The sequence below is a fragment of the Tenrec ecaudatus genome, chromosome 15 (assembly GCF_050624435.1).
Source record: "Tenrec ecaudatus isolate mTenEca1 chromosome 15, mTenEca1.hap1, whole genome shotgun sequence".
In the NCBI taxonomy this organism is placed as follows: Eukaryota; Metazoa; Chordata; class Mammalia; order Afrosoricida; family Tenrecidae; genus Tenrec; species Tenrec ecaudatus.
In genome coordinates this window covers 107612021-107756199 of record NC_134544.1, presented here as the reverse complement: position 1 = coordinate 107756199, position 144179 = coordinate 107612021, and the positions used below count along the sequence as shown (strand labels likewise).

Here is a 144179-nt window from a genome sequence, read left to right as displayed (position 1 = left end):
TTTCTCGTTGTTGTTCTTCTTTCTATTATAAACTTCCAACTTTATGGTGCTGTGATCAGAGAAGGTGGTCTGAGCGACCTCTATGTGTATAAATTTTCTCAAGCTTGCCTTGTGTCCCAACATGTTGTCCATTTTGAAGCTTGAGCCATGTGCATTGTAGAAGAATGTGGGGTTTTTTTATGTTGGTTGGAGAGCTTTGAAAATGTCTATTGGATTGAGTTATTTGATTGTGTTGTTCAGATCTTCAGTTTCTTTATTGAGTTTCTTACCTGTTGATCTATCTTTCTTTGACAGCAGTGTATTGAAATCACCTACTATAAGGTTAATCTGGTGATTTATCTTTTCATCTCTGAGAATTTGATTCACTAATCTTGAGGACCTTTCGTTTATTATATGTTTAATATGTTTATGGGTTCTTGGTCCACTGATCCCTTGAGCATTATGTCATGCCCATTCTTATCTCTCATTAAGTCATGTACCTTGAGGTCTATCTTATCTGAGTATTGCCACCCTGCTCTTTTTTAAACTGCCATTTGCTTGGTGGATTTTTCCCCATCCTTTGACTCTCATTCTATTTTTTTTCAAATCATTTTATTGGGGGCTCATACAATTCTTATCACAATTCATACATACATCCATTGTGTCAAGTACATTTGTACATTTGCTGTCCTCATCATTCTCAAAACATTTGCTTTCTACTTGAACCCTTGATATCAGCTCCTGATTTCCCCCCTCCCTCATGAACCCTTGATAATTTATAAATTATTATTATTTTGTCATATCTTACACTGTCCGACGTCTCCCTTCACTCACTTTCTTGTTGTCCATCCCCCAGGGAGGAGGTTATATGCAGATCCTTGTAATTGGTTCCCCCTTCTACCCCACCTTCCCTGCACCCTCCAGGTATTGCCACTCTCAGCACTGGTCCTGAAGGGGTCAAGGGGTCATCTGTCCTGGATTCCCAGATTGTGAGGTAGAATTGTCTGTGAGTTTGGGATGTGTCTCTTCTAGGCAACAGATTGCTGGATTTTGTGGTCTAATCCAGGGTGCTCCTCTCTGTTTTTAATACATGCATTGAAGCCATTTACATTCAGTATAATTAAATCTAAATATAGACTGCCTGCTGCCATCTCATATCATTTGTTGTTAGTATTTTCCTTTCTTCTCCTTTATACGATGGTGTGTGTGTGTGTGTGTGTGTGTGTGTGTGTGTGTGTGTGTGTGTGTGAGAGAGAAGTTTATTCTTTTCTTCGTATCTCCATTGGAGCTGTAATGGTTTGGGTACTGTTCTAAGTGTGTTGGTTTCTGGGTGGTGTTACATCCTGTGGTGGTCCCATGTTTGTATGCTGCAGTTGTTGTTTCTCTGCCCATGAAGAACTGGATACTTTTTGTTTGTTTGTTTTTGTAATGCTGGTTTTGTTTTTATGAATTTTCTAAATGCTTCATTATCAGAGAAAATGTTAATAGCGTCTTCAAGTTTCATGGAGAGCTGGGCTGTATCTCGAGCTGCAGTGGTTGTTCTGCACTTTTCAGAACACAGTTTCTTCTTTGCTGCATGGTCTCTGCTGAGAGGTTTGAGCTTATTCTTATATGTTACCTTTATATGTGACTGTTCTTTTTTCTTCTCTCTAACTGCTGTCATAATTCTCTCCTTTTCCTTGAAATTGGAAAGTTGGACAGGTGCTTTTGGTGGGTTTAATATAATTAGTGTTCCTCTGCTTCCGGAATGGTTATCATCTCCTCTTTTGTGATACTGGGGAAATTCTCTTTCATGAATTCCTTTACTGTTTTAACTGTACACTTATTTCAATCTTCCTGCTCTGGGGCTCCAATAATTCAAATATTGTTTCATGTCATGGAGTCCCGCATCCCCCTCAGGCTTTCTTCAGATTCTTTTGCTTTTTTGCTTGACTGTTTTCTCTCATTTGCTGAATTCTACCTAGTTATCTTGGGGACTACTGAAACAATTCTCTATCTCTGTCATTCTATTATCTATATCCTATCCGTCAATTAAAAAAAATCTCTTTCTGCTATATTATTCCTTAACTTCTGGACTTCCCTTCTGTGAGAAGATTCTAGGATTTCTATTTCTTCATTTTCTTTCAGGGTTAATACCCTAGTTTCCTGGCTGGCACTAAGCAATATATATCAAGCATTCTTTCACTGGCAGCTCAAGAGCTGCTTCTTCTGTATAAACTCTTGCATTTGGGTCATCTTCACTGATTGACTCTTTTTCTCTAGATGTTTTTTACAGCAGCTTCAGGTGTTGGCTGTTGCTTGCATGGCATCTTAGATGAGCTGATGATGGATCATTATCTTCTGGGATGTGTAGGGGGCTGGCTGGCTCTTTAGGTTAGGGAGGATCAGATAGATGCTGGTAAAACATATTGTGCATAGATGAAGAGAGATTGTTAGTTGGGCAAGAGGGATAATTCGAGTTAGGTGCTCTAGAGTAGGTTTTAAGTGGTGGTATTAATCATAGGGAGCCTTCCCTTTGATATAGTAACTTTTAATGATTTGGAGAAGAGGGTATTGGAAGATGTGATTTTACTTGGTAAGTTAAAGGAGGTTGTGTGTTGCTGAAGTGAAGGGAACAGGTTCCAGCAGTTATCATGGTTGGGGTAAAGGAGGGGTATAGTGGATCTACCAGAGTCCCTTTTCTACCCTGTGTATTATGTAGGGATAGTGTTTGGAGGTGTGATGTTTTACTGCCTTGTGATCTTGTAGGGTGTCAGAGAAGGGGTGCGATTCTGGTTAGGGGGATGATTTGGTGTCTGGTATGGCTGTGAGAGATGTATTTTTATTATTTGAGTTAATTATCTTGGTGAATCAGGTCAGAAGGGATGGGGACTGCATTTTTCAGATGGTGGAGGTGGCAAATGGGGATGGGAGTACAGAGTCTACTCCTGTCACCTACCTAGGTAGCCTAGGAGGTCTCAGTACAGCTATGTCCTACTCAGCAGGCTGGTGTCTTATGTGGAAGGCTTGTTTTACTGACTTGTTATTGGGTGGTCTTTACACAGTCTCTCAAAGAGTCCCGTAGGACTCTTTGTTGGGCCCAACCTAGTTTTTAGCCCAGGCTGCTGATTTTAAGAACCTGGTGGTTTTTCCCTGCTTTGTTATGTTAAAGCTTTGTTAAGGAACCAGGTGTGTGATGGCAAGCACAGCCTCAGAATTTTATTAAGTTTTCTTTCTTTCTTTTTTAAGGGTTTCCAAGGTGTCCTGATATGGGGGTTGTGCCAAACTGTCCTCCAGGGAAGGTGAACTAGATTGGCCAAGTGGGTTTGGGGCTCACTGGGTCTGCATTCCCACTCTCAGCTGTCCTGTCAGCTCACTCCTGCGTGGCTTGGTAGGCTGTATTCTGGGAAATCTGTGATCTGCTGTGGGTAAATGACCCAGGGGCTTCTAATAGGCAGATGCACTGCTCTCTGCTTGTAGTAAATTTGTGTCTAATTATCCTTCGTTACCCCCCACTGACAGACTGCAGAACTCTTGATTTCCCAATCTAACAATGGGAGTACAAAGCAAGTGATTCTGCATGGGTTCCATATTCCCAGAAGTCTGATTTGTAGCTCTTAATTAACTCTTCACTGCATTTATGGCAGCCCAAATGTTTAAATATAAAAATACATGACTTTACAGAGAGAAAAAAATGTATTCAAAATAGCTCAGCGGTTTAGGGAAACCTGGCTCATATGCCAAAGTAAATCTATCAGATATATGCTATTTGATCAGCTATTTATATGATGTGAAGTAGTAAAAACTAGTACAAAATAAATATATATTCAGTACTTACACATGTTTATATGGAGAGCAATCTAAACATCTTAGCATCCATAGAGACAAAGTTGAGGATCTTACAGTTCCACAAAGAGAAAAGGTAGCTGTCTGCTTTCCATGATATTGTGGAAGGTAAGTGCTAGATGTCTACTCATTCTACTCAAGTTTGACTCTCAAGTCTACTTTTTAACAGCTTCTACACACAGGTTGTTGTTGTTGTTGTTGCTATTATTTGACATCAGCATCCTGGGTCAGATAACGGAATCTGCCCAGCAGGATGTCATGAGGATTAAATGAGGGATACCTAAAAACCACTAGAACAAACCTTATCAAGCTCTCAGTGAATATATATTGCTGTTTTTAAAAATAACATTAAAACAAGCACTTCTATGTACTCGTCAGGGTTTATTTCCTGATTCTAGTCAATCATTTCTCAGAAACTAAGGATGTACCTCTTCTGTTGCCTCGATGAAATTCATGCCAAAAGCTGACAGGGAAATTATAATAACAAAAAATGAGCTGCATTGTTTTTGCGGAAGCCTACAGTTATAGTCAATTCAGTAAATGTTTACTGATCCCAGAACAAGCACTCCTACTTTGTTCAAGGGATGTTAAAAAAACAAAAACAAAAAAAAAACTATATCAAATCAATACTGACTCATAACAACCCTGTAGGACCAAGAGAGTAGACTTGCTCCTGTGGATTTTTAAGACTATAACTCCTGATGGGAGCAGAAAGTCTCATTGTTTTCCTGTTCAAGGGATATAGGCATGAACAAAATCCAGTAATCACTGCTCTTTGGAAGCTTGCAGTGTGGGAAGGGAAGAAAAACAAAACTGAAAAAATAAAGGATGAATCAAGTTTGCTTCCTAAAGATATTAAAATATTAATGAGAGGGCTGCCTTTCCCTAAGGAGATACCACGCCCGTGGATTATGAAGACCAAACCACAACCCTTTGAGCAAAGTCTCCTTGGCTTTGTGTATGATTTCCCCCCCTGTAAAATGAGGACATCAGACCACAAGATCACTAATTTTCATCTTGAACACAACATTCTGTGGTTGAGTTGGCAACCTAGTATGTTCTTGACTGGTTCTCAATATTGGCATTACCTGGTGATTTTTATTTGCAAATATAGTTTCTGGCTTGTAGGTTTGCCTTACTAGACTAATTTTGCACAGTTATGATCCAGGGACCATTTCTTTCTTTCATTGAAGATACATGAACAATTCCAGTAACCGTTCCCAAGAAGTCTTACTCAAACTTGGATCAGAAAGTGAAGATCTACTTGGTTGCAGCATGGACAAGGAGAGCAAACATATAGTATAGCTGCTAACTGCTAATCCAGCAGTCACTCCACAGAAGAAAGATGAGGCTGTCTGATCCTCTGAAGGATTTGCCATCTCAGAAACCCTATATAAGATTACTATGAATTGGAACCACAATTGGTGCTCCTGGAAGCAACGTCAAGAGATCAAGGGACATGCTGCTCTGGGTAAATTTGCTATAAAAGATCTCTCTTAATAATTGAAAAGCAAAGCTGTTACTTTGAGGACTAAGGTGCACTTGACCCAAGCCATTGTGTTTTCAATTGTCTCAAATACATGTGAATGTTGGACATTGAATAAAGAAGACAAGAGTAGAATTGATGCATTTCTATTTTGGTGCTGGAGAAGAATATTGAAAGTACCACGGGCATCCAACAGAACAAGCGCATCTGTCTTGGAAGAAGTTCACCTAGAATCATCTTTGGAAGCAAGGATGGTGAGACTTCATCCCACATAGTTTTGGGCATGTTGTCAGGAGAGACCAGTCCCTGGAGAAGGCCATGATGTTTAGTAAGATAGCAGCGTAGAGGAAAAAGTGGAAGAGCTTCAACAGGATGGATTGACACAGTGACTGCATCCATCGGCTCAAGCATAAGAACAGTTGTGAGGATGGAACAAGACACGGCAGTGTTTGGTTCTGTTGCACATAGGATTGCTACAGCACCTAGCATTGACAGCGTGAGTGGTAATCACTTACGAGGTATTTTTGGTATGTAATATTAACCATCTAACACAAAAGGTTTCTTTTCATCTTTTCAAGAAGGCAGTCTGGTTGATTCTAATAATAACATCCCATTAATGGTTGAGAAAACTGAGGTTTGGAAAGGTTAGATAATTTACTCATGACAAATTTTGTTGTAAAAAACCTTTGCAGGATGTTTCTGGAGCCAGAGTGCTTTCTTCTCTTGCTACTCCAAATCTGGCCCAATATCTGTATTAGGATCACCTGGGAGCTTGTTAGAAGTGCAGAGCCCCAGAACTCCACCCTATATGGCTGAAGCAGAATCTGTGGTTTTAAGCTGATTTATATGCACCTTAAAGTCTGAAGAGATTGGCAATATCGAAACACCCTTTAGAAGCTCTTTTGACTTAAGACACAATGAAAACCAGTGTCAGCATTTACCTATTTTGATGTGCCTCTTCAATAATCGGGAACCCTGGTGGTGTAGTGGGTTACATGGTGGAGTGCTAACTTCAAGTTTACCCACCGGCCACTCCTCCTACTCTCACATTGACAGTCTCAAAACCCCTAGGGAACAGTTCTACTCTGCCGTGCAGTGTGGCTCTGAGTACAAATGGATTCAATGTAGTGAGTTTGGTTCTTCAACAACTAAACTCAAAAGGCTTGTGATGTAATATAATCCGTAGTGCTGTTGAGTGTAGTCTTGTCCTGCATCAGGTTCCTAGAGATATCAGAGCCCAGTATTATGATGGATAGTGTGTAAGACTAGAAATCGATTGTCTTAACAGTTCTGGAGGCTAACTGAAAAAGGCCAATGCCACTGATGTTAAGTCTCTTCCCATGCACAGTGACCCTACAGGACAGAGTATGACATCCAAGGTTGTCATCTTTATGGGAGCAGACCACTACACCTTTTTCCTATGGAGCATCGATTGCTAACCTCCTCGGTTTTCAGGCAAGAACTTAGCCACTGTGCCGTCAGTTTGCTTTTTCTGGATGCCAGAAATCCAAAATCGGTGTGTTAGTTATATTGATTCCCGCTGAGGACTCTGAAGGAGAACCGGCTCCAAATCTCTTTCCTAGCTTCTGGTGATGGCCAGCAATCCCGGACTTGTAGATCACTCCGAGCTCTGCCTCCACAGTCACGTTGTTGCCTCCCTTTGTGTTTGCATCTCTTCTTCTTCTTCTTTTTTTTATAAGGATGTTCCTCCTATAGGATTAGGGCCCACACTATGCCAGTATGACTGCCTGTGAACTGATAAGATTCCATTTCCAACCACGGTCACAATGAAAGATTTCACAGATTAGGCTTCAATGTATCTTTTAAGGAAACACAATTTAATGTAAATCTTCCCCTTCATGAAATGGAGTAATATAAATGGAGTAATATATCAATATCTCCAGAAGCTGCCTAACTTCAGGGAAAATAGTGACCAAGATCCGTTCAAACCTATCTATAAGGTGGAGTTCAGGCAGACTTCTACTCTACCACGTTTTTACCAATTTTGACCACAGCCAGCCCTCCCAGGCTGTCTCTCCTTGTTTGGTTTCAGTGATCTTTTTCATTGCCTCACAGAGTCAAATACCATAAATACAGAATGATAAGTAAGTGGTAACAAGTAACAACTCAGGATCAACATCAGGCATAATAGAGGCAAAGTATCCTTTTTTCAGGACAGGTCAGTTCTCTCAGTTCCTCTGGGCTGCACAGGCCTCAGCTCTGCAGAGGCGTCCGTGTCCAGGCCTTTCATTGCCTGCAGTGTTACAGCTCTTTGAGGAGGTTCTTTGCCTCCTTTCTCTCTGATTCTCCTATCTTCTTTTTGCCTTTTCTCCTCTCTGCTTTTCCATGCTTCTGCTCTTGTTGTTTCTTTCTATCTGAAAAATCTCTGTGGGGTTGGCTGTGTGTTTGTGTGTGTGTGTGTGTGTGTGTGTGTAAAATATATATATATATATATATATAATACACACATACATAATACACACACATATATAGATACATATACATATATGTCTGTATGTCAGTTTCAAGGTTTGACCCTCCCACTATGGCAATTAACTGAACATCTCCCCCTTGGTAGACTACAGACATATCATAGTTACATAGTAAGCTAAACTTTATTTGCATAGTTTATGGTCACTCCATTTGTATATCACATTAACTACTCGCTGCTGTCACAAAGGATTAAACCACAACTTGCTCACAGTTTACCAAGGAAATGTCAACCAACTAGGACAAAAGTAACAAACATTCTGTGGTCTAAGAGTAGGACAAGAACTTACAGAGAAAAATCTCTCTGTCTGCTTTTCCAAAGAACTAAGACAAAGAAACTCATCTTACCTTCTGGATCCAATCTCCACATGTCCACTCTATGACCTTTCTAAACAACATCTTCATAGAATCTAAATCAGTGTATAACGTTTTGGGAGGGGAGCAGTTTTTAAAGGAAAAGAATCCAAAAATAGTAAGCATACAGTTAAAATGAAATAGGAAAAGAAATAGAAAAGCATCGTGTCATCTTTTAATACATTTGTCAACTATAAAACTTTTCCATGAACTACTTTCTATCATGATCTAGAAAAGATTGGAGTTCTCAAGGATTCCATTTTGCTTTGATGCAAAATCAGCATTCATGGAAATACCAATAAAGAAAACAAATGACCTATTACATCCAGCAAATATGCTGCACAAGTATTAAAGAGCAAAGATATCACTTTGAGGACTGTGATAGGTAGGTTTATTGTGCCAACCTGGCCAATGAACACATGTGGGATTAATTGAAGTGTGGAGAGGTAAATGGCTAGGTGAGCCTTGCTCTTCTTGTCTCTTGCTCTTTGATGATCACACCAGTGTGGCTGCCTTAGCTCGTTCTCTGCCTCAATTTGCAAGCTACACTACCTAACGGAACCCCTAGCCCATGGACTGTGTTGCTGTCATTTGAGGGTCCTTCAAGACCTGCTTTGCCAGGTTACTGGAGTATACATCGCTTGAGTTGGGAACTGTCGGACCCTGTCATCTGCCTGACTGTTGGTGACCTGACTTGCTGTTTGCTGCCTGTGGCCGGATAGCCTAAATTGCTCTACAAAGGACTCAGCATTCTGCTTCCTTGACTTGCACCCAGAGGCCCTCAAGATTTGAAGGACTGCCAGTGTATTAGCTGTCTCATGGAAGTGAGTTACACTGAGCCATTTGTACTGGTCTACAGACTAAAGTTAGCTGTTTATTTCTTATGTTTTATATATATATATATATATATATATATATATATATATATATATATATATAATCATGTGTCCTGGTTTTGTTTCTCTAGAGAACCCTGTCTAACATAAGGACTGAAGTGCACTTGATTCAAGTCATGATATTTCAATCACTTTATATACATGTGAAAGGTGGACAATGGCTACAGAAGACCACAAATAATTGATGTATTTCAATTATGATATTAGCAAAGAATATTGAAACTACCATAGACTATCAGAGGAACAAACAAATTTGTCTTGGAAGTTGTACAGCCAGAATGTTCCTTAGAAGAAAGGAAGGCAAGACTTTATGTCACATACTTTGGACTTTGTGGTAGTTAATTTCACGTCAACTTGAATGTATATAAAAGTGTAGGGGTAGTATTCAACCTATCAATCAGACACTTGTGGGCATGGCCTTCTCATAAGGAGGCCCAGGAACCTCCTCTTCTCAATCCCTCTACCTCTACCTTCCTTCTGGCTGGCCTTGATGGCCAGAACCAATTGCCATTGGATCCACAGGATTCTGCACCCGCCAACCTGTGACCCTCCTGCATTCTGCATCATTGCTTGTGACTGTATGAGTCTGAAGAGAGGCTTACGGACTAGTATCAGACTTATAGACTTGAGTTGGCCTGGGCTGGGATGTTTTCTCGGTATACAGTTACTTCTTGATATAAAGCTCTTTCTTACACATACATAAGTGTCACTGGATTTGTTTCTCTGCTCACTTTGGCCTAACACAGACTTGTTAACAGGAGGGGATAGGCCCTGGAAAACAACATCATGTTTGGAAAAGTGGAGGATCAGAGATAAAGAATACCCAAACCTAAACTGATCGACACAATGGTTGCAATAATGGACTCAAGCGTAATAGGAATTGTGAGAATAGCTCAGTGTTTCATTTTATTGTACACAGGGTCACTTTGAGTCAAAGCCAACTTAGCAGCATCTAGAACAACTAATGACAGCAAGCTTCTACCATGTACAATTTATCTAGCTAGCTCTCTGTATCTAGCTAGCTAACTCTATCTCTATCTTCTACTACTACTCTTTGTTTATTAACTCCTAGGAGGCAAGCAGGTACTATATGGTAAGCTCATATTCCAATACACACCTTTGGTCCTGCACTTTCATGTCATGATAGAGGTGTGCCAGCACCTATAATGAGCTGGTTATACATAAAGTAAGCACAAATAGAAATATTTCAGAGCCACATGAATATATTTTACTGAATTCAATGAAATCCATATCCATACTCATCTTCTTCTGAGTCAATTCTAGAAAAGAACCAGGGTTGCTCCGGTGGTCGCCACAATGGGGTCAATGATGGAGAGAAAGAGACAAGAGTATCAAACAACAGAAACTTTTTAGGAACCATGATCATAGGAACACATAACTTGAATTTCCCCCAGCTCTTTAGAAAGATCCATTCAAGAGAGGGTCCTTTTTCCACTCACCCTGATTTATAAACAGCAATTCTTCAGTGGCTTCTACTGCTCTCAGGCTAAAATTCAGTCCTCTTACTCTTGCCAATAACAATACCAACCTCATCTAGTGTCATGCTTGCCTCTGCAATCAATTTTCTGATCTCTTCTCGTTTCCCCAAATACATGGAGTATTTTTTTTTATGTCCTGAGAATTGCACTTCTCTTCCGTCTGCCTGAAAGGCTTGCCTTCTTGGTCGCCACATGGTGTGTTAGCCTGGGTTGTCTAGAGAAACGAAACCAGTGACCTTAATATGTGTATAAGAAAGAAATTTATATCAAGAAGTAATTTTTTTGTCCAGAGGCATGCCAGCCTTATCCAACTCCAGTCCATGGGTCTGACGCTAGCCAGAGTCCTCTTCAGACTCACATAGTTGTAGGCCAATGACACAGCAAGGTGAAGTGGGAAGTAGGCAGATCACAGGCTGGTGGTTGCAGAGTGTCATGGATTTACCAAAAGGCCACATGTGGGGTCCTGGTTTACAGCTGCCAGCACCAGCACCATGACAGGCTGTATAAAACCAAAGTCTGGGGCAGGCTTAAGCTCTAATTTCAGATTCCTGGACACTGAGGTAATTCAGTCAGAGAAGGCATCATTTGTCCCAGACTGACCAGTAGGGTGCAGCGACCATCCCCCAACCCCCCCCCCCCTAATTGACCAACATGGGATTATCAGGCTGTGACCTGATGGAGAGATTAGACTCCATTCCTACCCTTGAATACATTTCAAGTTGACGTAAAATAGAACTGCCACACTTGGCAAAATCCCTTTCTTTTGAAGAAGACCTCACCTTCTCACTTAGGATAGCTCAGAACTCGTCTTAAGCGTATTCAATCGAATTGCCTTCATAATGCCTACCGCATGATGCAAATATTGCTGATCTGTGTTTCAGTTATATTAGCTGTCACTCTTTCTGGAAATATAAGCCCCATGATGGCAGGACAACGGACACGCTCACCATCGGAACCCCCTTTGCGTCGAGCCGTGTCTGGATCATAGTAGGGATTCAGTGAGGATTTCTTCATGGCTAGCAAATCCATGGCATTAGATGAGGCATGTCTATGAAAATGTAAAATTATTCAATTCCAGTTGTTTCTCTTAACTTTGCCTGCTTTCAATCTGTTTCCTTGACTAAGGAGCTAAATACATTAGAGATTTACTCATTGAGAGAATATATTGGGCCTCTAATTTGGGTATTATAAAATGCTGAAGAACAGGGAAAGGGAGCATTTATTTTATTAGATGTATGCAGTCCGAAACGACCAAGATATAGTAACATGCTCACTAAAAAAAGAGAGAAACACACATTTTAAAACAACAACTAAAACACTACCATCAAGTCGATCTGGACTTGGAGCAGAACCTTCAGGACAGAGTAGGACAATCTGCAAAAGTTCCCAAGGCTACCAATCTTTACAGAAGCCTACTGATATTTTCCTTCCACAGAGTTCTCGGGAGGTTGGAACCGCTGACCTGTTAGTAGCCTGAGTCCTTGAACCACCAAGCCTCCAAGACTCCTTGAAACGAAATACAAGGTACGTTTTGAAGTATTTCCCGATACATCGCAATGACTGAACAGATAGTGCGTGCTACAGGAAAAAAGGGAGAGCTGAAGAGGTTATGGTATGTCCAGAACTTAGCAAATCGGGAAAAATGAAGAGCAAGAGTAGAAGTTCTGAGGTGAGTGATTAGAATGAAAAGCATACAGGAATAGAAGAGACCATTAGCGTGTACAAGTTAGCCACACTTTGGGAAATGGACACAGAGTGGGAGCGGTCAGGTTGCCATTGCAATGAAGGACCTACGCCCCATTCGGTGCCACAGCAACTGGTCCTCAGCTGGCCGCCTTCTCTGGAGTTGTACTGACTGAAGAGAGTCCCCTTGTCCCAATTTCCCCCCAGGCCCAAGGGCGGCTGGTGTCAAAGTGACTGTTACAGGAGGACAAAGGTCCATAGCTTAGCCCCAAGACAATATGAAAGGATCTTGCCACTTCAGAAACCCCCATGGAGTTAGCCAGGGCTTTCTTAAGACTGTGTTCCGGCCCATACATGCCTCCTTTCCTCCCATACAGCTTGGTCCCCAGAGTGTTCTCCAAACGAGCTTCGTACATGTCCTCGCCACCTCAGTCAGGTTCCTAGGGAGTCCACACTGGGATAGATTTTCAGACCCATAACTTATTAAACTTAGTTATTCAGTCATTTTGATGTTCTTTCGAAAGGTGCACGAAACCTATCGGAAGTCAAAATTTGGTTATTTTTTGAAAAAATATTTTTTGCCGTTAAAAATTATTTGCCGTTAAAAATGTTTTGCCTAAGAAAATATTGACCACAGATAAAAAAGAGAAGTATAAAGGGAAAAATGAATACTGAAGCTCTTCATTATTATTATGATTGATAAAATCGGCAAAATTTATGATTGATAAAATTGGCAGAATTCCCAATTTCGAGAGCATGGTTACCACTCGAAAGGTTATCTGTTCTAACGTACCTGCTCTCCACTGGAGAAAAGACCTTGTAATCTGCTCCCTGGAGGATTGTAGTCTAGGAAACCCTGTAGGGCAGTTCTACTCTGACCTAGAGGGCCACAGTAAGTCAGACTCAGGGGCAATGGGTTTGAGGTGAAGCGATCATTTTAAAAGGTGCTAGTGAAAGTCCTGGTGGTGCAGTTGTTACATGTTGGGTTGTCAACTACAAGGTCAGCAGTTCAAAACCACAAGTCACTCTTTTGGAGAACAATGAAGTTTTCTACTTCAATCTTAGTAATTCACGGGGACAATTCTACCCTGTTCTGTAGGGTCGCTATGAGTCAGCATCCACTTGATGGCAGTGAATTTTTGTTTGAATGAAAGTCACATTTAACTTCCAGGTATCTTACTTTGTACTTGGTTGAATTATTCATTCTTTGTTGTTTACATTCCTAAGCTTTGTGGCAATATTTCTTTAAAAAGAAACCACAACAACAACCAACAAAGTTTTTATGGACGCCACATATCTTCATAGAACATTAAACAAAACCGATGTCAAGTTGCATTTGTTGCACACAACCCGGGGCCAAATTCTAGTGCTAGGGTAAAAAGCATAAAAATCCAGAATGTTGCTCTGCAAAAGTGTCAAACCATCAAAGTCATGTCACGGCTAGTGACGTGATTCCTCTGTGTTCTTACACATTGTTTGAAAACTTCAGAGGCACACTTGGGAATTAATGCAGTTGCTATGTTTTATTGATGACACCCTCCATTCAGGCAGCAAGGGGTAATTAATTAAAGGAGCACACATGTAATCAGTGTTCAGATTATCCCATCTCCTGCAAGAGCCATCGATGTGTTTTGAATGAAAAACATATATTTGGTGGGTTTTTTCTAGCTGGAGTCTTTACAGAGATCCAGTAACCTCTTTAGTGCATGAGCTGGTGGCTAACTGAGGACCTAGGAATACAATGTGTATGCATTCTCCTCAAAGGGCTCTTAGGAATGGTAATAACATTGCATCTAGCATGTAGCATGGTTGTAAAAAATTAAATGAGTTAATACACACAAACTCTTCAAGTTGTGCCTTGAACACAGTGTTGCTATTTCTGAAAAACAAATCAAACTTTACAAAGTTGCCAATCAAAAGGAGTTTGTCTGTAGTTACTCCCACCCCAACTCTACTCCCAGACAGGATAACTAGGATAGTCTGGTTATGTCACAGTGAAATTAGGTAAACCTGTAGATGGTCATCAGACACTGGCTTAGCTCAGCAGACAACCCAGCTCTTTATATCTTATGATAATGAACATTCCAGATGCTCATTTCTGGGGGCATTGTAGAATAAATACATCCAATGAATCTCCTGAGGAGTGTTTTGGCAACAAAGAGCGTGCCTCTCTTGCTCAACCCACCTTACTCAGGTAAGTACAAGAGGTGAAGAACAAAACAAGGGAGGTGCTGTCAGTCATCCAAACAGATGAACCATGTTTCCAAGAATGGAATCACAGATTTACCAAATGTATTAAGTGTAATGGAGAGGACTTTGAAAGTGATAAGGGTTTTTTGTAAATGTAAATAAATAAATAGCGTTGAGAATAAAAACTCTGTTTTGGGGGGCATATCCCCTCATATATGCATCTTTTTTTGAGAAAATATTTTTACTCTTTGGAAAAAACAAAAGTGAAACTCACTACTATCAAGTTGATACCTACTCATAGTAGCCTTATAGAAAAGAGTACAATTGGCCCGGTGAGTTTCTGAAACTGTCAATCTTCACAAGAGTAGAAATTTTCTCTAGCAACTGGTGGTTTTGAACTGCTGAACTTGTGGATAGCAGCCTAAGCTCTAAGCCCATACATCCACAGCTCTTAACTCTTTGGAAAGCCTTAGTAAATGGAGAGCTAGCCCACCTACACAGATGGGAATAATACTAAGAATGATATATAATTTTCTTTCACAGGAACGGTGAATCTAAAAAAGATATAATTTACTTCAATTCAATCAAAATACTAGCAGCATTAGTTCTAGTTCTAAAATGAATTCAAAGAAAGTGAAACATTACCAATAGCCAAAACAGTCCCAAAGAGTAAACACACTTTCCCATCCAATATCAGAATTATTCAGATAGTACTTGAGATTATGGAATTGATGTGTGCTAGACAAGGTAGAACAACAGACCCAAATAAAAAGGCGACACCTGTAAGAACACTTGACACATGGCTCAATGACAGGGGACACTGAAGTCCAATCAAAGAAGAGAAGCTGCAATGAATAGTATTGTGTCCTTTGGTTAACAAATGAGTAAATTTTTTCGATTTGGTCCCTACCTCTGACTACACACGACCGTTGCGAATTCCAACTAGAGCAAAGCTTTATGTTAAGGACAAACCTACACCTTTTTTAGAGGGCAAAGCATAACAATATCTTTATCATGTGGGGAATTGGGAAAGATAACATGCTTTTTAAAGACACTCAGAATCATAGAGAAAAAAAAGTTTGGTAAGGTTAAGTTTTTTAGAATTAATACTTTCTATGGACCAACAAGAGCTTCCTGGTGCAATGGTGGATTAAGCGCTTACTAAGCTGCTAACCCATTTGTTTGGTGGCTCAAAATCACAGGTTTCTCTGCAGGATAAAAATGGGACAGTCTTCTGCTAAGTGTGACAGCCTGAGAAAGCTGCTGAAGCAGTGCAATCCTGTCTTATGACGTCATTATGAATGAGTCTAGTCAGGTCACCGGCACACAACAGTAATTACTACCACAGTCAACAGAAGCCCCCCCCTCAAAAAAAAAGATGAAGAGATAAGAATATGTAACAAAATATTTTATATTCATAGAGATGAATGACTAATATTCAGAATATAAAAATAAATTTTACAGCAATTTAAGACAACCAACAAAATTTTAAATGATATTAATATTAAGATTATATTTTTGTATTATCTATATCTTTATGAAATATACAAACGAGCATTTCATTGAAAAGGAAATGTAAAAGGTCTCAAACGTGTACAATATTTTTCAATTCAAGGATAACTAGGGGGAAGTAATCTAAAGCACAATGGTGAACTAGAAATACACTCAATCAGTGCTGACAGGCATTTGAATTATTATCATCACTTTGGAAAACGATTTTGCACTATTAGTAAAACCATTATTAACCCATTTAATTGTTCAGTACTGCAACATGAGACTTACATTTTGTGCTTAGTTCTTCCGGCTAGAGAAAAGCCAATCTTGTTTTGTCTTTTTTGATTTTCTAACAGCAAGTCTTGCACATTCCACCATACCTTAGCTTCTCAAGAAGGCGCACTGGTGCTGCTGTTGTGTGAGCCTTGGACTGCTGTGCTCAAAGATGGCGACTCCAATGCACCAGCCTCTCTATTAGGAAGAAGGATGAAGCTACCTGCTCCTATAAATATTTACAATCTTGGAGACCTCATTAAAATGTTGACAAGAAAGGTTTTACTTTGAGGACTAAGGCGCTCCTGACCCAAGCCATGATATTTTCAATCCCCTCATATGCATGCAAAAATTGGACATTGAATAAGGAAGACGAAAGAAAAGCCAATGCACTTGAATGCGGGGACTGGCAAAGAATATTGGTAGTACCACTGACTGCCAAAAAAATAGACATATTTCTCTTGGAAGAATACAACCAGAAGATTCCTTAGAAACAAGGATAGCAAGACGTCATCTCATGAACTGTGGACATGTTATCAGAAGAGATCAATCCCAGGAAAATGACAACATGCTTGATAAAGTGGAGGACAGGGGACATGGAAGAAGCACACCAGACTGTCTGACCACAAGGTGTAGAAGGGACCAGTTATCAGACATCAAAGAACTAAAAATCATATCAGTGGGTGCCCACCTTCCTGATACGATCACGGAAGACAAACGTGTACATAAGCAAATGTGGCGAAGAAAGCTTATGGTGCCTGGCTATCAAAAGATATAGTGTCTGGGGTCTTAAAGGCTTGAAGATAAACAAGTGGCCATCTAGCTGAGAAGCATCAAAGCCCACATGGAAAAAGCACACCAGCCTGTCTGATCACAAGGTGCAGAAGGAACCAGTTATCAGGCATCAAAGAACTAAAAATCATATCAATGGGTGCCCACCTCCCTGATATGATCAATGAAGACAAACGTATGCATAAGCAAATGTGGTGAAGAAAGCTGATGGTGCCTGGCTATCCAAAGACACAGCGTCTGGGGTCTTAAAGGCTCGAAGATAAACAAGTGACCATCTAGTTCAGAAGCAACAAAGTCCACGTGGAAGAAACACACCAGCCTGTGTGACCATGAACTCTTGAAGGGATCAGGTATCAAGCATCAAGGAACAAAAAAATAATATCATTGTAAATGTGGGTGAGTGCAGAGTGGAGACTCAAAACCCACTGGTAGCCAACCGGACACCCCCTTACTGAAGGGTTGTGGGGAGATGAGACAGTCAGGGTGCAGGGTAGCAACAATGAAACATAACTTTCCTCTAGTTCTTAAATGCTCCCCCCACCTCCTCCACTATCCTGTTCCCAATTCTACCTTAAAAATCTGGTTAGACCAGAGGATGTACATAGGTACAGATAGCAACTGGAAACACAGGGAATCCAGGACAGATGACTCCTTCAGGACCAGTGGTGAGCGTGGCGATGCCTGGAGGGTGGACAGAATGTGGGGTAGAAAGGGGGAATTGATTATAAGAATCTACGTATGGCCTCCTCCTGGGGGTTGGACAGCAGAGAAGAAGGCGGGGGGAGACATCGGACAGTGTAACATATGTCAAAATAATAATTTTTGAATGATGAAGGGTTCATGAGGTAGACAGAGTGGGGAGAGAGGGGGGGGGGAATGAGCAGCAGATATTAAGGGCTCAAGTAGAAGGCAAATGTTTTGAGAATGATGATGGCAACAAATGTACATATGTGCATGACACAATGGATGGATGGATGGATGGATTGTGATAAGAATTGTACAAGCCCTAATAAAATGATTAAAAACTAAATAAAGCAGAGAGCAGGGGAAAAGAGGAAGCTCATTTATGAGATGGATTGATAAAGTGATTACAAAAAGGGACTCAAATAAAAGAACTATGGTGAGGATGGTGCAGGACCAGGAAATGTTTTCTTCTGTTGTAGACAGAAGTCGGAACCAACTTGATGGCGCCCAGCAACCAAGCTCATGAGTCAGAAGTGACTCCAGGGCAGTGGAATGTTCTTCTTAAGCTGCCCTTTAAAATAGTTGGTTTAACTCTTTTACTTCATCATTTCTTCCTCTCACTTCACTTACTATGCTTTTAAGGGATAATTTAATCATTTCTTTTGAAACTATTTTGATTTTCCCTTCTTTCTCTTCCTTGTAGTGAACTTTTGCTTTCTTGTTGTATGATATGACTTGTCTTCACATAATTCTGAGCAGGGTAATTAGGATTCACTATGTAAAATGTTTTTTATGTGATCTCTGAGTTTAGGCAGGATATGATCAAGGTCATAATTTGGCCCTTGTGGTCTTGCTTTGATTTTCTTCATCCTCATCTTAAATTTGCATACATCTTGTTGCTCAGTTAGCCATTAACTTTGTCTTAACTAATGATATTGTGCTTCTCTGTCATCTTATTCCATATATGGAGTCTATTTGATTTTGGTGTATTCCACCTGGTGAAGTTCACACATGGTTATAATTTGTGTTATTGGGGAGAAAAGTATTTTTTGATAAATCAGTTCTATCATTCTATTCCAGGGTCAGTCCTATCACTAAGGCAGTATTTTCCAATAACTGATTCTACATTATCTCCAATGTTTACACTCTAATAATGAATAATGTTCAGTGCAGTTTGATTGCATGTTCACTCATTATCAGAATGCAGCAGTAGAAATCTTTAATTTCTTTACCTTTGTCCTTCGTGGTTGATGTGTAAATTTGATAGTAACCACATTAACTGGTCTCAAAGCAGATTAGCACATAAAACTGAGTATGTGCATGGATAAAGATCTGAGTCTCATTCATCAGAATGTGTAGAAGCCACCTGTATCAATGACTCTCAACAACGCACTTGTTTAATGTCACCAAATTAGGTAAGAGGAGCAGCTTGATGGTTATGAAAGAAGCTTTGCAATCTGTTTTCCCAGGTTCTATCATGACTCCCACCATTTATTAATTGTGGATCTTTGGCAAACCTTTTAATGTCTTTGTGCCTCAGTTATATTATCTGTAAACAGGGAGAATAAGATTGGATGTTTTTAGTAAGTGCTATCATAATTATTAATTCTACTAGTATTTATTAATGATGAAATAAAAGTGTAAGGAGATGGTGGTGGACCAGGATGAGATGACTTGGGACTCAGATTTTATAGTTCATTCATTTTTCGACTCTGATTCATTCATCTTCTGATTCTGAAGGTATCATGTGGCTTAATTTTCAGTTTGGTATATTTTTATATTTCTTAGCTAACATGACACATGCCTAACAATTTCATACACAAGTAAGAAGAAATAAAGTTCCACAAATATGATATCTAGAGTCAAAACCTAAATGAAGAAAATGAAGTTGCTGCTGCTACTTATTAAAAAGCTAATAACTAGTGAAATATTTTCAGATTCACATCTCCTGTGAAATAAGATTCTGCCTTTGAAATGAAGGCCTCTGGAAAAGCTTTCCAGTAACATCTCTGTTTCCCACAGAGAGTTTCCTTTAGTACAGAACGTGCTGTATCCTATGCAGAAAATGACTGATTTCATTTTAAGTAGAACACAATCATGCAGCGATGTGCTTCATCATTGCTTTTTAGGGATGTATAGTACTTCATTGTATGTATGCACCACAGTTTTTTAATCCATTCATCTGTTGATGGAAATTTGGGTTGTTTCCAACTCCTCGAAATTTGTGAACTCTGCCGTGATGAACAGTGGAGCACAGATGTCTCGCCTTGGTTTGCTTCTTGCCTCTTCTGGGTATATGCCCAGTAGGGGGATTGCTGGGTCATATGGTAGCAGAATTTCCATCTGTTTTAGAAATCGCCAAATCGATTTCCATAGTGGCTGTACATACCTACAGATCCACCAGCAGTGGATGAGAGTTCCTATCTCCCCATAGTCCCTCCAACACTTGTTACATTCTGATTTTTTGAATTGGGCTATCTTTGAGGGTGTTAGGTAATATCTCATAGTTTTAATTTGCATTTCTCTTATGGCAAATGATTGGAAACATTTTCTCATATTTATTTGCCATCCCGATTTCTGACCCTGTGAAACTTCTGTTCAGGTCCTTTGCCCACCTCTTCATTGGGCAATTAGTTGTATGTTTGTTTTTTCTTTTTGGAAGCTAGCAGAGTATTGCAGATTTTAGTAATAAGGTCTTTGCCTGATGTGTCGTTGCTAAAAATTTTTTCCTAGTCTGTGGGCGCTCTTATTATGCTAAACAAAGTAAGCTAAGCACAAAAGGACAAGTGCAATGTGAGTTCCCTGAGGTAAGCTTTAAAATGCAAAAGGGGCATAGGGAAAAAGCTACTGTGTACAAACAATCCTGGTGTGAGGTCCAAGTGGTAAGGCAGGGGCCAGACCAAATCCAGGGATACATATGGTAGCCAACCAAAACGGAGTGGGGGTGGGGGAGGAAGAAAAAAAAAGACATGGGTAGTGGGGGAACAGGGCACTAACCCACCCAAGGGGAAGGGTATTCATTATATCTGTACAGGGAAAGTGGAACCAGACTTCAACTCGTGTTCCAAAGACATGAATGCAACATACTGGCATGAAGCAAGGAACCACTGAAGAAGTCTGAGGAGCAGCCCCAATCCCAACTACATGATCAGCCCCCTCTGTCCACAGCTCAGGGACAGGGACATGTCTGAGCAGAGCACAGGGGAGCAGATGAAGGAAGCGGAAGAGAGAGAGTGAGCACATCCTGGCCCACCAATGCTTGAGGATGATATTCCTGCTCAGAGCAGTGAAAGCACAGTGAAAGCATAAGGCCAGTCCCATTACGAGACATGATGTCCCTCACTGACTCATAGCGCTATGGCGGACAACACTGGAGACACAGCATGGGAATTGCACCTGATCTGACCCCACCACACTGAGGTGGAACACTAAGGGTGTGCAACAGAACAGCATGGGGAACAGAGCCATGAAGTCCCCAGGAAATACCAGAAATAGACTTTGGGGTCAGGGTGTGGCACCTCATGAGACCCAACCGGAAAACATCCCTAAAGGTCAACAAACAGACCTTGAACGATTTACAGGCTTTCCCTTCGTTGTTGTCGTTCTCAGTGGGTTCATTTCCATTTTCTCCTCTTCTTCCAATATAATGATAAAAAAAAACTTGTCAATTTTAAAGCCAATTTTGTATTTTTAAAAACATTTATTAGGGGCTTATACAACTCATCACAATCCATTCATATACATACATTACATACATCAATTGTATAAAGCACATCCGTACATTCTTTGCCCTAATCATTTTCTTTTTTTTTCTTTTCTTTTTTTACATTTTATTAGGGGCTCATACAACTCTTATCACAATCCACACATATACATACATCAATTGTATAAAGCACATCCGTACATTCTTTGCCCTAATCACGCTCAAAGCATTTGCTCTCCACTTAAGCCCTCTGCATCAGGTCCTCTTTCTTTTCCCCTCCCTCCCCCTTCCCCCCTCCCTCATGAGCCCTTGATAATCCACAGATTGTTATTTTGTCATATCTTGCCCTATCCGGAGTCTCCCTTCCCCCCCTTCTCTGCCGTCCATCTCCCAGGGAGGAGGTCACATGTGGATCCTTGTAATCAGTTCCCCCTTTCCAACCCACTCACCCTCCACTCTCCCAGCATCACCCCTCACACCCCTGGTCCTGAAGGTATCGTCCACCCTGGACACTTTTGTATTTTTAACAATCATGTGTCAGCCCTATAAATATCCTTCACAATCACTGGCAAATTAGTTTTCTTTCCAGTTTAGGTTGAGTAATTGATAGATAAACCACAAATATAGCTAAATCTCTTCTTAATCTGCCATATTGAGTTGATTCCACTCATAGTGATCCCGCACAGGATTTCTGATACCTCATCTACCTACTTGGACACCGTTCACCCCACGGTACCACCAGGGCTCCTACAAGAGTACGTAAAAGCTATCGCTACTAGGGATGCATTTCTTACGTGTATAGTTTTATTGCTAGCAAACTGTGCTTAAACGTGTATCCTGCATCAGTGGATCACTGTTAGAAGTTGTCTTGGTAACACTCTTGTCTTTGTCAAGTTAAGGTGATTAAAAGAAAAAAAGTCCAATCAGATCCGTGACTCCTAAGGTGATCTGCTGGGCAAGTTCAATTCATGCAGCGAGGTCAGCTCAGAGGGTGTGCGCACTTCTTTTTATTATTTAAGTCCAAAGTGGTAATCTTGGCAGATTTTCTTAAAGAACATAGCACCATCCTGGGGTCTTAGTAGAGATGCTAAAATACTAAAAATTCTATTGGTGAGGAAAAGGCCGGGAAGGTTGCGCTGAGGCATTTCCACCCGTATCACAGCAATGTACCAGCTCGTTCTTCGAGGGCAGCAAAGACTGCCTTTGGAGCATTGCATTGAGAAACATTACACCATCCACCCTACGCCCTGCTCTTGCCCCTTCAGGCTTGTTTTGTTCCCCAGTACTCTAAGAACCTTTATGAGGAATACAACTTGTGTTCCTGCAGCATGCGGAGGTTGCTGCTTTGATGTAGTATAAATTAAAGAGTACAGAAATCCTTAGGGAAAGATTAAAGGATACATATCCTGTCTTCAGAAATGTATACGGCTAGATGGAATGTACATCAAGAAACAATGGATTCAATTGTTTTAATTAATGGGGTATTATTAATTAATGTTTTAATTAATTAAAATAAATGGATTTTAATTGTTTTGTTTAATGAAGGTCTTTATGATTTTGTAGCAATACTCTTTGACTTTCCCTTATTTGGGTATCAAATAAAAGAAGGCTGTTGGTTTTTAATTACATGAGAGTTCTTAAAATATCCAGAGTTTGCTTAGCTGACTCACAATGACTTTTGAAACCATTATTTAATTGTTTTTACTTTTTAGCCATCAGCAAATTTTGTCTTCTTGCCTTGGCTAGGGGATAATACACTAATCTCTTCCCATAATTCTGACACACAGGATTGGCCCAGCATGTATTAATTCTCCTTTTATTGAAATTGGATTTCTTTTCCGCTTCACTGCACCTAACATTTTGAAAAAAGTCCTATCTTTGTTTTTAACAAAGAATGTAAGATGGGGGTCAAGCCTCTACTTCTTCAGATGAGTTTCATAAATAAAACTAATAGCCAAAATTGATTACTCATCTAGAGCACAAACTATGAAGCCTAAGATGGATTGTATAATTTGCAGCTCCAAAACATGAACTCAATTTCCAGGCATAAGAGAAATAATTCATGTAAATAAGCAAGAGACGATACACAAGGATTAAGTTGTATAGTTCTCTTTCTGCAGCAAGTGAAAAAAATGACAAATTTCACTCACTCTTAATTTGGGATATCCTGTAAATGAATTTTCACTAACGACTGTCTAAATAGGACTTGTAGATTGATGAAGAAAATTCTGTTTTGTTTAATCTTAATGAGGGACTTTCTTAATTAAGTATATAGCCCCTCATAATCTCTGTGTCTAGTTTTCCTCCACTGCTTTAAAATCTACCTTATGATTAATCCCATGAAACTCCCTTGCATAAATTGGGAAAATAAAATAATAAACATGGAAGAACTAGCATAAAGGACACACATGCTAGATTCTTCCTCATTGGTGCCAACAGACATCTAACCCAGTGGATAAAATGTTGAGTAGCTATTGAGTTTTTTTCATACTTCTGCATGCTTAAATTAGTAAACTGGGTATAATCCTTCAGGTTTCTTTCTTTTTTGTTTTTAAATAATTTTATTGGGGGCTCATACAGCTCTTATCTCAATACATACATACATCCATTGTGTCAAGCACATTTGTACATTTGTTGCCATCATTGTTTTCAAAGCATTTTCTTACTACTTGAGGCCCTGGCATCAGCTCCTCATTTTTTCTGGTCCCTCCCTCCCTCCCTCTCTGCCTCCCTCCCTCATGAACCCTTGATAATTTATAAATTGTTATTAATTTTTCATGTATTATACTGACTGATTTCTCCCTTCACCCACTTTGCTGTTGTCTGTCTTCCAGGGAGGGGCCTATGTGTAGATCATAGTGATCGGTTCCCCCTTTCTTCTCCCACCTTCCCCTGACCCTCCCGGTATCGCTACTCTCATTATTGGTCCCCTCAGGTTTGTTTCTTAACTAGAATTACAGGGATTACGAAATCTATTCCTTCATAGAGTGGCTTCATTTGAACCATGCAAGATAATCTTGAGATATGCAAATAAGGCATGATTTGATTGTTTTTCAGAACCTTTAATGAAGAGCTTGACCATTGGCCCTGCCACGGGGACATTCTGTTGGGATAAGAGTGGCAAGATTTATAAGCCAACAACAGCAGAACTTGTGATAAAGCTACATACTCGTAGATCTTGGGGCCCCAAAGGAAGTCAAGGTGAGAATTTATAAAACCTCAATAGCTCAGAAAGTCCTTCAGGACTGAGTACACAGCAAGGAACACAGTGCTTTGGTTTGTGAAATCCTCCCTGAGTCTCTATAAAGGCAGTAGAGTATGTATTTCTGGAACACGATAAAGAGATTTCCTGCTTTCCAGAAGCTTATAAAGGTTGCTTGTGATAGGAATTTTAAGGAGTTAGCTTGTTTGTTTCTTCTTCTTAATCATGAGGCAATTTGTTTCTATTATTCCCATTTCACAGATGGGAAACCAAAGACCCAGCAAAGAGATTGAGTGATTTCTCCTAGTGCCACACGGGCAGTGAAACCAGAGAAAATGATTCAACAGCCTGTCTTTACTTCTTCCTTTATTATTGATGAAGAAACAAAAAGTACTCGAGACTCTTGTTATGTGTGTGTGTTAAACATTGCTCTTCTTAACAGTGTCAACAATTCGCTCACCATTACAGACAGAGATTATCGTTTGAATGCAGAAATTCCTGGGGTCTTGGGTGTACGCCCTGGAATACTGGTAGCTGGGGGAGCAACCATGCTCGCTTTGGAAACAATGATCTGAGATTACTAGGGTTCTATAGAGTCCATAAAGAATGTTATAAAGGTTCATGGGTAAATTTAATTAAAATATAATGAAAAATTTCCAAGAACTTTTTGCAGTTACAACAGACAAGCAGCTCCTGTCTACATTTTGTATCAAATCCATCTCGGAAAAATTTCTAGGGATATTAGAAATGAATGGCGAGAGAAATAATACGTGGAATCTACTTAGGGTAAAGCTATGGGGTGACTGTGGGTCAGGATTATCTTGACACCTGGTTTGTTTTACATATGCTGTCCATGGCTTTAGCAGCATCCAGTGGCAGGAGTAGAGGAAAGTGTTCTCTACTCTTTCTCAAGTTGCCTTTTTGACCAGGTACTGCTGAAGGATGGGTGGAAATACATAAGAACCTTCTGTTAGTCCATCCTCATCTCCTCCTTTAATAAGCAGGAGAAGAACAGAGGTGGCTTAATTTTCAGGATGCGAGTTCAGGCTCCTGAAACAATCCTCAGCAGGCTTTCCTTCAAGAAGCCTGTGAGAAGCTGTTTTGTAGCTTACCTTGTTGGTAGAGTGGTGCTCACTTACTTTAATAACCTCCCTATATGGATTTATTCAAAATGTAATCTGAGACTTTTTGAAATGCCCCAAAGAAAAAAAAATCTATGGATTGCTAGTCTGTGCACATCCCTCCTACCAAAGCCTCATTACTCCCTGTCAGAGCATAGTGCTAATCAGACTGCCTCCACATTTTCACTGAGCCTCAGAAAACCAGACAGGCACACCAGCAGGGTACTATAGAAACGGAAAACCCCTACTTTTGTGTGACTATCCATGTTCAGAAATATAGGACACTTCACGCTAGTTTATGTTTTTTGGGAAGAATCAGCTGAAGAACCAAATTTTATAATTACAGGGAGGAAATTAAGTTGTAATGTTTGAAAAATCAAGGACGGTGTGACTCATTGATATTATGAGGACACCCGTGCATCTGTATCCTGATATGCACTCCGTGTTCCTGAAGGGTTGAGTTGATGTTGCTATACCTTCTCATGACACCAACAATAAGAATACTAGGCAGAATCAAACACTCCACAAACACTCTCTTGCTTTGTGTTCCTATTGCTAGTGGACTCACTCATCCCAAAGAGTCACCAAAGTTTAAAACTTGCAGTCTCACCCCCATGAGAGTCTAAGATTCGTGGCTTTTCCTCAAGATGTTAAGTAGCGTAATGTAGGGCAGTGATGGGCTGTGCTTTGTTTTGTTTCCCTGCGTGATCGGCTGTATTGTGATGACTCTGAGATGTTGGCTCTTGGTTCTGGCTTCTGTATCAAGTCTGTTCATGACAAATGCTACACTTGGCCTCCTGGGAGATTTAGAGACTAGGCTGATGAAGAAAGGCCCTTGGACTAATTTCAAACACTTTGAAGTGTTGGACAAGATAAATCAAATACAATTACATTGCAGCCACGATGGGAAGATTAAGTGATAAATCATTGGACATAGAAATACAAAATAAAGTCAAACTCAGAGTGAAAAGTAAGAATTGAGTCTGAGGTTTGTCCAGAGAGCCATCCGATTCTAGTGTACATCATGAAGAAGACTGAGTAGAAGAAGACTGAGTAGAAGAAGACTGAGGTTTAAATAGCATGCTGTTTCCAAAGAAAACTTCAGTCAGACAAGTAGAAGGCAGGCTCAAAGTCAAGCGCATTGAAGAGCTTCAACCAAATCCATGAAGTGGGTATTAAAAGGTGCGGGGGGGGGGGGGGCGGAGCGGAAAGAAGACTAAATTTACATTTTTCTCCTGAAAAAGAATTGAATAAAAACTTCAGACCCAGTTTCCAAGTAGATATGAGAATATTTTTGAGAGTCTGTTTCCTTTGAAATCGTTGGGAGTTCTTCTATGAGTTGAATTTTAAGAGTACAGATGGCCAAGGAGGCTAAGAAAAGTAGTTTGCCCAATTATACTAGTAAGCTCCATGAATATAGGGATTTTGTCTATTTGGTTTCTGAAACAAAGCCTAGCACATAGTTCATTGCTGCTGAGTACCATTGAACTGATTCTAACGCATAGTGATGTTCTGTACAACAGACCAAACACTGCTTGCTCCTGCACTATCCTCACAATTGCTGTCATTTTTGAGCCCATGGTTGCAGCCACTGTATCCATCCATCTTGTAGTGGCCCTTCCTCTTCTTCACTGCCAATCAACTGTCCCAAACATGATGTCCTTTTCCAGGGACTAGTCTCTCCTGAAAGCATGCCCAAAATATGTGAGACAAAGTCTCTCCATCCTTTCCTCTAAGGCATATTCTGAGTGCAGCTCTTTTAAGACAGATTTGTTTGGGGTTTTTTTTGGCAGGCCAGGGTACTATCAATTTTCTTTGCTAACACTGTAATTCAGATGCATCCATTCCTCTTTGGTCTTCTTTACTCAATGTCTAACTTTTACATATATATGCAGTAATTGAAAATATTTGGGTCAGGCACACTTTGGTCCTCTAAAAGGACATCCTTGCTTTTCAACACTTTAAAAAGGTCGTATGCAGTAGATGTACCCAGCACAATGTGCCCTTTGACTGCTGCTTCCATCAGCATTGATTGCGGAGCCAAGCAAGATGAAATTCATGACAGCTTCTATCTTTTCCCCATTAATCATGAAGTGACCTATGGCTCCAGTTATGAGAATGCTTTTATTTAATTTGTAATTGTAAGCTGTGATCCTTCATCTTCATCAGCAAGTGCTTCAAGTAGTTCCCACTTTCAACAAGCCAGGTTGCATAATCTGCATACCCCAGCTTTTTGATAAAATTTCTTCCAAGCTTGATGCCACATTCTTCTTCATATAGTCCAGCTTCTCTGATTATTTGTTCAGCACGCGAATTGAGTAAGTATGGTGAAAGGATACAACCCTGACACATACCTTTCCCGATTTTAAATCATGCAGCGTTCTCTAGTTCTGTTCAAACAATTGCCTCTTGTTCGTTGTACAGGTTCCACATGAACACAATTATGGGTTCTGGAATTCCCATTCTTTAGGGCATTCATAATTTGTTATGACCCATACAGTCAAATGCCTTTGTATAGTCAATAAAAACAAGCAAGCATCTTTCTGGGATTCTCTTTCAGCCAAGACACATCTGATATCAGCAATGAGATCCCTTGTTCCATGGCATCTTCATAATCTGGTGTGAATTTCTGTCAGCTCCTTCTCAATGCACTGTTGCAACAGTTTTTGATTTGTCTTCAGCAACATTTTATTTGTTCTATGATATTGTTTGATAATTTGAACATTCTGCTTGGTCACCTTTGTACAAATATGGATTTCTTCTAGTCAGTTGGCCAAGTACTTGTCTTCCAAATTTTTTGGCACAAATGAGTGCTGCTAGTGCTTCATAAGCTTGGTGAAACATTTCTGTTGGCATTCCACCAATTCCGGAAGCCTTCTTTTCGACTAATGCCTTCAGTGAAGCCTCAGTACCATTGGTTCTTATTCAGGTCCTATCTCTTGAAATGGTTGAATGTCGACTAGTTCTTTTGGGTACAGTGACTCTGTATTCATTACATCTTCTTTGAGGCTTCTTGAATAGTTAACGATTTTGCCCATGGAATCTTTCAACGTGGCCAGTTGAGACTTGAATTTTTTCTTGTGTTCTTTCAGTTTAAGAGCTGCTGAGAGTGTTTTTCCTTTTTGGTTTTCTCTCACTCTGTGTTACAGGTGCCACTAATTTATAAATAATCACAGAAAAGTGAAGAAAGCCCAGGGAAAGATCTCCTGGCTTCAAAAGATTCAGAAGCTTTACTAATCAGTGACATCTTTGACACCCATCTAGGTTGTGTGGGATTTTTGTGATTGTTGCTGCTGTCAGGATGGACTAAAACAATTCAGATAAAATCAAGAAGTCAATTGTATATCCGGTGCACATGCAATGACTCAAGTCATCACCACCAATGTCAATCCTATTAATCTGACAGTTTTCCCTGCCATTGACTCATAGAGACTCATTGCAACTCCCAGTGGTTTGCTGAGAATTTAACTGTTTGCAGGAGGGGAAAGCCCACTCATTCTCCGGCAGAGTTACTGGTGGTTTTAGACTGCTGACGATGTGGATTACAAGCCAACTTGTACCCATTACCTCATCCTATAAATGTGGTAATCAGTACTCCATCCTAGGGTTTGTGTCAACAAAGTATGAGTGTCACAAAGAAAATTTTACAGAAGGAGCAAGCAGACCTCATCAAATTTGAGCTATTACTAAATGAAACTATTTTACCTTATCAATAAAATTATTAGATGCTACTTAGCCCTGTTTGTAGAGTCTTTGCTCTAAGCTTTTTATTTTCCTGTCAGAAACCCTCTAAGTGAAACATATCTACAACCCTACTGTAAACCTGAAACTATTAGGAATTTTGGGAGAAAGAATATCAAGGAGCATCTGTGCTAGATGGCTCAGCAATTACCACGAGGCTCTGCTTGGTGGGGATAATGTTGGCTAACGAGGTGTTCTTCTGCTTATTTTTCTTATTCACTGTCTTCAGTCACTGCTGTTTTCATAGCCTTTACATGTACTCCATGAAGCTTTTTCTATGGAAATTCAGTTTCCCATGTTAAGGGGAGGCTTTGACTTTGATTTTCCAATGTTATATTAATGGCAATCATTGTAATGATAATGTATGTTATTGAGTATAGGACTCATACCATGATTACATTGTTACTACCAGCAGACATAAGGGCAGAGATTTGGTGAGATTAAGTCAATCTCTCGAGCAGGTAAAATGGAAGGTTATAGCATATAGGATTATGAAAGAGCTTCCACCCTATTTCATTACTGATTCTCACAGTAAAAGTCAATAGTGGGGACAGAGAAGCCCAATTGGTAATATTTTTAGTTTAATTAGAAGATGGTGCAATCCACACTCATGTCATATGCAATCTAGCTGCAGCAGCAACAGCACCAAGAGTAGATATGGCTTTCACAAACTGAGATTTATTTTCTCATGGTCATTGGCCTGGAAGTCAAATTCAGGGTGGCAGCTCTGGGAGAAGGTTTTCTCTCTGTTCAGTTGGGTGGGGGGGGGGGGGGAGGTTAGGCACTTCCACTCCTGGGTGGTCTTCACATCACCTGGCGTGTCTCTTTGTCCAATGCTGATGCTGCTTTTCTGTTGGCTTGCTTAATTTCTTTTATACAGCCAAAGAGATTAACTTAAAATACACTTGACACCAGCTCTGCTTGATTAACATAACAAAATCAACCCATTGACAAACAGGATTATAGCCATAGGCATAGAGGTGAGCATTTAGAACACACATTTTGGAGTGACGCAATTCAACCCATGCCACAGAAATCCAAACCATCGAATACACCTAATTATCTAGTATAGACTGGATACTTTCGCATGAACCACCTCACTTAATCATCATAACATCACTGGAGAGTGGGTGCTCCTGTCTCCTTTTAATAGCTGATGGTATTCCCGCTCTGGATGAGGGGAACATTCACTAATTCACCGAGGAAATAAGCAACTGGATTATTAATATCGGTCATGAGTCTGCCTGTACCACACTGCTAGTGTGACTTTTAAATGTGCCTTTACAATAGGTAAATATTTACAAAAACAATTTGGAACATTCTTTCATGGACATGTATGCTCTCTATTTTACAAGAAAAACTGCCCTGAATCAAAATAATAAAAACTTCTCCTTGGACTAGTAAACTCATAAATGTCCATGCTACTGGTTTAGATGGTAAAGGCTAAAAGGGGGGTTAAGGCTTATAGAATACAGCTCTCTAATCTTACAGGTGAAATTGATGCCCCGAAGAAGCACCACCTCATACAACTAATATCGATAGCAAAATATTGGGTAATTTTCCAAAATAGCAGCTAAAACAGTGCCCAGAATGTTGTATGCATGTTACTCAGAAACTGACCACATAAAACCAAAGAGTAGACTGGAGTTGGTCCCAAGTTATGCCTGTTGTCTCAGCACTCCCTGAAAGTGCCCAAATTTCGGTGAATTATATGACCTAGGACTCTTTGTTTGCAAATCTAATGATTAAGTTATCTTAGAGATAATGGTGAGTTTACTAACAATGCCGAAACACTAAGTTCCCTCATGAAAGCCAGGACAGTGAGGACATACCTGTACTCACCTGTATCCAGGGCAAGTCAGGTAATATCTTAGAGGAACCGGTTGACTTCACATTACTTTTCAGCTTCTCCCGAAGAGGATAATTATCTATCTAAAGATAGCAAATAGTTGAGTGAAGCAAAATACCTCCTGTGTGAAGCAACCTCTTGGAAGGTTAGCGTGCCAACCTTCTGTGAGATCAGTGCATTACGGGCTTCACAGTGCATCGCCTAACATTATTGCCTGGGGCTTTTGTGTTGCGTTTTGTTACTAAACCTGTATGACAAATAGTATAAACAATTTGCTGATTGCAAATTAGTTCTGTTTCTGAATCTATATTCAAATCGAATCCATTCCTATGTCAAATAGAGTTAAGCAGGATTCAGATGTAACGTTATTTAGTTTGTCTTAATATAACGTATTATGTTTGTCTTAATATAATGCATGCAGTGCACATCCTTCCCCCTAGAAAAGCATTTAAAAACACTTCCTCATACGCTAACATAATAAGACATAATAATAATAGTTTGATGCACCTGAAAAGATAGCAACTGTTTATTATTATGGGCCACTGTACATACCTTAAGATTTTAATAGGCTTTGAGTGGGGTTGGTTTAGAAATAGAGGGTGCACGCTGTGATGGTTAGGGATTATGTCAACCAGACACTCCTGGATAAGGGTAAGGGCAGGCCCAAACTATCGATTGGGTCACAGCCTGATGACACCTCCTGGTGTCATAAGCCTTTGTGTATAAGAGTGAGGCATTGGGACTTTGGGATTGGGGCTTCCTGGGACTTTGCGTGCAGCCAGAAACGGCCCCATGTGTGCTGCCTGACTCTAAAAGCCGTTTGCACCCTGCCCTGTTTCCACCGTCCTTGGATTGCACCCATTGACTCTGCACCCATTGGCATATGATTTTCCTGCTTCACCTTTCTGCATCGTCAGCCTGCAGCTGTGTGAGTCTGAAGAGGGCCCTGGCTTGCACTGGATTCATGGGCTTGAGTTGGACTGGGCTGGGATGCCTTCTTGATATAAGATGACTCCTTGATATAATGGGCTTTCTTATACATGTGTAAGTGTTACTGGATTTATTTCTCTAGACAACCCAACCTTAGACATGCCTATGTCATATATTTGTAACCCAGGCACTGCTTGTGTCTCCAAGATCATAAAAAGAATGAATTACAGCCCGTAGGGAGTACAAGATCCTCTGACTACTATCATCATATAAAAGCTCCAGAAATCCCTACCATTTTCCTGTGTGCAATTATTTTCTGAAAAATATTTGGAACATAACATGTAATTAATGCTGACATATTGACAGGAGGATGATATTCATTTTGCATGTAAACCAAGGGAACACAGCCTAATGGAAAACCATATTTTTGTGAAAAATCTTCTAGTGGTTAGTAACAAAAACCTACTAATATTAACCTGGTCATTGCTGGTTGGGTGACAGAGTCTCACCAACACACATCATACCCAGCCAGCAGCATACATCACCATTTATTTATTTATTTGTTTGTGTGTTTGTTTTTTGCTTAGGGGAGAGCTCGAACGCAGTCCCCCACTACCACAAATTATGGAGTCAAGTTTCTCACATTTGGGGAAACCGCAGGGGTCAGCACATCCATAGTGCAATGGATAAGCATCGCCCTGGGAAACTCAACTTCGTGATCATGGTATCTCCCCTGCCAGGTAAGTATCACATCACCATTTATATATCAATATATCATACCATCTTATATTGGCGGAAACTTGCATGTTGTTATGATGCTGAACAGATTCATCAGACTAATGTACTTAGTGCCATCGAGGAACTGTGGTCGTTATAGGCTCGTTTGTCAATTTGTGAGGATTAAGAGTGAAGGGGTGGAGTCTAATCTGTCAACTGGGTCATAGCCAATGAGGTCTCTGGGTTGGCGTGGTCTTCTCCCGAAGATTCTCAGAACTCCTGTATTTCCTCCTTGGAGGCAGGAGACACACTCTCTCTCTGCACACTCTCCCTGTGAGACATCCCTGAGGAGAAGCCACGTGGACCTACTCTGATGCAGCCAGAGTCCCAGGGCCTGGAGAAGTCCTGTGGAGACCCCTGCCAGCACAGAGATGATTACAATGCCACTGGATCCACAAGACATGCCACCCACTGGCCTGTGATCTTCCTGTATTCATCGTCATCGCATGTGTTTTGTGAATCTGAAGAGGACTTTATAGATTGGTGTCAGACATATGGGCTTATATCGGATTGATGGATTTGATCTTGACTGCGCTGGGATGTTTTCTCAATATTCAACTGCTCTTATATATAAAGCTCTTTCTTATACACATGTGCATGTTTATGAATTTGTTTCTCTAGTCTCCTGAGACTAACACAGGAACTAAGATAGTACTTGGGAAGTAAGCGAATTTCCACTTTTGAAACTGAATGATCACTTCTTTTTTGTCCATCACTGTGTAAATCTTTTCCACTCTTTGCCTTTCCTCTGTAGATTGTCTTCACTAGCACAAAGAACCCCAAAAGTCTCTGGCTTCCCCAGTGTAACTATGCATTGCTTCCTAGTTCATGTGCCAGCTCTCTGTCTTTCTGTTCTAAATTCCCAAAAGAAAGCAAACCTAGTTAGCCCAGCTTAGACGAGGACAATGGGTCTTGCTAAAAGAACTCTCCCACTACAAACATGGTGCACGAGAGGCTGACTTGAGGGGGCAGAAAACAATAACAAAGGAACTTACATATAGATGTAAATGGTCTTATTAATTTCCACTCTACTTGTCTAGTGGCAAGAAAACCTATCTTCTATATTTCCTAAATAAGTGTGCATATGGACACACAGAAGCATTATGTTCTGAGTAGGTAACACTGCCATTTTAGCATACTCAACAGTGCTTATAAAAACTGACAGTAAGTAGATCAGACTGTGTAATTGTTAAAACTCATACAAAGTTGACCCTGACAAAATGAACCCACAATGAGGATGACACCATCTATTATGCTCTACCTGCCTCCTGCATCTGACTATGCCTGCCTGATACCCCCTAAACCGCCCCCACCACACACACACACATACACAGGCACATCCATCATTTCCAAGGTTTCCTATTCTGCCTCTTCCAGACTCAAGTTCAACCAAAAAAGGGGGACTTTAATAAAAGAATTAAGACCATATACATATTCCTATGGCCAACTTGTCCAAATCCTAATATTTTAATGTTTCGTGTTTATTACACACGAGGAGGAAGCACATTTTAAAGGGAGATGGGTTACAATTCTATTAAGGGTTTGCTTGGATTTTTTTTTTACAAATTATCCCAATATTTTTAGCCTCAATGACTCATAATGTTTAAAGTTAATTCGCTTGGATAATTTTCATTATTTATTTATTTACCTCATGAGACTGGCCTGCCTGGATATTCTTGATTAAAAGATAATTCAAGGTGATTCCTATAAAGAATGGTCTGACATACAATGCAACAGAAATGGGAAGCTTCCGACATTTTCCATGATGTTGTCAGGTTGAAAGTTGTCCATTTGTTGCTGTTTCTTTAGCAGTAGGATTTGAGCAGAAAGTGGACAAATGATGGCCTGCAGGCGGCAACTTAAGCTCGATTGCGGTGCTTTTTTGTTAAGGAATGCTTTCTGAAGAAGTATCTTGTTTAAAATAGCTTCACATTGTTATGATTTTAACTTGTTTGGATTGACTTAAGTTCAAAGTTTTAAAATATTGATTTTAAGTATCATGGACAGAGAAATAACATTTTAATGGACATAAGAACACAATTATTCAATAATTTGGAAATTCATCATAAATTTTAATACCATTTAATATTCTTTATTCAGTTCATTTTCACCAGCATAAGTTTTAATATATATTATTGACCAACTAAAGTAATATAGGGATTAGAAAGGTAAAAAATACATAGCTTCTCAGTTCTGCTTCTCCACATCCCTGAGTCCACATGCCAACTGGAGAGACAAATGGGGACAAAATGAATAAAAGTCAAATTATAGAAAAATAGAGAAAAAAGGACTGGAATGTTGGGGAATATGGAGAGAAGAAGAAAGAGATTAATGCTAGTTTGAGGGACACTTGAAACGGATTTTAAGATAGGTTCTGGATTCAGGATAATTTATGCATTCTGTATTCCAGGATTTTAAGATGTCTAAAATCACTATTTACATCAAGGATATTATTTTACATCATTAAATTTGTATGATCAAATCAATGTCTAACCTGGGTGTATGTTAGAATCATCTCAAAGATTTTGTTCAGATGCCTAAGACCATCCTCATTTTCCAGATCCTGAATTGTTACGATTTGAGCACACACACACACACACACACACACGAGAAAGAGAGAGAATGCCATAATGAAAGCTATTTCCAGAGATGTAGCTGTGTGAGTCTGGGTACTTTAGAGAAACAAGTCCACAGAAACTCATGCATAAGAGGGAGTTTTATATAAAGGTTAAGTGCACATCAAGAAAACAACCCAACCCAGTGCTGCCCAAGCTCACAAGTTCAACATTAGCCCATTAACCCATATGTCCGACAACAATCCACAAAGTCCTCTTCCATCTCAGAAAACAGAAGCAATGATGCCGACTGTAGGAGGAAAGCTAAGTCAGTGAACGTGTAAACATCTCAACGCTGCCAGGGTTATCCACACGGCTGCTCCAGCACCCAGGGCTGCATCGGGGCAGGTCCATGTGGCTTCTCCTCAGGGATCTCTTGCAGGAAGTGAGCCTTGCCAGCTAAAGCAGGGAACTGGCTAAGTCAGTTGCCCCTGGTCCGACCATCAGAGGGCAAGAGACTGGAGAACTCCAAAGGCGAGGCTCACCGAGCCATTTATCCCTCCGCCCTTCAATTAATCCCACATGTGTTTATTAGCCAGGTTGGCACAATAAACTTACTACCTCAGTAGCCCAATGTGAAATACAGTTTTTTTAAATGCTCATTTCTTTTCTGACATATGGTGTTAAAATTTGGGGGGGGGGATGATCTCACTTGGCTCTTGAAATTTACCAATATAGTTAATTTTTATTTGTAGCTGTGTGAGTCTGAAGAGTGATTTGTGAACTAGTAGTGGACTTATGAACTTGATCTGGACTGTGGTGTGTTTTCCTGGTCTATCACTACTTCTTGATATAAAGCTCTCTCACATAGAATAGAAAAAAAAGATTATCTTATATGTACAGGAAGAAATGGGGATCTGATATCAGGGGCTCAAGTGGGAAGAGAATGCTTTGAAAACGATGATGGCGGCATATGTGCAAATGTGCTTGACAGATTGTAGGAATGTATGAATTGTGATAAGAGATGTAAGAGCCCCTGATGAAAGTATTTACCAAAAAATGAGCATTTTGTATGCCAAGTAGCTGCAAAACAGTTGTAGAAAATGGAATTGAAAGAATTTTCAACAAACTTTTTGAGAACCCCTTATGTATTTATGAAGTTTGCCTTAGTCCTTTCTGGAAATGGGTTTTGTAACACACACACACACACACACACACACACACACCTACACAGTTACCTAGTGACCACCATGGCTTAAAGTTCTCTGTTTCTACTTAAAGTACTTGGCTGTGGCATCAAAGTTCACAGTGTCAGCCATTAGTGCTCTAGAGGAAGAGGCCTGGTGATCTGCCCTGGAAAGACTGGAGACTGTTTAAGAAGGTTTCTTGGAGACTGTACCGGAAGTTCTACTTTGTCCCAAAGGGTGGCTGTGAGTCAGAATTGACCAGATGGTATACAGCAATAACATTTCTATTTATAGAAGAGCCAGGGTTTGAAAAGTGTGATGTAAAGACCACTCAAAGATGAATCACTAAACCTTGGCTATGGTCTTAACAGCCTTAATCCTGTCTGTATCCCATCGATCGCTGATCCAAATAGAGGTGCCTCTAGTCTTAAGATAGTTTAATGCACATAGGTAGTCATAATGCAAAAATTGAGCACGGAGTCTTAAAAACTTTGAAACTTCTGTATAAAACCTTAAGAAAGTATGCTATTGATTGGCTTCTTCATTTCTTTGAATTGCTTTTTTTGGAACACCATCAAAGTCAAGCACAGAGATGGCACGTTGACTAAAGAAACAAGGTGTATCTTTCTGATTGAGTAAAACCTTTTGAAGGTGGTTAAGTATTCATCAATAGCTACTATATTTGTGAGGTTGAGTGAGGAGCATTCATGAGGAGAGTAATGAAAGACCATCTACTGCTCTGTGCTGTCAAAGCAGGAAACTGATTTTTGGGAAGATAAACCCTGGAGAGCAGGAGGAATAACTTTTCTTTAGTAAAGTTATGGTGTGCCTTCTGAGAACAACGGGACGGGACTGCCACTGTGACATTAGAGTATCTTCCCTGACATGCACCCCAAACCATTGTTACATACAATCACACAGGTAGAGAGACATCGAGGCTTCAGATGATGGGTCCAGCACCAGAATTTGGGGAAATCTTGTAATCTCTTGGAAAATCGAGAGTATCTGAATATTGCTCTTTTTGTCAGGTGTCAGTGAGTCAGTGTGGAACCCTAGTGACCCTGAGCACAACAGAATGAAACACTGCACTATCCTCACAATTGTTGTCATCTTCTTATTTTAGAAAACAAGCAAAAAGCTTCTGGGACACATGGGGAAGGACTTTGAAATGATGAGGTGCTATATAAACACTAGTCATATGTTATAAATATCAATATGTATCCACATGTCTGGGGTAGCCTAAATTTTTTTTAAAAGTATAAGGTTGGTCAGACAATAGCATTAAAACAATTGCTATAATAATAATCATATCAGTATTTGACCAGAAACCAAGAGGTCACATGTATGGTAACTTGTATTTTCAAAATGCTACACTAATCTGTAATTCATTCTTCCTTCGTTTCTTTTTAGAAAAAGAGTTTTCGAGTACCAGATTTTTTTTAAAAAGGCATTTTAGGGAAAACATTTTAAATTTTTTGTAATACTGGTCTGTTGTCAATTTTCTTATAAATTCCATTCCATTCATTTATATGTAATGCTTGTCAACAATAACTATCACAGGGTGGGGTGGGGTGGGGTGGAGGAACCTTAAGGAAAAATGGTTTACCTATGTGTCTTGATTTTATGCTCTTTCTCATTGTTCTTTTATTTCTACTTGTGAAAGCTTGAATCCTTCCTTCTTAAAGTCATCAAGTCTATAATTATTTATGACAATTCTTTGATGATATGCTATAAATTATTCATTATTTTGAATAACTCTGTAACTTCAAATGCACCCTTAAACTCCTACATTTTCTCCAACATTATTTTTCCCTATCTTGTTTTCATACTGTGGTAGTTATATAATTGTCAGTTTGAGAGGATTGGGAGTGAAGGGGTGGAGCCTGACCTGTCAATCAGATAATAGCCAATGAGGCCTCTGGGTGGGCATGGCCTTCTCCTGAGGATTCTGGGAACTCCTGTATTTCCTCGTTGGAGGCAGCAGGCATTCTCTCTCTGCAGACTCCCTGGGAGACATTGCAGCTCACAAGACACAAGGAAGTATACTAGTGCCCTGAGCTAGAGAAGCCACGTGGAGACCCCTGCCAGTGCAGAGATGCTTGCAACACCACTGGAGCCACAAGACATCCCACCCACTGGTCTGTGATCTTCCTGTATTTATCGTCATTGCATGTGTTTTGTGAGTCTGAAGAGGACTTTATAGATTGGTAGCAGACATATGGGCTTATACTGGACTGATGGACTTGATCTGGACTGGGCTGTGATGTTTTCTCAATATTCAGCTGCTCTTGTATATAAAGCTCTTTTTGTTTTAACATTTTATTAGGGGCTCATACAACTCTTATCACAATCCATACATATACATACATCAACTGTATAAAGCACATCTGTACATTCTTTGCTCTAATCATTTTCTTTTTCTACATTTTATTAGGGGCTCATACAACTCTTATCACAATCCACACATATACATATATCAATTGTATAAAGCACATCCTTACATTCTTTGCCCTAATCACTCTCAAAGCATTTGTTCTCCACTTAAGCCCTCTGCATCAGGTCCTCTTTTTCCCCCCTCCCTCCCTGTTCCCCCCTCCCTCATGAGCCCTTCATAATCCACAAATTGTTATTTTGTCATATCTTGCCCTATCTGGCGTCTCCCTTCACCCACTTTTCTGTTGTCTGTCCCCCAGGGAGGAGGTCACATGTAGATCCTTGTAATCAGTTCCCCCTTTCCAACCCACTCACCCTCCACTCTCCCAGCCTCGCCCCTCACACCCCTGGTCCTGAAGGTATCGTCCACCCTGGATTCCCTGTGCCTCCAGCTGCCATATGCACCAGTGTACAAAACTCTTTCTTATACACATATGATTCACCCTGGATTTGTTTCTCTAGTCCACCCGGACTAACACACATACCTTTATATCTTTTATTTTCTTGCTTTGACTTCTGGTTCCTGATCCGTGCCTCCCCCATAACTGTCCCTAGAATCCTATTGCTGTAAGGAATTAAAGAGTTAAGTGATTCTGTATTTTGCTATAACTTTAATTGTATTTGTTTCCCTTTGTCATTGTTGCTTGGACTTCTTATATCCAGAGTGCTCTCCTCTGCTTATTTTTTTGTGCACTTTCTTCAAAATATACCTCCATAGTGATTTCCTTCAAACAGCTCCTTCTGACTAAACCAACCCTAGCATATTCTACTTTTCCTGCCCTTTAGAAATCCATGTATGTCTTGTTGTTAGGAGCTTTAGAGTCCTTTCTGACTCATAGGAACCTTGTCATCATGGTATAAACTCATGCCTGGTCTTGCACCACCCTCACGGTCATTGCTATGTTGAAGCCCATTGTTGGAGCCACTGTGTCAATCCATCTAACGGGGCATCTTCCCCTTTTTTTCTGATTCTCTGTCGTATCAGGTCTGAGTTCATTCTCTAGGGAGTGGCTGCTCCTAATAACATCCCCCAAGTATAGGAGACAAGATCTCACCAGCCTCTTTCTAAGGAGTATTCTGGCTTTGCTTCCAAGGCAGATCTGTTTATTCTGGCCCAAATCTGATAAAACCTACTACCACTGAGTTGATCTGATTCACAGAGACTCTACATCGGGGTTCCCAAACTGTCAATCTTTATGAGAATGACACCCTGTCTTTCTCCTGAGGAGAAGCTACTAGATTTGAACTGACAACTGTTGGGTCAGCAGCCTGACAATGCCACCAGGACTCATTTTACATATAGAAGTAATTTCAGTCTTCTCTCCCTTTAACATGATGCTGTTTACTGGTCAAGTTGTCAGGATTCCTCTCCCCCCCCCCCTCCTTAACATTGAATTGTAATCCATATTGCTTACAGAATGGATTACAACTAACTATAGAATTCAAGGTCACGTTGTCTGTGCACTGAAGGCTGTTAATGAAGACTACCTCCAAGCCTAATGCAGCACTCTTCTTCATGTAGTCCAAGTTCTTGTATTATTTGCTTAGCATACAAATTGAATAGGTATGATGGAACGTAGTCCATAATATTCTTCACTGACACTGTAATTCAAAAATGCCATTCTCTTTTGTGCTTCCTTTTACTGCATACTTGAAAAAAAACACTGTTTGTAATTTTATTTATCTATTTTAATGTCATATATATATATATATATATATATATTACTTCCATGATTGTTCCCACCTATTAGAATTCTTTACATCTTTTACTGAATATGTTTTAAGAGCCCTTATAGCACTGTAGGGTAAATGTTGAATTGGTAACCTCAAGGTCTGAAGTTCAAACTCATCAGCTACCCTTAAGGAGAAAGACGAGGCTATCTGTACTCACAAATATTCATAACCTTAGAAGCACTATAGAGGGTCTCTGTGATCAGGAATCAACTGTATGGCAGTGGGCTAGGTTTTGATAATGGGTTGCCTTAATGGCTGTAGCTTCTGCTTATATTATCTGTCTCTCTTGCTAGAATGCAAGTTGTTTTGGCTCATTGCACATTAATGTACCCTCGGATTGTGTCATCTGCATATCACCATCACAGGCTGCTAATGAGCCTTCTTCCAATCTTAATCCCACCATTTTTTCATACTGTCCAGTTTCTTGGGTGATTTGACAGCATACAGATTGAATAGTGTAGTGGGAAGATACAACTCTGCTGCACACTCTTTCTGATCTAAGCTAAGCAGTATCCCCTTGTGCTGTTGTAATGCCTGATTCTTAGTCTATGTCCAGATGTTGCCTGAACATAAGAATATGTTCTGAAGTTCCCGTTCTTCTCAATAGTATCCTTAGTTTGTTATGATATAGGAATGTCTTTGCATAGTCAATAAAATACAAGTAACCATCTTCGGGTAGTGTCTGCTTTTAGTCAAGATCCATCTGATATCAGCAACGATATCCCTTGTTCTACATCCTTTTCTGGATCAGGTTTTGAATTCTGACAACTCCTGCTCCATGGACTTCTGCAATCATTTTGAATTATCTTCAGCAAAAAAAAAATTTGCCTGCAAAAACAAAGGAAAGATTTACTTGTACGTTATGCTACTGATATTATTTGATAATTTCCACAGATTGTTGGGTCACCCTTCTTGTGGAAAGGGCACAAATGACAATCTCTTCCTTTTGCTTGGCAACACTACTGAGCAGATCCAATGTAAGTCGTTCTCCATCTGTTCTTAGAGACTTCCCTTAATATTATGGTTCTTGGATGTTCCAATGGTTGAATATAGACCAATTCTTCTTTTGTCTAGTGACCGAGTATGCCTTCCATCTTCTTGGGGTGCTTCCTCTATTGTTTGGTGCTTTGTCTTTAGTATTGCAACTCAAGGTTTGAATTTTATCTTCAGTCCATTCAGCCTGAGAAATGTTGAGTGTGTTTCTTTTTAGGCTTTCTAACTCCGGGTCTTGCACATTTCATTATATTATTTTATTTTGTCCTCTTGCTCTGTCCTTTGCAAATTACAGCTCAGGTCTTTTAAGTCCCCGTTTCTTCCATTTGCTTTAGCCACTCTATATTCAAGCTTCAGAATTTCTCCTGTTGTCCACTTTGGTCTTTACTTTCTTTTCTGTCTTTTAAAAGACCTTTTGCTTTATATGTCTATGATCTGCTCTGTTATTGAACTATGGTCACTAGAGTTCGATGCATCAAATCTGTTCTTGAGATGTTCTCTAAATTCAGGTGGGATAGACTCAAGGCTGCACTTTGGCTCTCATGGACTTGTTTTCATTTGCTTCAGTTTCTACCTGAATTTGCATATGAGCAATTAATGATCTGTTCCAGAGTGGACTTCTGGCCTTGTTTGATTTGGTGAAATTGGACTTCTCCACTGTCTCTTTCAACAGATGACTCAATTTGGTTCTTGTGTATTCTAACTGGCAAGGTCCACATGTTCAGTCACTACATTGTTGAGAAAATGGTATTTGCAGTAAGTTGTTCTTCTTGCAAAATTCCATCATATCATACTATATCCAGCTTCATTTCTATTGCTTTTAGTATGCCTATAATCTAAGAAATATTATACTTAAGCAATTTAAAACAATATAAGGATATGTCGAAAAGTATTGCAAAAAAAATCATAGAACTCTTCTTAAACAATAATCTAAAAATCTTAAGCTACTGTTTCTTGAATATCCTTCTTTGGCATCTATACTCTTGTTTAAAACACATTTTACTATGATAGTTGAAGATTTACAAAGATGATCAGTTTCCTTTACAATTCATATGAATTTTGGAGCTCCAGTGGCGCAATCGGTTAGCGCGCGGTACTTATACAATTCATATGAATTTTATTTCATTTCATTGATTGCAATCCCCACTGTACCACATTACCCAATTCCACTTACCTACGACTCCTATGTTAGCTTCTTCCCATTTCCCAAAGCTTCTGAAAATTGAGTAATGAGGGTCAGTTCATTTCCAAACCTGAAAGGTGACTAAGAGCCATAGTTTCAGGGGCTCTACAAATCTCCAGCCAAACAAAAAGCCTCGTCTCTATTTTATTATCATTTTGAGTTTTCCAGGGCCATCCAATGTGACCCATTAAAAGCTCATAGTGGCAGTTCTTGGAGTCTGAGAGCTACAGAAACAGATAATTACATGTCCCATCAGCCCACTGGGTGAACATTTTCATGGTTCTTAGATTTCCATCAGTCCTCCCCTCTCTGGAAAGGGAGACCAGGTTGCTGGTTGCTCAGGAGCTTTTAACACGCCATTTGCTACTCAACAAAGTAGAATGTAGAGCATTGTGCTTTTGAACTATGTTATGCCAATTGACCTTGGTGTTTATTAGTACTATAATGCCCAGCCTCCAGGCCAGTGAATCCTCCCACAAAATTGTTTTATTATGCCTATGAAATGTTAATAACTTTGGCCCCTGCATACTCCACTACATTCATAGGCATTTTTGTAGTAAAGGTAGATGGCCATGTACATACACCCTCTGTTAAGTCTATATATATACATATTTGTGGGTACACTGTTTCTACTCTTTCTCCCATACCCATTCATCCTGTCTTTTTAATTCATGCATCTGCTCATAGATCATCATTATAGGTCTATATACTTCTGATGGCCGTATTCCCATTTCTGTACTCCTTCCCGGAAGAATTCTACATTCTCTGATATACCCAGTCAAAACATCTTCAACGGACTCATTCCTTATCAATGTTCTTTGAATTTGGGGATTGAAAAGAAGCCTGAAGAGGCAAGAGGATTATTGAAGCGATAAGGTAAGGCTTTCCAATGATATTATTGTAGGATATTCCTTGTTACCGTCAAATAATGAGCAGGTTGTGTGTGAGCTGGCTTGCTTCGAGAAACAATCCCAGTAACATTTATCTATGTATAAGAGAGAGCTTTCTATCAAGAAATAATCATATATCAATAAGGCATCCAACCCAAGTCCTTAAATCCAATACTAGTCCAGAAGTCCCTCTTCGGACTCACATAGTAACAGGCCAGTGATGCAGTAGGGTGAAGTGGGAGTCAAGGCCGGTGAGACATGGCAGGGCCCAGGAGGTCTCAGGATTGGATAGCTCAAATGGGGCCACCCCAAGAGGCCCATAGAATGCCAACAGACAAGAATGTGGAGGGGCAACAGGTGAGCAATTCCCCTGTCCTTCACTCTTAAACAAAAGGCTAGACCCCCAACGAGGTTGAATCAATGTAGTACTTGAATGACAGGTTTGACTCTATTCCTAGCCAGGAGTGTCTAGTTGACATAATTCCTAAATACCACAAAGGGAATTTTTGTAATGGAAAAATTCCCTCAGTGCAATTTTTCTGGCCTTTTTCTCACCAATGTGGTCTTCAAATTTCTTAACCATTCTTCATTAAAAATCCCCTGTGATTATCCCAAAACTTCTGGGGAAATCTATTAATATTCCTTTGGAATATATAAAAAGGCCATAACTTTCTGAATTGACTTGTTTGCCTTGCATATAACTGGATCAGCAGATCCTCTTGGAAGTCCCTCTTTTGATTGGACATTTCCTTTGAAGGCACATTTATGAGACTAAGGCAAGTTCATTTCTGAGATAACTTGTCTATAGCCATCCACTGATCACAGAGACAAGATCAAACATACTTTTTTATAAGGCACATTTGTGAACTGAAACCCAAATAACAATATTTTAAAAGTTACCATTGCATTTATGATGAAAATTGTAATAAGCATCACTGAAGACTCTACATGCCGGGTATGAGTGGAGGTCCAAGAAGAGTCGTGGGATGGTGACGACACCATGAGTCACTATGGGAACACACTGTGTGACATCAATCCTTGTGGCACCACTGATAGCAGTCTGCTTCCACAAAACTTGACAGCTTTGGCAATCCTAGAAGGAGTTCTTCCCTGTCCTAAAGTATCACTGAGTGGAACCAAGTCATTGGCAATAGTAGCGTGTGTGTGTGTGTGTGTGTGTGTGTGTGTGTGTTGGTGGAAGACCAAGTTGAGTGTTCTTACTGTGACAGCTTAACCTGATCTTTAAAGATCTTGGCTTGTCTCTTCCTTCCCCTTCCCCATCTGCCGCTGGCTGGCTTTCAATCTCCGCTATATTATTGTGTCACAGTCCTAAATAGCGGCCATTGTTATGTCTTCGTGTTCTCTATTTTACTTCTTTAATTTCTAATATCCATTGCAAAAGCCACACAGAACTCAGGCAAGATTCCTGATTAAAGAGTTTATAAGGAAGTTAAGAATTGCGGTTCCAATGTGAAACGCTCAAAAGGGAGTTGTTTAGCAACACGTGTCACCAAGTTTTACCAAGTGTGCCAATAAATGCCCAAAGACCATACCATCATACGCATCAACTCAAGGACTTTCCGCTTGAGTTCCATGGCTCAGAAAATCCAGCTCCATGAATTAAGTGCCCAGAGGCACCCCACTCGGGTCAACCTCGGTCCAAAGGCACTCAGCTCCACTCCCATAGGTCAGCAAGTCGAACTTCCTTATTAAGTGCCCAGAGGCAGCCTACTCTGCAAGCCCACTCTACAACAGGCACCCTCTCCTACAAAGCACCAATCTTAACTTATTCACGGGGTGGGAAAGTTCATCACTGTTCCATTGTCTGGCTCCTGGCTCCTGGCTCTGCTGCTGCCCTTCTAATGGTATAGCTGTCTGCTGGATCGAGGAGATTCACTCTGCAAGAATCTCAGGTCCGGAGGACATGCTCCCCTCCTCTCTCGTGCCGGTACTGAGATCCCTCTTCCTGCTTCTCAGAGGGCTCATTTTATAAGGAATCCTGTTCGCAATGACTCATGGGGGAATCCTTTCGGTATCTTCGCTCCTCTTCTTACTAGGAAAATCTCCTTTGGTGGCTTTTAGCAACTTTGACTAGAAGAGTCACATTAAATAATCCACTGCTTCTTCAGTCACATTCTTTTTTCTTTTTCAGTCACATTCTTATATTTAAATGAGCAAAGTAGAATGCAAGAAGAATAATGGAAAAAAGATAAGGAATATTTCCTTGGTGGGAGGGAAACCAGACCCTCACACTATCACGGGTCTGGTAGGCGCAATTGTACAATTATGATATATAAAGATCATAGGAAGTCATAGAGAATAAGAGAGATAGAAGAGAAGGTAAAATAAAGGAGTCAGACACATTTCGTGATAGTATGCTCACCTCCTGGATGGCCATGATCTCACCACCCAGATCTGTGGCAAAAGAAAGAAGAGAAGAGAGAGTGATTTATTTCTAACCAAGGTTTCTGTATCTTTTGGGGCGCACAAGACCCCCGATTACAGGTAGAGACATACGTCACAGGAAGGGGTTGTACTATAGATACTACAGAAATAGAAGGGGGATGAGCTAGGGGTGTACAGTACACGCTATAGGAAGAGGAAGGATTAGGGATACATATGTGACAATATGGGTGGGTCCTGGTTCACTGAGCTAGTTTGATCTGTTTTAAGGTATCCAGGGAAACAACCACTAGCCTATGCATACGATGCAAGCCCCACCTGCAGTGGACCAGACATGAGTCTGAGTGCTCTGGATGGCTGATGCCTTCAGGGAGAATAGCTCCAAACAGCTGACCTCCCACCGTGTGCTGGCAAGCTGCCTCTTAGGTTTGGCATATATTTGGGGGGGGGGGGGAGGCAAAGCTGGGGAAAAGCCTATTTACATCCCCCACCTTGGTAGGTCAGAATCCCAGAAATCACACCCCAGCTCTAGTGACCTTCTTCATATTCTGATGTGTATAGTGAAGAATTAACCTTCCCCACGAAAGAATTGGCCTTTGCCCTCGGCCACTGGGAAGTGATTTCTAGTCCCGCTCTGGCCACCAGACAATGAAACAACATGACTTTTTATGAGGGTTTTTGTCCATATTGGTGTCTCCCAAGAGCTAGAGATGAAAGGTAGACCATGCGGCCAGTATATGATCAAGTCCAAACAAGAACTGTAGACACCAAAAGCTCAAATGAACTTCCCTGGCTGGGAATTCTGCAGGATTATCACACGTTCATAACAGGAAATTAAGGTTGCTCTGGGTCCCTGGGAAGAAAACAAGGGAAACTACTTTTCTTGACTTCTGCGCTATGACTTACTTTTCTTGACTGATTTAAGTCTGCATCCTTTACCTGAAATAAACTGTAACCATGAATATAATAGTTTCCAGAAAGTTCTGTGAGCCTTTCTAGAGAATTATTGAAACAGGATAATTTGGGGGAATCTCTTGAATGACAATTGGTGTCAAAGTGAGGGTAGTCTGGTGCAATGGTGGTCCCAAATTTCTGAAGTGACTTAGCTCTCGAACAATGGTAAGAACAGAGTCTTGTGCTTCCTGCTGGACTCCAGGAGGCCCGAAAGGGAAAAGACCACCGTTCATAACCAATCCTGATTCATCCCAAGGTGTCTTTTGGAAAAAGAAAGGGAATCTGTTCAGTATGCAAGCAGCATTGTGGCCATGTTTTTGTGGTTAGGTCCCATCAAGCCAATTTCTGCTCACAGTGGCCCATGTACAATAGTAAGAAACACTGCTCAGTTATACCACGTTTGTGCTGTTATATGAACCACTCTAACAACGCTAAGATTCTTGAAACCCTTAAGTTCTTACATTTTTTCAGTCCTTTTCTTATATTTTAATCAGTATGCCTTTCCTCTCAGAGATGTTGTGTAAGTTCAGGTTGACTAGAGAAACAAATCCATAGACACTCATATGTGTATAAGAAAGAACTTTATATCAAAGAACTGAATATTGAGAAAACATCCCAGTCAGTCCAGATCAAGTCCATAAGTCCGATATTAGCCCATATGTCCGATACCAATCTATAAAGTCCTCTTTAGACTCACGAAACACATGCAATAATGCCAAATGCAAGAAGATCACAGGCCAGTGGGTGGAAAGTCTTGTGGATCCAGTGGCAGTGGAAGCACCTCAGCGCTGGCAGGGGTCTCTATGTGGCTCCTCCAGTTCCAGGGAACTAGTGTAGCTCCATGTGTCTTGTCAGCAGGAATGTCTTCCAGGGAGTCAAGCAGACAGTGTGTCCTGCCTCCAGCGATCTATTTTTCTGCCTACCGCTTCCAAATGAGGTCAGCAAGGTGCATCCTGATTGACAGGCTAAACTCCATCCCTTCACTCTTAAGTCTTTTTTGGTAAAACTGACTTTTTGAAAGAAAGTCCACTTTCCCAGACTGTTATCAGTTCCTTTCATTGACTTGTTTGCATGTACACAGTTGCTGCACTTTTAACCATTTTCTATTTAAAGCACTGAGGAGGCACTACGTTTCTAAAGAGGGTTTCATTTATTTTGGCCTTTCGTTACCACTTTCTGTTTCTCAAGTTTACCAGCCTCAGAGACCATGAAAATGTCTTCTGCACTCCTTATAATTCCCAGGAGCATTTCACAGGTTCTAATGTTCTCAACTTATCCTTGTCCTTTATGGTTACTTGGAGCCATCCTTTTGTTGAAATGAACATTTCATAGGCAAGATGGATGGTTATATTACACACATCCTGAATTAACTTGTTTACATTTAATTATCTGCCTGTTTGCTGCTTGCCAGTGTTAGGAAATCTCAGAACACAGTGTATTTCCTGCTTCATGATGCCTTTTACAACATCTTCCATGGGGGTGGGGGGTAGGAGCTAGGTTTCCATGGTAACACATGCATGATAGTTGAGGGTATTCAGGTATAGGTAAGACAGCCCTCTTTCAGAATCAGTGGAGAAAAGAAAAATGAAGGCATCACCCCACCCCCACAACTGCAGCTAGAAATTCACTTCAGAAAGTAGGTGAAATTCAATTGTGTTGTGTTTCAATTTCCTTGGGAATGCAGACAGAGGCTTTTATTTCTAAAATCACTCTCAGAACCGAAAGATGATCCTAGTGAGGAAATGAACAAGATCAAGGGACCAGGAAACAGACAGCCATTTCATACACAAGGCTTTCAATTTCTCTAGATGGTCCTACATCTTTTCTTATAGGAGTTAGTTTTTCAGCCAACATTTTGTAGGCACAAATGTCACATACGAATCAGGTCATGCCAATGATCCAATTCAGAACAAGTGAGAAAGCATGCTCCTAACTCCTATCTTTTGCCTCCTGGTGGTTAAAACAAAACAAAAAACCCACTTTTATGACATTTGAGAATGGAAATTGAAGCCTGTCAACTTGAGAATTATAAACAAATTGTGACTGATCAACGGGCTGCATTCTCCAGCCTTCTTAGCACAAAAGTCAGCATTGATAAATGGTCAGGCAAAATAGGCTGAGAAACGCCAAAATGCCCTCCTAATTTCTATTATGCTAAGCACGGTGACTATTGACGTAATTTCCAACGCTTGTGACTACTCCAATTCAGGGCCCTCAAATCATCTTGGAACCGAGGATAAAGAGAACAATTACCTAAGGTGATTGTCAGGGGCCTATAATCCCAACATACACTTCTAAAAGAAAACGTCCCAGGACCTTTTTTTATGTCTTTAGAATGAATTGATTTTCCCCCTTCACTGCAATACATGGAACTGCAATGGGTTCCAATTATCTACACAGAGAGAGGACATTTTAGGCTTCCTGGGTTCTACTTAAATCCCATCAAGTCCAGAAAGTTATTATGACAAAAGGTAGGCAGTTTGGATGGGTCTTTTTTGGGGGGAAAGAAGTGCAGCCTTTCTGACTACGCTCATGAAGGCACAAGCAAGCAGACCAGTTTTACACAAACTATGGCTAAATGTTGCATTTGCCTACAGCACCCTTCTGAAACATCCTTGTGGGGATGATGCATTCATCTGAGCTCTCTGTTTTCATACTTTCTCACAGGAGGTGCTTTGAGTGAGCTACCAGATCATCCTCACTTTCAATCCCTTAAAAACATTTCCCTGATCTTAGCTCTTGTGCAATTTTCTCTCCTGTACTGCTCTTCCTAGTGATGCAGTTATGAACTGTGATATTTTGAGGATAGTCAAGAAACAATGACTGCGTTATCTTTTACTACACATTTTTGACAGGACAAAAACATCTAAAGAGCGGTTCTCACCCTGTGTGTCCTGACCCCTTTGGGTATCAAATGACCCTTTTACAAGGGTCGCCTAAGACCATCATAAAATACATATTTCCAGTGATCTTAGGAACCCAGACACCACTCCTCTATCCATCTCCAGGTGGATCCTTCCATGTGCAGATACACCCACATACGGGCACCTGGCATGAAGACAGTTACCCATGCTACACCATGCTTCAAGACAAAATTTCATTTATTTGTAATTAGAAATAAATATTTCACAATCTACATATTGTTTTTTGATGAATCACAATGCCTTAATGATGTTTAATTTGTAACAAATACATCCTTCATATCAGATATTTACATTAGGATTCATAACAGTAGCAAAAATACAATTATGAAGTAGCAATGAAAATAATTTTATGGTTGGGGGGGTGACCACAACATGAGGAACTATATTAAAGGAACTGCATTAAGAAGGTTGAGGACCACTGATCTAAACCAAACTCGCTGCCATTGGGTCAAATTTGACTCCTAGTGACCTAATAGAGCATGTCAGAATTGTGCTGTTGGGTTTCACAGGCTCTAAATCTTTACAGGAGCGGAAAGACACCTTTTATTTCATGGGTTGGAACTGCTGAACTTGAGTTTTGCAACTCATTAAGTAGTACACTCAGCGCCAGCACTCCAAAGGGTCACTACGAGTCAAAATTCCACTTGATGCCCACGACTTTGACAGGGCACTTCTTGGGTTTTCATAGGTAGCAAGATATGCAAAGAGGAATTATCCATTCTAATATGATAGATTGATATGACTTTGGGACAGTGCTAAATCTAAATATCTTCGTAATCCTTTGACAATAACAAAAACAGTAGAGACACATCTGATTTTAGAGGGGGATAAAAGGAACACTTGCGAGGTATGTCAGGATCCAACATAACTATATGATTTATTATTCTGAAGAGCTAAAATAGGGATGGATGAGGAGTCACTAGCGGTTTAGAAAGACATTGTTTGTGGGAGGTACACCCAAGGAGTTGCTACAAAAATAAGGAATGTTTGGGGATGTAGTTGTTTCTAAAATTGATGTTGTGGGTGAAAAAGGCTATGTATCTCAGCTCTACTGCAAGGGAGCCACGGCCTTAACGATTGTATTCAAGAAGAAAAACAAAAAGCAGCAAGCCTCTGGGGGCTAGCAAAGAGGACCATTGTAGTCGCCGTGCTCCAAATCAAACTCACTATCCCAGCGGATTCCGATTCCTCTAGGACAGAACCGAACTGCTCCCTAGGGTTTCAGAGGAGGTCAATCTTCAAGGAAGCACTATATTTCCTTAGAAATAGGAACATTTCTCTGCGTTCTTGATTCTGTCCATCAATCATCGCACCTCCCTCAGCACAATTCCCATGCCCTGGAGCTGAATGCCACCGACTCCGCTAAAAATGGAATTCATTGTCTCTAACCAACCTTTCTACTTTGCTCGAATAGGGCACAGCGCCCAGCTCAATCTTTGCTTCTTCCCAAACCACTTCAGCGCCTAACCAGGTTTCCACAGCAGCAGGAGAAGCGCGAGTTGTGGTTGGCTTAACGGAAGTCTGCGTCATTCAGCAGCTCACCTAAGATTCGTAGGTGGAGATTACACGGGACAGCACGCCCAGTCGGGCCAGGTTGAGGGAGGTGGGTTGACTGATTCTGCAACAAGCTTTTACCCCCCATTGGATGAAGGAGCGTTGTCACGTGGTAGCAGGAGGATGTGCATTGGCGGTGAGTGGTAGCACATGGTACAGAGGCGCGGTCTGGTTGGCTGGAATGAACCCAAGCTTCCTCCTAGCTGTTCCAGCGGGCTGTTGCGGAGGTATCCCTGGTATTTTGGGCCTGGCTCACAGGAATCCACATTCCAGGTTTTGCCTCCGCCCGGAGCTGACGGGGCGTGGGAAGAGCTTTAGTCTGGCACCGACGAAGGTGGGAGCTTGGGAGGAAGGTAGAGAGGTTCGCGCCTAGGTCGGTTGGTGTGAGCCTTGTTTCCCCGGCGTTGGGCCGCAGCTGCTGAGCTCCTGCAGCAGTGGGCTAGAGGTGCTGTTCCCACATCCTTCATTGGCCGGACCTTCCAGTAGTGCTTCTTTTCCTAATATGTGCACAATCTCAGGCCCAAGGCGGAGGTGCTTGTTTCACCTTAAATAGAGCATCCTCTCCACGCCACAGCTCTCGGGGAGGGGATAGCGCTCGACAAAGACGCCCCCACGAAGAGCTCCTTCCGGACCTTGCCCATTCTTCCATTTCCTGCAAGAGGCCGGCCTAGCTTCTCTTAACACGGTGGCGCTGCAAAAACCTAAAAGTGGGATTTTCCAGGTGCTGCCTGGCGCCGCCGTCCCTACCCCCACCCATGCCGGCAGGACGCCCTCCGCACACAGGCCCCAGGGCTCGAGGGAGTGTGCGAGTGGGGGGTTGTTGAGTGGCAGGACCGAGTGACACCGGGGGTTGCTTATCGCCTAGGCGACCGAGGAGCCCGGGCGGGGCTGCGGAGCCCCGCCCCCGCACGCTCGAGCCCCGCCCCCGGCAGCTCTGCGGCTCCCGCGCGGGTGCGCGCTCCAGCGCCCGCGGAAGCAGAACCGGAGGACAGCTGGGCGTGGAGGCCGCGGGGCGGGGCGGGGCGGGCGGCACTGCGGGCCCGTGGCTCCGGCGGCGCCCGCGGCGGCTCGGGCTCTCTGCGCGTCCTCGGTTCTCCCGGCGGCCGTGGGGCCGCATTGCCGCCCGGCTCGGTCCATGCCCAGGGCCGCCGCCACCGGGGCCCGCCGCGGCCGTGAGGTTCGGGCGGCCGCGGGAGGCGGTGGGGCCAGCAGCCGGGGCAGGATCTGAAGGCGCGGCGCGGCGGGCGTAGGTCTATGTCGCCGGCGGTCGGGGCGGCGGCGGCGGCGGCGGCGGCGGCGGCGGCTGTAGCAGAGGGACGATGCGGGAGTACAAAGTGGTGGTGCTGGGCTCGGGCGGGGTGGGCAAATCCGCCCTGACCGTGCAGTTCGTGACCGGCACCTTCATCGAGAAATACGACCCCACCATCGAGGACTTCTACCGCAAGGAGATCGAGGTGGATTCGTCTCCGTCGGTGCTGGAGATCCTGGACACCGCGGGCACGGAGCAGTTTGCGTCCATGCGGGATCTGTACATCAAGAATGGCCAGGGCTTCATCCTGGTCTACAGCCTGGTCAACCAGCAGAGCTTCCAGGACATCAAGCCCATGCGGGACCAGATCATCCGAGTGAAGCGGTGAGAGGGCCGGGGAGCGGGGTGAGTGGGCACCATGGCTGCACCCCCACCTGGAGTGCAGCCTGGGGAACCTGCTGGCAAGGCCCCCAAAGGCTCCAAGGAGGCTTCTGAGCTGGACTCGGGAGTAATGGTCCCAGGGCCAGCACTCCACCGGGCGTGTCTGAGTGTCCGGGGAGCTGGCCGGGGACATACCGGTGAGGTATGTTTGACTCTTATTGTCATCTCCATCATTCGCATTATGAGTTTGACTCTCGAATGGGAGGCCTTTGTTTTACAAGTAAAAATGGGCATCTCCATAACGCACATCACAGCTCTTTGTCTCTTAAATGATCTGGGGAGTGCTTGTGGAGACCCCAAAGGAACTGAAGTTTAAAACTTGCAGGGGTGATGACAAGGGTGGGTCTATTTGTGTCAGGAAGAGCAGAGCAGAAATACAGGCGAGACGGTTTTCAGAAGGCACTGGAGTAAAATCTGCCTTTGCAATATGGACAGCAAAAATTGCTCACATGTACATTGTAAAGATGTCCAGTCGAGAGCAAAGGGACCATTATCATCAGAAAATATTTAGAAGTGCAAGTGTGTCTTACACGACTTCAAAGACAGATGATCAGGTTGCCAGTGTATGAGCAATATAGGGGCACAAATGTGCCATTTACCAATTAAAAGCATTGTTGCTTAACTCTGGGAATTTTCTTTTCCAGATTTTTGCTTGTTTGTTTTCATCAAGCCATCTTTCTTCTTAAAAAGAAAAAAAGGTTTTTCTGGACTCAAAACAGAACACTCTTCTAATGTATGGCTCAATGTAGATGACTTCCAGTGTATTCACTAATTTAAAGTTAATGAAGATATGCTCTTTCCTGGTATAAACTCTTTTCTAAAGAGTTATAGCTGATAGCTTAAATGAATTCTTGTTTGCTTTCTGTTCAGTTGTCTGAGTATATTCCCCCCTATAATTCAAGCATTTGAAGTGTTCATATCTTATAGCTCAAAATCTTAGCAGATTTTTCTCATTGCTAGTTGATCAGAAATCATTTACTTTTATTTCAGCCAGTGTGTTCTGAGAATCTTGTTAATTTAGTGTCATTTTCTTTTTCTAACCCAAGCCCACACATACATTTGAAGACAGATGCTGGAGGATAGTGGAATTTACTGCAAGCACAAGCTATCAGGCAATTTGAATTTCCTGATTTTGAAAGAGCACGAACCAAGCCACATGTGTCCGGGGCATGCTCAAAAATTCACAAGTGGTGGATGTATGAGTCTGTACTTTTAATGGCTTAGTGAACATTCCATGTTTATTTAGTTCAATTTCAAACTGGAGTGAAGCTAACAGCATCGGTCGCTATTGTAAGTTCTGTGCATCTGATAGCCTGTTTCCTCTAGACTTGTCTTCCATTTGTATATGGTTAACTGCTGTTGGAAATTATATCTATATATGAGATTGAAGGAACAACAACATTGAGGGGATTCAAATACTTGTTTTCCACCATCCGACCCCCAACACGACTCAGTACAAATGAAAATTTTCCCTACAGCAGAGTAGCCGGATGCAGTGCTGCATCCCAATGGTTGGCCAGGAGCATGCATCAAGTAAAGCACCAACTGCCAACTCTTCTTCACATGTGAAGATATACATAATGATGTGTGCATGCATTATATGCACCCCATACCCAGAGCAAATCTGGGGACTCATGCCTCAGGGACACAGAGTTCGGCAGGATAGTCTACAGACTGTGGAGGGGCTTCTTTAGTACAGATTACTTCTCAGAGTCTAAATCAGTGGTTCCCAACCTTCCTAATGCCATGACCCTTTAATTCAGCTCGTCATGCTGTGGTGACCCCCCCCCCCCAACCATAAAATTATTTTCATTGCTACTTCATCACTGTAATTTTGCTACTTTGATGAATTGACCAACCCCTGTGAAAGAGTCATTTGACCCCCAAAGGCGTCATGACCCACAGGTTGAGAACCGCTGCTAAACTGTTAGTTGCAGATTGGCGTCCTCAAAAAACCAAACTCATTGCCATTGAGTCAATGTGGACTCATCATAACCCTGCAGGACAATGTGTTAGACTGGGTTGACTAGAGAAACAAACCCAAACACACGCATGCGTACAGGAAAGAGCTTTATATAAATTGTACATTAAAAAAATCCCATTCCAGATGAAGTCCTTAAGTCTGATATTAGCCAATATGTCCAGTACCAATCTGTAAATTCCTCTTCAGACTCACGTAACACATGCAATGACATAGACTGCAGGAAGATCACAGGCCAATGGGTGGAACGTCTTGTGGATCCAGTGACAGTGGAAGCATCTTAGTGCTGGTGTGGGCCACATGGCTTCTCCAGCACCAGGACTTTGGCTACATCAGCATAGCGCCATCAGGCTCGCCTCAGTAATGTTTCCCAGGGAGTGAGCATGTGTCCCTCCTCCAGCGAGCTATTTGTCTCCTTTGCACCTCCAAATGAGGTCATCAAACTGTGACCTGATTGACAGGCTAAACTCCACCTCTTCATTCTTGAGTCTCAAATTGACAACAGATTATGTAACTACTACAGATAGGGTAAAACTGCCCATCAGCTTCTGAGACTGGAACTCTTTACTAGAGTAGAAAGCCTCATCTTTTTTTCCCTCAGAGCAGCCGCAGGTGGTTTCAAACTACAGACCTGGTGGTTAGCATCCCAAGTTGTAAACATTACACCACGCTCCGCTCAGATTTGTTTATGTCCTGGAACAGCTTTCTTTCCTTTTTTATTAAATACTTTTATTGGGGACTCAAATCTCTTATCACTGTACATACATTCATTCATGTGTCAAGCACATTTGCACAGATGCTGTCTTCATCATTTTCAAAGCATTTTCTTTCTACTTGAGCCTTTGATATCAGCTCATTTTCCCCTCCTCTCCCCCGCCTGCCCTCCCTCATGAACCCTTGATAAGTTGTAGATTATTGTTTTCATATCTTACATTGTCCTCTGTCGCCCTTCACCTGCTTTTCTGTTGTTCGTCCCCCTGGGAAGGGGTTATATATTGATCCCTGTGATCGATTCCCCCTTTCTCCCCCCACCTTCCCCCAATCCTCCTGGTGTCTCTCTTCTCATTGTTGGCCCAGAGAGGTTTATCTACCCTGGATTCCCTGTGTTGTGGATTCTTATCTGTAGCAGTGTGCATGTTCTGATCTAATCCGTTTTGTATGGTAGAATTGAAGTCATGATAGTGGGGGGAAGGAAGCATTAAAGAACTAGAGGAAAGTTGTGTGTTTCATTGGTGCTATACTCACCCTGACTGGCTCATCTACTCCCAGTGACCCTTCTGTGAAGGGGATATCCATTTGTCTACAGATGGGCTTTGGCTCTCCACTCCACCGCCCCCACCCCCACCCCATTCACATTGGGTACAATTTCGTTCTGGGTCTTAAATACCTGATACCTGATCCCATCAATACCACATGATCACACAGGCTGGTGTGCTTTTTACATGTGGGCTTTGTTGCTTCTGAGCTAGATGCCCTTTAAGACCCCAGACGCTATATCTTCTGATAGCCAGGCACCATCAGCTTTTTTCACCATGCACCCATTTTGTCTTCAGCGATCATGTCAGGAAGGTGAGCATCACAGAATACCGGATTATTAGAACAAAGTGTTCTTGTATTGAGGGCGTACTTGAGTCGAGGCCCAATGTTCATCTGCAACCTTAATTCTTAACATATAGATATAAGTTCATTGATCTATTTCCCTTTCATATATAAATATATTTACATATGTATATGCCTATCTCTAGACCTCTATAAGTGTCCTTTGTCTCCTGGTTTCCTCTTTTACTTGCCTCTTGTCCTACCATCATGTTTGGCCTTCATTCAGGTCTGTCAATTCCTCACTGTGACACTGCCCTTGATCAAGCCTCATTAGTCATCCATCCCATGCCCTTCTCTCCATTGATTTTAGTTCACTTGTTGTTCCCTTGTCCCTGGGCTGGTCCCTGCACCTTCCTTTCTCCCACTTCCCCCTTTCCCATAGCCCCTCCCACTCCACTGGAACCATTGGTTCCATTCTTTTCATCTCCGAATTGTTTATCCCATCTATCTTATCTAGATACACATTCAGAGGCATTAATAAGCACAAAACAACTAAAAAAAACAAAACCAAATTAACAGCAAAAAGAAAGCCATTGACAAAAAATGGAAAAGCCTATAAATAGTTCAAGGTCTGTCTGTTGGCCTCTACGAGTGCCTTCCAGTCGAGTCTGATAGGGTGCCACACTCTGTCTCCAAAGTTTGTTTTTGGTATTCCCTGGGGATTTCATCACTTTGCTCCCCTTGCTGCTCTGTTGCTTGCCCTCGGTGTTTCACCCCAGTGTGATGGGGTCAGATTGGGTACCATTCCCACACTGTGTCTCCAGTGTTGTCCCCCATATTGCTATGGTTCAGTGAGGGACATCATATCTCTTGGTGGGGCCGGCCCTATGATCCTCTCTGTGCATTGTCTGGTCTGAGCAGGAATATGGTCCTCAGGGCTTGGTGGGCCAGGCCAGGAACACCTTTATTTCAATGAGAGTAAAAGTGTACTTGTCATTTTATGCACTGGCTACCTTTCTTTATGTACAAAGACAAGTGATCGGCCAGCGTTCATATGCTTTGTTTACTGAAGTGCAACCACTTTCTCCAAGAAGAAGCAATTAGACCCTTAACACTTAGGGTGTCTTATTGTAGACCTCGCCCTGAACTCATCATCTGGCTTCACAGCCAATGGCTTTACAAATTAATTGAGAGAAAAATCTTTGCGTCCATTAAGCGCACACTATGCTGAAACCAGCACTCATTGGGTTTGTTCTTTATCCCCTTCTCCCACTTAGAGAGGATGAAACATGCTTTACAAATAAGTGAATTTCCAAGCCTTTGGGAATGAATTTCTAAATTACACAGTTACTGTAGGAACTATTCAGTTTCTCCCCTGCCCATTCTGTGCCAGGCAGCTGTTTGGCATACTATGCCCAACAATTGTATGAGAATATTCAACATCACTGAAATGCAGATGACTTCATCAAAGAGAAGGAGACTTGATATCTTGCCCAAGAGCAGTCAGTGATGGAGAGGAGATTTAACCCCAAATCTGTGTGAATCCATGCACTTTCCCCTCTTTCATTTACATGAGGCAAACGTTTAACTTGGCTTATGTTAGCGAATTCAATATTTAAACTTCAGTTGTGTCGTTCAAAAAACCATAGTGCAAGCCATAGATGTAGTTAAAAAAATTAGCAGCTGATTGTCTTAAAGGTGGAATTCATTTTAATAATGGGTTGTAACTGCTATCAGCATGGCTTCGTGTGTCTTAGCAACAAACAGAAGGTGAAGCAGAGACAGAGTGTGTCCTGCCTCCTGGGAGGAAGAGAGGCTGTGACAAGTTTACAAGCGACTCTGTAGGATAGGGTCGAATTGCTCCTGTGAGTTTCTAAACCTGTAACTCTTTACGGGAATAGAAAGCCCCATCTTTCTCCTGAGAAATCTGGTGATTTCTGTCTGCTGACTTTGCAGGTAGCAACCTGACCATTAACCACTCCACCACAAGGACTTCCATCCATAGGATTTATAACATGTATTTGGGGGGGAATATATTTCAGTCCAGAGCATATAATTCAGATAAAATTCAGTCCCTTTGCCCACCCCACCCCCAAATTCATATCCCTGCTACATACAAAACACATTAACCCATTACATCAGCCGTTCTCAACCTGGGGGTCATGACCCCTTTGGAGGTAGGATGACCCTTTCACAGGGGTCGCCCGATTTATAACAGTGGCAAAATTACAGTTATGAAGTAGCTATGAAAATAATTTTAGGGGGCAGAAAATGAGCTGATTCCAGGGGCTTAAGTGGAAAGCAAATGTTTTGAGATTGATGAGGGCAACGAATGTACAAATGTGCGCTACACAAGTAATGTGTGTATGGATTGTGGTAAGAGCTGCATGGGCCCCTGATAAAATGATTATAAAATAAAATAAAGATAAAAATGTTAAAATCAGGAATGGGGGGATATTACAATTGCTGTATCACTTTGTAATGTTTGTCAAAATAGTAAAAACAGTTATAAACATATAATAGGAGAAAATTGGGAGACTAATGTTTACTTAGCATACTGGTACATAAAATACTGAGAATTAATGTTTTATTTCTTTGTTTAAAAACTTACCAATAATTATTGTGGAGTTCTTAATCTTATAATTATATAAACTGTGGCATAGAAACAAAAAGGATAAAGAAAATAATTTTATGGTTGGGGGGTCACCACACATGAGGAACTGTATTAAAGGGTCACAGCATTAGGAAGGTTGAGAACCACTGAATTACATCATCCTAAAAGTGTTACACCAACCTTAAGTCCTAAAACATCTTATCTTCTGAATCATCTAAATCAAATATGAATGAGATTAGGCATATTTCATTGGAGGGAAAACTACTTCTTCATTTGTGAAATCTAGCATACAAGTCATTTATAAAGCAACAGAATGCATTACAGTGCTCTCAACTCTTGAAAAGGGGTCCTCTGTTCTCTGAGAACCTCTGGACTGTGGCTTCCTAGTCTTTGGAGATTGGCCATGCTCTCTGGATTCTGGGTAGAAGCACCTCCCCCAGGCAGCAGCTTCACTTTGCTTCAGATTTGGGAAGCCCTGTTATCATCTTAATCCATTTCAGTAGTGACCCTACTCTCTCTGTCCCAGGAGGTCCCGCTCTTTTGAACCCTTGGTATAGCTGCCGTGGTCCCTCAGTTTAGGCAATGGCCCTATTCCCTTGGCACACGTTAGCAGCAAGTCCATGTCCTGCAACCAACTCGGCCAAGATCTAACTCTGAAGCTTAGGAGGCTGTCACACTTTTGAATCTGAGAATGCCCTATTGCCCGTGCTCCTTCCAGCAGTCCCACTGACCTCCGAGCGCTGCAGGACGGTCCTTTTCATGGAGTGTAACAAACGGAACTCCTTTGGCCCGTTTTCTGCCTGTGTAATTCCAGGAGCCTGGCAATCCTTTCATTTGGTTCCTTCAGCCTTAACAAGTGGTTTGAAACTTGGCTGAGCATTGGAGTCACTTGGGAAGCTGGTGGAACTAGACCCCTGGACGCTATACGAAACCTAAGGAATACGAGTCTCTAGAGGCTGGCGGAAGGAGCCCAACTCAAACAGCAACAGACTTCATTCCATCAAGTCATTTCCAAGTCATAGTCCCCTATAGGACCACGGTAGAACTGCCTCTGTGTATATATGAAACTAACTCTTTATAGGAGTAGAAAGCCTCTTTTTTCTCCCTTGGAGGTGCTGGTGGTTTCAAACTGCTGACCTTGCAGTTAGCAGCCCATCCTGTAATCAGTATGCCACCAATATTTCCGGGGGTGGGGTGGTGGTTGTGGTGGTGGTGGATGGTGGGTGCACGCAGGGCCCAGGAATCTAGTTTCACCAGAACCCTGCATGCTTCCAAACATCAATCCGGTTTGGGAAGCACTGGGCTAAACTGATTGTTTTCTGCCGTGGCACTCGTTTAGCCCCATCAGCCAGAGGCTTAATGTCTTTAACCAAAGATTGTGAAGACACGTCCTTGGTGTGCACATTAGGGTTCTTAATTTGTACAGTTTGAATTTTGAGTTCATCTTCCGCTCGACTCTATACAGAGCAAGGAAGAATCACGAAGCCCCTTTAAAACCTTGCTTAAAAATCTGATCAGCTCAATATAAGTTCATCACTTACACATTTTTCCTCTCAGCCAACATTTGAGCACAATCCAGACAGGTTTCTTTGCCACTGTGTAAAATCATCATCCTTCCTGCATTGTGTAATCCCACCGTCATCATCTTTTAAATCCTCCCTAGAATCATATTTGACATCTGCATTCCGTTGCTCACTCACCTCACTTCCTCTGAGCCCTCAGCAGAGTTGCCTTTGATGTCCACAATTCTACCAATGATTTTTTTTCAGGGTAGGGTGGGTTTTTACTGTTAGGCACCTTCAAACTCTTTCAGTTCCCAGTCATTAACCACTTGCAAAACTGCATCCTGCTCTTCTGGTACCAGATCTGTCTTGGTTAATCAGTGCTGCTGTTACAGAACTATCACCAGTGAATGATTGGACAAACATGCCTGCTTTCTCACAGTTTTAGAGGCTAGAAATCCAGATTCAAGGGCCAGCTCCAGGGAAAGATGCCTGGCATCTTGGAGCTCTCCATGTGGCTTGACACCTCTATGTCTCACTCTACCTCTGTTTGCTTGTTAAACTTCTTCGATCTCAAAGGAGCTTGATTGACGATATCCATGTGTTGATCTTGCCTACTTAATGTGATAAAGACAAACCACTTCCTAATGGGGTTGTAATCATGGGCATAGAGGTTAGGATTATAACATGTGGTTCTGAGGGGCCACAACGTATCCAAATCAGTGTCATTTCAGCATGGGATCAATATTTTTTAAATAAGTGAGATTTGCATTTTACAGGTATGCATACACAGGCTTGTCAAAGCCAAGGAGAAGAGTTGGAAAGGGTTGTATTTCAAAATCCAGATGCTTTTGCTGAGACCACATGCCAAATGAAAAAGTGATAGAGATATAGAAAGTGTTTCAGCTGGGATTCTTTCTAAATCTGTAATGATTTCTCTTATCTTTCCATAGTAAGCTATTTTCCTGACGTCAAGAGTCTTGGAGCATAATACCCAAGACCTGTTGTTCTTCAGTTAATACCCAGAATCCTCCACATGACTTCACAAGGCCAAGTACACGCTCTTTTCTTTTTCCAACCTCACCCCTGTAATCCGACCTCACTTTATTACACTCCAGCTTCCAACCATTTTCTTAGGTTCCTTGAAAACACCTTTCTCTTGTCTTTCGTTCTGTCGAGGTCTATCTTTTTGGTTTTGGCAGAAATAATTCTTACTAGGTAAGAGCACTGGTAGCATAATGGTTATGTGTTGGCCTGCAATCTTCCAGGACAGCAGTTTGAAATCACCTTGGGAGAAAGACAGGGCTTTCTTCTCCCTTAAAGAGTTACAGTCTCATAAACTCACAGGGACAGTTCTATCTTGCCCTATAGGGTCGCTATGAGTCAGCATGGCAGTGAGAGAAAGAATTCTTACTAATTCTTATACTCATGCTTGAAAAGTGTCCCTGCCCCTTCCTTCCCTTTAGGAGAGCCTCAACATGTTGTCGCACATTAAAGTTAACTTCCCGCCTCACATATTTCAGGCACCTTGATGACACCTGGTACTTTCTCTTTTCTTGGTTGTTAATAAGTTCTGTCCAATCAGTTCCAACTCCTAGTGACCCATCGGCAAAATAGAACTGCCTCCCAGGAGTTCATAGGCAGGCATCTTGAAAGGAGCAGAGCTCCAGGCCTTTGCTCCAGTGGAGTCACTGGTGGGTTCAAACTGTTACCCTTTTGGTTAGCAGCAGAGAGAGCCCTTAACTGTGTGCCACCAGCACACCTTCCTTTTTCTCTTTGTACCACAACCATCAATATGTATGGAAACCCGAGGCAATAAAATAAGGCAATCACAATTATTTGTGTGATTTTCTTTCTCCATAATCGTCGCGTGTGGCTAGCACAGCTCTTGGCACAGATAAGAAAGTATCGATCCAAATCAAACAGTTTCAAAAGCGAATGTTCAGAAAGAGAGGGACATTGTCCAAAGGCCAGTTTCCCAAACTTTTCCATTTAACAGAGGATATGGTTTTTGTTGTTGTTTGTGTCCCATGAGTTTACCTTGCAAACAGAGTAGATCACCGCCCTCGGCAATTAGCCCTTCCAGTTGAGGTAATCCGGGAAATGACAACGTCAACACGATCCTTAGCGAATCCCAATGGATGGTAGATAGAGGAAATGTCATTGGAAATAAAACTGAGCTTTAAAGAGTTTGTGGGAAAGGAGAATTAAACAATACTGGAAATTCCCATGAGTGTTTTGGAGCCCTCTCATATATATGAGGGAAAGTCAAAGAGTATTGCTGTAAAGTCATCTCACTGCCATCGAATCAATTTTGATTCCCAAGGCACCTGTAGGAGGGAGTAGAACTGCCCCTGTGGGATTCTGAGATTGTAAATCTTCTGTTTTATTTTCTTTTGTTTAATTAGGATTTAATACGTATGACGTATCATTCCGTATCTCAGTCATGTCAAGTAGAATTGTACAATTGCTACCACTATCAGTTTCTAACCAATCTTTTTCTTCCTGGACTCCTTGACTTTGTCTCCCTTTTACCTAACTACCACCACTGTACCCCGCCTGGCCCTGAACCCCTTATTCGATTGCTGGCCCTATAAATTCATCATTCCTGGGTTTCATACACCGAAAAATGGAAAAGTATATAACACAACTTCAAGAGGGTGACCTCCATTGGCACAATACCTCTGAAATATGCTCTACGATGAACGAATAAAAACCAAACAAAACAATACAAACCAAAAATACAGAAAAATTTGAAAACCAGATCACGTCCAGCCTTCATCATAGTGGGAATCTAATGACATAGCTGTAACTGTTCATGTCAGATTGATGCCTTTGATCTTCTTTATCCCTCTCTTTCAAACACTGTTTAGGGACCCTTTCCTCCCATCCCTCAATTATAGGTATGGCGAGTTTTCTGGAAGCTTATTTCCTATGTAATTCCACAAATGAATCTTGGGTTCCCACTGTCATCTATCGGGAGACTATAAATATCTGCAGAAGTAGAAAGCTTAATTTTTTCTTCAATTGTGAAGCTGGTGGTTTGGAACTGTTAACCTTGTAGTTAGTGGCCCAGCATTTATTAAACAAGAAAGTCAAAAAAGTTCTAAACTCTTAAATTCACATCATGTCAACACAGTTTGGGCATTCTTGAGGAATTTACAATGGATCCTTTTAAAGATTCTGAGTTTGAGGAGCCAAAGAAGTTTGAAGGGGCTATAGGATAGATAGAGTAAGGTTTCCAAATGCAATACCCACAGGACAGTCCATGCTACCCTTACAAGAAGGAGTTGGCGCATTGTGGTGATGGAAAAATACGTTTCTGGCCTTATACTCAACAATGCACTTTTCAGTTTTTAAAAAAAATTCTCATATCATCTTGTGTCCTTTGAGTAAGTCTGTCAAGATTTTCTTTAGAATCCCAAAAGTCACTTTAACTTTCTATTTTTTAAAAAATCATTTTATTGGCGCATACAACTCTTATCACAATCCATACATCTATCAATTGTGTCAAGAACATTTGTACATTTGTTGCCATCATCATTCTCAAAACATTTGCTTTCTACTTCAACCCTTGGTATCAGCTCTTCATTTTTCCCCTTCCCTCCTTGCTCCCCCCTCCATCATGAACCCTTTATAATTTATAAATTATTATTATTATGTCATATCTTACACTGTCCGATGTCTCCCTTCACCCACTTTTCTGTTGTCCATCCCCCAGGGAGGAGGTTATGTGTAGATCCTTGTAATCAGTTCCCCCATTCTACCCCACTTTCCCGCCACCCTTCTGATATCGCCACTCTCACCACTTGTCTAGAAGGGATCATCTGTCCTGGATTCCCTGTGTTTCCAGTTCCTATCTGTAACAGTGTACATCCTCTGGTCTAGCCAGGTTTGTAAGGTAGAATTGAGATCATGGTAGTGGGAGTAGGGTGCAGGAGGAAGCTTTTAAGAACTAGAGGAAAGCTGTTTGTTTCATCGTTGCTACACGGCACCCTGACTGGCTCATCTCCTCCCCGCAACCCTTCTGTAAGGGGATGTCCAGTTGCCTACAGATGGGCTTTGGGTCCCCAATCTGCACTCCCCCTCATTCACAATCATATGATATTTTTGTTCTTTGATGCCTGATACCTAATTCCTTCGACACCTCATGATCACACAGGCTGGTGTACTTCTTCCATGTGGGCTTTGTTGCTTCTGAGCTAGATGGCCACTTGTTTATCTTCAAGCCTTTAAGACCCCAGACGCTATATCTTTTGATAGCCGGGCACCATCAGCTTTCTTCACCATATTTGCTAATGCACCCTATTGTCTTCAGTGATCGTGTCGGGAAGGTGAGCATCATGCAATGCCAGTTTAACAGAACAAAGTGTTCTTGCATTAAAAGAATACTTGAGTGGAGGTTCAATGTCCATCTGCTACCTTATTATTAAACCTATAAATATATGCACATAGATCTATTTCCCATCTTCATATATAAATATCTTTACATATGTACATACCTGTGTTTAGACCTCTATAAATGCCCTTTACCTCCTAGTTCTTTCCTCTCTTTTCTTTTACTTTCATCTTGTCCCACTATCATGCTCGGCCTTCATTTGGGTTTCAATAATTACACTCTATTACATTCCCCTTGATCTATCCCTACCAGGCCTCTCACACCCTCCTTGCTATTGCCTTTGGATTACTTGTTGTTCCCTTCTGCCTGGGTCCGTTAACACCCCTTCCTTTACCCCACCACCTCCTCTCCTAGGTCCTCCTAGAACCCTCAGTCCTGTTGTTTTCTCCTCCAGATTGTTTATCCAGCCTATCTTAGCTAGATATACCTGCAGAGATAACAGTTTGCCAAAAAAAAACAACAGAGCAAAAGAAAGCGACAAAAGAAAACAGAACGACAACAACAACAAAATGACAAAAAAAGAAAACCCTGTAAATACTTTCAAGTCTATTTGTTGGCCTTTAGGAGTGTTTTCCAGTCAAGTCTGATGGGGTGCCATGCCCTGGGCCCAAAGTCTATTTTTGGTACTCCCATGCAACTCCCTGTTGCATGCCCTTAGTGTTTTATCTCAGTATGGTAGGGTCAGAGCAGGCACAATTCCCACACTGTCTCCAGTATTGTTCCCTGTAGGGCTATGGGGCAGTGAGGGGTGTCGTGTTTCATAGCGGGGCCAGCAATATGGTCCCCTCTGTGCATAGACTGCTCTGAGTGGCAATATCGTCCTCAAGACTTGGTGAGTCAGGATATTCTGTACTATCTTCCTCCCCCATCATTTGGTCCTGTGTCTTCTGATCAGTCATGTCCCTCTCCCCGAGCTGTAGCTTCACTGCTGTCCTCTGAAGTAAATTATTCTGGAGGTGAGGGGTGATTGTCCGCGTACTTGGGATTGGGGCCGCTACTCAGACCTCTCTACTGGTTCCCTGCTTCATGCTGGTATGTTGCATTCACATCTTGGAGCACCGGGTTGAAGTCTGGTCCCTCTTTCCTGTGGAGATAAAATAATACCCTCCCCTTGGGTGGATTAGTGCCCTGTTCCCCTGCTACCCATTTTTCTCTCTCTCTTTTTCTTTTTTCCCTCTCCTTTTTAGTTGGCTACCATATATACCACTGGATTTGGTCTGTTCCCTGCCATATTACCTGGCCCTCATCCCAGAGATGTTTGTATACACTAGCTTTTCCCCTATGCCCCCTTTGCATTTTTTTTTTTTTATCTTACCCCAGCAGACTCATGTTGTACTTGTCCTTTCGTGCTTGGTTTACTTCACTCAGCATAATTTCCTCCAGTTCTTTCCATGCGGCGATATGCTTCATGTGTTCATCACTACTTTTTAGCGATGTGAAGTACTCCATTGCATGTATGTACCACAGGTTTTAATCCATTCATCTGTTGATGGAAATTTGGGTTGCTTCCAATTCCTTGCAGTTTTGAACTGTGCCGGGATGAACATTGGAGCACAGATGTGTACCTGTGGTTTGTTTCTTGCCTCTTCTGGGTAGGGGGATTGCTAGGTCATACGGTAGCTCAATTTCCATCTGTTTTAGATATCGCCAAATTAATTTCCATAGTGGCTGTACATACCTACAGGTCCACCAGCAGTGGACGAGAGTTCCTATTTATTGGGCTATCTTTGAGGATGTTAGGTGGTGATTCATAATTGTTTTAAGTTGAATTTCCCTGATGGGAACATTTCTCATATGTTTATTGGCCATTTGGATTTCTGCCCCTGTGAAACTTCTGTTCAGGTCTTTTGCTCACCTCCTCAGTGGGCAATTAGATTTTTTTCTTTTTGGAAGCTATCAGAGTATTGTTGATTTTAGTAATAAGGCCTTTGTCTGTTGTGTCATTGCTAAAGATGCTTTCCCAGTCCGTGGGCTCTCTTATTACTCTCTTGGTGAATTATTTGATGTACACAGGTGTTTTATCTTCAGTTTATCCCACTTGTCAGTTTGTGACTCTGCTGTATTTGTATCCTTCCGTATTTCTGATAGCCTGTGTAATCCCTGTGGCAAAGTTCTCAGGTTGGTCCCAATTTCCTCATTGATGGCCCTGACAGTGAGGTTTTACCTTGAGGTCTGTGATTCACCTTAAGTTTATTCTTGTGCATGAATTGAGATGAAGTCCTTGCTTCATTTTTCTGCAAGTAGATATCTATTTTTTCCAGAACTACTGGTTGAAGAGGATATCTGCTTCCCATTTGATATTTTGGGGGCTCTTATCAGTTATGTGTAGGCTGATGCTTCTATTTCTGAGTTTTCAGTTCTTTTCCATTGGTCTGTGTATCTGTCATTATACCAATACCATGCGATTTTGACCATTGTGGCTGTATAATATATGCTAAAGTCAGGTAAAGTCAACCTACCAAAGTGTCCTTCTTCTTGAGGAGTTCTCTGCTAAAGAAGAAGTCACCAGGGCACACAATATTTAAACTTTCCAACTTTGAGGAAAAGGAGAAAATCATGAGAGCATCTAGGGAAAAACAAGAAATCACATATAAAGATTTCCAAATAAGAATATGCTCAGATATATCAGCAGAAACTATGAAGAAGAGGAGAGAGTAGAGTAACATATTCCAAAAACTGAAGGAAAATAACACAAACCCAAGAATACTTTACGCAGCCAAATTATCTATCAAGTTAGATAGAGAAGTAAGAATCTTCCCAGACAAGAAAACCTCAAAGAATAAGTTAAAAGAAACCCAGCCCTACAAAATATCCTTGCCGACCCAGTATGGGCAGAAGAACAGCACTCACCAAGGATAAATAAGAGACCACTATATAGAACAACCCCACCCAGAGGGCAACAAAGAGAAAACAGCTCCCAAGATAGCATTGGCTTAAGGGTAGAAAGAACCAAGGATGAACCACACACATGTACAACACACTGATATAAAAGGGAGGTAGAAAAACATCCAACACAAAAGGTATAAGATGACATCAGAGTCCACAGATGCTTATATTAACCCTGAATATCATTGGACTGATCTGAGGCATTAAAAGACTGAGGCTAGCAGGCTGGCTTAGAAAACACAGCCCATCAATCTGCTGCCTACAGAAGACACATCTCAAGACTACAGACGAAAATAGCCAGAGAATCAAAGGCTGGAGAAAGGCATACCAAGCAACAGCAATTTAAAAAAAGCAGGGTTGCAATCCTAATCTCAGATAAAAATGACCTCAAAGTGCAAACCATAAAACAAGGTAAGGAGGGGCAGTATATAATGCTCAAGGGAACGGTAGACAAAGAACCATTAAGCATTTTAAACTTATATTCCCTGAATGAGAGACTCACTGAATATAACCACCAAATGCTCCAAAAGATGAAAAAAGATATAATAGCCTCAACAATTATAGTAGGTCACTTCAATACACTGCTCTCTGAGAATGATAGATATGAGAAAAATAAACTCAACAAGTAAGCTAGAGATCTAAACACCATAATTACACAATTTGACTTGATAGATATTTACACAGCTTTTCATCCAAATAAAAAAATTCACGTTCTTTTCATGCGCACATGGCACATATTCAAAGGTAGACCAAATGCTGGGGAATAAGGTGAATCTACATAAATTTAAGCACATTGATATCATACAGACCTCTCTCTCACAACTGTGCCATAAGGCAGGAAATAAACAAATGGAAGATGAAGAAAACAAGAGAAAACAATTGGAGGATGAATAACTATTGCAAAAGGAGTACTTACTGGCCCAGATCAGAGATGAAATTAGTTAATTTCTAGAAACCAACGAGAATGTGAACACGACATACCAGAATTTATGAGACACAGCAAAGGCAGTTATCAGAGGAAGTTTCATAGCAATGCATGTACACATGCAAAAGGAAGAGAGACTTATGATTGATATATTGGCACAAAATTTACAACAACTAGAGCAGAGTTCACAGGACAATACTAATATTAGCAAAAGAAAAGAAATAAAAAAAAATCAGGGCTGAGAGTCAGGAGAGGGAAAATAAGAAAGCTATGGAAAATATTAATGCTGCTAAAAGTTGGTTCTTTGAGAGGATAAATAGAATCAACAGACCTCTGGCAAACCTAACCAAAGAAAGGAGGGAACAAATCTCAATAGCCAGGATGAGGGATGAAAGAGGGGACATTACAACAGATCCTAATGAAATCAAAAGAATAATTACACAGTACTACGAAGGACTGTATTCCAATGAATTCAGCAAATTGGAAGATATGGACAAATTCTTGGAAAAACAATCCCTCCCTAGACTATCCCGATGGACATCAACAATCTCAACAGACCCATAGCAATGGAAGAAATAGACGAGGTTATCAAGGGATTACTACAAAAATATCCCCGGGCCAGATGGCTTAACAAGAGAATTGTAAGCATTCAGGGAAGAACTGACACCAATCCTACACAAACTCTTCCAGAACATAGAAAAGACAGCAAACTCCCAAATTCCTTCTTTGAAACTAGTATAACCCTGATACTGAAACTGGGCAAGGATCCCACAAGAATGGAGTACCACAGACCAATATCCTTAATGAACATCAATGCAAAATTCCTTAACAAATTACTGGCCAATAGAATACAAAAGTATATAAAGCAAATAATTCACCATGACCAAGTGGGATTCATACCAGGGATGCAGGGATGGTTCAATATACGAAAGACCATTAGTATCATTTGCCACATTGTCAAGAAAAACTATAAGAACAACATAATAATATCTATGAATGGGGTAAAAGCATTCGACAACATCCAGCATCACTTCCTGTTTAAGACACTTGAGAAGATAGGAATGGAAGGAAATTCCTCAAGATAATACATGCTATATATGAAAAACCAAGAGCTAATGTGGTAAAAAATGGAGAAAAGACTAATACAACCCCACGGAAAAAGAGGACCAGACAAGGTTGCCCCTGTTCCCCACACTTATTTAACATCACGCTTGAGGTTTTAGCCAACAGCACCGATTACAAGGACCTATAACCTCCTCCCTGTGGGATGGACAACAGAAAAATGAGTGAAGGGAGATGTCGGACAGTGTAAGATATGACAAAATAATAATTTATAAATTATTAAGGGTTTATGAGGGAAGGAGGTGTGGGGAAGGAGGGGGAAATGAGGAACTGAAATCAAGGGCTCAAGAAGAAAGCAGATGTTTTGAGAATGATGATGGCAACACATATACAAATGTGCTTGACACAATAGATGGATAGATGGATTGTGATAAGAGGTACAAGCCCCAATAAAATGATTTTTTTAAAAGATATCAAAGTATTCGCCTGGGGAAGGAAGAGGTGAAACTATAGTTATTTGCAGATGATAATGATTTTATGTATGGAAAAATCCCAAAAGCTCCACAAGGGGAATACTGGAAGCAATAGAGTATTATGGCAGAGGCATAGGCTGTAAGATCAACAAACAGAAGTCTATCGGACTGCTGTACACATCAGATAAGTCCACAGAAGAGGAGATTAAAAAAGGTGGTACCCTTCACAATAGCCAAGAACAAATTGAAATATCTACGGATATACCTGACCAAAAAAACAAAAGGTTTATATGAGGAAAACTACAGAACACTATTATAAGAAACCAAGAGTGACCTCAACAAATGGAAGAAAATCCCATGCTCGTGGATTGGAATACTCAATGTAGTAAAGATGTCAGTTCTGCCCAAGGCACTATATAAGTTTAATGCAATCCCAACACAGTTACCCTCATCTTGCTTCAAAGTCACTATAACTTTCTGAGCTGTCCTTTCTGCCTGGAATTTAGCTGGCCCAGCTAATCTTGGAAGCCACTGTTTTGATTGGATTTTTTTTTAAAGCATTCTAATGAGACAGACTTATTGAAAGAACTTGCCTATCCACTGATCTTGGAGACATGTTTAAACTGGTTTTATTTGGAATCGACATGTGTATTGGTGAACTGCGACCCTAGTGATATCTTTTTTATTTGCGCTCATGTGCTTTCTTTATTGGGTATTAAATACATGTATCAGACTGGATAGACTAGGCATTTATATAGAAGTGTGAAGGGAAACAGGTCTAAGAAATGTAAAGCCAAGTCAAAAAGACTCTAAAACTAAAGACTTTGGATTTGAGGAATTATGGCTATAATTGTAGTACTTGACTGTAGGATTAAAGAATTATGTCCATAATTGTTACAGAATGAGTCACATGGAGGTGATATGGGAGGTGACCAAGGAAGTGACATGGGTCCTACATCTGACCTCCTCCAGCTCCCAAGGCCAGTTGCAGCAAGGCAGAGGTCAGACATGCCTCCACCTCTTTCCCTTTGTACACTGTTTTTATACCAACTGTCTCTCCCATGACAGTAGGGACATTGTTTCTCTATGCTTTCAGCTGGGTTTGGTAATTCACTGCAGTATCCACATAAAAGTCTCAGATGATACTCAGGATTATGAGGTTTATTAGAAAAGTTAGCAGATTACAATTCATGTGAGCCATGCTCAAAATACAGTTGTTTAGTGAAGAGAGTTTCTTCTTTGCTATACCCACGGTAGGCCTCTTTCTGGCCCTCAGTTTCTTGGCCTGGCCTCTACCCTGCTCAGGAAATAATGCAAAACTCTTTTAGGGCTGCCAACAAATTCCAAAGGGCATGCCACTTTGCTAGAGGCCTTAATCCCAAAGCACTCAGCTCCAGCTCAATGGGTTGGCAAAACCAGTTTCCTCAAAAAGTGCCCAGAGACACCCTACTCCACAAGAAGCCTCCTCCCCCAAACCACTCAGCCTTTTTACTTGTTCTGTGGGCTGCAAAATCTGATGTACTCTCTCCTAATTCTGCTGCTGCTGTTCCTCTTCCAAGCCTCGGTATTAAAGTTGCCGCCTGAATCAAGGAGGTTTAATGCACAGGGATCTCAGAATTCAAAGTACATACTGTACTCCAGGCTCATCTCACTTACTGGTAGTAGGATACCCCCACTTCTGAAGTTTCTGAGATGGTTGATTTTATACCCAGCACAATGTCAATCAATCAATCCTGTTTACAGTCATTCTCAGCTGAACTCTATATTCCATCATCCTCCACCTTCTTATCCAGACTCATCGGGAGAATGAAGGCCATTGTGGGAGTATCAAAGGCTATGGCAAGTAGAGCCATATTAAAAAATTAACTGCATAGCAGTGACTTAGTGGTAATAGACCAGAGTCAGGAAGACTTGCAAAATTTGTGGTGATCTAGTGTCTGTATGAAGTATAAGGATTTTGAGTTATGGGAGTGTCTGTAGGAATAAATGAAAAGAAAGGATGAAGCAATGTAGAAGATTGAGAACCAAATTTGGTGGTAGGAGGAGAGGGGAGTAATGTTGACATTTTTAACAAGATTGAATAGGGTTATGGAGGAATAGCTGAAGGAGATTATATCAGCTTTGTCTATGACAATCATAGACGCCGCTGACAAATAATTAGGTACGTGAAGCCAACCTGAAAGGTCAAGTTATACAGGGACATAAAGACAGGATCATCTGTTGAGCTTAGAGAATAAAGGAAACCTACTGTGTAAGAATATATATAGAGAAGGAAATTATACTCTATTGCGAAGACATTCAACTTTGTGGCCCATAATAAACTGGAAAATCTGAGAAGAATGGAAATTCCAGAAAACTTTATTGTGCTTATTTAGAACTTGTATATGGACTAAGAGGAAATTGTGCCAACAGAACAAGGGACTATTGCATAGTTTAAAGTCAGGAAAGGTGTACCCTCTCACCATCCTTATTGCATATGTATATTGAACAATAAACCAGAAACTGGTTTATATGAAGAAGAATGCAGCATCAGCATTGGAGGAAAGCTTATCGACAACCTGAGATGTACAGATAAGACAACCTTGCATCCTAAAAGTGAGAGGGGCCCTGAATCACTTGCTGATGAAGATTTCAGCGTTTGGTATGGACTACAACTCCATGTAAAGAAGACCAAAAGCCTCAGAACTGAACCAATAGATAACATCATGATCAATGGAAACAAAGTTGAAGTTGTCAAAGATTTTGTCTTGCTTGGATCCACAATCACTGCTCATGGCAACAGCCATCAAGACATGTTGTACTTGGTAAATCTGCTGCACAAGACCTTTAGAGTATTGAAAAGCAAGGATGTTACTTTGAGGACTAAGCCATTGTATTTTCCGTTGCCTCAAAGTTGGACATCAAATAAGGAAGATAGAAGAATCATTGTTTTTGAATTGGAGTGCTGGAGAAGAATATTGAAAGGAGCATGGACTGCCAAAACACAGACAAATCTGTCTTGGAAGCAGTACAGCCAGAGTGCTCCTTAAAAGCAAGAACGGTGAGACAGTACCTGGAGAAGGACATCATGCTTGGTAAAGAGGAGGGGCAACATAAAGGAGGAAGGCCCTTCAGGAAATGGATTTACACCGTGGCTGCAACGGGGCTTCCTAGGAAATGATTTGTAGTACATTATGAGGCATACAGGGCCTGACTAGTGCAACAAAGTATTAAAGTGAGTCACATTCATTTTTTTTGTTATCTAGTGCAAATAAACATTAAATATACACCATACTGCAGTGAAGTGTGCATTGGTGTTATGGCGAAACTTGGAAAAGTGTAAGAATTACCAATTGTGACATAGATACACAAAGCGAGCATGTGCTGTGGGAAAATTGATGCAGATGGACTTGCTCAGCCCAGGTAGGATTGCAACAAACTTTCAGTCTTTGTGAAACCCAGTTAAAGATAGTATGCCTACATTGGACCTGTTTCCAGGAAAAATTATTTACATAAAACCATATGCACTGCACTTTACTGAAGGAATTTATTTTCAAGTGTTTGAGGATTCCTGGTGGTATACTGGAGTACATGTTGGATTGTTAACCTCAAGATCTGCAGTTTGAATCCACAGCCACTCCGTAGAAGAAAGATCAGGCTTTCTATGCTTATGTAGATTTATAGCCTTGGAAACCCACGGGGGCAATTTTACTCTGTCTTACAGAGTCTCTCTGAGTCAGAATTGACTTCATAGCAGTGGGTTGATTTTATCCAACTTTTCTTTTAGCCCTTGTCTTTAGAACCTGAGTCTCAGGGGATCATGGATGACTCCCCTCTAGAGTTTCCTGAGCTTCTGTTTTGACTTTTACCTGATCATTGTCCTTCTCCATCTGTTCCTACCTCCTGTACTTATGTGTTTTAGGCCTATGGTATAAAAAAGAGTTGTAAGAATGCTAAATTTTATAGAAAAGTTGTTTGAGTTTAAATATGAGTAGTCTTTCAAGTGTCATAAACCTGATAGAGACTGAGTAATCAGAAAAGTGAAAATATAGACATTTTAGTTCTGTAGGAGATTTACCATGAATCTAGAGCAGTGGTTCTCAACTTTCCTAATGCCGCGACCCTTTAATACAGTTCTTCATGTTGTGGCGACCCCTGCCCCCAACCATAAAATTATTTTTGTTGCTACTTCATAACCGTAATTTTGCTACTGTTATGAATCGGGTGATCCATGTCAAAGGATCATTCAACCCCCAACGGGGTCGCAACCCACAGATTGAGAATCGCTGATCTAGAATAATGTGCCGAAATGTGTAGTGCATTAGGTGTTTCTGTCTTTTTAAAATTTATTTGCTGTCTTGATCATTGTGGTTCATTCCAGTAATAATTTTCAACCTGACAGAGAAAAGTTTCTTAAAGTTACGTTTATGCTTTCTTATATTAAACAAAGCTTTTTAATAGAATGATATCAGTAATGGAAATGCAGTGATTGAAAACATCTACATTTTCAGTACAGTGTGTAAATAAAACAAGGTTGATAGTAAAGCTAACAGTTATTGAAATACTTACAGTAACATCTTTCAATTTGCTTAAGATTTCATCATGAACCCTCCACTGCCATGGAGTCGATTCCTACTCATAGTGCCTGCCCCTTTGCATGAGCAGATAGCATCATCAGCATCATCTGTCTCCTAGAGAACAGCTCATGGCTTTGAACCACTGACCTTAGGGTATACTCAAGGCTATATGTTGATTCTCCTATACTTTTCTTTTTTTTTAGTTTCAACTTGAACCTGCGTATGAGCCATTGTTCTACTGACTTTGCTTTCACTGATTTTACTTAGCTTCTCCACCTTCTCTTTCCACAAGTGTAGACAATTTGATTCCTGCGTTTTTCATCTGGTGAAGTCTCTAGTGAGGTCCAGAGGTCATTTTTGGTGTTGTTGATAAAAGATACTTGTAATGAATAAGTCCTTGACCTTACGAAATTATTTCATACCATCTCTGGCAGTGTACTTCTCAATAAACCCACATTTTCCTACTGTTGACGCTTATTCTTTGTTTCTAACTTTTTCATTCCAGTCCCCAGAAATGATCAACACATTATGAGTGCATATTCCATCCATTTCCGACTGCAGAAATGGTTAAAAATCTTCAATTTCTTCATCCTTGGCATTCATGATTGGTAAATAAATTTGCATAATAGTCCTATGAACTGCTCTTTTAATGCTATTATTGGCAGCTTTGTTCTTCAGAATAGACCTTGAAATGTTTCTTTTATTTATGAATGTGACACCATTCCCCTTTAATTTGGCATACCTTGCGTAGTAGGCCTTATGATTCTCTGGTTGAAACTGACCATCATCAGTCCATTTCAGCTCACCGATGCCTAAGATGTGCATCCTTCTATGCTCCCTTTCATTTTTGATGATTTCCAAGTATCCTGATTCATACATCATACATTCCAAACTCAGATTATTAATAGAGGTTTGCAGATGCGATTTTTCGTTTTGATTTATGCCACACCAGCAAATAAAGGTCCTGAAAGTTTTGCTCTAACCACATCATTAAGGTTGACCCAACTTTTCTGCTTTCCATTAGGCTTTCATCAGACAGTCTTTCTTAGAAGTAGGTTTACAGGTCCTCCTTTCTAGTTTGTCTTAGTCTGGAAAAGGGGTCCTCACACTACGGCCCGCGGGCCACATGCGGCCCTCCGAGGACATTTATCTGGCCCGCCAGGTGTTTTTGCCCCGTTTGTCTTTTTACTTCAAAATAAGATATGTGCAGTGTGCATAGGAATTTGTTCATAGTTGTTTGTTTTTTTAAAAACAAACTATAGTCCAGCCCTCCAACGGTCTGCGGGACAGTGAACTGGCCCCCTGTTTAAAAAGTTTGAGGACCCCTGGTCTGGAAGATCCACGGACACCTATCCACCATGGTCACCATCAGTGACCCTGCAAGTATTTCAAATGTTGGTGGCATAGCTCACAACACCACAGCAACAAGGGGGCCACTTCAGTATGACAGACAGACACATTTATATAGTGAACACTAAGTGTATCTTTTGAGGAATAATGTATTTATGAATGTTGAAACTGCCATTTTCATCTAATTTTATTCTTTCTACAAAGTAGGATAACCCATGCTTTATGAAAACTTAGAACAGAGGAAAGAATGGAATAATATTCAAACTGGGGTGCATGATTGCAAGGATTACCCATTACTGCCATAGGTTTCCATGGAGATTTGAGAAATGGATCTTTAAAAGAGAAGTTTTCTGAGTCTCTGCAGGACTGTATTGATTTAGCTCTCTCCTTAAGACAATTAAATAGATGAAGATTACCATAATTATAGATATCTTAAAATCACTTAGTAAAAGTACCCAAGAGAAGCATTGCATGTTTTGCTTAAACATTTAGGGGTGTCTCTTCTCATAGTTTCCTAGGAGCATCCCCGTAAAAATTAATAATTCAAATGTGTAAATCCAACAACATATTAATTATTCAGTACACACTTATTAGTATTTTATTTACTAGGTCTTTTGTAGATTTCTTTTACAAAGATTTGTTCTGTTTTTTTTGGTTGAGGGTTTTATTCTAAATATACCCATGCTTACATTTCCAGTGAACAAAATAAATATGTTACATTTGCACTAAAGCTTCATTTTTCAAATTGTATGTCCTGACCTAATTTCACCTATGAAGGTAGTAGATGTGGCTTTAATTAGATTAAATGATTTAGATGTAGATGAGTTAAAGTAATTTACATGGCTAATGTAACTAAGGCTTGGCCCCCACACTTCGGTATTCCATTAAAAATACCAAAAAGTTAACATTTCCCTCACATACTTTTATTATTATGACATAGACATACTATAGTAACTAATGAGGTAATAAAGTAGAAAATGTCCTTTAAAAACAACAACCCTAAAATATAGATGATAAACTTTACTAAGAATCATAGAAAAAATCATAAAACTCGAGCACTTGAGTGTTTATAGAGCCTTAATGGCATAATGGGTTGCACGTTGAACTGTTAGCCACAAGGTCAACAGTTTGAACCCACCAGGCACTGTCTGTTCCTGTAAAGATTCAAGGTCTCAGAAACCCCATACAGGGTCATTATGAGTTGGAATCAGCTCGATGTAATTGGGTCTGTAGTCCCTGAGTGGTGCACATGGTTAACCCATTTGGCTACTAACTGCAGGGTTAAAGGTTCGAGTCCACCTAGAGGATCTGGGAGAAAGACCTGGTGATCTGCTTATGACAGGTCAACCATTAAAAACCCTGTGATGCCCAGGGGTCACCATAAACTAGAATTGTTTTTTGTTGTTGATGTTTGCTTTTGGTTTACTTACGTGTGATTTCTTAGAATTAGACTGGGTTCCATTACCATATCAATACATGTCATATAGCTAATCAGGTATCATAGTTTCCATTTTTCCATTGCTTATTCTTCATGCTTTAAGTGCTAGCAGCACAGTATGATAGAACACTTGCTACCCGGACCCTGAGCTATTTGTGCTTTGCTCTTTCCTTCTCCCGGATGCCTAAATCCGTTGGCTATAAATAATGATAGTGTGCTTTGGTGACTCACAGGAATTGTCCTTTTTTTTTTTTTCAGGACATACATTTTAAATATAAATGAATACAATAAGAGGTCAGACAGATACTATGAAACATTTGTTGAATAACTTTTTTAAAGGTTATTGATCACAGCTTTTCTGAATACTAAAGGCTGATCTTTGGGGAACTAGTCTTTATGGTTACTTATGTGTGGACAACGCTTTTTAATAACTTGATCTTTGAAAAAGTTCTTTATCTGTCCTAGTGTAAAAGTTGTATTATCATTTGTCTACATCGGGTAATAGGACTTAAACTACATACTTCATTTGCATAACACTGCCCCAGGCACTGTGCAGAATATGGATAAGATACTATCTTTGTCCTCTGGTGTGCCAAAATGTATTTCGAATGAATATAAATTTGACAGTCTGAATTCATTACAGACACATCCACTCACACACATTTCTGAAAGAATTTGATTTCTAAGTGTCAAAATTTTGGGTCTACCTTTTCCAAAACTGTTTGGCCACCTTTTGGATCACGAAATTTTTCATGAATCTTTACCCCACAAGCCGTAGGTTCCCAAACTTATTTGGCCTACCTCCCCTTTTCAAAAAAATTTTTAAAAATTACTCAGCACTCTTCTGACAGTTAAAAACTTTTGTACTGCAGCCCATAATTCAGGATAAAATGTAGATATTTACTGGTTCTCCCGCCTAGACTGTCTCAGTATACCCCACTTATACTGGGGTATACCCCACTATACCCTAACAGTATGGCCCACTTTGGGAAACACTTGCATTCAGAACTCACCTACTAACTGACAGGTGCAGTTTTAACCTACCAGATGCTCCACCAGAGAAAGATGTGGCAGACTGCTCTCAGAATGAGGACAGCCTTGGAAACCCGATGGGACAGTTCTACTCCGTGTCCAACAGGGTCACTATGAATCAGATTGACTCCATGATAGTGGGTCTGGCCTGTTTTTGTCTGATTATAAATAAGGTCAGAAGTTGGTCAATAAGACTGATAACAACAATTGTTATACTTAGGACATTTTGATCCTCCCTGAAAACTATCTTCTTTGCTGTTTGTATTTGGTGGTAGAGTGGAATGAAGAGAGATTATTTTTTATATATATAAAGCATTAGAAAAGTAAATTGGCATATATTACATTGAGGGAAGATGAAGTAGATGGGTTAGTCTGGGGAAGATAGTGGAAGAGTAGCTCCGAGTAGAAACCTTGCTACCAGGGAGGATTTCATGTAGATTAAAAATAGACAATCTCCTCTTCTCTTCATATCCACATGCCTTTAACAGAAGTGAAATGTCTAGCTACACTTTATGTAAAACTCTACTATCCGCAATTTCATTGCCCCCTCTTCCCAGTGACCCATTTAAACTCCATGTGCTATTCTTCTGCTTTGTGAGCCAACACTCCTAACAATGTTACTCATCAGCAATATTGACCAAATGAAAGGCTCTATTCCTATTGTTGAAAGAAGTATAGTTAAATATGTATGTGTTGGGGGCATGATGGCGAAGTTGGGTGGGGGTACGTCAAAAGTCTTGTGAAAAAAAATATTTTTATTCCATTTCCCACAAAGCCTCTCTTATATATTTACACATAACTCATTGCCAGTCCTGTTATGCCGATTCAGCGACCGTATACATACAAACATATATGTGTAGACTCACTCACTGCCATGATGTCATTTCTGATTTTCAGCAACTCTGTAGGGCAGGGTAGAACTGCCCCTGTGGGCTTCCGAGACTGTAACTCTATAGTTTCTCTCATATACATATACACACATACGTATTTTGCACACATCTATGCTAACGAGAGTTCAAACGGGTTGTAAGGGCAGGAGAGGAGAAAAAGGTTCCTCAGTGGTCATTTCATTGTTTGCCTGATAGGTTAACAGCAGAAAATGTTTCTCAGTGCCTGACAGCAGGAGCAGCAAGTGCTGGAGAAACCCTCTATCTCTTCTTGCTCTCCAATGTATCCCAACCATTTGTGGAGTGCCTGTTGCCTTGACTGAGTCAGGCTGTAATTGAGCTTTTATCTGAGTGCATGTAGCTGCTGCCTGGGGTGCTGGGTGGGCAGGACTCCAGGTGACTGTGAGCACAGCAGGGCACACACTGCGGTCTGCTAACAGCATCTACCCTGAGGCATTGACGTCTGCCAGCCGGCATGCTGGCTTTTACCACCCTACCTGCCTAACAGATCATCAGACCTGCATGGTGTGGGTGCCACTCACGGGCCATTACATTTCCAAAGGCTGCTCTTGGGTGACAGAATATTGGCACTAAGACCACCCTGAGAGTGCCTTCTGGTTTTACTGAAAGAAATGCCTGCCCATTTATGGAGGCCAGAACTGTGGGACAAGATTTACATTGCTCTCAGTATCAGATCCAGTTAAAATGATTAGTCAGGACGTTGTTCTCTGGGGCTAGTGCTGATTGGCCTAATTCCCTTTTTTCCCTGCTTCCTTTTCCTTACAGGTGACACTATTTCAGACTGTAGACGTTTATGTCTGTTGTCTGGCCATGCTTATCTACATATCTGCACCCTTTCTATCTGGAAGGTGTTTTAATTTGGACAACAGATAACGTGCAGTTTGAATCACACCTTGACTTATATTTTCCTGACAGCTAGTCCTTAGGAACAAAACAGTCTCTTGCTTTGACCCGGCAAGCCTGCTTTTGTTCACTTGCAAACAGAATTCTTAGAAGCTGGCACTGTTGCTCACTAAGCAGGCAGTAGTTTCAAAGAGAATACCTTTTTCAGCAAGTGTGCTGCATTGAAGATGGCTGCGGATTCTTTGGCGCTCCGCCTCTTGATTTCTCTTCACCATGTGGTGCAGCGCGTTAAACATTGGTCAGCTAACCACAGGATCAGTAGTTCAAGCCCACCAGTCACTTCTCGGAAGAAAGTGACTCCTATTCCTACTCCTACATATCGGTACTTTCAGAAGACCCTAACAGGAAGTCTGCTCTGTCCTGTAGGGTCACTGTGAGTCTGAATAAACTTGCAGTGGGCCGGCATCAGGGAATACCTGGGATTATTCTGATCAGAAGACAAAGGCAGTGGTTCTATGCTGCTTCTTGGATTTTATTTGTCGGCATGCTACTGCTGTGTTAGAGCCATGTATTAAGATGAGTGTGTTGTGGGGGATGGGAGCTATTGGTAGCGGGGCCAGTTAGGAGCGTGTTGTGGTAAGTTCGAGTTCGGTATGATTTACGAGGGAAATGGAAGGGATTTTGTAGTGGAAGGGAAAACTTAGGGGTTGGTCGTCTCACATCCAGTCTTTAGTTGTGTCTGTCCCCGATAATCACTGTGCAGACCTGTTGTTCAGCGCCACATACCTGATTACTGTTAGAGACTCTTGAAGGTTTTTCCTGCGCACCACGCACTCTCCTTCTTTGTCCCGGTAGCGGTCCCTTCCCACTCTCCATCCCTAACTTCTTTTGCTTCACTGTTACTGTGAACCAGGCATCCTCAAACTACATGCGGCCCACCGAAGACATTTACCCGGCCCGCCGGGTGTTTTTGCCCCGTTTGTTTTTTTACTTCAAAATAAGATATGTGCAGTGTGCATAGGAATTTGTTCATAGTTTTTTTTAAAAAAAAATAAATAATCCGGCCCTCCAACAGGTTTGAGGGACAGTGAACTGGCCCCCTGTTAAAAAAGTTTGAGGACCCCTGATATCTGTTTCTCCACACCCTTGTTATTTTTTCTTTTTTTTTTTCTCACCTGTTCTTACGGCCTTTTTTAACAGTCAACACCAGACAGCCGTATACCGGTGAGTTTACCAGTTTTTGCACATCAGAGATAACCAATGTGCTCCTCTCCTGGATTTCATATTGCTAGAGGCAAGAAATACTAATTCTGTTGGTCTGTTGGAACCTCTATCACAGAAATTTAAAATATATATTTGTGTTATTGGGTGCAGTTTGCATTTCACATTTCCCATTGTAAATTGAGGGTCGTGGGGTTTGTTTTGTTTTATTTGGAGGCACCAATCCTTGGGAAAGGATATAATGCTTGGGAAAGTAGAAAACTTAATCGGGTCAAGTTGGTTCTGACCCATAGCGGCCTGTAGGACAGAGTAGAACTTCCCCTACAATTTCCAAGACTGCAACTCCTTACAGAAGTAGGGCTTCTCATCTTTCTCCCTTGGGGAGGTTGGTGGTTTCAAACTGCTGACCTTAGAGGTTAGCAGCTCAACATGTAGCCACTACACCACCAGGGTTCTTCAAAGTCAGCAAAAAAGAGGAAGAGTCTCAACAAGATGGTTGACAGGAGCTGCAACAGTGGGTTCCAACATAGCCACAATTGTGAGGATGAAGCGGTACCAGGCAGTGTTTTGTTCTGTTGTACTTAGGGATGATATGCGTCAGAACTGACTGGGCAGCACAGACCAACAACATCATCATTTGTATTTCTCACTGCCATGGAGTTTATTCTGAATTGTAGCAAAGCTAAACGTCAGGGTAGAACTGTCCCTGTGGGTTTCCAGTAATGTTAGCTTTTTATGGGAGTAGAAAACCTCTTCTTTCTCCTTTGGAGTGACTGGTGGTTTTGAACGGTTGACCTTGTGATTAGCAGCCTAACGTATAACCCATTATACCTCTCCAGAGCTAGTTGAAGATCACCCTATAAACAGTAAGAAAATATCCCAGGATAAATACTATTCATTATTCAAAAGTTTCTACAAAAATCTCTGTTCTTCATAGCTATGAAGCATCTTTAAATATTCTCCATTCAGAGATCCCATTAAGAAAAAATCAAAGCAGTGGTATGTGTTTATAACACTGTACCTGCTACATGTGAGTCTTTATTCCTAAATATTTGCCAAGGATTCTGAAATGAAGGGGTGCTGAGACAAGGTAATCTACAATTTAATCCAGACAATTCTAATGATTTACATATTCCTAAGCCATTGACTATATATAGGCTTCTCAAGTGCTATAATCAGACCTGTGTTTCAGATTTCTATATTCACTAAAGATAAAAATGCATGTTTTATATCTGAACATCTTGGTGCCTTTGATCTGTAGAAGACATGTGTTCGTAGGCTTGAGTCTTCCTTGATTTTGAATTTGTTGGAGAAGAAGCATGCTTATTCTGATGAAATAACTATTCCTAATTTGGTGAATGAATGAGCATTGAAATACGCTTAAAGTATCAAAAACAGATTGAAAACTGCTTTTCCTCGACCTTGTTTTGGATATTGTGTTTTAAATAGAAAATAATAGTTCATTTAGATAATTTTTTTATTATTTTGCTTTTTTTAAAGTTCCAGGCTTCTCTAAATACTTCTTCACAGAAATTGCTGGGTGGGTGGATACTCCCTTTGTTCTGTTGAAATGGGTGCTTCTTGGTTTGCATACAGATTCTGTACACACACAATCATAGTGCTCTGGAATCCTAATGTTATCTCCATAGGTGCTTATTATCCACATAGTCAAATGCCTTCTCAAAGCCAAAAGCACACAGCAAACAGCTTTCTGGTATTCTCTGCTTCCAGCCATGATCCATCGGAATTCAACAAATAGAAAGCCAGCTTAAATGTACTCATCTGTACAGGGCTTTAAAACGTTTATTGGAAAATCCTATTTTTTTCCTCTCAAAAGATTTAGAGCCCCCTTGTCTTTTATCTTTTTATGTTAAATATCACCCATAGTACAGCAGAAGGAGACACTGCCCAGTCATGACCTGCCCGGCACCACCCTCACAATTGCTGTGTTTGAGCCCTTTGTTGTAGCCACTGTGTCAATCCATGTCATCGAGGGTCTTCCTCTTTTACATTGACCCCTGACTTTACCAAGAATGATGTCACTCTCCAGGGACTGGTCTCTCCTGGTTACACGTTGAAAGGTGAAATCTTGGCATCCTCTGGCTGAAGTTCTTCAAACCAGATTTGTTTGTTGCTGTGACTATCTAGCTTCAATATTCTTGACCAAAACCATAATTCAAAAGCATCAATTCTTCTTTGGCCTTACTTATTGAATGTACAGCTTGCTCATGCATGAGGTGATTGGATAAAACAAAACGAAACAAAAACATGGCTTGGTTAAGGCACCTCTTAGTCCTTAAGGTGACATTTTTGCCTTTTAACGCTTTTAAGAGATATTTTGCAGCCTATTTTCCCCCAAATAATTCATCATTGGAGTTCATGACTGCTGCTTCCATGAGCATTGAGTCAATCAAAAGTAAATCCTTGATAACCTTAATCTTTTCTCCATGTATCATAATGTTGCTCAACGGTCCGCTTGTACTAGAGCTCCTGCTATTATTGATACGGTTCAATATGTTCTATGTTCTGTTGGATCATCTTACTTTGAAATGGGCACAAAGTATAGATACCTTCCAGTTGGATTGACTGGGTAGCTGTCTTCCCAATTTCTTGTCTTAGGTGAGTCCTTCCCACATTGCATCCATTTGTTGAAACATCTCACATAAGTATTCTGTCAAATTCTGGAATCGTTCTCCTACCAAATCCTTCATGGACTTCTTTCTTCTGTATCATTGGGTTTTGAACATATGCTACCTCTTGAAATAGCTGAATAATGATCAGTTTCTTTTTTTTTCTTGTACATTACTCTCTAGGTGTTTTTTAAAAATTATTAAATACTTTTGTTGGGGTTTCTTACATCTCTTATCAAGCACATTTGTATATATACATTTGTAAATATACATTTGTCAAGCACATTTGTATATATGCTGCCATCATCATTTTCAAAGCATTTGCTTTCTACTGGAGCCCTTGGTATCAACTCCTCATTTTTACCCCTCCCTTCCTCATGAACCCTTGATAAGTTATAGATTATTATTTTCATATCTTATATGATCCTCTGGTACCCTTCATCCACTTTTCTGTTGTTCTTTCCCCCTGGGAGGGGGTTATATGTTGATCCTGGTGAACGATTCCCTCGCCCACCCACCCCCCTTCCCCTGATCCTCCTGGTAGCTCTATTCTCATTATTGGTCCTGAGAGTTTTATCTATCCTGGATTTCCTGTGTTGCTGGCTCTTGTCTGTAGCAGCAGTGTGAATGTTCTGGTCTAATCAAATTTGTAAGGTAGAATTGAGGTCATGATAGTGGTGGAGAGGAAGCAATAAAGAACCAGAGGAAAGTTGTGTTTCAATAGTGTTATACTGCACCTTGACTGGCTCATCTCCTCCCCGTGACCTTTCTATGAGGGGATATCCAACGGTCTACAGATGGGCTTTGTTTCTCCACTCCACTGCCGTCCTCTACCCATTCACATTGGATATGATTTTGTTCTGGGTCTTAGATGCCTAATACCTAATCCCATTGACACCTCATGATCACACAGGCTGGTGTGCTTATTCCATGTGAGCTTTGTTGCTTCTCAAGTGGATGGCCACTGGTTTATCTTCAAGCCTTTAAGACCCCAGATGCTATATCTTCTTATTGCCATGCACCATCAACTTTCTTCAACACATTCGTTTATGGACCCATTTTATCTTCAGCGATCATGTTGGGAAGGTGAGCATCACAGAATGCCAGATTATTAGAACAAAATGTTCTTGTGTTGAGGGAGTACTTGAGTCGAGGCCCAATGTCCATCTGCAACCTTAATTCTTAACATATAAGTACATAGATCTATTTCCCTCTCATTATATAGAAACATGTTTACACATGTACATGCCTGTATCTAGACCTCTATAAATGTCCTCTGTCTCTGGTTCTTTCCTCCATTTTCTTTTACTTTTCTCTTGTTCCACCATCATATTTGGCCTTCATTTGGGTCTAGCTATTCCTCACTGATACTCTGCTCTTGATCAAGCCCCACCAGACATCCCACACTCTTCTCGCTATTGATTTTAGTTCACTTGTACTCTTGTCCCTGGGTTGGCTACCCCCACCACCTCCCTTTCTCCTACCTCCCTTCTCCCGTATCACCGCCCCCCCCCATTAATTTCATCTCCAAATTGTTTATCCTGCTGATCTTATTTAGATAGATATACAGAAACATCAATAAGCACAAAAATCAGGCAAAGCCAATCAAAACAACAAAGAAAAAACCAATAAAACAATAACAACAGCAACAATTCAAAACCAAAATAACAACAACAAAAAGAAAGCCACTGCCAATAAAGGAAAATCTTAGAAATAGTTCAGGTCCTGCCTGTTGACCTCTACGAATGCCTTCCAGTCAAGTCTGATGGGGTGCCACACTCTGTCTCCAAAGTCTATTTTTGCTATTCCCTGGGGATTTCATCACTTTGCTCCCCTTGCTGCTCTGTTGCATGCCCTTGGTGTTTCACCTCAGTGTGATGGGATCAGATTGGGCACAATTACACACTGAGTCTTCAGTGTTGTCACCCATCGTGCTATGATTCAGTGAGAGACATCTTGTCTCCTGGTGGGGCTGACCCTATGGTCCTATCTGTGCATTGTCTGCTCTAAGCAGGAATATGTTCCTCAGGACTTGGTGGGCCAGGATGTGATCCCCTCACTCTCCATCCTTCATTTCTCCTGTGTGCTCTGATCAGACATGCCCCTCTCTTCAACCTGTAGCTTCATCCATTATATGTATGTGCATTTTTTGATCCATTCATCTGTTGATGGAAATTTGGGTTGTTTTCAACTCCCTGTAATTGTGAACTGTGCCGTGATGAACATTGGAGCACAGATGTCTGGCTTGGTTTGTTTCTTGCCTCTTCTGGGATGCCCAATAGGAGGATTGCTGGGTCATATGGTAATTCAAGTTCCATCTGTTTTAGAAATCACCAAATCAATTTCCATAATGGCTGTACATACCTACAGGTCCACCAGCAGTCGACAAGAGTTCCTATCTCCCCACAGCCCCTACAACACTTGTTATATTCTGATTTTTTAAAATCATTTTATTGGGGCACATACAATGCTCCTCACAATCCAGACATACATCCATTGTGTCTAGCATATTTGCACACTTTTTGTCATCATCATTCTCAAACATTTGCTTTTTACTTGAGTCCTTGCTGTCAATCGGCTCCTCATTTTCCCCTCCTTCCCCACTCCCCTCGCCCTCCTCCCTCATGAACCCTTGATAATTTATAAATTATTATTTTGTCATATATTATACTGCCTGATGTCACCCTTCACCCACTTTTCTGTTTCCATCCCTCACAGAGGAGGTTATATGTAGATCCTTGTAATCAGTTCCCCCTTTCTACCCCACCTTTGCTTCACCCTCCCAGTATCGCCACTCTCACCACTGGTCCTGAAGTGATCATTTGTCCTGGACTTCCTGTTTTTCTGGTTCCTATCTGTACCAGTGTACATCCTCTGGTCTAGCGTGATTTGTTAGGTAGAATTAGGATCATTATAGTGGGGGGAGGAGGGAAGCTTTTAAGAACTAGAGGAATGTTGTATGTTTCATCGTTGCTCCACTGTACCCTGACTGGTGCGTCACCTCCCGCAACCCTTCTGTAAGGGGGTGTCCAGAGGCCCACAGGTGGGATTTGGGTCCCCAATCTGAACTCCCCCTCATTCACAGTGATATGATTTTTTTCCCTTTGATGCCTGATACCTGATCCCTTCAATGCCTCATGATCACACAGTCTGGTGTGCTTCTTCCATGTGGATATGGTTGCTTATGAGCTAGATGGCTGCTTGTTTAACTTCAAGCCTTTAAGACCACAGATGCTATAGCTTTTGATAGCCAGGCACCATCAGCTTTCTTCACCACATTTGCTTATGCACACTTTTGTCTTCAGCATCATACAATGCCAGTTTAATAGAACATTAAGTGTTCTTGCATTGAGGAAGTACTTGAGTAGAGGCCCAATGTCCACCTTAATACTAAACCTATAAATATACGCACATAGATCTATTTTCCCATATTCATAAATAAGTATATTTGCATATTTACATACCTGTATTTAGACCTCTATAAACGCCCTTTGCCTCCTAGTTCTTTCCTCTATTTCCTTTTACTTTCTCTTGTCCCACTATTGTGCACAGCCTTCATTTGGGTTTCAGTATTTCCTCTCCGTTACATTACCCTTGATCACGCCCTACCAAGCCTCTTACACCCTCCTTGCCACCGATTTTGGATCACTTGTTGTTCCCTTGTCCCTGAGTTTGTTAACACCACTTCCTTTCTCCCATCTCCCCCTCTCCCATGTTCCCTCACCCCACCCGGAACCGTTGGTCCCTCTGTTTTCTCTCTGAATTGTTTATCCAGGTATGCTCCCTTCTTGATTCGCTCCATTTGGGGGGGGTTCAGACCACGCTGCTTCCCACTCACATGTGACCCCAGAAATGTCCTCTGTCACAGTCTGCTCCAGTAAGGGGACAACGTGACAAGTGCTGTTGTTGTTTACCCTGTCCCCTTTGTGTCACATTAGCTCCCCACAGGGACGTCATCCTCCAAGCCTGGTGTGCCAGCGTCGGGTCCAGTTCTCTTTCTCTTACTCCCTCCCGGCCTACCTCCATGTGGTTGTGGCATGCTGGCCCCTCTCCCCAACCTGTAAGTTCAGTTCTGCACTCTGCTACAGGCACTTCCCAGGAGGGGGTCAGTTTGGCTCTGGTTGGGGCCAGCCCTATAGCTCTCTCTTTTCATGCATCCATTCTGATATTTTTGAATTGGGCTACCTTTTAGGGTGTTAGGTAGTATCTCATGGTTGTGCTAAATTGCATTTCTCTTATGGCTGATGATCAGGAACTTTTTCTCATATGTTTATTGGCCATTCGGATTTCTGCCCTTGTGCAACTTCTGTTCAGGTCCTTTGCCTACCTCCTCAGTGGGCAAATAGTTTTTTTTCCTTTTTGGAGGTAGCAGAGTATTGTACATTTTAGTAATAAAGCTTTTGTCTGATGTGTCATTGCTAAAGATGCTTTCCCAGTCTGTGGGCTCTCTTATTACTCTCTTGGTAAATTCTTTTGATGTACACAGATGATTTATCTTCAGTATATCCCACTTGTCAATTTGTGACTTCCTCTATATTTGTATCCTTCCCTATTTCTGATAGCTTATGTATTTCCTGCACCAAGGTTCTCAGATTTGTCCCAATTACCTCATTGATGGCCCTAATAGTTTGGGGTTTTACCTCAAGGTCTGTGATTCACCTTGAGTTCATTATTGTGCATGGAGTGAGGTAAGGGTTGAGCTTCGTTTTTCTGCAAATATATATCCATTTCTTCCAGGAAGTCTTTTTGAAGAAGAAATCCACTTTGCATTTGATATTTTTTGGGCCCTCATCAAAAATTAATCATCTGTATGCTGATGTTTTTATTTCTGGAGTTTCAGTTCTTTTCCATTGGTGTGAGTATCTGTTGTTATCCCAGTACCACACTGTTTTGACCACTGTGGCTGTGTAATATGTGCTAATGTCGGGTAGGGCAAGCCCTCCCATTGTGACTTTCTGCTTGAGGAGTTCTCTGCTAATTCTGGGCTTCTTCTCTCTATATATGAAATTGGTAATCAGTTTTTCCAACTCTTTAAAGAAGAATTGTAATATTTGTATTGGGATAGCAATAAACATATAATACTACATTTGGCAGAACTGACATTTTTACTATATTGAGCCTTCCAATCCACGAGCATGGCATATTCTTCCATTTGTTTAGGTCACTTTTGGTTTTTTGTAATAGTCTTCTGTAGTATTCATAGAAATCTTTTTAGTCAAATATATCCCTAGATATTTCAATTTGTGTTTGGCTATTATAAAGGGTACGACCTTTTTAATTGCCTCTTCTGTGATCTTGTCTGCTGTGTAGAGCAGGGGGACAGACTTCTGTTTGTTAATCTTGTGTCCTGCCACTTTGCCACATTCCTCTATCACTTCAAACACTCCACTTGTGGAGTTTTGGTATTTTCGATGTATAAAACAGTGTCATCTATGAATAATGATAGATTCGCCTCTTCCTTCCCCAGACAAATACCTTTGATGTCTTTTATTTGCTTATGTTGTTAATTAGGACCTCCAGTACAATGTTAAATAGGAGTGAGGACAGTGAGCATCCTCATCTGGTCCCCTTTCCAGTGGAATTGTTTTAGTCTTTTCTCCATTGATTACTACGTTGACTGTTGGTCTTTCATATATTGCTTGTTTAATACTGAGGAATTATCCTTCCATTCCTATCTTCTTGAGTGTCTTAAACAGGAATGGGTGTTGGATGTTTTTCCCTATCTATTGATATTATCATGTGGTTCTTATAATTTTTCATGTCGATATAACAAATGATACTAATGGTCATTCATATGTTGAAACATTCCTGCATCCCTGGTATGAATCACACTTGGTAATGGTGAATTATTTGTTTTATATGCTTTTGTATTTCTATTGGCCAGTATTTTGTTACGGATTTTTGCATTGATTTTCATTAGGGATATTGATCTGTAGTTCTCAATTCTGTATGCTTGAGATGTTTCTCCTGTAGGCAGCAGATCAATGGATTATGTTTTCTAAGCCTCTGCCTTTTATTGCCTGAGTGCAGTCATTGATATTTAGTGTTATTACACCCATCTGTGGACTCTATGATGTCATCTTGTACCTTTTGTGTTCGGTATTAAATTAAGCTGGATGTTTTTCTCTAAGAATTTCCTCGCTGTCTTAGCAATTGACTTCTTTGTTGTGTCTTGTGCCTCTTCATAGCATCAGATATGGCTCTCGGGTTTTCTTCAGCTTCTCTGATTGTTTTATTTGACTGCCTTTCCCATTTGTTGAAGTCTGCCTGGTTGTCTTCTGGGTCATTGGTGTGATCCTATGCCTCCTTAAGTCTGTTAGCAAAGTGTTATTTTGCTACCGGGTTTTGTTATTTCATCCCTTAGGTCATGTCTTTCTGTTTGGTGCATGGCCTCTACCTCCTCTATCATTTCATCCTTTTTTTGTATTGCTTCCCTCATACCCTGTCTGACTCCAAGCAACAATGTAAGCATTTCTTTCTGTGGTAAAAGTAAGGAGATAGCTGAGCCCTGATCACCTGACCACAGGGCTGCAGGGGTTCCAACCCTGCCTGAAGGTGGTAGTGTGGTGTGCCCACTTTGGTGTAGGGTCCCACAGATGCAGGGTAGATTTACCCTCATAGGCAAGATCACAGCGTAGTTCAGGCAGAAGTTCCTTCAGCAGCGTGGAGTGATGGAGATGACTGGTATAGCTGCCTTGTGCCATATGCTGCACTTCATCAGGCAGGAAGAAGTTCCCTCAGCCACTTGTAGGGCCCCAGGAAAGGCCAGGGATCCCCCAGCCATGAGAAGGACTCTATGGGACAGGCAGGATTTCCCCAGCTGCATGTAGACCCACTGAGAGGGGACGGTAGCTCCCCACATTGGGCTTACAGAGTTGCTGTAGTTTATGCTGAGAGTGCTGATGTCCCAGTAGCTCAGAGAGGGTTTTTTTTCCCCTGGCCAACTGGAATTGAATTAAATTAGGCCCCCTTCTATGGGCTGTTTATGCTCTGTGGAACTGTTCTGAGACTGATGTTTTCCCCAGGGGGTCTTTGTTATGTTAAACCCTCTGGGCGATGTTCTGTAGCTAACTCTGGCATTACTTAGCTCTGGCCACCTTGTTCTGTTGATGTATGCTAAAGGATTTGTTCTGCAGGTTTGTCTTGGAGTTAAGCAATGCGCCTGGGATTTGAAGGTTTTACCAAGAAAATAATTTTCTCCCTTTTATATTAGGCTGTGGGTTGCCCTGATTTGGGGGCTGTCATGCTGACCCCCAGGGGAAGAGATCTAGCATATCAGAGAGGTTGTTTTCTTTTCGGCCAATTGGAATTGATAAATTTCTCTCTCTCTCTCTCTCTCTCTCTCTCTCTCTCTCTCTCTCTCTCTCTCTCACACACACACACACACACACACACACACACACACACACACACCACGGGCTACCCGTTTGTGCTTTGCCAAACTGAGATCTGACACAGGTAAATTTCCTGACATCTTTTTGATTGCTACAAATCTATGGCTACCCAGGCCAGGTAAATTTCCTGACATCTTTTCAATTGCTACATATCTATGGCTACCCAGGCCAACCCCCAGACAGCGACTGCAAGGCAGCCAACAGCATGGGGAACTCTGGTGTGGGGTCCTGTGACCAGCTTTCAGAGGCTTTCCTCAATTCTGGGATCATGACCACTTTTGACAGTAGCCTGGAGCAACCGCCACTTGCTGTGAAACTAGGACCCCTGGAGGGGCTCAATCTAGTGGAGCTTGCAAGCCCAGCACAATGAACCAAGACTGTTTCAGTGTGTTTTTGGTTCACTTTGTGAGTGAAAATTTTAAAAACTGGGGGTCTGGACCAGACCCTAGCACCCTAATTCTAATTTTAGTACTTGACCTTCCAGTCTCATTCTCCTTACCTCTTAATTTTCTGATCTGGCAGCAGGAGCTCCAGAAGGGCAAATCTACCTGGAAGCCACCTCCCTTCTTCCCTCAATGATCAGTTCTTTTTGCTATAGTGACTGTGTATTCCTTGCACCTTCTTTTGATGCTTCATGTGTCATTTAATATTTTGCCTACAGAATACTTCAAACTACAGCTTAAGGCTTGAATTTATTTTCTTCAATTCTATCAGCTTGGAAAAGTGTTCTTCCTTTTGATTTGGTGGCATGGGCTACATTGGGCTACTAACTGCAAGGTCAACAGTTCCAATCCATTGGCCACACTGCAGGAGAAAGATGAGGTTTTCTGCTCCTGTAAAAAATTACAGCCTCAGAAATCCCCAGAGGCAATTCTGCTCTGGCCTGTAGGGTCCCTGTAAATCAGAATGGATTTCATAGTAGTGGGTTTTTTGAGGTCTTTGTACATTTCTTTATAATGCTCTACTTTGTCTTCTTTAGCCATCCTATGAAATCTTCTCTTCAGATCTTTTACTTCACTTATACCAGTAGCTTTGGCCACTCTACATGTATGAGTAAGTGTCAGAGTCTCTTGTGACAATCTAGTCTTTTCTTCCTTTCTTTGCTTTTTTAATAACGTTTTTTAGTAACTGGTATCAACTTGGGACTTGAGAGGATTAAGGTGAAGGGGTGGAGTTTAGTTTGTCGATGGGATTAAAGACAAGGAGTCCTCTGTGTGGACCTGGCCTTCTCCTGAGAATTCTGGGAATTCTTGAATTTCCTCTTTGGAAGCAAGAGAGAATTTCTCTCAGCTTGCTCCCGGCGAGATGCTCTACTGACAAGACATATGGTGCTATTCCCTGGGAGCTGGAGAAGCCACATAGACCTATCTGATGCAACCAGTCCTCTGGAGAAGCCACATAGAGGCCCCTGCCAGCACTAAGATGCATACAATGCCACTGGATCCACAAGACTTCTAACCCGCTGGCCTGTGATCTTCCTGCATTCGGCGTCATTGCATGTGTTTCATGAGTCTGAAGAGGTTTGTGTAGATTGGTATCGGACATATGGGCTAATATTGGACTTATGGACTTGATCTCGGCTGGGCTATCTGTTTTCTCAATATCCAACTGCTCTTGTATATAAAGCTCTTATACGCATATGTGTGTTTATGAATTTGTTTCTATAGTCTACTTAGACTAATACAATAATATTTTGCCTTTTCTATGTATGTTATCCTGGATATCACTCCACAACGTCTCTGGTGTTCAGTCATCACTGTTTATTGAATCAAATCTATTTTTGAGATTGTCTCTAAATTCAGGTGGTATATATTCAAAGTTGGGGTTTAATTCTTTTAGACTTCTGGTAATTGTCTACAGTTTTTAATTGAACCACATTTGAGCATTTGATAGTTGGCCCTGGCCTTCTTCTGGATAATATAATATCTCTTTCCATTGATATGGGCAGTTTCATTCCTGTATCTTCTAAATCTGTGAGAGCCATAGATGTAAGCATCTTTCATGGTGTTGAACAAGTCATTGGTCTTGTGAATTCTATTTTGCAATCTCTGGGGTCATTTCTAACTATAAGATCCTATTTTACAACTATTGAGCCTTCTTGGTTTGCAGCTTTCACACTCCAATTATCAGTAATTGTCAATGTATCTTGATCATACACTTGTTCAATTTCAGACTGCAAAAGTTGGTAAAAATCTTCATTTTCTTCATCTTTTCTGTTGTTTTCGGTCTGTAAATTTGAATAATAGTTAAATGAACTGATCTTCCTATGGGCAAAGGTATTTAATGTTATCACTGACTAGTTTGTACATCAGGAAAGATCTTAAATTTGAAATATTGTTCTTGACATTTCTTTCATTTTCAGTTATTCATTCCCAGCAGAGTAGGTTATATGATTGACTATCTAACTCAAAATGGCCAGTGCAAGTCCAGTTCAGCTCACTAATGCATACACTGTCTATTTTCACGTGTTCCATTTCAGTTCTGGCAACTTTTAGTTTTCCTAGATTCATATTATGTGTATTCCACATTGATTTAGGATATATAGCTATTTCTTGTCATTTTGAAGCATAGTGCAGACATTTTCAGAGTGCCACCCTCCTGGTTGCATATACATTACTGTCCTCACTGCCACTGAATCAGTACTGACTCATTGCGACCCTGTAGGACAGGATAGAACTGTCCCTGTAAGTTTCTGAGACTGTAACTGTTTATAGGAGTAGAAAGTTCTAACCTTTTCAGATTTTACCCAGTAGTCCATTTGAGATATAAATTAAATAGCAAAGGATTTGAACCCAAACCTAAAGTTGGATAGAAGGGTTTAGCTGTGTAATAAACTGTTTGTCATCATCATGCACACATTGAAACACCATAACCAACATGCGCAAAATGTCAGATCGCTTGAATGTTATTTTCCTCTTCGATTTGTGCTCCTGAGGAACTCTCGTGGAGTTCTCTGGTAAGTTTTGGACTGCTAACTGCAAGGTTAATGGGTCACACTCACTAGCTGCTCTGGGAGAAAGATGAGGCTGTCTTCTCCCATAAAGATTTGCAGGCTGGCTGACATTGGGTTGGGTTCATATTTCTGTAGGGTCACTGTGAATCAGAATCGTAAAAACAATGATATTTGTATTTTAATGAGGAAGTAAGTTATGCAATTAAACTAATTTATTTATTTTCTTTGTTTCATCTTGTTTTTATTGAGGCATAACTTTTATGCATTAAAGAGTACAAACCTGAAGTGTATTCCTAAATGCATACACTTAACCAGTTCTCAGAGAAGAAAGAGAATGAAATAGACATTTCAAACAATTACATTATGTGAAACGTAAAATTATGCAAGAATGGAGATTGACCACATCAGATCACAAAATGGATCATCATTACATCACTGCCAAATTATGTCATTATCTAACTACAAAGTTACGTAATTGCATAACTGCCAAAACAGTTGCTGGTGGTTTCTGGCCTTTTCTAACCACTGAGCACTTAACCATCACACCAGCAGGGCTCCTTGTTGCTGCATGTAGTAGTCGTAATTAATTTTTTCAATGTGCTCTATTCCCCTTGTGTGAGTAAAACATAATTTTATTATCTGGTCAACTGCTGTTGGTCATTTGAATAGTTTTAATGTGAAGATATTATGAATAATACTGTTGCGAATATTCATTCTACTACATGTCTTTTGGTGAATATTTATATACCTCCTTCCCTTGTTGTTTAGCCTGAAGTAGAATTATTAGCTCATAAATTATACACACTCAGTTTATTTTTTAACTCATTTTATTGGGGGCACATAAAACTCTTATCACAATCCATCCATACATCAATTGTATAAAGCACATTTGTCCATTCATTAACCTTCATCATTCTCAAAACACCTAAGCCCCTGGCATCAGCTCCTCATTTCCCCCCCTCCCTCCCTGCTCCCCCCTCCCTCATGAACCCTTGATAATTTATAAATTATTATTTTGTCATATCTTACACTGTCTGACGTCTCCCTTCACCCACTTTTCTTCTGTCCGTTCTCCAGGGAGGAGGTCACCTATAGATCCTTATAATCGGTTCCCCCTTTCAACCCCACTCTCCCTCCACCCTCCCGGTATCGCCACCCTCACCCCTGGTCCTGAAGGGATTATCTGCCCTGGATTCCCTGTGTTTCCAGTTCCTATCTGTACCAGTGTACATCCTCTGGTCTAGCCAGGTTTGTAAGGCAGAATTGGGATCATGATTGGCCGGGGGTGGGGGGTGGGGCACGAAGCATTTAAGAACTAAAGGAAAGTTGTATGTTTCATTGTTGCTACATCGCACCCTGAACTGGCTTGTCTCCTCCCCAGGACCCTTCCATTAGGGGATTTCCAGTTGCCTACAGATGGACTTTGGGTCCTCACCCCGCACTCCCCCTCATTCACAATGACATGATTTTTTGTTCTTTGATGCCTGAGCTGACTGGTATCCTCACAGCAAATACTACTCCCTCCAACTAGTGTTCAGTCCCCAGGATTCCTGGAGGAAGTGTTGCTTTCCGGAACAAGAGACCCCAATCTCAAGTGTAATTTAAGGAGAGCATTCATTTAGCTTTAAAGTGAACACAGAGAGGCCATTAGCACAAGGTCAAAATAGTGTCCAAGGATTTACAGTTGGGACATTAGTTCAAAAGGCACGGAACAAAGGCACTGTCACAAATTCTTGCCCGGTGGCAGATCAATGCATCACAGTTATAGGTGGGACTACAAGAGCAGGGACAGCCATGATTGAGATGCATGCATTATGTTAGATAGAAGGATTTACGAGTTCGGTCCAGGGACTTCCCTCCTAGGCAGTCGAGGTGAGACTGGTAGGGTATGCCTCAGGACTATGCAAACACCAGTGCTGTCCCAGAAAGGAGCCCGCTGTTCGAAACCACCAGCAGCTCTCAGGGAGAAAGGCTGGGCTTTCTAGTCCCATGAACAGTTACAGTCTCAGAAATCCACAGGGGAGTGGCGCTATGAGTCAGCATAGGCTGGATGGCAGTAAGTTTGGACAGTTTGGAGCACTGTCCAGAGGCACGTCAAGGTGATCTCCATTAAAGACAAACCCGGTCAAGCCCCTAGGAGAGACTCCCCCTCCCTGGGCTGGCTGGAGAGAGGTTGAGGTAATTCACTTCCTCACTCGGCCTGAAGGCAAGACTAATTCTTGGTTAAAGATCAGAAGGAATTCAGTGGAGGTTGTAAGCACACTGGAAATAGATTGGGGACTTACGCTTTGATCTATAAATTCCTGCAAAGGGGGTGCTCAGAATTCACGCTCTGAAGTCAGAAATCTGCAATAAAACGCCACCTCTGGCAAGTCTGCTTTTGGCTGCCAGCTCTTTCCAGGTGAAGAGGATGCAAGGCATTCTGGGATAGCTGGAAGCGTCAGAGTTGTGGGGCATTTCGCCTGGAGATGCCCCAGTCTCTTACATGGGCTATTTAACTCTCCTTGCCCCTGTTGCTTCTTGCTGGAGTCCTGGGTGTGTAGTAGTTACTCCTTAGGCTGCTCTCCACCTGGTCAGCAGTTCAAAACCACCAGCCAGCATTGCCAGGATGACAGTGAGTGAGTGAGACCAGCCCAAGGTGTGTCTAACTCAAGTCATGGTATTCTCAGTCTCCTCATATGCACATGAAAACCGTACACGAAATGAAGAAAAAGGGGAAGAATGGGTGTCTTTGCACGATGGTGTTGGCAAAGAATATTGAGTCCACCACGGGCTTCTAGAAGAACAAACAAGTCTTGGAAGCAGCACCACCAGATGGCTTCTTACAGGTGAGGATGGCAAGACATTGTAAGGTGTATTTTGTGCATGTCATCAGAAAGGATCAATCCCTGGACAGTGACATGATGCTAGGAGATAGTTAAACAAAGAGGTGGCACCTCAAAGCGATGAACTGCTACAGTAGCTGCAGCCACGAACTCAAACATCGACGTGACCTTGAGGACCCGGCAAGGTTTTCATTCTATTGAGCATAGGGTGGTTTTGAGGTGGAACCGAGGATCCCAGGCAGTTCCAAACCACCAGCATTACTAGGGTGACAGTGAATGAGTGAGACCCCAGCCCAAGGTGTGTCTGACTCAAGTCAGCTCACTTCCTAGAAATGTTTAGAAAGCAATACTGACTATATTCTTATTGCTTTATTCCACCCACCCCCCCCATATTAATTGCAAAGCTCCCTTAGCCCACAGCCAACGAGGAGCCCAAAGGAAAGGGCAGGGATTTCTTCCAGATCTCAACCACTCTCAGATACACATTCAGTATTAATAAGCACTGTCAAATGGTTTTCCAGACTACAGTTAAATCATGTTTACTACAAGAGTTCCAGCAGATCCACGTTCTTACCAATGTTTGACATTGCCAATCTTTTCATCGTAGCTACTTTGATAGGATTTTAATGGTATCTCATTGTGATTTAAATTTTACTTTTTATAATGGTTAATGATGCTGAGTACTATTGCATATCTTGCATGGCCATTGGAGTAGGTTCTTTTGTGTCATACATATTCAACTCTTTTGTCCACTTAAAAATTAAGTTGTCCTTTTTATTGTGATTATTTTTAGAAGTTCTTTATACATTCTGGACTGAAAATCAGAGATATATATGAACCCACTCCTCAAATATTGACATAGTTAGATTGAAAAGATGTACATTTTGTAAGAATTATCATTATGCAGAAATGGAAAATACCCACATCAGATCACAAAATGGAGCATCATTACATAACTGCTAAACAGTCTCAGTATCTAACTGTCAAATTACATAATTGCCAAACTTTAACATCATGGCCAAGGCAGAGTGACACCTTACCTTAACCATCACAGCCAGCCTTGCTCTTCCCTCACACCTCATCCATACTGCCAGGTGTGTATCATTAGTGTGTAAAATAGTTGGACAGTAGATTTTTACGATAGCCATAACTGTCAAATGTTGGACAGTGAGATAGTTGATAAATAAATTATAGGTATATTACAAATGACCTTTTTTCACTCTTTTAATATTACATTTTAAACTTTGTACATAGTTTAAAGTGTTAGAAAGACAGGCTTTCTACTTCTGCAAAGAGTTACAGTCTCAGAAACCCACGGGGTAGTTCTTCTCTGGCTATAGAAAAAATGTGAATCAGCGTCACCTCACTATCAGTAAGTCTGGTGTTTGAGTTTGAATAGAATCTTAATTTTATTGCAAAGCCTCGTTTATTCAACTTTTTTGGTTCTTTGTATATCTTTCCATTCCTCAAAGTATAAAAATTTATTCTCGATGTCCACTTCCAAAGGTTTTATTCTTAAACTTTAGTTCTAGGATCTGTCTCTAATAAAGTTGTGTGACTGGTATGAGGTAGAAGGTCAAAGGTTAATTTATTGATTTATTTTGCTTATGAATATCCAGTTGGTCCATGTGTTGGGCAATGTTCTCTAAAGAAAGAAAGCCAGGATACTTTTGAATATATATATATATATATATATATATATATATATATATATCTGCAACAAGCAGTACAGAATGCTCAGTTCAACCCACTTTGTGGAGCAGTTAAAATACTAAAGGCCTAAAGGCTACTGGTCAAAGATTGATAGAAAGATCGGTTCTTTGAATTTGTTGATCTCCACACAATACTTTTGGCCCCCATTGAGCCAAAAGATGGCTGAGGCTTAAGTGTTTGCTTAAAATGGAAAATACTGAATCAGTGAAATCCCAACTCTGATAGTCTTTGTATCAATGGTAATTCCACAACTCTCCACCCGTTTCTAGACTTCAGCCACTTTATCTGTCTATTGAGGTCGATGGCCTTCCTTCTCTTGGTTCATCTTTGAACTATTCCTGACCTTTAAAATGCTTGATCCAACTTCTTCCTAGCAAATGTGGCTAGACCAGAGAACATACTTTGGTATAGATACGAGCTCTTGACATGTGGAATGCAGGACAGATAAACCCCTTAGGAACAGTCGTGGTAGCGATACCATGAGGCTAGAGGGATGGTCAGGGACGGAAAGGGGAAGAAAAGGGGAACCCGCCACAAGTATAGATATATAACCCCTCCCCCAAAGGGGACAAATAAGTCTTGTGGGTGAAAGGAGACAACAGACAGTATAAGATAATAATAATAATAATAGCAATATATAATTGATTAAGGATTCATGAGGGTGGGAGTGGGGAGGGAGGGGGAAAAGGGCTCAACAAGAAAATGTTTAGGAAAGGATGATGGCAGCACATGTACAAAGATGCTTGATACAATTGATGTGTGGAATATTGTAAGAGCTGTAAGAGCCCCCAATAAATGACTTCAATAAAAATGCTCGATCTGTTTAAAAACTTGACCCATCTAAAATTTGTATGGGCAGAATTCCTGTAAGCTTGTTGCAGAGTTTCAGTGACTTGGAAAGATTTCCACTTGAGTTTTGTTAAAAATTTAGTATTTGCCCTGACTCCAAAATCATCTTGTTCCATGGCACAAAAAGTACGCTACCCTTCCCTCATCCCTTTTTATTTTTTTTAAGGCACCTAAGGAAGATTAATGAGGTAGCACTGTCAGGGAAGCACTGGACTGCTCACTGCAGACCCACACACCTCTACTCAGGACAAAGATGGGGCTATGCGCTTCTGGAAACCCTGCGCATTGTCACTATGCATCTGAATCCCCTCCATAAGAGCGGGTTTGGGGTTTGGTTTTAAGAAGACTAAGACAAGTGTGTTATTGAGAGAACTTGCCTTCAGCCATCCATGATCACAGAAACATGTTTAAATATGTTTCATTTGGAATAAAGCCCTGCATGTAGTAATTGGAACCCTTGTGTAACAACATATTTTCCCTTTCTCAGGTACATAGCCTATGTTGTTCCTCTACATAAAGATATGACTTTCTCCTGCTCTGAGACTAGAAGCCTTACTTTCCCTTACATGATAATTATAAATTGTTATATTTAGTTGATATAAAGGAAATAAATTTTGCTTTATGGAGGAAACTCATTCTATGTTTTCTCATTCTATGGGCTGTCTTCCCAGTCTACCTGCTGCACTTTGCTTTTCAGAGTCTTCCGATAATTGCTTTTGTATTTTGTCTTGGTAGCTTATTTGCCATCAACAGGAGATAAAGGCTTCAGCAGGATCACTTCATCTTGGCCACCCTAGAAGTCCTCAAGTGGCCTTTTAATATTAAACTATCTCTGAGTGGTTTCTTCATTGACTGTTGTTCTGGCATAAATGCTCAGGAATATGTTCTTCTGGTGCAATGTCAGCTTTTAATTTGTATGGAAACAGAAGGATTTTTACTTATATTGCGGTAGGATGTCCTTGATGCCTTTGAATACCTTCTTGACTGCATCTTCTCCCGACTTAACCTTTAGTGTCCCGAGTCCATTTTTTCTTCCACAGCATTCATTCTGAAACCAAGAGAAAGTCAAGAGAAAACGATTGTGGCTTCCTTTCGTTATTCAAGCTTAATGACCCGAAATATGCTTTTAAGATGAAGATTTAGTCACCTCAAAACAACACATCCATGTAGAGGAGGAGGGCGCTCATGGTTAGCCCATGTTTTACAGCTTTGGAAGAAGTGTTGATATCTCATAGTAGTAAGCTGGGGTGGGAGCCTTCTACTCCTAGCCCCCAAAATCCCTGTCCTCAGAACTCCCATCATACGTTTTGGGAAGATTAACAATATCAGTCCCAAAGGGTAGGGGAAACAGGCACTTTCAACTTAAGCACTATTGGTCATAGAATATATCAGTGAATATCAATTTTAAACTCGACATATACATATTTGTACATTTGTGTGCATGTACAGCAATGTGATGAAGACCAGCCTTTGGTCTGAAGGAGTACAAAGTACTTCAAAAGGCTCATGGCAAAAATTATTATCTTTTCATTCCATTTTTACACAAATTTTTTAGGTGTCCTCATGTAACCTTTCTGCATGTCCTTTGAAATAGAGGTCACACTTCATGGGGAAATTAATCAGATTTCTGTTTCTGTTAGCCAAAAAATGGAAAGGGGGCTTTCTTCATCTCTGTGAATGAGGGAAGAGTATTTATAGCTCAGATTCCATAAACTGGGATACTAGATAGCCACCGAGATAATGCATATTGCTCATTAAAATGGAAAGTTCCATAATATTAAGTGAAAATGAGTCTACAAGATATACGTATTATCTCTTTTTAATATCAGTGTTTACATATTTTTTAAGTCAGGAAGTATATAAACCAAGCAGATTCTCAAAGCGATATTAAAAATATTTCTTATTTTCTATACCTTTAAGTTTTGCCAGATATTTTTTGTGAATATGCTTCATTTATGTAATAGGAACAAAACCCCAACCAAATTTGCTGCCATCAGTTGATTCAGAATTTTCATCTAGGATAGTGGTGGGAAACCATTTTCTACCACAGATAATTTGGAGTTTTATAATATCATTCGCTTCATGGGGCATATGGTCAAACATTTGATTCAGTATCCCCTAAGAGGAGCCCTGGAGATGGAGTGGGTTACATATTAGGCTGCTAACTACAAGGTCAGCAGTTTCTAAATCACCTTGCTGCTCCTGGGAAGTAAAAGGGGGCTTTCTGTTCTTGTAAAGGGTTACAGTCTTGGTAATAGTTCTACTGTGTCCTATAGAGTTTACTCTGTTGCTATGAGTCAGAATTGACTCGATGGCAGTGAGTGAGTGAGTTCTGAAATCAAAGATTCTATTTCATTTTGCTTAAACTGGCATGGCAGTGACTAAACTGGCATGATAAAAGTTTACACAGAGTATGGCATTCTCTCAGTACACTAGAATACTACCCACAGTCATCAAGTAGATTCCAACCCATAGTGACCTTGTTGGGTTTCCAAAGCTCTAAACCTTTGTGGGAATCAATAGCTTCATCTGTCTCCCACAAAGGTGGTTTGATGGATTAGAACTGCTGACCCAGTGGCTAGTGGTACAACCTGTGGCTCACTGTGCCACCAAGTCTTCTTACTACACCACTGGCTCCCCCAAGAGGACAATGAAAAGAACTGACACTAGTTCTATATATCCTCTGCGTATCGTTGGTGATAAATTGTAAAAAAAAAAAAAAGAGGGAGCTGATCCTCCATTTTCCACAATGTAAAGCCATGGAATGTGTACGTAGACTGTTGTTTGGGATCACAAAGTAGTATTACTTAGCAGTGATACCTGACTGAACACCAGAATTAGAATTCAAGAAAAAAGTGTGTGTGTGTGTGTGTGTGTGTGTGTGTGTGTGTGTGTGTGTGTGTGTGTGTGTGTGTTTACCCAGATCCCTCAAATTCAACAGCTCTGGAGTACTGTCCAGGCATCAATATAGGAGGGGACTTCAAAAAGTTTGTGGAAAAAATTACATTATATTGTAATTCTATGTTTCCATGTAACTTTTGAAACTCCCTGGCAGAGATTAGTCTCACTGTCTCACAGTATGTACATTTGGACAGAGCCGACCATATACATGCCCATAGCCCTATCAAATTTTAGTTTACTTTTTAAAGCAAAAACACATCTCCTTTGGTTTGTTATTTCACCCTAATGGTTTCAAAGACCACAGACTGAGACTTGAAGCACTGGCTCCCTGTGCTAATTCTCAGGGCTTGGTCTGGTGGGCAGGCTGGTTGTAGGAAGGAGCTGCTCCAGTCCTGGGCATTAGCGTTATGAAGAAGCTGGGAATAGTGCGAAAAATGCTAAGATGTGACACACATACATGACAGGAGGGCTTGCTACTGGAGCAAACAACGTTGGCAGATATAATTGAGGCAAGGTGGATCCTAACCTCCAATTTATAAAAATGTATACAATATCCATGAAGTGCAATAGAATGAGGTATATCTCCATTTACATACACATATGTATGCTTATTTCTCAAGTTTAGACAACTTGAGAATAAAATATACATGCACATAAAAAGGAGAGAAAGCAATATCAAGGCCATTGATACATATATCAAATCCTTTCAACTACTGGTATTTACAGAACTGCCTCCCTGAGAAGCCCATCAACATTCTGCTGTGGTTCAAAAGCCTCTGTTTTTGCTGTTTCTTCTGTGCACCGAGTAGAGCTGCTCTGAAGGATAGTTTATCTATGGGTTATGTAATCATGCCCACAAGTGCATTGAGTAGTATGAAAAGTCATGCTACAGCACATGTTCACAGACAATCAACAAAATTCAAATGGAAACGCATGGACCACCATATGAGCCTGATCATGCTCCTAAATAAGACGTGGAACAAGACCATCCACCGTTTACAATACACCTTCTGATCCTTAAGCTGTAGACAAGCTAGTCTCTTACTCATGATCAGGTTGACAATAAGTCATCCATTGAAATATTTCTGAAAAGTTGAGTCTTCAACTGCCTTTCCAAATGTTGAGTTTTAGATAAGGGGGAAAGCAAAGACCACCAATACAACTATTCAAGAAAATAGAGAACATTGATTTTTGGTATAAATATAAAAGTAACGGCCTTACCTCTTGACTCAATTCCTTCACAAAACAGCTGCCCCAAAGTTGATTCTGAGGCACAGTGATGCAGTAGGACAGTAGACACACAGGATTTCCAAAGCAGAAGTCTTTGGAGGAGCAGACTACCACTGATTTCTTCCACAGAGTGGCTGAGGGTTTTGATCTGCCAACCTTTCGGACAGCAGCTGAGCACCGAGCTGCTGTGCTACCAGGGCTCCTAAATATGTGCCTTACCCATCCTAAGTCATAGCTCCTTGGCTTGTCATAAAATATTGGTCATATTTGGCATTTGTAGGCTATGCTTGCTGCAAAAAGAAAAACTAAAACACTACATAGCTGCAGATAGACAGGTTTTCTATAATGCAGGATTTGGGGCTGCTGGGTGTTATAGATCCCACAGCTCAACTCACTGCCATCATGTCAATTCAGACTCACAGAGACCCTGAGCAGAGGGTCGATTTGCCCCTGTGGGTTTCCCAGACTGAGACTGTACAGGAGTGAAATGCCTCCTCTTTCTCCCCCGGAGCAGCTGGTCATTTCAAACTGGTGGACTCTTCTATGTCATCAAATGCTGTTGTCTCATGTCCCTCATTCGTGGAAACAAAAAGAAGCCACGTGTCGCATGGAGTGGGATTAGGTGAGTAAGGTGTGGGACAAGAGAGGCATGCTGTTTTTTGCCAAAAACTGGTGCACTGAGATGACTGCTTGGGCAGGTGCATTGTCGTGGTGGCAAAACCAGGCCTCCCCCCCCCTTTTTTTTTCTTCACACAATCTTTTCAAAACCTCTAAATAGAAAGAATGTTTAACAGTCTGATCTGGTGGAATGAACTCCAAATACACTACAAGTCGCATTTTGATTGTTTAGGAAATTGACAGATGTGCAGAATGAGGTTTGTCATCAATCGACATGTCACCTTTTATGAAGTGAGAAAACTACTCATACACTTGAGTTTTTCCCATAGTGCTGTCCTTGCAAGCTGTTTTCAACATCACAACAATTTCTGCTGCATTTTTCTCAGGCAGGAAACAAAATTTCACAGCCCCATGCTGTTGTCTTAAATTGGCTGTCACACACACACACACACACACACACACACACACACACAAAGAGGATCCAACTCAAGTACTCCCTCAATGCAAGGACACCCTTTTCTTATTAAACTGGCATTCCCTGTGACATGAATGCTGAAGACGAAGCGGATGCATAAGCAAGTGTGGCGAAGAAAGCTGATGGTGCCCGGCTATCAAAAGATATAGTGTCTGGGGTCTTAAAAGATGGAAGATAAAGAAGCAGCCAATTAGCTCAGTAGCAACAAAGCCCACATGGAAAAAGCACACCAGTCTGTGTGATCATGAGATGTCGGTGGGATCAGGTATCATGCATCAAAGGGGAAAAAAATATCATTGTCAATGAGGGGGAGTGTGGAGTGGGGACCCAAAGCCCATCTGTAGGCAATTGGACATCCCCTTACAGAAGAGTCATGGGGAAGAGATGAGCCAGTCAGGGTTCAATGCAACAACAATGAAACATACAACTTTCCTCTACTTCTCTAATGCTTCCTTCTCCACACTATCTTAATCCCAACTCTACCTTACAAATCCGGCTAGACCAGAGGATGTACACTGGTATATATAGGAACTGGAAACACAGGGAATCCAGGACACATGAACCCATCAGTACCAGTGGTGAGAGTGGCGATACCAGGATGGTGGAGGGAAAGTGGGGTAGAACGAGTGAACCAATTACAAGAATCTACATATAACTCCCTCCCTGGGGGACGGACAGCAGAATAGTGGGTGAGGGGAGACATCGGACAGTATAAGAGATGACAAAATAATAATTTGTAAATTATCTATGGTTCATGAGGAAGGGGGGGTGGGATAAGGAGCTGATAACAAGAGCTCAAGTAGAAAGCAAATGTTTTGAGAATGATGGCAACAAATGTACAAGTGTGCTTGACACAATGGATGTATGTATGGATTGTGATCAGAGATGTGCGAGCCCCCAATAACATGATTTAACAAAGAAAAACCCACAATCAAATGTTACTTTTAAAGAACCTTTAAAAAAAAGGTTCTAGTGAAACCTTTTTACGAAAATATTCACTGTGATGTGAGGGAAACTTCCCAGGCGACCCCACTGGGTGCACTAACTCAGAACAAGTTGCTTTATGCTTCCCCAGTGGGGAAAACGCGTACTAGAGAAGCTGCGCTCTGCCCAGTCTAGTTCCGGTTTTGTGGGGGTGCCCCCTTGTGACATCACATCACAATTCAAAAATAGTCCTTGAGATATATCTCTGTTAACTACTAATAGGAAGTAATGTCTTACACTTTTTCTTTTAGTGAAATACTTATATTGAAATTTGTTTTTTAACTTAAATTCAGCCAATAAATTTGACTTAATGTAGTACTGTGTGTATGGTGTTTCACCAAAAGCAGAGCATTTTAAAGTACACTGTGATGTATGTAAGGAGGCCTGGTGGTGCTGTGTGTCAAGTATCGTGCTGCTAAACACAAGGTCAGCATTTCAAACTCACCAGCCATTCCATGGAGAAACATGAGGTTGTTTGCTCCCATAAAAATTGTACCAATGTCAGAATCTCTAAGAAGCAGTTCTACTCTGCCCTGTGAGGGTGCAAGGAGACAGAACAGACTCAACAGCGGTGCCTTGATTTAGTTTGGGGCTGTTTCTGGGCACTGTTTCCCTCTGTACTATGAGTCAGAGGGTCACTATGAGTCAGAGGGGCTACCTCAGCGGCATCTAGCAATTCTCTGCTAAGAAAAAGGAAATACTGTTGTGTTTTGCAAGAAGGACACATGCTGTTGTCCTGATTTCTGTGTGAAGTGGCTGCTATGTGGTGTTCTCTAATGCAGCCTCCTGGGAATTGCTGTTTACCTTCTCCAAGGCCAAGAAGCAAAATTAATGATCCGTGGGACTCATAATGTTATGCTGTTGACTCTCTTCCAGTTCAGTGAGGGAGCCCTGGTGGCGTAGTGGTTACATGTTGGGCTGCTAACCACAAGGTCAGCAGTTCAAAAGATGAGCTTTCTATTCCCATAAAGAGTCACAGTCTCGGAAACTCACTGGAGCAGTTCTTCCTTACCTCCTAGGGGCACTGTAATTCAGCTTCGACTGATAACAGTGGGTTTGGTTTGGGTCTGGTGACCCCACACGACAGAGTAGAGCTTCTCAACACAGTTGGTTTTGTAACTACAATTCCTATGGGAACACAGCCTCAGGAAGCTGATCACCTGGCCTTTCTCTTAAAGAGCCATTGGTAGGTTCGAACCACCAACCTTTGTCTTAATAGCCGGGCACATAACCTTGGCACAACACGAACAACCTCCTTCAGGAGGTGGGAAAACCTGGTGTCATCTCTTCAGAGATGTCGGTGTGACCGAAAGCCAGAAAATAAAAGGGTACCGTTGATATACAGTAAATTCATATAAAATCTTTGGTGTAAATTGGGAGTTATCCAAATCTAGTTCTGTACAATGAAACTATTCCACTGGTAAAGTTGCTCCTTTATGATGTATTCCCCACTCATCTTTTCCAGTTCTATAAATATTTCAGTCATTGAATGTCACACTGCCTGAGATACACCTGTGGAGACCATTCTCAGCCTGATCTAGTGCCCGCCCCCCCAAAGGGGGGGAATTTGCTGGGAACACAGGTTGCTTTACATTACCAGGGTGAATGCAGGGAACCACGTGGACTGGCTGATGAAATTGTGCACGTACTGTAACAAACATTCTGCCAGTTTCTTGAGTGATAATAATTCTATGGGTCTTGCCTGAAGAGAAGCTTGTCTCTATGCCCCTCTCTTCTATCCAGTTAGCTGTGTCGTTCACATTTGTTACACCATTCTGTGTTAGTCTGGGTAGACTAGAGGAACAGATTCGTAGACACTCAATGTATATAAGAAAGAGCTTTATATACAAGAGCAATTGAATATTGAGAAAACATCCCAGCCCAGTACAGATCAAGTCCATAAGTCCAATATTAGTCCATATGTCCAGTACCTATCTATAAAGTCCTCTTCGGACTCACAAAACACATGCAATGATGCCAGATGCAGGAAGTTCAAAGGCCAGTGGGTAGAAAGTCTTGTGGATCCAATGGTGGTGGAAGCATCTCAGTGCTAGCTGGAGTCTCCAGGTGGCTCCGCTGGCTCCAGAGCTCTAGTTTCGCTCTTTGTGTCTTGTCAACAGAAATGGCTCACAAGGGGTAAGCATGTGCCCTGCCTCCAATGAGCGATTTGTCTCCTTAGCACCTCCAAATGAGGTCATCTAGCTGCGAACTGATTAAGAGGCTAACCTCCACCCCTTCACTCCTAAATCTCAAATTGACAACAGATTATGTAACTACTACAACCTCAGATATAGTTTAGCCCTTTGCTTTCTTTATAGAATGAGGCATTTTGCTTGGACAAGGCTACATATTTATACAAAAAGCTTTTTTAAAAAGAAGTTTTAAATGATAGCTGTAGAAATATATTAGTAGTGTTTTTTTGGAGCCATACAATTAAATAAACCTGCAAACTCAAACCAGGCATTTTCTTTTTAGCCCCTGATAGTCTGCAATACCATGGGCCACGTGGAGTAACCATTAGAGAACGAGCCATCTCTAAATAAAAAATAACCTGTAATCTTTTCCTTTGTTCTTTTCTTATTTATTTGCTTTTGCCAGGCATATTTACTCAGAGACACCTATGAAAGCTAGAAAGGAAAAGAAGAGACAACATCAAATAAAGATAATGAGCCCAGATGTTTTGTTCTCAGGGTGAAAAGAACTGTAATTGCACTGCCCTCAGCTGGCTACCCTGCCGTAGTTTCGGGAAGGAATGGGGTGTAGTTCTATCTGATGGTATCCCCACCAAATGAATGCCAGTAGATTTTTCCTTACTTTGGAACTATTAAAGACCATTAAAAGCATGATCAATGTTAGAGACCTATAGCGCACAATGCAATTTTACTTTGCCTATTTTCTGTTCAAATTTTAGTTGTGTTGACCTAAGTTTTTAGTTGTGTTGACCTAAGTTTTTAGTTGTGTTGAACTAAATTTAGGTTGAATATAATTAATGTAATAGGATTTATTCTGAGATTCCAAGAACATTTTTTCAAGTACATCTAAAAAGGCAAACTGATTGTAAAGCATACAGGATTGATTCATTAAGAATACATCGCAAAAGCCCATCCGTGACCTAATATGAAAGCAGTGAGACCATAGAGCAATCCCAATAGTTAATGTACAAGCTGGAAGGTTAGCAATATGAGGATGCTCCATAGATTCTTTGGAAGCAGGCTGGTGGATCTGCCCCTAAGAAAATCAGCCACCGAAACCCCTGTGGGACACAATTCTACTCAGCTAGACATGGGGTCGCCATGTGTCAGAGTGTCTCCAGCAGTCGCTGGTTTTGCTCTTTCGTTGTCTTTCTTGATGCCCTTAAGTAGATGGCAAAACAAGGGAAGCAAGTGACTTTTTTCATGCCACCAAAGAGAATATTTTCCCTCACAGAGTACAAAAAGAGAGGGCATTTTCGCTTTGCACTGACTTCTCCAATGTGTGTGTTTTCTCTCCTCCCTCCCAGGTATGAGAAAGTGCCGGTCATCTTGGTTGGAAACAAAGTGGACCTGGAGAGCGAGAGAGAAGTATCCTCCAGTGAAGGCCGGGCCCTTGCTGAGGAGTGGGGCTGCCCCTTCATGGAAACTTCTGCTAAGAGTAAAACCATGGTGGATGAACTCTTTGCCGAAATTGTGAGGCAAATGAACTATGCTGCGCAGCCTGACAAAGATGACCCGTGCTGTTCTGCTTGTAACATACAGTAGCATGCAAAGGTGGCTGTCCTCATGGGGATTTGCTCAGTGGTATAGGTCATGGAACCACGGAGTTCACAGGGAACACACATGGTGAATCTACAGTGAAATAGCCTCCCCCCTCCTTCGGAACTGAACACTTCTGAGTAACGTTTGGGTTCAGTCACTGCAGTTTTCACCATTATCCTCAGTCTCCTTCAGGCACCTGCAACTTGAAGGCGGAGCCAATGGATCTACAGGGTGATCGCATTCAAAAGCATAGGTTGTGTGGCCTCAGAGTTGACCGAAGCAACATGGAAAATAATCTTGAGAGAGAAACCAGGAGAAATCCCATGCCAGTTGACAGTTAAAATATTTTGTCTTCTTTAAAAAAAATATTAATGAGAAATATTTTCCTATGTGAGTACTGAATTTCAGGAATTAGGATCGTGCTTCTAAACCATGCATTCCTTCAAGTAAGATGATAAGAGCTAACCTATCAACAGCATTACAGGGAAGGAGGAGTTTTTGCTCAGTTGACATTTCTGCTTTTCCAGAGTTGTGCTTAATTGTAAGCGTGATCTTACAAACGCACTCCAGCCTCAGTGTGTGATCGAGAGGGGGAACCAGTACAGGTTGTGTACAAGCATGACCTGGCTGTAGAATGGGCCACACCACTTGCTTTACCACAGAACATGGAGCCTCCAGGAGGGTTTTTGATCCGATTAAAAGGCCACACCTATCCTCAGTTAACCAAGCAGGGAAGGTCTTTATTACCTTTGCTGAGCAAGAAGGAAGCAACGGTGAAGAAAAGACGTTGCCTCGCCTTACTAACAAGCATTCTGGTGGAGTGACTAGTACCATCGAGTAAGGAAAATGAAGCCATGTTGCATCCAGATGTTCCTGTTTGCAGAAATCTCACAGGACAATGCAAATACTCTGCATTATTATGTTTGCTAAAGCAGCCAGCCCCTCCTTGCCTGGTTATGGAATGATCCTTGGCTAACGTGCTTTCAAAACCAAGTTTGCTATAGCAGGGCTTGAACAGAAGGCCTTTTAAGAATTGAGTAACCACGTGAAATCATTAGGCCTTAAAAGTAGATACATAAATTACAGAGCGGAAGGTGAAGGGACAAGAAAATAAATAAAAGCCTTTTATCATTCATTTTCCTGGAGAGTTACTTAAAGGTTTTCTTAAAGCAGTTTTGCCCTGATTACTGAAGTAGCAAATACAGGTGGAGCGAGAGTTTTGTTTTGAAGAGGTGCTCCGGCTCTTTTCTTAGCTGATGAATAGCCATTTGCATGCCTAATGGCACAGAAAATACCTATTCATACGTTTTTACAATCAAGTGTAGGGTTTTCAACGACAGGACAGGAGCTTGAGGAGGTGGCCGGAGCCGGCCCTCTGCGGATGTATTTGGCCTTCAGAACTGCAATCACACTGAGCCTGCAATCTTCACACCACCCTACATTCTGTGTCGGTGTTACAGTCTTGTGCAAGTCACTCTGGTCTTCTGTGTGTGAGTGGGAGAAGTGTATTTGTGAGCACATGTGTGTTTATTGTTGCTAGGAATTTGGCACAAGTCAAAGATGACTGCTTCTTCTGAAAGTCTGTCCTGCAGACGACAGTGTAGCAAAAACATTTTCTTCTCAATTATTTAAGGATTTTTTAAAAAATCACTTTATTGGGGGCTCTTACAGCTCGTATCACAATCCATCCATCCATCCATTGGGTCAAGCACATTTGTACATATGTTGTCATTATCATTTTCCAAATATTTTCTTTCTACTTGAGCCCTTGGTATCAGCTCATTTCCCCCCTCCCTCATAAACTCTTGATAATTTATCATTTTTTTCATGTCTTACACCGACTGTTGTCTCCTTCCATCCACTCTTCTTCCCCCTGGGGGGTGAGGTTATAAGGTTATATGTCAATCATTGTGATTGGTTCCCCCTTCCCCCCCTACCTTCCCCCTCCCCTCCTGGTATCACTACTCTCATTATTGGCTCTGAGGGGTTTATCTGTCCTTGATTTTTTTTTAATATATGTATACATTATTGCCATCACTTGTAGTTGCCCAAGTGTCCTGTAGCCAGTGTTAAGTTTAGAGAAGAGAAAAGCATTTGGTAACTTAGGCTTTTCCTTGGATGTGAGATCCCAAGAGACGAAGTGGTGAAACCAGTCTGTGGTTCTCAGAACTCACTGGACTGTGACTGCTGCACATTTTTCGACAGGATGTTTCAGATTCTCAATTGGGAAGCACTTTGTTTATAGACTGAAACCAGTCAGCCAGTTTTCTTGAAACAGAGTTTGTGGTGTAAAAGTTTGATTTGACTCAGTTACGTAGAGAAAGCAAAGATTCAAGAAGTGTCTGTTGAAGAAAAAAAAAATCACGATTAGTGACTTGGTTGAGTTTTGAAGCTTCCAATTTCTGTGAATGATTCTATGCCCTAGAAGTCCGTGTGTAACAGCAATTTATGACAGCTAAGGCTACAGCTAATCATCTTATGAAGTCTCTGAGGTGTGACCTTGTGGGATGATGTGGGCTAACGTGATGAGTTCTGTAAAACCGTAATTCAAAGTGCCGTTGAGAACGAAGCACTGCTTCTCTGCTCCAGCCTCGCAGCCTTTGCTGCTTGAATCCTATGCTGCATCAGTCTGCCTCATTGAGCGGATCTTCCTCTTTTTTTGATGACCTACTTTACCAAACAGGATTTCCTTCTCCAGGGACTGGTCCTTCCTGTCAGCATGTGCCAAGCACACGAGACAAAGGCTTGCCACCCTCCCTTTTAAGGAGCATTCTGGCTGTACTTCCAACACAGATTTGTTCATTTTCTGGTAGTCCCTGGTATATTTCGTACTTGTTGCCAGCTAAAACCATAATTCAAAGGCATTAAATTTAAGAGGACAATCTTCCTGAGTCATTAGCCAGCTTTCCCATGCATGTGAGATCATTAGACATACCACGGCTGGGTCAGGTTTACCTTCGTCCTCAAAGTTACACCTTTGCTTTTGGCCACTTGTGAAGATGTCTTTTGCAGCAGATTTGCACAGTGCAGCCCATTACTCGATTTCCCGACTGCTGCTTCAATGGGTGTTGATGTGGATCCAAGGAAAACGAAATCCTTGACTTCAGTCTCTTCTCCTCTTATCCTGACGTTGCTCATTTGGGTGCTAGACATACATTAAAGTACATTCGGAAATAGGAAGGTTTGGCAAAGGGCAATGTACAAAAGATTATGTAAAAGTTTCTATCTTAACGAAAAACGTCTGGATGAGAGCAATAATGTAGACTTTGTTGGAGAATGCGCACAGGAACTGATTTGGCAGCAAGCAGATCAGTGTTTCCACACAGCCCTGCAACCTTCCAGGCAAAGAATCACAAAGCATTCAGAACCTGTAAATCCTCTTGTGCTTTTTTAACTCGCCTTGAATGGAAGAGATGTGCTTGTTGAGATGCTAATTTAACAAAAAGCTTCAGAGCAGGAAGATTACCGATGTTGGCACATGAAATAATAGTGTCTACAGAAGAAAGCTAGCAATCTTTGGCCACGATTTATTTTATGCCCTGATCAGACTATCAGACTAGCAACTATATAAGTGGAAAAATTTCTAACATGCCTTAAAAAAAAAAAGTATTGTTTGATCCAAAGACCCACTTTTCCTTTAGCTATCGTGATAAGGTTCTGTTCTTCTGCTTGGTTTTTTATTATTTTCACTTTTATACGAAGGCGACTTTTCTTTTTTTTCTTTTACGTTTTGTCCTTTGGATGTGGCAACTTGGGGATTCTTTTAAGCTGTGACAGTGATGGTAACTGATGCTGTTCAGTGATGTTCCCCTCTTAGGAAACCAGCCAGCATCTGCCCCAAAGTGTTACATCAGCTCTTTCTTACAGCGGTTGAAAGGTGCTTGGGGGACTCCCTCCTTTCGTATGTAGACTTCCCTAGGCAGGGACTCGGGACTCCAGTGGCTCAGTTGCTATCACTTTTCTGGGGTAAAACTACTGATTTTGCTTTTCTACAGGAAGAAATGTGGCCTACGGATGTCTTGTTTGTTTTCCAGGGTTTTCTAAGTGTGAATGCTCTATGTGTATGTGTAAATGCGAACGTGTTTTGTTCTGTTTGCCCTTGTTGACTGTCCTGTGTTCTTTTTTTTTTTCTTTTGGTCACCAATAGTCAAGTCTTGTGTTAGCTGTGAGTAAGCTTTAATTGTCTTCTTAGCCAATCCGATATTAAAAGACTATGGGATCGTGTTTTCATTTTTAAGTGTCATCGTGCATCTATTAAATTTTAATCAGGGTTTCAAGAATGACTGCAGTGGGTTTTGGTAACAGACTTATTGATTTGGGGTTTCCCAGAGATAAATATAGTTCACAATTAATTGTTGAGCTCTAATACAACTGACCATTTAAATATTAAACGGGAGTTTATTGTTTTGTAACAATGTCAGTTGTTTAACCTTGACATTTCAATGAAAACATGAATTTTAGTGATGATGCAAATTCAACAGTTGTATCTGGAGTTAAATTATTTTAACAAATAAATTTATTTAATGAAACATTCCCTAGATTTGTTTTTGTTTGGTTTTGTACACATTTGCAAGTGAGTTGTGCTTGCGCCCTCCAAATGAAAAAAGATTTGCCATTGAAGGAGTTTAGTGTTGCTCATACAGGAATCTTCAAGCTGGATGAACTTGAGAATTCGCTATATAAAAAGGCTTTGCTTAGGTCTTTTTAAAATAAAGACCATATGAGAATTTAAAGTCATTCATTATAAATATGAACACTTCTGTAAAAGGTATTTTATACATTTGGTGTAGCTAGCTAATTCGAGGCGTTGCGAAGGTGAACAGAATTGTGTTAGATAATGGGCGTTAGTCAGTGATGACTTTGTGGTCTGGCAAGAACCTCTGAAAATATCTCATTGTCCTAAGTGATGGCGTGAGGCTGCCTTTTTATTTGCAGGTCATGTGGATCCCAAGGGGCCAGAGGCCAGAGATTGCCGCTCCGTGGCCTATAGGGACTTCTTGTTCTATCTGAGACCCCGTGAATGTTGACAAATGCTGGTAATTGTACGCAGTCTTCAGCTGCTCTGACAACTAAGCCCATTTATTCCTGGAGACGCTTTAAACTACGCCTTTTGGTTATGTTGCCTGCAAACTCTGTTGAAGTCCCCTGATGACATTCCACCAGTTGAGAAGCTTCATTGATTCTCAGACTATCCGAATATTTTAATGAATATAGCAGAAGCACTATAGGCAGAGTCTCAGATAGTTCAAAGAAAACTGCACCTGTATTTTATAATAAATATCCGCCAATTCGTTGCATAATCTCATTTGAAGTATTGTAAAGTACTTAAACTTAAAAAAAATCCTAATTACATCTGGGAGAACGTTTCTTTTGCAAAAAAAGTCAATTTCTTGAAGTGATAAATACTATGTAATGGTAGAGGTCCACGAGCTCAGGAAATGAGGTGTCATTCCATTTGCAACCAAGTATACACGTTTGCCTCTGTGACCTTTAAAGCAGAAAGAGTTGTCACAAGCCTTAAAAAGGCTACTGGACTCTTTTTTGTTTCTTAATGTCAAAACTCTACATGTTTAGATCTAGTTGTCTTGCTGGGTGCTGTTGAGTCAGTCTGACCCATGTATGACAGAACTGTAACTACACCAGCCTCCCGATCCTTACTGTGCTTGAGCCCGTTATTGTAGCCCCTTGGTGGGCTGAGTGCCCGCCAAGTGCCTGCGGGGCTCAACTGCTGGCACTCCATCAGACGATGTTCCACTGGCCAGTCTTTTCAGAAACCGCTCGTCAGATCCAATGCCATAGTCTCTCAACCTGGAAGCTCTGCTGAAACCCATCCACCTTGGGTGATCCTGCTGCTATTCTCAATACTGACCAAGTAGTTTACAGAACCACAGTAACAGGAAAGCCACCGCAGGACAACAAACTGACAGATGAGGGGTGGGAATGTCCAGTTTGCCCATTTAAATGCTTTTAAAATAGAGCGGCACCTCCTTTTTTCAGCGGATAACTTAAACTTCAATGTCTTAAAGGAAAAGCCATTTAGTTAACATTGAAAATTTTTTAAATAGTCTGCTTTCCTAGATAAGGAGAAAGGTTTCCATGCTTTTCTAGAATGGGAGTCTTCTGAGGAGTCCTATTGCTCTCACAGATTGATTTCCTGGAGATACGGCAGAAAAAAAGAATGATGTAATACACTTGAATTAAGGAAAAAGAAAACCTAAAGGAATGACATTTGTTTGTAGGTATGTTCAAATTCCTATTTCAGAGACACAAGTACCAGAGACTTCATTGTTTTATCATGCTGAAATTTATACTGAATGAGGCTTAACCTTTTTTAACCTTAAAAAAATTAGATACATGTATAAAATGCAAAAATAAAACTCATCACAGTTTCCAAATCCCCCAAACAGCCGAGTTGTCATCTCATGTGAATTGTTCCCAACATCTTTCCATGCACATTTACATATGCAGATACAAACACACAATCTAGGTAGAAGGAAAACAGACTCAAATTTGTTCAGGAGAAACTGAATGACAAGCCCAAGGTCACACCCCTAAGAAGTGGTTGCATTGATGTGAAAATTCCAGCTTCTAATTCAAACTTTGTTTTGCCCCACTTGTAATTTTTTCACTTAAATGGAATGCACTAAGTCAAGGTTCCTTCAAACTACTGTTTATTGAGGGTTTCTCCTACACCTGGCACTGGGCAACAACACACAAGTGAGGACACATAATCCCATAATCCTTTGTCTTTAGGAAGTCCTCGTCTCCTTGGATTCCCTGTTTCTCTTAAAGCAGATGGAAGTTAGCCTTCTGGTAAGAACAATGCGTGTTTTCACATGTCGACACCAGCTTCGGGGACAGAGCCAACATCCTCAGCACCACCCATTGAGGTGGCTTCTGCGTCCGTTCTGGTCAGCTCCACCACCCTGGGAGCTTGAGGTGACATATGACCAGAGCGAAATGCAGTAGCTCAGCAGGACTCCAGCACTCAGCTCTCAACAGGATGTGCCTCCTTCCTAAGGAAGAGTTCAGGCTAACAATAGAATCTGTGAGGGGCCAACTTCCGGAAGGTGGGAAGTGGGACCACTCAGCCTATTAAGGACAGCCAAGATGAAGGCAGAAGGGAGACATGCAGGACTGGGGAGTTATATATACAAAGGATACTTCATTGCAGAATAAATGCTGGGTCTACTCCTACGGCTAAAGATTGACTACAGTTCACTATAGAAACCTTAGTAAGAAACATGGGGGAAGAATGGTTCCCATAGCAACCACTTACCAGTTGCCATTAAGTTGACTTACCCTCATGGCCACCCGTGTGCATCAGAGTAGAACTGTGTTTTATGAGAACGGTGTTTTACAGGGTTTTCTAGAAGTGCTGCTTTCTTCCTAGGCACTTCCAGTTGGATTCAAATCTCCCATCTTTGGTTCAGCAACTGAACATTATAGCCGTTTGCACCACCCAGGAGCCCCCCTTCGTGGCTACTTAGAGGCAATTTAAATATAGACTCCTCACCTATTGACTATTTTGTGATCTGATATTTTCCATTTGCAACCACTCTGAAAATTCTCAGATGGTAACATCTGATGGATTTTGCCTCATGCAAGGCCACGTGTGGTGCTATAGCCAGACCCGCACACCTGGAAAGGCCACTTCAAATGCTGTACTAGAGGCCCCTGCTACCACTAGACCCCAGGGAGGGATGGTGGCTGATTGGCTGCAGGATGCTTCTGCCCCCAGCCATCTGTGAAACCTCAGCCTACAGAGGCCTTGAGGTCAAAGGTGGGATGGCATGAGGTTGCAGGTGGCCAGGGGGAGAGCAGGAAAAATCTGCACCATTACCCCAAACCTCCAGTGATCAGTCGTGATGAGGAGCCCCACAATGCCACTTGTGTCCTGAGACGTGACATCTGTGAGCAACTGGGGTGGGGCAGTGGGGGATGACACCAGAATCAAAGATCAAATGTGGAAGAACAAGTTGGTTATACCTATGTTGAAGAATGACCTTCCGGGTAAGGAGTGAGTGAATCATTGTTTACTGACTAACTCCTCATTCCACAGTTGTTCATATTATTACAGGAAGGACCATAGAATTGCTGTGAAGTATCTACAGAATCTGAACAACACATTTAAAAGGGTGGTCATAAAAATGACCTAATGACCTGCTTTTAGGTCCCTAAGCCCTCTCATTTAGGACACCAACTACGTTGAGAATTCATTCATGCCAACTCTGTGCAAGCAGAGTATAGATGTGCCATGAGCTTCTCAAGGCAGATGGCCAGGTCTGTCTTCTGAGGCACCCTCTGACCCTCTGGGTGGGTTCAAACCACCAATCTTTTATATAGTGGTTGCATAAGAATATGAACTCAGAACTCCCTGAAAGCCATTGTATTCACATTATGGTGTACTACAGGGAAAGAATATAGGCTAAACTTCGCCAAAAGAAGAAATGCATAGGATAAAATCTGGAGTGTGCCAAACATGAAGTAAAGTGTCTGTGTTGTAAGAAATTAACCTAGCTATAACCTGGAGTGTGCGAATCCAGGTTCCAAAGGAAGATTCGCCAACAGGATGTCCCTGTAAATGCACGTTGTATATTTCTTTGGTCCGTCAATACCCGAAGGTTTCCTAAAGTGATCTTACCCCATACCATGTTTTTCAGAAAATGATCCAAGTAACTTTGAAAACCTCTGTACACCATGCTTTTTGCAACTAGTATGCCCATACAAATAACATGCATATGCATATAACATGCATGGTGTGCATAGGAAACTAATACACAAGAGAATTGTGCAGTTTGGAATAAAAATATATAGTACATGTTTTTCGTAAAAATATGATCAAGCATTTCTCCTCTTGGAATTCTTGGAATAATATACATTCGCCCCATAAATTCTCAGAGGAATTCTGATTTGTGTCCAAGATTAACCTGATCTAGGACACCTCATAAAATAAATACTAGTATGGTGCAAAATTGGGAAAATGATATTAGACATTCGGCTTCCAACCCTGAGTGTGGAATCTGTCCAGGTGAGGCAGCAAAGGATAAATTTTGAACCTGAGAGCTCATCTTAACTCCTGGAACCAGGAAGCCAGGAGGGAGAGTCTGTGGTAAATGCAGTGTGATTTCTTTGTCCACCTCCCTCCAGACACATACTTAACCTTGATCTAGACATGTTCCTATTTTGAGAAGAGGAAGAATAAAAAAAAAATCAAGAAAAACTCAAGTCTTTAAAAAATCTTTTAAAAAATTACAGTTTTATTGGCTCATAATCCACAATCATTACCACAATCAATTTTAGAACATTTTCTTCACCGTTCCCCCCATGGTTAAATCAATTTTAAAATGAGTTGTGTAATCACAATCAATTCTAGTGCTACCTCCCCACTTGCACATTCATTGATTACTCCTGAAATCACCACACCCTCCCTGTCTCCCACCCCCACCTCTATATCCCTATAAACCCTTGCATCAGTTATGAGCTCTAGACATCCACTCTTTCTGTGCTTCAGAACCTGAGAAACCCAACAAAAGCAATAAAAATTAAAAATGAAATAAAGTGATAAGGATAAAACTATAAAGATAAAACTACAGATAATGAGAACATAGAAAATATCGCCATCAGTATTTTAAAATCCAGGGGAGACCCTTGCCTGTGACTAGAGGGGAATCAGCCAGCAGCTTAAATTTATTAGATACTGTGCAGATGGATTTTGGGTTCCCACTGTCCTTAAATAGCCTTCTACAAATTGCCTGTTCATAATTTTAGCTCTGATACTTTTCCCTTCTTCATATTTGAATTTTGTTATTGCCATCTTTGGATGCTTCTTCTATGTAGACTTAGTTGGCTCTAAGACCACAGACACTACTCCGATTGATAGCAGGACACCATCTGTTTTTTTTTCACCACACTGCTGTGTAGCACACTTATCTCCAGTGCCATTTCATTAAGGTGAGTATTGAGCAGAGGCATGTTACTAGAACTTAATGTTCTTGGATTGGAGCTAGAGTTAAGTAGGAGCCCAGAATCCATCTGCTTGTCCATGGAATATGCACAACGGGTTTACTTTGGCCGACAAAATATGAAAAAAATCAAAGTCCCTTAAAATCAACTACACCAACAGCAGCAAACCAACCAGAAAACAAGCAACAACAAAAAGCTAAAGGTAGGAAAACAAAAATCCTTAGAAACAAAAGCGTACAACATTGTCAATCATCCTCCTGGGTTATAAGGCAATTGCACTGATGACCACCAATTTCCCCAGTGATACAGCACTCCGGACACTGTATGAGGAGTCTCTGTGAATACAGTTCCACCTTGAATGGCAGCCTATGAGTTGTTGGCCCAGGAACATAAAATCTGCTCCATTATCCCCCTAGGTTCCCCACAATCATTGTTTAGTATCCCTTCCTGATGTGAAGTTTCTTCTCCTCGATCACCCACCATATTCACCAACAGAACTATCAGCGTTGCCTCCCAAATGTTGATGGTCCCGTCCCCTGGTATTAACTTGAAACTGGGGGAGGGGGGCAAATTTTCCTTCCATCCCTGTGGAGGGCCCTTCGATTTGGCCCAGCCGTGTCTCGGTGTTGTATTGTGGATGGTCATATCCTAATTCACCCCATTTGAAGGAGTGAACCCAGACAATATGGGGTCTCCTACTTTAAATTGGCTCTTGTGAAATGTGCAAAAGGGAGGTGATGCATGGTTCATGGCCAGTAGAGAGCCTTCTCCCCTTTTGTTCAGGAATTGGTTGCTAAGATTTGTTTAATTGGAATTCCTTCTTAAAGAAGCTGACTCAGACCATACTTTTCCTTCTGTGATCGACTTACTTCACTCAGCATAATGGTTTCCAGGTCTTTCCATGTCATGCATACTTTCATCACTGTTTTTAAGGGATGTGTATTATTCCATCATTTGTATGTACCATAGTTTTTCCATTCTTCCTCTGTTGGACATTTGGGCTGCTTCCAGTTCCTTGCCATTGTGGACTGTGCAGCTATGAACACAAGAGAGCATAAATCCACTCATGTTGTGTCTCTTCTTTCTTTAGGGTATATGCCTAATAGTGGTGTTGCTGGATCATATGGGATTTCAATTCCCAATTGCTTCATGGAGTGCTAGAAACAACAGAGGAAAATGAAAGAATAGCTGGAAACAAGATCAGCCAATAGAAGTCTATTGGATTGCTATATACATAGGACAATATCATAGAAGAGAAGATCAAGAAGGCAATTGCTTTCACAATAGCCAAGCACAAATTGAAATACCTAGTGATATACCTAACAACAACAAAATCCCTGAAAGAGCTGTACAAGGAAAATTACAGACCTCTACCACAAGAAACAAAAGTGACCTCCACAAATGGAAGAATATCCCATGCTCCTGGATTGGAATATTCAATCTAGAAAAGATGTCAATCCTTCCCACGGCACTATATAAGTTTACTGCTATACTAATACAAATATCAACAACCTTCTTCAGAGAAATGGAAAAACTGACTACCAACTTCATAGAGAGAGGGGAGAGCCCAGAGTTAGCAGAGAACTCCTCAAGAAGTAAAACAAAATTGGAGGACTTGCTTTACCTGACTTTAAAACATACTACGCAGCCACGGTGATCACACAACCGGTTACTGTTACAAGGACAGATACTCAGACCAGTGGAAAAGAGCAGGGGGGAAAAAAACAAACAGAAAAAACCAGCAGCACATAGACAACTGATCTGCAATAAGGACCCAAAAAATATCAAATGGGAAGCGGATGCCCTCTTCAACAAGTGGTTCTGTGGGGAAAAAAAATTGGTTACCTTCATGCAAAACAATAAAGCAAGATCCTTACCTCACCCATTGCACAAGAACAAAGTTAAGGTAGATCACAGACCTCCAAGGAAAACCACAGACTATTAGGACCACCAGTGAAGGAATAAGGGCAAACCTGAGAACCTTGGCACAGGGAATACATAGGCTTCACAAAATAGAGAAGGAAACACACGCAGAAGAAGCTAAAATTGACCAACGGGTTAAACTAAGGATAAAACACAAGACTTCACCAAGAGAGTAACAAGAGAACCCACAGACTGGGAGAAGATCTTTAGCAACGACACATTAGCCAAAGGGCTTATTACAAAAATATATAATACCCTAGTAGCGTGCAACAAGAAAAAAACAGAGAGCTCTCTGAGGAGGTCGGCAAAGGACCTGAATATGTTTCACTGGGGAATAAATCCAAATGGCCAATAAACATAGGAGAAAATGTTCACAATCCTTAGTTATCAGAGAAATGCAAATTAAAACAACTATGAGATATTGCTTAACATCTCTGAGGATAGCCCAGTTCAAAAAAGTAAGAGAGCAATAAATGTTGAAGGGAATGTGGTGAGATAGGAAAGCTCATTCACTGCTAGTGGTCTTGTAGATACGTGCAGACACTGTGGAAAGTGATCTGGTAATATATGAAGCAAATGGAAATTGAGCTACCTTATGAACCAATAATCCCCCTATTGGGCATAAACCCAGAAGAAGTAAGAAATAGACCGTGGCCAGTCATCTGTACTCCAATGTTTATTATGGCACAATACATAATCGCAAAGATCTGAAAACAATCTAAATTTTCATAGACAGATGAGTGGATTGGAAAACTCTGGCACACATACACACAATGGAGTACTACACATCCCTATAAAAAAGAGTGATGACCAAATGAAGCGCATTGTCTCATGGGAAGAGTTGGAGGAAATTATGCTAAGTCAAGTTAGCCAAGCACAAAAGGACAAGTACAAGATGAGTTCACTGAGGTAGGTCCAATCATCCCAGCGGGAACAGAAGAAAAACTATTTAATACATAATTTACAGATTGAGGGACAGGCACACAGGCAAGAGACAGACCAAGCCCAATGATGTACACTGCATACCAACATAAAGAAACGGGGGAAAGGGCAGGGGGGTTGGCGCAGAACAAGAGAAAAAAAGGGTGGGGTGAAGACAAAGGCATTGGGGGAAGCAGGACACTATTCCATCATGGAGAGGGTACTGTTTATGTCTCCATACTGGCATGAAGCAGTGAACTAACAGAGTTCTCTGAGTCCGGCCCCTATCCAAGCTATGTTGACCTTCTTCCCGAGAAGAAGGCACTGCAGAGGACAGCACTGAAGATACAGCCTAGGGAGAGTTGGAGGTCTGCCAAGACCATACGGGAGCAAAATAAGAGGGAAAGGGAGATAGAGAGGACAGTATGCTGGCCCACCAAGCTTTGAGGATGACATTCCCACTTGAGCAGCCAATGCACAGAGAGGACCGTAGGATCAGCCTCACCACAAGATATGACATCCCCTTACGGACCCACAGTGCTACAGAGGACAGCACCAGAGACACAGTGTGGGAATTGTGCCTGGTCTGACCCCCACACATACACCAGGGCGTAACATGAAGGGATTGAAACAAGGCAAGCAAAGCAACAAAGTCCATGAGGAATTCTGAAAATAGACTTGGCACTTGGGGTGGGGGCAGGGCTTGGCACTGCATCAGACCCAATCAATTGTATCAAGTACATATATTTATAGGTTAAGTATTAAGGTAGAAGACAGACATTGGGCCTTTACTCAAGTCCTCCCTCAATGCAAGAACACTTTGTTCTAATAAGCTGGTATTCTGTGGCGCTCACCTTCCCCACACCATCTCTGAAGACAAAATGGGTGCATAAGCTAATGTAGTGAAGAAAGTTGATGGTGCCCCGCTATTACAAGATAAAGTGCATGGGGCTTAAAGGCTTGAAGTTAAAAAAAAGCGGCCATCTAGCAGGGAAGCAACTAAGCCCACATGGAAGAAGCACATCAACCTGTATGATCTCGAGGTATTAATGGGATCAGATATCTGGCATTAGAAGACCCCAAACATACAACCATTTTGATAGAAACGAGGGGGGTTGGAATGGAGACCCAAAGCCCATCTGTAGATAAGTGGACATGCTCACAGAAGGGTCACAAGGAAGGGATGACCCAGCAAGGGTGCAGTCCAACCCCAACAAAACACTCCTCTAGTTCTTTAATGCTTCCCCCACCTCTTACTATCATGACCCCATTTATATCTTACAAACCTGGCTAGACTGGAGCATGTACACTGCTACAGATCAGAGCTCTCGACAAACAGAATAAACCCCTTAGGACCAATAATGAGAGTAGGGATACCATGAGGGTAGAGGGAAGGTAGGAGAAGAGAGGGAGAAAGGGGAATCGAGTGCAATGAATGATGTACAAATATGCCCCTTGCCCCACCCCACCCCACTCTCCGCCAGGGGAGCAAACAGCAGAAACATGGTTGAAGGGAGACAGCGGGCAATGTAAAATATGAAAATAAACACAATTTGTAAATTATCAAGAGTTCATGAGGGTGGGAGGGGGAAGGAAGGGGGGAAAGTAGAGTTTATACCAAGGGCTCAAGTAGAAAGAAATTATTTTGGAAATGATGATGGCAACATATGTAGAAATGAGCTTGATACAATTGCTACATGGATTCTTATAAGAGTTGTAAGAGTCCCCAATAAAATGATTCATTTTAAAAATAAAAAGCTCCAGGGTACTTCTATCCTGTCCTTTAGGGTCGCTGTGAGTCAGCATCAACTTGATGGCAGTGAGTTGAGTATAAGGTGGGGTATGTATGCATCCTTAGAACAATCAACCATAGAGATGATTGTAATCTTGATTATGCCAGATAGAACTCAATACTTAGCCCATCGACCTCCCTATAGACGTGACCTGAAGTTGTACTGGGTGCATGCATGTTTTAGTTGTTCCATGACAGAAATTTCTTCCCTAGCTTTGTGGTTGTTGATGGGGTCTTCTCCCACTGACACATTATTTGTATATTTTTGCCTTTATACAAATGGAATTTTATCCTTATCAAATTGGTGTTTTCTGATTTTCATTGTTTTCTGTGGGATTTCCCAACTGTGAAGCACAGGGGGAGTGGTTGTATAAGGATAATAACTGATACATTGTGTTATAGGGAATACAGGGATGAGGGATGGAAGATAGGAAGAGAAGGGGGATTTCTGGAGTAAATAATGAAGGTGGGAGGGCCAGGGAGCATGAGAATTGATTGTGATTGTACAACACATTTTAAAGGCGATACAATCATGGTACGTGGAAATGTTCTAAGATACCTGTGGTGGTGATTGTATAATCCCCTTGATATGATTGAACAACTGAACTATCCAATTATATGATATATAAACTATGTGCCAATGAAACTGTTGGGGAAAATAATAATTTAATTTAATAACAAAAAAGTATCACCATATCATTTTCCACAATGGTTGTATGTATTTACAAGTCCATCACAATGTATATGAGTTCCAATCTCTCCACATTCTCTCCAGAATTTGTTGTTTTTTGTTTTTCTGTTGGCTGGAGGAGGGGGTGACTAGCATCGTGGGTGTAGAGTGGTGTCTCATTGTAGTTTTAATTTTCATCTCCATGATGGATAGTGATCATGTGCATTTTTTCATGGGGTTGTTAGCCATTTGTATTTAATTTTTGGTGAACTGTCTGGTCATGTCTTTTTCCCATTTTTAAATTGGGTCTCTTGTTATTTTCTTATTGGACTGTTGTGGAGTTCTGCATATTTTGGTAATTAGCCCTTTGATGTGTTGTTGGTACATTTTTCTTTTTTTGCCAATCTGTGGACTCTCGTTTCATTCTCTTGATGAAATCTTTTGATGTGCGTAAGTGATGCAATTTCTGCATGCCCCAGTCAACGTTCTTGTCTTCTAATGAGTGTGCCGCCTTCATTATACTTGGCTGTCTATGTATACCCTTAATAAGGCCCTTAAGTTTGTTACAGCCTTCTCACTGATGAACCTAAAAGTTTTGGGGTTTACATTTAGGTCTGTAATCCATTTCTTGTTCATTTTTGTTCATGGGGAATTGTACTAAACCGAGGGACTGAATGAGTGTGTGTGTGTGCCCAGTAGGGAGATTGCTGGGTCACATGGTAACTCAATTTCTTTCTGTTTTAGATATCACCAAATCAATTTCCATAATGGCTGTAGATACCTACTGGTCTACCAGCAGTGGACAACAGTTCCTATCTCCCCACAGCCCGTCTAAAACTTGTTACATTCTGATTTTTTGAATTGGGCTATCTTTGAAGGTGTTAGGTGGTATCTCATAGTTGTTTTAATTTGCATTTCTCGTATGGCTAATGATCACGAACATTTTCTCATGTGTTTATTAGCCATTTGGATTTCTGCCCTTTTGAAACTTCTGTTCAGGTCCTTTGCCCACCTCCTCAGTTGACAATTATGTTTTCTTCTTTTTGGAAGCTAGCAGAGTATTGTAGATTTTAGTAATATGGCATTTGTCTGATGTGTCATTGTTAAATATGTTTTCCCAGTTTGTGGGCTCTTATTTGTCTCCTGGTGAATTCTTTCAATCTATATAGGTATTTTATCTTCAGAATATCCCTCTTATCAATTTGTGCTTCATATGTTCCCTATTTCTGATAGCCTATGTATTCCCTGCGCCAAAATTCTCAGGTTTATCCCAATTCCCTCATTGATGGCCCTAATTGTTTGGGTGAATGAGAATGTAATCCAGCTAAATAGTCAATGCTCATACACAAGTCTGGAAAACTGACTACAGTGAGAGAAGATCCTCATGGTTATGAGATATAAACGCATTCTCATGACTGAGCACAATCCTTCCAATAACACCTGTGTTAGACAGGGTTCTCTAGAGAGACAAAACCAGATTGCTACTAATTTTATATATATTTATAAAGATAGATATACAACACAAGAAATGAACCATTAAATTATATACAGATAGATAGATATATAATACAAGAAATGAACAGTTAAATTATAAAGCAGTGAGACACTAGCAATCCTTTAAGTCTTTAGGGCCGCCAGTTCCTCCTCTGTAGAGAGAGCTGGGCTATATATATCCAGGCAGCAAACAGCAAGGCAGGTCATCAACTGTCACCACATGTCAGTCCCCAGCTCCAGAGATGTACATTCCAATTGCGTGGGCTGAAAGGGACCTCAATTTACAGCGACACAGTCCTCAGTGTACCCTTTAAATTGAGGCACAGAACAAGCAAGGCAGCCACACACTGGTCCGATGATTAAAGAGCGAGAGACAAGAAAGGTGAGGCTCATGGAGCCAATTATCTCTCCGCCCTTCAATTAATCCCACTTGTGTTTATCAGCCAGGCTGGCACAATAAACTATCACAACACCGCACCCCATAAAGTAACTGTCATAAAGGAGCTGCCATAAAAGATGAATCATGCCTACATTTGGTTGTTCACTATGTCTGAAGGTTATCTGTAGATAAGACTATAGAGTTGTCTATAGACCAACTGTGGTAGTTACATAATCTGGTGTCAATTTGAGGATTAAGAGTGACGGGGCGGAGTTTAAACTGTCAATCAGATCACAACTCAGTGATCTCATTGGGAGGTGCTAAGAAGTTAAAAAGCTCGTTGGAGACAGGACACACACTCATGCCGTGAGAGACATAGCAGCTGACAAGACACATGGAGCTACGCTAGTGCCCTGAGCTGGAGAAGCCATGAGGAGACCCCTGCCAGCGCTGAGATCCTTACAACACCACTGGATCCACAAGACTTCCCACCCACTGGCAGCCTGTGATGTTCCTGCATTCAGTGTCATTGCATGTGTTTTGTGAGTCTGAAGAAGACTTTATAAATTGGTATAGGACATATGGGCTAATACTGGACTTATGGACTTGGATTGGGCTGGGAAGTTTTCTCAATATTCAATTGTTCTTGTATATAAAGCTCTTTCTTATATACCTATGAGTGTCTATGAATTTGTTTATTTAATGTACCCAGACTAACACACAAACCCAATGTAAAATGTAGCAAACCCTCTTCTGACTCTTGCTGATACTAATCACAGATTACTCTTCTGGGGAGAGCTCAGGGGCATCTGAGGTCAATTAGCACTAGATCAAGATAATGACTCACTTCATTGCTTCTTTACTATGTTACCCATTTATGATATTACACATTGGTTATATTACTTGTTCGCTGTATGAAGTGTATCCTTTTGAACGATCTGTAATCCCCGTTATATACCATTGGAAAATACATTCACTCTCTTGGTTCTGACATACAGACAATGAACCCTTGTACTCTGTTGTCTGTCTGTCAGTCTTTATTATTTTCCATAATCACAAAGTCTCTCCTAAAGATCCATTAGTCTGTTAGGCACTTGAACCCCCCAAAAGAACGTATGTGTCTTGATTAATTCTTGTGCATATAAAAATCCATGTAGTCTAATATGATTTGTAGGGGAGGTTGTCTTTCTCACATTGGATCTTTCTAGGTCCTTTGTCAAAGATTAGATCGCTGTAGTTTGACACATTTGTTTCTGTGTTTTCTGTTTGGACCCATTGGCCTATGATTCTCTTGTTGTACCAGTAACAGACTGTTTTGACTACTGTGGTTATATAGCAGGTTTTTAGGTCAAGCAGTACTACACCTCTTACTTGATTCTTCTTTTTAAGAAGTTTGCTGCTTATCCATGGTCTTTTGCCTGCCCATATGAAACTGGTAATTAGTTTTTCCATTTCTTTGAAGAATTTACTTGGGATTTCAAATGGTATTGCATTGTATCTGTAGATTGTTTTAGATAGTATTGTCATTTTCACAATATTAAATCTGCCTATCCATGAGCATGGGGTAGTCTTCCATTTATATAGGTCCTTTTTAGTTTCCTGTAATAATGGTCTGTAGTTTCCTATGTGTAGTTCATTTGTTTATTCCTAACTATTTCATCTTTTTGTGGTTATCATAAATGGTATTGATTTCTTAATATCTTTTTCGTAGCTCTCTTCACTGTCTTACAGAATCCAATTGATTTGGGGTAATTAACTTTGTATCCTGCTACCTTGCTGAATTTCTCTATTTTTCCAGCAGGCTTTTCGTGAAGGCTTTTTGGTTTTCTACATATAGGATCATATTATCTGCAAATAACTAGTTTCACTTCTTTGGCTACTTGTATTCCCTTGATTTCTTGTTGTTGTCTGATGGCTCTAGCTAAAACTTCCAGCACAATATGAATGAGTGGTGACACTGGACATCCTTGCTTGCTCCCTGTTTTCAGCGGCAAGGTTTCTAGCTTTTCCTCATTGTGTTGGATGTTGGTTTGTCATAGATGGCTTTTATTATGTTGAGGAAATTTCCTTCTATTTCTATTCTGTTGAGTAATTTGAAAAGAAATGGCTGTTGAATGTTGTCAAATGCCCTTTCTGCATCTATTTATATGAATCGTGTTTTTAAATTTTTTTGCCCTGTTCATTTACTGGATTACATTGATTGTTTTTCAAATACTGAACCATCCCTGCATACATGGAATGAATCCTGCTTGGTCTAGGTGAATTTTTTTTTAATATGCTTTTGTATTCTATTGACCAGGAGTTTGTTCAGGATTTTTTCATCTATGTTCATGAGTGGCATTGGTCTATAATTTTCAACCTTTGTGACGTCTTTGCTCCTGATATGGATATCAGTGTTATGCTGACCTCATGGAATGAATTTGGGAGTTTGTTGTCTTGTTCTATGCTCTGGAAGAGCCTGTGTAATGTTGGTGTCAAGTTTTCTTTGAATATTAGCAGAATTCCCCCGTGAAACTATCTGGTCCTGAGTTTTCCTTGGTTGGTAGTTTCTTAATGACCTGCTCTATTTCTTCTTGGGTTATAGGTCTGTTGGGTTTTTCAACATCTGCTTTAATTTGAGTGGATGATACATTTCTAAGTATCTGTCAATTTTATCTAAATTGTTGAATTTGTTTGAATGCAGGTTTTCATTGCAATGTGTTTTTTTTTCATTTCATTTGGATTTGTTGTAATGTCACCCTTTTCATCTCTTATTCTGGGTATTTGCATCTTTGCTTTTTAAAGTTTGCCAGTGGCCTATGTTGTTAATCTTTTCATAGAAAGAGCTTCTTGTTGATTTTTTTCCATTTCCCCCCATATCAATTATTACTGTCTGATCATTTCCTTCCTTATTGGAGGGACTGTGTTGTCCTTTCTCTACTGTGTTTCCCCCAAAGTAAGACACCCCCGGAAATAAGACCTAGTTACAGTTTTGCCTCTCGCTGAAATATAAGGCATCCCCCGAAAATAAAACCTCCCCAAACACAAGGCCTCCCTGATAATAAGGTCCCCTGAAGCTACCATAACTCTGGACTCTTCACCATAGTGGCAGGTGGCACCGCACAGCTCACTGTTGGCCGCACGCAGCCAGAGCAGACAGAAAGTGTGAGTAAATATACCATAGATTATGAGTAAATGTATCATAGATAATTGTACAAGGAAATAATGGTACTAACAAGAAATTCTTGATACTGTAGGCTTCACAGTTTGTCTGGTTATGCTGGCTTGTTATGACAACTACTGTACCATATACAGGTAATAAATTTCCTTTTTTTGGTTCAACAATAAATGTGTATCTTATTCTTCTTCATGGAAAAATAAGATATCCTCTGAAAATAAGACCTAGAGCATCTTTGGGAGCAAAAATTAATATAAGACACTGTCTTATTTTGGAAGAAACAGGGTAGATCTTGGAGGTGTTGTGTTAGGGTGTTGCATTAAGATTTATCCTCTTTTTTATGCGTGTTTTGATAGCTATACATTGGCCTCTGATTACTGCTTTCTCTGTGTCCCAAAGGTTTTAATACACTGTGTTATTGTTCCCATTTGTCTTAAGGAATTTTTTAATTTTCACTTTTACGTGCTTTATTACCCAGTATTTTTTAAGTATTATGTTGTTCAATCTCCATGTGCTTGTCTTTATATTTCTGCTTATTTCATCAATTTTATAGGTTTTTGGTTTGAGAAGGTTGATGGTAGGATCTCTTTTTTAATTTGTTGAGGCATGATTTGTGACCTAGTATGTGGTCTATTCTTGAGAATGTTCCATGTATGTTAGAGATGAATGTATACTCTGTGTTTGTTGGATGGAGTGTTGTGTATATGTTTACAAGGTCATTTTTATTGATTGTGTTACTGAGCTTTTTTGTTTCTTTGTTGAGTTTTTTCCTTGAAGTTTTGTCTTTCATAGAGAGTTATGTATTAAAATTTCCTGTTATTGTCCATGTGTCTATATCCTTTTCAATTTGTGAGGATTTGATTGACATATTTTTGGGGTCTTCCATTGGGTGCATATATGTTTATTATGGTTAGGGCTTTATGAGCTATTGTTCCCTTTATCCATATGTATCTCTTATTAACATTTTTTTGCCTTAAAGTCTATCTTTTTGGATATTAGCATTGCTACCCCTGCTTTCTTTTGGTTGCTTTGTGCGTGGTAGGCTTTTGTCCAGTCTCTGATATTTCAGTCTGTTCATGTCTTTGTTGGTGAGGTGTGTTTCTTGTAGGGAGCATATTGATAGATTTTGTTTCTTATTCACCCTACTACTCTCTATCTCCTTAGTGGCGCATATAATCCATTCACATTTAGTGAAATTGTTGATATGTATGTATTTGTTACTGCCATTTTGCTTCACATATGTGTGTTGTTGTGTTTGTATGTGTATTGTATTTAGTTGCTTTGTTCTCCCTGTGTTATTTCCTTGTTTTTGGATATTGCTCTGTGTGTTGGTTTTTGTGAAGAACTGTGTTCTATATTGGTTTCAGGTTTGTGTGTTGTAGATGCTTTTTTGGGGTACATAGTAATTTATTGAATATTTTTTGTTGTGGTGGTCTTGTTTTTGTGAATTCTTTTCGTTTCTCCTCATCTCAGAAATACTTTTATTTCTCCAACATAACTGAGTGATAATTTTTCTGGATACCAAATTGCAGGTTGACAATTTTTTTCCCCTCAAGTACTCTCTCTATATGTCACTCAATTGTCTTCTTGGCTTCATGGTTTCTTCTGAGAAATCTGAGGTTATTCTAATTGCTGACCCTTTGTATGTAATTGTTCTTTTTTTCTCTGACTGCTCTAAGTATTTTTTCTTGTTGTTGTTAGACATTTTGATTTCAATATGCTGGTGAGTTTTCCTTCTGGGATCTCTCTTAGCTGAGTTTTTTTAGATTTCCTGAATGATCAACTTTTCCCCTTTTAGACATTAAGGAAAGTTCTCTCACAGTAGCTCTTGAACTATTGTCTGTGTGGATTCTATTTTTGCTTCTTATTCTTCTGAAATCCTTATAAGATGCAGGTTTTTCCTCATAATTGTGTCCCACATTGTTCTCAAGCTTGTCTTGGTCTTTTTTATATTCTTCATTATTTGTTCTTCTTTTACTTTTGAATATATAGATTTGTCTTCTAGCACATGGATTCGGGTTTCCATCTCTTCAATTCTCTTTCTCTGTTCTTTTATAGCACCATGCTTTTCTTTTATAGTGTTGTTTAATTCTGCTATTGTAGTATTGAGTTCTAATAGGAAGTACTTCTGCTAAGGACCATGGATTCCAGTGTCAGCCATATGCCTAGATAGGGGAGAGGAAGCCACTGAGAAAAATGGGAATGCTGGGTTCTGTTTCTTCTGGAGAGAAAATGAGTTTTAGGTTTTTCGTCCTTAAAAGAATATAGGGGAAAAATCAATATACTCTTGAAGCCCCCAAAGGGGTTTAAGCTGTGTTCTTGTCTTACTGGGGACAAGAACCCTTTTGAGTTATCTGTGAATATCTATCTGGAGAGTGCACTCTTGTAAGGAAGGTAGGATACGGGGTGTAGGAAGGGAGTGTAACTATGCAGGCTCTGTTCACAGGCCACCAGGAGCTCCAGCATCCAGTCCTCCCAAATGGCTGTGAGGGTGTGGGACTGTGGTCTCTATTTAGGCTTTGGATATTCTCCCATGTTGGCAGGTCACAGAACTAGGGCAGAGGGGGTGCGAGGCTGGCATTTGTTGCCCTACTGGATCTGCTTAGGTAGGGGAGAGGGGAGACCACAGCAATCAGAGAGGAGAGACTGCATCAGTGGGCGGTAGGAGACTATGGTGAGGGAGGGGGGAAAAGCATTGAGGGGAGAGGGGACACCAGCAATGGGAGAGGGGAGGCAATGGCAAGGGGAGAGAAGAGACCACAGCAAGCTCTCCTGTGTTTGCCATGGGTGAAAACCGGAGAGGGGGGGTCTCAAATAATCCTGGAGTGCTGAGAATCTAGGTCCCACACGTTAATCCACAGAATTGGCCTCTTCAGCTGTCAATCTCTGGGTCACACTAGGGGATCTAGGCAGGGGACTCCTCTATCTCTGTATCATCTTCCCAGAAGTCTCCAAAAAGATCTTATTTTAAGAAAATAATGTTAGGCATTGCTTACCAGAAGGTCTACAGCACTGTTGTGTAACTTGTCAATGATATTGGCCTTGGCCCATGTGATAGGTAGGTTTATCGTGCCAGGGAACACATGTGGGATTAATTGGAGGGCAGTGTAATTGAAGGGAGGAGAAATAAATTACTCGGTGAGCCTCGCCTTTCCTGTGTCTTGCTCTTTGATGATCAGACCTGTGTGTGGCTTCCTTAGCTGTTTCTCTGCCTCAAATTGTGAGTTACACTGTCTGTGGGACACCCAATTCATGGACTGTCGCTGTAGCTTGAGGTTCCTTTAAGACCTGCTTTGTCATGCTATTGGAATATACATTGCTTGAGCTGGTGACGGTCAGATTGTGGGTGGCCTCCCTTGTGGCTTTCAGCCTATGGCCAGATTGTCTGAATTGTTATACAGAGGACTCAACTGTCTGCGACTTGAAGGACTGCCAGTGGATTAACTGTCTCACATAAGTGATTTCAATGTCATTTGTACCACTTTATAGGTTAATTCGCTGTCTATTTCTTATGTTGTCTGCATATGTATCTCTATAAATATATATAAAATCATAAATGTCCTGGTCTTGTTTCTCTAGAGAACCTTGTTTAACAAATCCCATATTTGGAAACAATGGATTGAACTAAATAAGAAAACATGTAGCCACAATAATCCCCGAATCCTTCCCCCTCCATTCCTGAACAAAGTATGTTATATACACAAGGAAACACATCCACTAATATTTAAAAAAATCATTATAAGGAACTATTGTTACTTAATGAAGCTTTTGTTCTACATAAAATAATTTCTTAAATGTTCTAATATTTCCTAATATGGAGCTCTGGTGGCATAGTGGTTACAGTCCTGAGGTCTAAAATCTGAAATTCAAAACCACCAGCTGCTCATTGAGAAAAAGAAGGGGCTTTCCATATCTGTACAGATTTAGAGTCTCAGACACTCACCAGGGGAGTTCTACTCTGCCCTACAGGGTCACTAAGAATCAGCATCAACTAATGGCAGTGAAATATCCATGTACCATATATGTATGATATTAATTGAAAAGTAATTGGGAGCATTTTCCAACAAGACCTACTAATTGGGAAGAATGAGAGATGACATCCAGTTAGATATACCCTCCAGAGCTCCTGTTGCCAGATCAGAAAATTGGGAGGTAAGGTGAAGGAGTCTGGGAGGTGGTGTCCGGAAATTAGAATCAGGGTACAAGAGTCTGACCTGAACCCTACTTTTTACATTTTCACTCACAAAGCGAACCAAGAATGCACGGAATCACTCCAGGTTCAGTGTGCTGGGCTTGTGGGCTCTGGCCAAGCAGCTACCAGTACCCTCGTTTGGCAGCGAGTAGCAATTTCCCTAGGCTGATGCCCCAAAGGGGGTATAATCCCAGATACAAGGAGAACCCTGAAAGCTGGTCACAGCACCCCACAACAGAGCTCCCCACAGTGTTAGCTGACTTAAGCTCATAGCCTGGGTGTCAGAATCGGCTGCTAACCATAGATTTGAAGCAATTGAAAAGACATAAGGAAATTTACCTGAGTCAGGACATGGTGCGGCAGAAAAGAAGCGGGTTGTAAAAGTCCAGGATGTGAATTCAGTTCCAGTTGGCCGAGAAGAAAACAACTTATTGGATAAGCTATATCTTCTCCTCTGGGAGTCAGTGTAACAGCCCCCAAATCAGAGCACATCATAAGACAATATGAAAAATAGAGAAAAATCCTTTCTCAGTAAAAACTGTAAATCATAGGCTCATTGTTTAACTCCAGGACAACTGGTAGAAGGAGTCCTTTAACATATATTAGCATAATAAGGGCACCCTTGCTAATGGATGCCAGAAGTGAGCTACAGAGCCCAGAGACTTTCAACATAACAAGGAGCCCCTGGACCAAGCATCAGTTTCAGAATAACTTAATTCAATTCCAGCTGGTCAGGTGGGAGGGACCCCAAACCCACCTTTGAGCTATTAGGGTATCAGCAGTCTTGGTACAAGCTAGGACAACTCTACAAGCACAGGAGGGGAAGCTAATGTCTGGCCTCAGTGATCATACACACAGCTGGGTAGGTCCTGTGTGACCTCTGTGTGCCTGGGGACCACCTGCCTGTCCTGGAACCCTAAACAGAGCTGAGGAAACTCCCCCACACGGCTGTAGTGAAGCATATAGCACAAAGCAGGTATACTATCTCCAGTGCTCAATACCACTGCGGGAATTGCTGCCTGGCCTGTAATGTGATCTTGCCTTTTGAGGGCAATTATGCCTAGCATCTGTGGGACCCTACATGAAGTGGGCACACCACCCACTACCTCGATGCAGGGTTGGAACTCCTCCAGCCCCACGGTGAAGCAATCAAACCTCAGTTATCTCCTTACCGATTATTCTTTCTCTTCTCTCTTTGTGCGCTCTCCCTTCTATCTTTCCCACCGCAGTCTGTGTCAAGGGGTCCAGCTTTGTTTTGTTCTTCTTCTTTCTTTTTTCTTCTCTTTCTCTTTTTCCTCTTCACTCCCTCTCTCTCCTTTCATTCACCACTGCTGGCTATGTGCCTAGGGCAACTCAACCCAAACAGCAGGGGGAAGTCCAGCCTGCATTCTGTGGGAGTGCTGCACAACACACAAGACAGCTGTGATAGCCCTTCACAGCTCTCCATGCTGCCGAGGAAACCTCAGCGTGGCCTCAATGGTGATCTTGCCAACCAGGGAAATTCTGCCCAGCACTGCTGGGACCCTGATTATGGCAGGGCACACAAAACTGCCACCTTGGGACAAGGTTTAAACCAGTCCGGCCCCACTTCCAGGAGCTCAGGGATCAGCTATCTCTTTAAACTTTGTTTTCTTCTTCTCTCTTTTCCAACACAGTTGATCTTAGTGTACTCAGTTGTATTTTCCCCTTATTTCTCTTTCTTTTCTTTTTCTTTCTTCTCTTTTTTCATTCAGCCTCTTTATTCTTCTTTTCTGTTTCTCTGCTATCCATCTCTTTTCTTCCAGGTGCCACTGCTAGTTTCCTCAGCCTAGGGAAACTCGGCCCACCCAGAGGGGAGAACTACAGCCTACCCCCTGGGACAATGCTGCCCATGTCATGAGGCAGTGCTACACACGTCATGGAGCAGGGCTCAGCTATCTTTATCTATATGTTCTTCGCTTCTTCTTTCCCCTTTTCTTCTTCATCCACTTCTTCTATCTCTTCTCTCTTTTCCACAACAGTCTCAGCAGATTAAGTTTCTCTTTATTGTTATTTATTTTTTACTCTTTCTATTTATTTTTGTTTTGTCTTTGTATTTTTTGCGTGGTTATTTTGTTTTTTCATTTTGCTGTTGTCTTTGTTTTCTCCTTTCTCTCTTTTTCTTCTCTACTCCCTCTCTTTCCTTTCAAAAACTACTAACACCCTCCAGTCCACTTCCCTCCACTTGGGCAACTCTGACGGCCAAGTTAGGGGAGCTCCCACCTGCACTTTTTGGATTTACATACAGCTGGGGAAATCACACAACTCCAAAATAGCCCAAGCGGATGGGGGAATCTCCCCTTCAAACAACTGGAAGAAATTCAGCCTACAACCTCAGGCCCTACAAGTGATTGGGTGAACTCCTTCCTACCATCTGTGGAGCTCCACACTGCTGCGGGAACATCTGGCCTACATCCAGGATGATCTCTCTGAGTTGGGTAATTCCATCTGCCTTTTACTGTGCTGTACACCAAGTAGGGCACACCCACAAGTCCTCATCAGCATTCCAGTTGTAGAGGGAAACACCACACACCACCTGAGCCATTCAAAGACCTGTGAGACACACCACTATGGCTTATTGAAAAGCCATCCAATGAAATGCCCATCCTCATTGGACCACAATCACTTAACCAGCATCCCATGAGAGGACTACCCAACTCATACCCCCCAAAAGAATACTGGCCGGCTAGGGTAAGAGTGAAACCACAGGAAGATTCAGTGGTAGCCTGACCCCAACCCCAAGTGCAGGTACCTGCAGGTAGATTTTAGAAGCACTCATAGGTGTCCCCCAAGAGAGAGCCTAGTGCTCTTCGACTCTGGAAGATGTTGTCAGGCCCCTCTAAAACAAAACATAAATAGCAACCAACCCCAGCAGCCTCAAAGAAAATGCAGAAAAAGAGAATGCAATGCCAGAAGAAGTCATAAATCTAACAATGTGCATAGAAGAGAAAAGCATTGACCCGCCACAGAAAATTTCAAAATGCTGCTTGGAATCATACAGGATATGAGGGAAGCAAACAGAAAAAGATGAAATGATAGAGAAGGTATAGACAATGCACAAAGGGAAATACAAGACTTAAGGGGATAAAATAACAAAATCCAGTAGCATATTAGCCAACTTTACCAACAGAATTAAGAGGCAGGGAATAACATCAGTGATGTAGAGCCTGACCAAGCAGACCTCCAAAAAAGGAAAAGCAGTCAAATAAGACCATCGTAGAAGCTTCAGAAAACTTGAGAGCCATTTCTGTTGTTATAAAGAGGAACAATATTAGAATAATTGCACTACCAGAACAAGACACAACAAAGTAAGCCATGAAATTGCGAGGGAATTTTGAGAGGAAAACCTCCAGTTTAATAAATGAAAATCAGGCAACCATTCAGGAGGCTGAAAGAACACCATCCAGACTGAATTCCAAGGAGAAGTCAACAAGCCACATAATAGTTAAATTATCCAACCACAAGAAAATGGAGAAAATAATAATAACAGCTAAGGGAAACGCAAATAGCCACTTATAAAGGTATCCAAATAATATCTTCAGACCTATTTGCAGACATGATGCAGAAGAGGAGGGAGTGAAGTAACACGTTTCAAAAATTGAAGGAAAATAACTCAATACCACCAATATTATACCCGGTCAAATTATTGATTTAGATAGATGGAAAAGTAAGTCTTCCCAAACAAGGAAAAACTCAAAGAATACGTAAAAGAAACCCAGCTGTACAAAAGATCCTCACTAACCAATTATGGGCAGAAGATCAGCAGTCAGTGAGCCAAAGAAGAGATCATCACATAGAACAACTCCACCCAGAGGTCAAAAAAGAGAAAACCGTCCTCAAGGTAGCATCAGCTCAAGAGTGGAAAGAATGCAAGAATAAATCACACACACAACACAAAAAAATAAGATAGGTCGGTAGGAAAACACCCAAAACAAAAGGTACAAGATGATATCAAAGAGTCCACAGATGCATGTAATAACAGTGAATATCAATCGCTGGAATTCATGCATTAAAAGGCAGAGGCTAACATACTGTCTCATAAAACACAACCCATTGATCTGATGTCTACAGGAGACACATCTCAAGCTTACACACAAAAACAGGTTGAGAATTAAAGACTGGAGAAAAATATACCCAGAAAGAACAATGGGAAAAAAACAGGAATAGCTATCTTAATCTCTGACAAAATTGATCTCAAAGTATTATCATAGCAAAAGACAAGAAGGGGCACTATATAATTCTCAAGGGAACAGTAGACCAAGAACCAGTGAGCATAATAAATATATATCCATCAAATGAGAAAGCAATGAAATTTATAAATCAAATGCTGCAAAAGTTGAAAAAAGAAATCACAGGTTCAACAATTTTAGTAGATGAATTTAATACACCATTCTCTGAAAAAGACAGATCACTGTGAAAGAAACTTAACAGGGAGATTGCAGATCTATACAGCATAAATAGATGACACGACTTGATAGATATTTGCAGAGCTTTCCACCCAAATTTTAAAAATTCACATTCTGTACAAATTCACATGGTACATACTCAAAGATAGACCACATGCTGGGACACAGTCAAACCTGAGTAAATTCAAGTACATAGAGAATATACAGACAACTCTCTTCAACCACTATGCTATAAGATTGGACGTCAACAAAAGGACAATGAATAAAACAAGGACAAACAATTGGGGCATGAATAAGTCCCTATTGCAAAAGGAGTGGGTACTGACCCAGATCAGAGATGAAATCATGAAACTTATAGAAACCAATGATTTTCTACATCGAAATCCTGAAACTCCTAAAAGTGTAGTGTTGGAAGCAATAGAGGAATATGGCAGAGTGGCGGGATACAAGATGAACAAACAGAAGTCTATCAGACTGGTATACACATCAGACAAGATCACAAGAAGAGGTCATTTAAACGGCAGTACTCTTTACAATAGCCAAGCACAAATGGTAATATCTAGTGATATATCTGACTAAAAGAACCAAAGATGTGTATGAGGAAAATATAGAACACTATTACAAGAAATCAAGAGTGACTTCAACAAATGGAAGACTATCCCATGCTCATGGATTGGAAGAATCAATACAGTAAAGATGTCAATTCTTTCCAAGGCACTATGTAAGTTTAATGCTATCCCAATGAGAATACCATCATCCTTCTTCAAAGAATTGGAAAAACTGATTATCAACTTCATATGGAGAGGGAAGAAGCCCAGAATTAGAAGAGAACTCCTCAAGTAGAAGTACAAAGAGGGAGGGCTTGCTCTACCTGTCTTTAGTACATATGATACAACCACAGTCATCAAAACAGTTTGTTAAGGGTACCACGACAGATATTCAGACCAATTGAAAAGAGCTGAAAACCCAGAAATAAAAACGTCAGCATACAGGTAACTGATTTTTTATAAGGTCCCCCAAAATATCACATGGGAACTGGATACCCTCTTCAATAAGCAGTTCTGAAAGACATAGGTATCTACCTGCAGAAACACAAAGAAAGACCCTTACCTCACTCCATGCACAAGAATAAACTCAAGGTGGATCAGAGACTTTGAGGTAAAACCCCAAACTATTTGGTCCATTAATGAGAGAATTGGGACAAACCTGAGATCCTTGGCACAGGGAATACATAAGTTATCAGAAATAGGAAAAGATACAAATACAGATGAGGCACAAATTGACAAGTGGGATATACTGAAGATATTTAACTTGTGTACATTTAAATAATTCACCAAGAGAGTAATAAGAGAGTCCACAGAATGGGAAAATATCTTTAGCAATGATACATCTGACAAAGGGCTTATTACTAAAATCTACAATACTTTTCAAGCGTTCAATAAGAAAAAATACCTTACTGCCCACTGAGGAGGTGGGCAAAGGACCTGAACAGAAGTTTGACAAAGGCATAAATCCAATGGGTCAATAAACATGAGAAAATGTTCCCAATCATTTGGGATATGATAAATGCAAATTAAAACAACTATGGAATACCACCAACACCTCAAAGATAGTCCAATTGAAAAATCAGAATGTAACAAGTGTTGGAGGAGCTATGGGGAGATAGGAACTCTCATCCACTGCTGGTAGACTGAGGTATGTACAGCCATTGTGGAAATTGATTTGGCAATATCTAAAACAGAAGGAGATTGAACTATCATAAGAACCAGCAATCCCCCTACTGGGTATATAAACAGAAGAGGCAAGAAACAAACTGCAGCCAGACATATGTGCTCCAATGTTCATCATGGCACAGATCACAATTGCAAGGAGTTGAAAACAATCCAAATTTCCATAAACAGAATTGCGGATCAAAAAACTGTGGTAGGAGACTTCTGAGAAGATGGCAATTGAGTAACACATACCAGAGGGACTCATCAGACATCAACCCAGAAGAGTTACTAAGAGGGAAATTCAACATTGCCGGGTTGCAGGGGTAGTATCATAAGGTTAAGTAGGCACAGATCCACAAGGCTTTGAGGGACTGAGGGCTTTTGGCTTATGGTGGAGGGCGGCTTGAGTTTGACCTTAGCCCCATCTCTGTGTCAGCCAGAGTTAGGATAATTTGGAGCTGGTGCAGGGGCTTTATCTCAACACAGTGACAGCTTGCCACCACCTCGTGGCAAGGATTAAACCCTTGCAGCCCCATGGTTAGGGATCGGGGCTCAGGTATACTTTTACTACCCCATTCTCTATATCCTCCCACAGTCTAGGCAGGCTTAGTTTTTCCTTCTTTGTCTCTTCCCTTTTCAATCACATGCTACTTCTGACCTCCAGACCACAACCCTTAGCCAAGGACATTTATGTGTACCCTACACCTAGCTTGGAGGTCTCCACCCTCTGCAGTGTAGCACAAGGCTCAAGAAAGCCCGCCGCCCTTCACCAGGGGATATTTTGCCCAACTTCTTCCCAGGGAATTCCTGCCTGTGTGACTGGGGGAGCCATTATCTGTTCTCTGTGGTCCCAGGTGACTGAGGGAAACTTCCTCCTGCCTGTCTTACAGCCTCATATTGCCTAAGGCAGCTTGGCCAACACTCGCCAATGTTCCACGGGAACCTCTGTCCAACCTCCACAATGATCTACCTGACCAGGGAAAATCTACCCACAATTTTCAGTGCTCTACACCAAAGAAGGCAACCCAACAGCCTTCTGTGGTACTCTCATTGCAGCAGGCACCTCCACGTACCCTCTGAGACACCCCAAGAAACTGTGGCCCACACCCTCACGGCTTCTTGTAAGGTCACCCAGTACATCACCATCCTCGTGAGTCCACAACAACCCAACCAGTGTCCCCTGATAGGACTATCCAACTTTCCCTCCAAATAACAGAATACTAGTTGACCAGGGAAAGAGTGGAGCCACAGGAGGATAAAGTAGTAGGCCATTTCCATAGTGAAATTGTCTGCAGGCAGTTTGATGAAGCATTCCTAAGAATCTCCAGAGAGAGCCCGTGCCTCTTCGACTACCTGGAAAATGGCACCTGGCTCCGCTAAAACAATGCAATGAAAACAGCCATCAGCCCCAACGACCTCAATAAAAAAAACAGGAGAAACAAAAGGTAATGGAAGATTTCCTGAACTTAATGACGTGCATAAGAGAAACCGATATTGATCTGCCACAGAGAGAAATACTCAGAATGCTGTTTGGAGTTATACAGAATATGAGTGAAACAATACAGAAAAAGAATGAAATTATAGAGGAGATAAAGTCCATACATGAAAGTGAAATATGAGAGAGTTGGGAGGAGATAACAAACACCAGGAGCAGAACCATGGATCTCTAGAATCGACTGGAGGAAGCAGAGAATTGAACAGTGACCTAGCAGACAGCCAAGCAGATTTAAACAAATGCAAACAAAAATCTAATAAGATCATCAGAGAAGCTGAAGAAAACTTAAGAACTATGTCAGATGTTATGAAGAAGAATAACATCAGAATAATTAGATTACTGGAGGAAGACACAACAAAGAAGCCATTTGCTTCAATGGTGAGAGAATTCTTGGAGGTAAACTTCCCCAGCTTAAAGAATGAAAACCAGGCAACCATTCAGGAAGCGGAAAGAACACCAGCTACACTGAATCCGAAGACGTCATATAATAGTTAAATTATCTAACTTTGAGGAAAAGGAGAAAATCATGAGAGGAGCTAGGGAAAAACAAGCAATCACATATAAAGGTTCCCAAATAAGAATATGCTCAGACCTATCAGCTGAACCTATGAAGAGGAGAGTGGAGTAACATTCAAAAACTGCATGAAAATAACACAAACACAAGAATAATCGACCCAGCCAAATTATCGATCAAGATAGATGGAGAAGTAAGAATCTTCCCAGACAAGGAAAAACTCAAAGAATACGTTAGAAGAAACCCAGCCCTACAAAATATCCTTGCCGACCCAGTATAGGCAGAAGAACAACACGCACCAAGCAAAAATAAGAGACCACCACAGACAACAGCCTCACCCAGAGGGCAACAAAGAGAAAACAGCCCCCATGATAGAATTGGCTTAAGGGTGGAAAGAAATCAAGAATGCTACACACACACACACAAACACATGCACAACACACTGAAGAGAAAAGGAGGAAAACACTCAACACATAATGTATAAGATGACATCACAGAATCCATAGATGGAGATAATAACCCTGAATATCAATGGACTGAAGTCAGACATTAAAAGACAGAGGCTAGCAGACTGGCATAGAAAACACAACCCATCAATATGCTGCCTATAGGAGACACATCTCAAGATTACAGACGAAAATAGCCTGAGAATCAACGGCTGTAGAAAGGTATACCAAGCATACAGCAATTCATAAAAAGCAGGGGTTGCAATCCTAATCTTAGATAAACTCGATCTTAAAGTGAAAACTATAAAAAGAGCTAAGGTCTCCCTTCTCTTCTTCGGCGCTGCCTACGGAGGAGGCAGCCATCTCCCACCGGCATCATGGCTGCCCTCAGACCCTTGGTGAAACCTAAAATTGTAAAAAAGAGGACCAAGAAGTTCATCCGGCACCAGTCCGACCGCTATGTAAAGATTAAGCGCAACTGGCGCAAGCCCAGAGGCATTGACAACAGGGTTCGGAGAAGATTCAAGGGCCAGATCTTGATGCCCAACATTGGTTATGGGAGCAACAAGAAAACCAAGCACATGCTGCCCA

General features: G+C 41.2%; 2 protein-coding genes and 1 non-coding gene across 3 annotated transcripts in view; 2 read left to right on the top strand and 1 right to left on the bottom strand.

Moving 5' to 3' along the window:
• Positions 1-32775: 32775 nt before the first annotated feature.
• Positions 32776-32939, bottom strand: LOC142428185 (U1 spliceosomal RNA). Its single transcript, XR_012780156.1, has one exon. It is a non-coding gene; the product is annotated as a U1 spliceosomal RNA (small nuclear RNA).
• A 19122-nt stretch (positions 32940-52061) lies between these two features.
• RAP2A (RAP2A, member of RAS oncogene family) lies at positions 52062-114641 on the top strand. Its single transcript, XM_075533270.1, has 2 exons — positions 52062-53411; positions 110269-114641. Exons 1-2 carry the CDS (start codon positions 53098-53100, stop codon positions 110504-110506), a joined length of 552 nt encoding a protein of 183 aa, XP_075389385.1. The 5' UTR covers positions 52062-53097; the 3' UTR covers positions 110507-114641.
• Positions 114642-143914: 29273 nt separating this feature from the next.
• Positions 143915-144179, top strand: part of LOC142427270 (large ribosomal subunit protein eL32) — a 531-nt gene continuing 266 nt past the window's right edge. Inside the window, exon 1 of the mRNA XM_075532501.1 lies at positions 143915-144179. This exon is cut by the window's right edge and continues 266 nt beyond it. Coding sequence (XP_075388616.1) covers positions 143966-144179 — 214 coding nt within the window. The 5' untranslated portion in view covers positions 143915-143965.

Bases quoted from the DNA above. Each gene is read 5' to 3' on its own strand.
- RAP2A (XM_075533270.1), top strand. From the start codon at position 53,098: ATGCGGGAGTACAAAGTGGTGGTGCTGGGCTCGGGCGGGGTGGGCAAA. The intron at 53,412-110,268 runs GTGAGAGGGCCG...CCTCCCTCCCAG, and splicing joins CAGATCATCCGAGTGAAGCG to GTATGAGAAAGTGCCGGTCA.